General features: G+C 36.6%; 1 pseudogene; it reads left to right on the forward strand.

Moving 5' to 3' along the window:
- Window positions 1-65,502: 65,502 nt before the first annotated feature.
- On the forward strand, window positions 65,503-121,635 carry LOC128579413 (ankyrin repeat domain-containing protein 12-like; annotated as a pseudogene).
- Window positions 121,636-129,254: the final 7,619 nt, after the last annotated feature.

Consider the following 129,254-nt stretch of genomic DNA (forward strand, 5'->3'; position numbering starts at 1 on the left):
TGTGGTTGAGTCTTTGGGGTTCTCTAAGTATAAGATCATGTCGTCAGCAAAGAGGGAGAGTTTGACCTCCTCTGCTCCCATTTGGATTCCCTTTATTTCCTTGTCTTGCCTAATTGTATTGGCTAGAACTTCCAGCACCATGTTGAATCGTAAAGGTGACAGAGGACAACCTTGTCTGGTTCCAGTTCTAAGAGGAAAAGCTTTCAGTTTTACTCCATTCAGTAAAATATAGGCTGTGGGTTTGTCATCGATAGCTTCAATCAGTTTTAGAAATGTGCCACCTATGCCTATACTCTTCAGTGTTCTAATTAGAAAAGGATGCTGGATTTTATCAAATGCTTTTTCTGCATCTATTGAGAGGATCATGTGATCTTTATTTTTGCCTCTGTTAATATGGTGGATAACGTTTATGGACTTGTGTATGTTAAACCAGCCTTGCATCCCTGGGATGAAGCCTACTTGATCATGATGAATGACTTTTTTGATGATAAGCTGTAATCTATTGGCTAGAATTTTGTTGAGGATTTTTGCATCTATATTCATGAGTGAGATTGGTCTGAAATTCTCCTTTTTGTTTGGGTCTTTTCCTGGTTTTGGTATCAGGGTGATGTTTGCTTCATAGAATGTGTTGGGGAAGATTCCTTCTTCCTCAATTTTTTGGAATAATTTCTGCAGTACAGGAATAAGCTCTTCCTTGAAGCCTTGATAGAATTCTGGTGTGAAGCCATCTGGACCAGGGCATTTTTTGGTTGGAAGATATTTTATTGTTTCTTTGATCTTGGTGCTTGAAATTGGTCTGTTCAGGAGCTCTATTTCTTCCTGGCTGAGTCTAGGGAGAGGGTGTGATTCCAAATATTTATCCATTTCCTTCACATTGTCAAATTTCTGGGAAAGCTGGAATTTTTAAAGACCCACATTGTATTTTGTTTACCTTTCAACTAGTCCATTTATATTAGAAGGATGTCAAGGGTTTCAGAAAAAGACTTTGAAAAAAGGTTACATAAAACTCCAATAGCAAAAACGTAAGTTTAAAACTGGGTGCACACTAGGTAGAGTGTTTCTATAAACCAATCCTTAATTTAGAGACAAGTGTTTTTAATTAAAATAATTAGCATCACGCTCTATATATATTGTATAGCAGATAAAAGGATTTACAGGTTAGTATTTCAAATGCCAAAAGATAAAAAATAAAAGAATCAAAACAATCCCATTTCAGTTTTACAACATAATTTTTAGATACTGCAGATTTTCATTTTAAATTAAAATAATCAATTAGTGAGGAGTTTCAAAATTCCTAATTCCATAGGGTCATCAATGAAAACATTCAAGGAGTAGCTACAGCCTTTTCTTTTTGGAGGATTGCCAGTTGTCTTTCCTTAAGCATTAGACTCTCTGGCAACACCAGCCTTTGACTCCTCTGAGCTGAGAAGTGCCTTTATGAGTCACATGTTTTTTCTAGGGATATTCAGACCTTAAATTAACTACAGGGAGAAAGTAAAAGTCAAAACTCATTCAATAAATTCCACTGCATTCGGATTGAGAGAAGTGCCTGAACACACATCTGAAGAAAAACTTAGAGGACGCTTTCCAGCACTGCTGCCTGCCTCTGACTAAGCAGTTGGGGGATCTCCTATTGCGACCACAGAATAACATAGAGGGCACTGGAGGGACCAGAAAACCTCTTTTGTTCATCCTGCAAACAGAGCAAACTGGCTGAAAGCTTCTGGTTTCCTTCTGCTGTGGTAATTAACAGAGATACAGAGCTGCCATCTAGCGACTCAGAAGGAAAAGGCAAGGTGATTTACATGAAAATCAAGACTGAACTTCTGTTAAAAGGAACAAAGCATTCATTTAGTATGTAGTGAAATTAACACAATTTAGGACAAATGTATAAACTAAACTCATATACCTATGAGCTTCTATAATGTACCCTTACATCTCTCATAAATGGTAAAGTTTAAATACAATAGAATAACTTTCAAGTTAAATTTCTCATCTCATCCATCTGATGATCTGGGCATGAGACTGTACTAAATAGCCATAAGATGATTATGAATGTAAACCATAAGTGTTTATCATTAAAGAGGCATAAATCAGAAAGACTATACTCCAATCTTGGCTCAAATTTGTGAACTTAGACAAGTTACTTTTAATACCTATAAACATTTTCTTTATAATTAAATGTGGATTACAATAGTCACTTTGAAGGATTAGCGTAAGGATTGCATAAGGTAAGTCAGTAAAGGAATGCCTATGCAATAGGCTGGTAATAAATTCTAGTTCTTTGTATCCCTCTATGGACAATTAATTTTTGGTTATTATAAAATATACTCATATCATTTAAGAAAAGAACCACCCTACAAAATAAACTTTTAGGAGGCACAGCAAGATGGCTGAAGAGAAAGCTCCAGAGCTTGTCCCTCTGCAGGAACACCTCGTTTAACAAGTGCCCACACAACCAAGCATCTTTGGAAGAATCCCAAATCAAGTAAGTGATCGTACTACCTGGTTTTAACTGACATCGAGGAAAGAAGCACAGAAGAAGGCAGAACAGACAGTCCTGCACCGCCTGTGCCACCCCTCCCTCATTCCCTGGCCATGTTGCGCTGGTGCACTGGGGAGAGAGAAGCTGTGTGCCGTGGGGAGGGGGAGTGAAGTCATTACACGGCTTTGTGTTGAAACTCAGGGCCATTCTGGCACAGGGAAAGAAAGCACAGGGCAGAATTGTGTTACTGCCCATGGAGGGAGAATTTAGAACAGCCCACCTAGAGGAAAATTCTCCACCCTGAAGCCTGAGTTCTCGCTAGCCCCACCACCAGTAAAGACCAGTCTGGTGCCTAGACTAAATGTGTACGACATTGAGGCCACAAGGGTTGCAGTCCTTGGGCAATTCCTGTGGCTGTGCTGTCTTGGAGCCAATGGATGGAGGTGCATGTGACCCTTGAGACACCAGCAGCGAACCGGCCAGTACCTGTGTCACCCCTCCCCCAACCACAGGCAAAATGTTTCAGGAGAGTCTTCTACTTGAGGGAGGGAAAGTGAAAATATCAAAGAACTTTGTTTTGCAACTCAGGTACCATCTCAGCCACAGGAAATTAAACTACCAAGCAGACTCCTGAGGCCTTGAGTCTAGGCCTTAGTTTCTGGAAGGCATTTCTGAACCTCCCTGGGCCACAAGGAAACATACTCCCTCCCTGGTTGGATTCATCATCTGCTAAGTCAGATGAATAAACTCTGAATAAATATCAGACCCGGCGCCTGTGGCTCAAAGGAGTGGGGCACTGGCTGCATGTATCAGAGGTAGCGGGTTCAAACCCAGCCCTGGCCAAAAACTGCAAAAAATAAACATCATAGGTAGCCAGGAAAAAAGCCATCACTGGCTTTGGGTAAGATTAAGCTGGTTTCGGGTGTGACTAGTTACTGGTAGCCATGCCGGGAGTACCCACATCACTTCTCCCCCAATTCTAGCAGCCCAACATAAAGAGTGAGAGACTGTGCCTGGTAATCCAGGGAATTCTCGTCTCTTACCAAGGTAGTCCACCAGAAATCTGTTAAGAGTCACAGTATTACTGGACTTGGGGCACCCTCAGTGCTAATAAACCAGCAGTGACCAGAGACTTGGACCACAACACTCAATTTCATTTGAGAATGTGGAAAGCCTTCACAAAAAGGATGGATTCAGGGGTGGTGCCTGTGGCTCAAGGAGTAGGGCGCCAGTCCCATATGCCTGAGGTGGCGGGTTCAAACCCAGCCCCGGCCAAAAACCACAAAAAAAAAAAAAAAAAAAAAAAAAAACAGTAAAAAGGATGGATTCAAACAAGCTCAGACTGTGAAGACTAAAATAAGGACCTAACTCTTCACTGCCCAGATATCGATGAATACCCATAAGCATCAAGAACAGCCAGGAGACATGACCTCACCAAATGAGCTAAAGAAGGTGCTAGTGACCAACCCAAAGGATGGAAAGGGGTGGCCTTTTTAAATAAAAAACTCAAAATACCTGTCCTGAAGCTCAGTGAACTTCAGGATAGCACAGAGAAAGAATTCAAAAGCCTATCAGAGATATTTCACAAAGTCTGAAAAAAAAAAAAAAAGAAGAAAAAGAATAGGAAGAAGAAAAATCCTGCAGAAATCCGTGAGCTGAAGAATTTGTCAGAGCTTCTCAAACAGCAGAACTGACCAGAAAGAAGAATCCCTGTGCTTGAAGACAGTCTATTTGAAAATGTATAGTCAGATAAGAAAAAAAGAAAAAAAAAAGATTGAAGTACACCTACAAGATATAGGAAATAGAACAAATCTAAGAATGACTGACCTTAAAGAGGAGGTAGAAGGAAACTGCAGTAGGAAGTTTATTCAAAGACATTATAAGAGAGAACTTTCCAAGCCTAGAGAAAGATAACAATATTCAAGTATAAGAAGGTCACACAACACCAAGCAGATCTAGCCTAAACAAGGCTACCTCAAAGCAATTAAGAAAATGCTACAAAAGCTATGTTAACTAGTATGATGAAAATGTGTCAAACTATCTATGAACCAAGTATATGGTGCCCCATGATCATACTAATGTACACAGCTATGATTTAATAAAAATAAATAAATAAAAAATAGTAACAATTAAGCTCCCAAAAGGCATGGAATAAACAAAAGATCCTAAAGCAGCAGTTCTCAACCTGTTGGTCACGACCCATAGGAACTGTATTAAAGGGTCGTGGCATTAGGAAGGTTGAGAACCACTGTCCTAAAGGAAGCAGGAAGAAAGAAAAACAATGTGTCTGGCAGAAGACTTCTCAGTGGAAACCCTACAGGCCAGGAAAGAAAGGCATGACTTATGTGAAATGCTGAAGAAAAAAAGCCTTGACCCAGGAATATAATATCCTGCACAGGCATCTGTATCCTTCAAAAATAAAGGAGAAATAAAGACTTTCCTAAATAAAACCTGAGGGATTTCATTAACACCAGACCTCTCCTATGAGAAATTCTAAAAGGAATTCTTCAATATGAAAAACAACAACAACAAAAAAGAATATAAACATATAATAAGACATATTCTGAAGGTATAGAACTTACTGGTAACAGTATGGGCACAAATACAGAATATTCTACGGCATAATTGCAGTGTACAAACCACTTGTATCTTCAATAGGAAGATGAAAAGACAAACTTATCAAAAATAACTTTTGAGAGATAAATAATATAAAAAGATATGGATGAAACAAAAAAAGTTTTAAAAGTTGGAGAGATGAGGGCAGCGCCTGTGGCTCAGTGAGTAGGGCCCCGGCCCCATATGCCGAGGGTGGTGGGTTCAAACCCAGCCCCGGCCAAACTACAACAAAAAAATAGCTGGGCGTTGTGGCGGGAGCCTGTAGTCCCAGCTGCTTGGGAGGCTGAGGCAAGAGAATCGTGTAAGCCCAAGAGTTAGAGGTTGCTGTGAGCCGTGTGATGTCATGGCACTCTATCTGAGGGCGGTACAGTGAGACTCTGTCTCTACAAAAAAAAAAAAAAAAAAAAGTTGGAGAGATGGAGTTAAAGGGGAAAATTTTTGTTAGATTTCTCTTTTGTTCATTTATTTGTTTGTAAGAAGAGTTGTCATATATAAAATAATTGGTTATAAAATGTTTCTTGCAAGTCATGGTAACTCAAATTAAAAGACCTACAATAAATACACAGAAAATGAAAAACAAGAAGTTAAAACACTACCAGAGAAAATCACTTTTAAAAGGAAGTCAGGAAGGAAGGACCACAAAAAAGTAGAAATCAAATAACAATATGGCAGTAGTATGTCCTTACTTACAAGTAATAACACTGAATATGGATGGACTAAATTCTCCAATCAAAAGACAGAGTTGCTGAATAGATTTAAAAAAGAAAAAAGAGAGAGAGCCAAAGATGTTGTCTGGAAGAAACAATTCACTTCCAAAGACATACCTAGACTTAAAATTAAGGAATGGAAGAAGATATTCCATGCAAATGTAAACCAAAAAAGAGGATAGCTATGCTTTCATCAGATAAAAGATGAGATAAAACCTGTAAAAAGGGAAAAAGAGGTCATTATATTATAAAAAAGGTTTGAATTCAGCCAGAGGATATAAAAATTTTAAATATATATGCACTCCACACTGGAGCACCCAGACAAATTTTATGAGAACTAAAGAAAGAGATAGACCCAATACAATAACTGCCAGAGACCTCAACACCTCACTTCCAGCATTGGACAGATCATTGAAACAGCAAATCAGTAGTGAAACATTGGACTTAATATGCACTACAGACCAAATAGACCTAAGAAATATTTACAGAACATTTCAACTAACACATGCAGAATTCACATTCTCCTCAGCTCACGGATCATTCTCAAGGATAGACCATATGATAGACCACAAAACAAGTCTCAAAAAGTTTCAGAAAAACTAAAATCATACCAAGTACTTCCTTTGACCACAATGGAATAAAACCAGAAATCAGTAACAAGAGGAACACTGGAAAGATACAAACACAGAAAGTAAACAATATGCTCCCGAATAATGAGATTAAGAAGGAAATTTTAAAATGTCTTGACATGAATTATTATCAAACAAAAATATAACATCAAAACCTATGAGATACAGTAAAAGCAGAAATAAGAGAAAAGTTCATAACCATTAGTGCCTGCATCAAAAGAGTAGAAGAGCTTCAATAAACAACTAAATGATGCATCTCAGAGAACTAGAAGGATAAGAGCAAACCAAACCCAAAGTCAGAATTAAAGAAATAAATTCAGAACAGAAACAAATGAAACTGGAACTAAAAAACAAAATAAAATAAGAAAATAAATCAATGAAACAAAAAAGTATTCTGGAAAGATAAACAAAATAGACATGCCTTTAGCAAGACTAAGAAAAAAAGAAGACCCAAGTAAATATCAGAGATGAAAATGGAGACATATGAGGTCTGACAATTAAGTTTGCAAACGCATCCTAGAAAAAGTATTACATACTTCATTGCTGAATATCACTGTGGTCACCTTCAAAAATACTGCCCCTGGGAAGCTATGAACTGATGCCACTACCTAGTTTACTCATCAAAGCAATTTAGGAACTCTTTTTCTAGAATGGCCATCAGAGCTATTGTTGTATTGCACTGAATGTCTTGAATGTCATCAAAATGTCTTCCTTTCAATATTTCTTTCATAGTCAGGTAAAGAAAAAAGTCACAGGGAGCCAGATCAGGTGATTAGGCAGGGTGTTCCACAAAAGTTATTTATTTACTGGCCAAAAACTTCCTCACAAGCAGTGCCATGATGCAAGAACCTTGAGCTACTGGGGAAAAGTTCAGGGCCTTTTCACCTTTTCAATGCAAGATTTTCAGCATTTCTGAATAGTAAACTTGGTTAACTGTCCAGCTGGTACAAATTCACAATGAATAATCACTCTGATATGAAAAAAGGTTAGCGATAAAAATTTAAATCTTGATTTGGAATGATGGGCATTTTGGTCTTGGAAAACTGGCTGACTTATATAGTTTACTTTGATGCTTTGTTTCACGGTTGTATTGGTACACCCATGTTTCATCAGCAGTGATGACATCATCTTGCCTCTCCAAAAGGTCTGGGCAAACTTTGACTCTCTTTTGCTTTTGCTCATAGGTGACTCCTTTGGGACCATTTTTGCAAACATCTTTTTCATGTGAAGATTTTCAGTTAAGATGTTCCTGTTTGTCTATGGATGTTTACTTGGTCTGATATGCTTTTCACAGTCAGTCAATAATGCTGATGCACAGTTTGATGAACTCTTGCAATGTTTTCATCAGTTCTGCTTGTTACTGGTCCCCCGACTTCTCTTCATTACTGACACTTTATCTCCCGTTAGAAAAATGTTTAATCCATTTGTACAATACCATTTTCTTCATGGCCTTAACCTCATAAATTTTAACTAACATATCCTTGATTTCACTTCCACGCTTGCCAAGTTTAATAAGAAATTTCATGTTTGTTTGTTGCTCTAATTCAAACTTCGACATTCTTGTGATGGCACATGAAATCAGGCAACAACAGTTAATGCCACTCAGCCGGATATCACGTGTCAACATGAAAACACTGATATACCAAGGTTATGAATCCTTACTGAGTGTTCGTATAGTGCTTCCAATATAAGCACACAGTAGTAAGTTTGCAAATTTAATTGTCAGGCCTTATACAACTGATACTTTAGAAATTCAAAGGATAATTAGACCATAAGCAACTATATGCCAATAAATTAGAAAACTCAGAAGAGATGGATAAACTCCTACACACATACAACCTACCAAGATTTAACCAGGAAGAAATCTAAAACCTGAATTAAGCAGGTTTTAGAGATATAAACAGTAATAAAAAGTACCCATCAAAGAAATGTTCAGGACCTGGTGGCTTCATTGTTGAATTCTACCAAGCACCAAAAGAAGAACTAATGTCACTCCTACTCAAACTATTAAAAGAAATAATAATCAAGACACAGAGGATACCCCTTCTGTAAACTCCTTCTACAAGGCCTGTATCACCCTGATACCAAAAGCAAAGACACATCAGCAACAAAATAAACTATAGACCAATATCTCTGATAAAAATAGATGCAAAAATCCTCAACAACATATCAGCAAACTGGATTCAACAACACATAAAAAAGATTCATCATGATCAGATGGGATTCATCCAAGGGATGCAAGGATGGTTCAACATAGGCAACTCAATTACTATGATAGTCAAGTCAACAGAATGAAGGACAAAAACCATATTATCATTTCAATTAAGGCTAAAAAAAGCATTTTATAAAATTCAACATCTCTTCATGATAAAAACTCTCAAATAATGTATATATAAGGAACTGACCTCAATATAATAAAAGTCATATTTGACAGACCCACAGCTAGTGCCATACTGAATGTGAAAAGAAAAAAAAAAAAAGTCTAAGATCTGAAACATGGCAAGGACACCCACTTTCACCATTGTTATTCAACATAGTACAGAAAGTTCTAACCAGAGCAATCATATAGGAGAAAGAAATGAAGGGTATCCAAACCGAAGAGGAAGAAGTCAGGTTACCTTGTTTGCAGACAATATGATCTTATATCTAGAGAAACCTAAAGACTCCACCCCAAAACTATTAGATATAATAAACAAATTTAGTAAAATTACAGGATACAAAATTAACATACATAAATCAATGGCATTTCTACATAGTAACAGTAAACAATCTGAATATGAAATCAACAAATTAATCCCATTTATAATAGCTATGAATAAAATAAGATACCTAGGAATAAACTTAACCAAAGAAGTGAAAGACCTCATTAACGAAAACTATAAAATACTGATGAAAGAAGTGGAATAGGAAATTGTAAAAAGGAGAGATATTACATGTTTGAAAATTAGAAGAATCACTATTTTTTAAAAGTCCATACTATTCAAAGCAACCTACAGATTCAATGTAATGTCCATCAAAATACCAATGACCTTCTTCACAGAAATAGAAAACATAATCCTAAATTTATATGGAACCATAAGAGACCCTGAATAGCCAAAACCATCCTGAGTAAAAAGAATAAAAGTGAAAGAATCACATTACCCAACTTTAAATTATACTATGGAGCTGTAGTAACCAAAACAGCATGGTACTGGTATAAAAACAGACACATAGACCAATATAACAAGGAACAGAGAACTCAGAAATAAATCCGCACATCTATAGTAAACTTTCCTTCAACAAAGGAGCCAACAACATACAACACAGGGGAAAGGACAGTCACTTCAATAAATGATGCTGGGAAAATTAGATATCCACGTACAGAAGAATGAAAGTAGACCCTTATCTCTCTCACAATATATAAAAATCAAATCAAAATAGATTAAATATTTAAATCTAAGGTATGCAACTATGAAACTATTAAAATAAAACTTTGGAGAAATGCTTCGGGTCTCAGCAAAGACTTCTGGAGTAACACCCCCAAAGCCCAGTCAACCAAAGCAAAACTGGGATCACATCAAGCTAAAAAGCTTCTGCACAGCAAAGGGAACAATATACAAAGGGAAGAGACAACCCACAGAATGTGATAAAATATGTGCAAACTACCCAGGGCAAGGAATTAATAACTAGAATGAACAGAGTACAAGGAGCTTTTTAGCAAATTGATAGGAAAAATATCAAATAATCAGATTTTAAAATGGGCAAAGGAACTGAATACTTTTTCAGAAGAAGGCATATAAATGACCAACAGGCATATAAAAAATGCTCAAGATCATTAGTCAGAGAAATGTAAATCAAAATTGCAATGAGTTATCATCTCACTCCAGTTAAAATGGCTTTATCAAAAAGACAGGCAATAGTGAATACTGCTGAGGACAAGCAGAAAAGGGATCCTCATATACTATTGGTGGGAATATAAATTAGCACAACCACTATAGAAAACAGTATGGAGATTCCTCAAAAAAACTGAAAATAGAACTACCATATGCTCAACAATCCCTCTGCTGGGTATATATCCAAAAGATGGGGATTTGGTATGTTGAAAAGATATATGCACTTTACTGCAGCAGTATTCAAGGTAGCTAAGATTTGGAAGCAACCAAAGTGTCCATCAACAGATGAGTGGATGAAGAAATTGTGGTACATATACACAATGATTATAGACTCACAAAAAGAATGAAGTCCTGCCCCTTGAAAGAACACGGGTGGAACTGGAGAACATTATGTTAAGTGAAATAAGCCAAGCACAGAAAGACCAGTCTTGAAAGTTTTCACTCATATGTGGGAGATATATATTAACAACAATGGATTTCATAGAGACAGAGAGTAGAATCATGGTTACCAGAGGCTGTGAAGTATGTGCATGGGGAGCTGGATAAAATAGGAATGGTTAATGGATGCAAAAATACAATGCACCCATTGATAGAATGAACAATATGCCATAGTGACCATAATCAACACTAAGGCAGGGTATAACATTAAAATAACTAAAAGAATGGAATTGCAATGTTTCTAAGACAAATGTTAAATGCTTATGGTGATGGATACCGCAATTGCCCCGATTTGATTAAGTCACATTGTATGCCTGTATCAAAACTTCACGTATACATTTTAAAGATACACAATTATTATGTAACCATAATTAAAATATTTTAAGAATTTAAAGAACTCAGTGTCATAAAACATTCCATTAAGAACTTGAAGAGACAATAAAATCATAAACCCTAGATATGCAAATGAGAAAAATATAAAATAAACTTATGACAGTCAATTATTCCAAAGGTAAAAGATATCAAGTGCTTAATTTCAACGTCTTCGAAAAAATGTTACCTCTCAATCTATTACATTTTCTGCATCTAGTAGCTTTGATGTCAACAAGGAAAGGGGAAGATGTGACATGTATTCAATATGTTTCATCTTTGAGTCTCCCAGCTGTTAACATTAGGTGTTTTGAAACCACCCAGTCCATCAAGTTGGTTATTACAATACATTTTTATCACAGTTCACAGAGTAAGAAAAACAGATAATCTCTCCATAATTTACACACATGCACATATATCTAGAAATATTATAGCTGAGAGCTTAATATATAGAGAGATGTTGTACATTGTACATGTTTTTTTACCATTGTTGATATTATGGAATGCTTTTTAGCCAGGTGTTTTTCACATGATTATGTATAACAAAGAATTCATTCATATATGCCCTTGATGTAAGAATTTATAAAAATCTAATATGTTCTTTTAGATTACAATTGAGCCAGGCCTCTAAGTAAAAGTCTAAAAAAGTAATGACAGAATATTTTAGAATCCTTTTCTTAATTATTGTGGCTTCACTATTCCTTTCGAACCTTTTTACCATTCTTCATCTTATTCACTCACTATTGGCTGATCATGGCTGTTAATTAAATAACTGTCAGCTGAGTCCACCATGCCCCTGTGCAAGTGAGCCCAGTTGGATATAGGGCTCTTATGACAAAAGGAAGCTGGGAAAACTTGCATTTTATAACATCATCCTTAAGAATTGCTGTACTCTTACCGAAGCCAGTCTAGCTGCATTTTGTGTGAAAAGCTCCTATGAAGTATATAAAATTAAATTCTCAGCCAATGTTATAGCTATATTTCTCCACCAGGGGGACCACAACTTTTGTGCTTGATGCAAGACTTCTTTTTATTTTTATTTTATTTATTTTTTTTTATTAAATCATAACTGTATACAATGATATGATTATGGGGCATCATACACTCACTTCATAAACCATTTGACACATTTTTATCACAGTGGTTAACATAGCCTTTCCGGCGTTATCTCAGTTACTGTACCAAAACATTTACATTCTACATTTACCAAGTTTCGCAAATACCCTAATATGCACCACAGGTGTGATCCCACCGATTCCCCTCCCTCTACCCACCCCCCCCTTTCCCACTTCCCCCTATTGTTAAGTTGTAGCTGGGTTATAGCTTTCATGTGAGAGTCCCAAATTAGTTTCATAGTAGGGCTGTGTACATTGGGTATTTTTTCTTCCATTCTTGGGATACTTTACTAAGAAGAATATGTTCCAGCTCCATCCACGTAAACATGAAAGAGGTAAAGTCTCCATCTTTCTTTAAGGCTGCATAGTATTCCATGGTATACATATACCACAATTTATTAATCCATTCGTGGATCGATGGGCACTTGGGCTTTTTCCATGACTTAGCTATTATGAATTGGGCTGCAATAAACATTCTGGTACAAATATCTTTGTTATGTTGTGATTTTTGGTCTTCTGGGTATATGCCCAGCAGAGGAATTACAGGATTGAATGGCAGATCTATTTTTAGATCTCTGAGTGTTCTCCATATATCTTTCCAAAAGGAATGTATTAATTTGCATTCCCACCAGCAGTGCAGAAGTGTTCCCTTTTCTCCGCATCCACGCCAACATCTCTGGTCTTGAGATTTTGTGATATAGGCTAGTCTCATTGGAGTTAGATGATATCTCAAAGTAGTTTTGATTTGCATTTCTCTGATGATTAAAGATGATGAGCGTTTTTTCATATGTCTGAAGGCCGTGCGCCTGTCTTCTTCAGAGAAGTTTCTCTTCAAGTCCCTTGCCCAGCCTGCGATGGGATCCCTTGTTTTTTTCTTGCTGATGCGTTTGAGTTCTCTGTGGATTCTGGTTATTAAACCTTTGTCAGAGATTATACCCTGCAAATATCTTCTCCCATTCTGAGGGCTGTCTGCTTGCTTTGCTTACTGTGTTCTTAGCTGTGCAGAAGCTTTTTAGTTTGATCAAGTCCCAGTAGTGTATTTTTGAAGCTGCTTCAATTGCCCGGGGGGTTCTCCTCAGGAAATACTCACCCAGACCAATTTCTTCAAGGGTTTTCCCTGCATTCTCCTCTAGTATTTTTATAGTTTCATGTCTTAAGTTTAAATCTTTAATCCAATGAGATAGTTAATGGTGAAAGGTGTGGGTCCAATTTCAGTCTTCTGCAGGTTGCCAGCCAGTTCACCCAGCACCATTTGTTAAATAGGGAATCTTTTCCCCACTGAATGTTTTTAATTGGCTTGTCAAAAATCAAATAGCGGTAAGTAGCTGGATTCATCTCTTGGTTCTCTATTCTGTTCCAGATATCTACTTCTCTGTTTTTGTGCCAATACCATGCTGTTTTGATCACTATCGATTTGTAGTAAAGTCTGAGGTCTGGTAGTGTGATTCCTCCTGTTTTGTTTTTATTTCTGAGTAATGTCTTGGCTATTCGAGGTTTTTTCTGATTCCATATAAAACGAAGTAATGTTTTTTCAAGATCTTTAAAATATGACAGTGGAGCTTTAATAGGGAGTGCGTTGAAATTATATATTGCTTTGGGTAGTATGGACATTTTGATAATGTTGATTCTTCCTAGCCATGAGCATGGTACGTTTTTCCATTTGTTAACATTTTCAGCTATTTCTTTTCTTAGAGTTTCATAGTTCTCTTTATAGAGATCTTTCACGTCTTTTGTTAGGTAAATTCCCAAATATTTCATCTTCTTTGGCACTACTGTGAATGGGATAGAGTCCTTAACTGCTTTTTCAATTTGACTGTTGTTGGTGTATATAAAGGCTACCGATTTATGAATGTTGATTTTGTAACCTGAGACGCTGCTGTATTCCTTGATCACTTCTAGGAGTTTTGTATTAGAGTCCCTAGTGTTTTCCAGATACACAATCATATCATCTGCGAAGAGCGAGAGTTTGATCTCTTCTGACCCTATATGGATACCCTTGATCGCCTTTTCTTCCCTAATTGCGGTGGCTAAAAGTTCCATTACAATGTTGAAAAGCAATGGAGACAATGGGCAGCTTTGTCTGGTTCCTGATCTGAGTGAAAATAAGACTTCTTTTTAAAAGGGAAGTTATTTTATGCTTTGAAGAGTTCTCAAAAATCACCAAATCTTTAATTTTACAGAGAAAAACACTACGTCATAGATAATCTAAGTATGTCATCACATACTAACAAAAAATAGATCTAGATGTAAAACCCAAGTATGAGACTTCTCATTTTCTCCTGGAGCACACTCAAAATATCTTACTTCTTTCCAATACTAAGTCACTGTCAAAAGCATAGTTGGGAGTAAATATCAATACATTTAACAATTTTACATCCAAATGAGCAATTGACATCCACAATTACTATTCCATACAAACGTTTCCTTTTTTGTAGGTTTTTTTAAAGTTAATTTTAGTATAAGAAAAAATATAAAATTTGATTTTAATAACAGAAAAAACAATGTTCCATGGAAATTAACTTACAGATTAATTCACTAACAAGTATTTCATCTATATGGCAATTTAACAATCTTAATCTGATTTTAAAAAAGCTCTGACAGTTTTGGCTGTATGCCCATAGGGCACCAGCCACATCCATCAAAGCTGGCGGTTTCCAGCCCGGCTGGGGCCTATTAAACAACAATGACAACTACAACCAAAAATAGCCAGGCGTTGTGGCAGGCATCTGTAGTCCCAGCTACTTGGGAGGCTGAGGCAAGAGAATCATTTAAATGCAAGAGTTTGAGGTTGCTGTGACCACAGAACTCTATTGAAAGTGACATAGTGAGACTCTGTCTCAAAAAAAGAAAAAAAAAGTTCTGACAGTTTTTAAGGGCTCACACCTGTGAGGCTGATGTGGGAGGATCATTTGAGGCCAGGAGTTCAAGACTATTCTGTCCAACACAGTGAGACCTCACTTCTACCCCTAACTCCCAAATTAAATTAGGCAGCATGGTGGTGTGTGCCTGGAGTCACAGATATTCAGGAGGCTAATCCAAGACCATCACTTGAGCCCAGCTGCCGTGAGCTACGATCATGGCACTGCACTCTGGCCTGGGTGACAAAGCGAGATGCTATCTAAAATAATAATAATAATCATATCCTTAGGACTGTTTGCCCAGGCACAACTTGGCTGACTGCTCCCTAGAGTGGCCAGTTTCCTGCTGGAGCTAGCTGTTGTCAGGCTCACTCTCTGGCTGGATGTAGAATGACACAGCTTCTGAAGAGCATATACTCAGTTCCACTTCAAGAATGATTTTCTTTGCAAGATATAAATGGAAACAGACATACTCTTCTGACTGGATTCCCCTGCAAGCTTAGGGAAACAAAAGCAGTTCATCCCACCCGGCAAATGGGAAGTTAAATCACGGAATCTGTCACAATTTCAAGATAAATAAAAGAGATGGACATTCAACATCTTACCTCCTGGGCAGCATCTGAACCTTTTTTAGGAGATTCCAAAACAGCAGATTGAGATTCTGGATTGGAAAAGAAGTAGATAGTCAATATCTTAAAGAACAAATTTTCCCATTTCCTCAGTCAAAAAATAAAACTTTCACTGAAATATGTCTTCAACCATAAATACCAAAAATATTTAGTCTTTTGCAACTATTTTATTAGACTATTAGGATATGACACCTTTTGGCATACAGAACACATACAGTGATGAACATTCACATCATTAATTATTTTTAAACATCAGAATAGTCCTTTGCCCATTTTTACACATCAACCATAATTGTTTTTTTCAATCTCTACACTCTACATTATGCCACGAAGTCCTTAAGACCTTTACTCATTATTCACTTAGCTTACATCTGTACCATGAATCTTAAAAGGATGGAATCTCAAGAGCTGGACCTCACTATAACAATTATCTTTTGATTTTCCTGAGAGATAATGAACACTGTCACCCAGAGGCACTGAGTAATAAGAGACTCAGAAGGGATTTTGCTCCTTTACTCTTCGTGTCACTTGAGATTCCTGGAGATTGCAAATTCATCACACCTGACAACTAAGGGAACATCAAGTCCTGGATTTTTATTGTTGTTTTTAAGCTGGAGGGCACTTTCTTCTAAGTGAAGCTTACTAACAAAATTTAAAACCATAAAAATAAAAACGAAAGGTCTTCCAAGAATCCCAAATAGATTAGATCTGAAAACCACTAATCTCATCATCTCCTACATTTTGGAGATGAAGAACCCAGCGCCCACAACGCAAACGGTCGGTGGCAAGGTGAAGACGAAAGTTTCTATCTCCTGTCACATTGCTCCTGACACTGGCAGGCAGACCAGATCCCAGACACAGTATATAGTAGCCATTCTTCATGATTGGCTCAACATCCCCAACTCAGCAGGACTGTAGCTGATGTATGTGACAATGTGACAAAAAAATAAGATTTTTTTTTTTTTTGCAGTTTTTGGCCGGGGCTGGGTTTGAACCTGCCACCTCTGGTATATGGGGGTGGCGCCCTATGGCTTTGAGCCACAAGCATTGCCCAATGTATTTATTTTTTTTAATTTCTGATTAGTGTGAGGGTGAAAACAAATAGGTTATACTATTTGCATTCATTAGGTAGCATCCCACTTGAGGTTGTCTTCCACCCAAAATGTGCGCCATATACCTTACATTGTGCCCATTAAGTGGGAGCATGCCAACCCCTCCTCTCCTCTCCTCCCTCATTCCCCCTCCTCCCAACTTGAATTGAATTGAGTTTCTCTCTTATATGGGCAGGACGTGTAGTCTTTCAATGGCAAAGCGCATTGTTAAGCTACAGTGTAAGTTTCACCTCCCTCAGATGAGAGTCTCAGCCTCCACAGAGACCCACGTGGCCTGGTGTACCTGCTGTCATCATGAGCCTAAACACTCCTGCCTGTCCCTACTTATTCAAAATGCTCTGCTGGCCAGCTTGCTGTTCTCTAAAACATCAGTCACCCTTCTTCCACAGGGCCTCGAAGCCACAGAAGCTGTTGCCTCTTCCCAGGATGAGGACCGTTCTTTCCTGACACCTGCCTGTCCACCTTCCTTAGTCCCTTCTCCCAGGGCTTTGCTCCAGCCTCTCTGGAGACCCTAAAGAACAGCCCCAGCCACTACTCAACACTCCCATGCCCTGGCCCTTACCTTCTTACCAACACTGACCATCACACTGTCCCATAATTCATTTGTCTGCCTACTTATTTATATCTCCCTTACTCCACTCCAAAACATAAGCTCCGTGAAAGCAAGGATTTCTGTCGATTATTCCACCCTCTTGTAGCCTCAACATCTAGATAGTCACATAGCAGGTGCTGAATAAATTTGTTGAGTAATTCTAGGAATCAATGAAAGAATAATTGAAAGGTCAGAACAGTGATCGGAACATGAAGGGTGTGTCACCATGAAAAGGAGCTGTCCTGAGGGAGTAATGGTTTTCTAAGAGGCAATATACACCCTGCCTTGCCTTCAGCTACTTCATGACCTCAGCTAAGAGGACATCTTTCAAAGCAAAAATCACTGAGAAGAGCAAGATGCCGTCACTGACCAATAGATGTCACAGTGGGAAGAGAATATAAACAAAGCAGCCTTAAAATACAACCATTTTCCAGACAAATACTAATTTGATTGAGCTAATAAAAAAAGGGATTCTTTTCTCTTTCTCATACTGACAAATCTCTACTCTGAACTGAACACAGAGTAGCCAAATTTAAGTAAAAATCTTTAAGAGTAAAGCTAGTTAAGAGTTAACAGTAAAGCAAAGCCAAACTCTTGTTTTCTCTCACTTTTTTATAATTCCAAAACCTCCCTGAACACAACAGACACAAGACAAGTACCAGCTTTGTACCAAGGGAGAGTTTTTCTTCCGCTTCTGTCTTATTCATAGATAGTGCTGTAACAGTCTGAAGGATTTCCTGGTCATACACTAAGTTCTTTACATTACAAATGTACAAAATGTTTCCTAGCTTTTGTCTATAGTCTTTTCCGGTGACCAGCACAAAGAGCAAACTTCTGGTATTAAATAAGAACAAGTGTAGTTTACTGGTAATAAATAAGAACAAGTGTAGTTTACTAAACAATGTATTCAGAAAAACAGTACTTACTAGGAAGATGTATCAATCAAATATTCTCAATACTTACACCCAAACTTGCAGTTTCCCTCTGTCTAATTGAGGGGTGTCCAACCTTTTTTTTTTTTTTTTGGCCTCAGCTATACATTAGAAAAATAAGAGTTGTCTTGGGGCACACAGTAAATATACAAACACTAATGAAAGCTTGTTATCAAAGGAGAAAAACAAACAAAAAAAGATATCTGCATATTTTTCATGACATCAAAGCACAAAACATCCTCACAAAATCAGCATTTGGCCCCTGGGCACAGGTTGGACACCCCTGGTCTATTTCAAAAGCTAACTGAATTAAATTCATTCTTCCTTCCCCATCACCATCCTTTTTATTTCCTTGAATTCACGTTAAAATGTCTGGAGAAGTTTAGATGTCAAAATGCTGTCTTTGGAATCATAAGCTGGAATACAGGGGTTCCAGAGGGCCAAGATTTTAAGGCAGAAATGCACAGAATAATGCTGCTGCAAAATAAAGAGAGATGCACGAGAAACTCCGAGAGGAAAGAAAGATACAGGTTAAGGAGAAAAAATAATAGAGAGCAAATGAAAGCATGCAAGAAAATAGAAGAAAGATGGTACAGGAAGGAGAAAGGAAGGGAAGCCTGAGGAATGGCAGAGTAGGGCCGGGGAGTGAAGTGAGCGGTGAGGAGCAAATGAGAAGTGAACTGGCTTCTGAGGAAGGGCTCCAGGCAGAGTCACTGGCATGTGGATGTGACAAATCAGCTGAGTTGCAACATTCCCAGAGCTCCCTAAGTGAAAGTGACCAGCTGTCATGCAGACTCCAGTGCACCCGTTACCAACACTGTTCTCCCAGGACCAGGGGCTGTTTTGAGAACAGCCTTAAACCCAGCTCTGGGGCTGGCTAACAGTCTCCTTAACTATTCACCAACTAGAATGGTTAAAGAGCAACCAAGATAGAGCACTCTCAAGGGTACATTTAAAATAGTCACCTCCTTCACTCATCCTTAAAATTAAGGAACTAGAATTTTTCAGAAATCACTGTAAAGTAAAGAGGGAGAAAAAAATTCCTGATGAAACTTTAAAGACTCGATTTTAAAGATAACTTAGAGTATGCCTAAGATAAAAGTTATCTTAGGCATACTCTAAAATTCTGCACTCCCTGCATTCCAAATATGTTTCAGGAGTGATGTCTTTATTATCACAAAATAAGTCTATGACTCATAAAACCAAGCATACGTGGATGAGTTATGGATTTGTAGGAAGAGGACAACAAGAAAATGAAGGGGAGCCTCTCTGCTAATATGAGAAAATAAATTAAATCATCCATTAAAAATACACAAAATACGCCTCCTAAAAATGAATTTAGTGGTCTCTAAATAGTTTTACATTTTAAGTGAAAAGACAATTATATAAAATTATTAAATTACAGTTTCTTGAATGGTATACATCAATTTGATTCACATCTAGCCAATTTTAATTGAAAGAGAATTCATTAAACTTCTCTTAAATAGGAAGACTTATGATTGGCTGGCTAATAAATGGTAGATGTTTTTAATTCTGACATATTATGTTCTTCCACAAACAAAGCTGGGGTTAAACACTTTAATTTTCCTAAATGGAGCCAATCCTGTGTTATACTTACTTGATTATTTACTAGCACGGAGAGGATCTGCCCCTGATTGCCAACAAAATAAATCCATATCCAGGCTTTATCTAGCTAAAGGGAAAATGTGAGCCAATTTTATAATATGTACATATATATAATATATATATTATATATATAGATAGAGAGAGAGAAAGAGGGCAAGAGAGATACACACACATATACAGGGTGCGCATGAAGTTTGTGTGCAATTTACTATGCTAAACTATTTTAAATTGCACACAAACTTTGTATGTAACTTACTATGCAACTTACTAAATTGCAACTTACTATGTTATACTATTTTAAATTGCACACAAACTTTATGTCCACCTCATTTATATGTCTATGTGTGCTGAAAATGGACACTTTATCTGTAGGAGACCCATTCTAATACATTTTATCCCTTGATTAAATGAGAAGCTCAGAGAGCGAGAGAATGCTATCAACTCTTTCTGGGCCCCTTAGATAATTTCTGCACTATCTCAGCCAAACATACGTTAAATAAAACATTTGCACAACACAGAGAAATGAGTAGTTGTAATTACATCACACAGACTGTCTTTTCTTAGAAGCCATGAGAGACATTTCTCCTAGATATCAGAGGCCAGACAAGGTGCGTGCTTCTCTGAACGGTTGTTGGTTTTCAATCTCACGAACACTTGAGAATGATACAGAATTGTTCACATTCCTCATTCTGCTTTGAAATTGAGAGAAAAATTCTAATTGCCTTTAAATACAGTATAAACTCCATGGTGGTCCACTTTCTTGCACTGACCACATCTTTAAGTTGACTATTTTTCATAGACTAGACACACACCACATGTACATATCAGTACAAGAGGCCTAGTTCCTCATGTTGACCTCCTCAGTTTGTTAAAGTTCCTTGGGTGGTCAACTTACAGAGGTTCTACCGTACTTGGAGATCCTTATGTAATACATTTCAGTGTTCTATTACAGCTTATCTCAGTTTCTTTTTATTGTTCTATCCTAAAATCATTTTATTCTGATCTATGTATCTTTGTAATTTTTTGTATGCCTTAGATATGTATAAGCTGCTCAAATATTTTTTGGAACAAAGGTGAGTTATCATTCATTCAGACAGCACATAACCACATTTTTCCTTTTAAGGATTTCTATATAAAAAGTTCCTACCATCTTTCTACCAGATTTTCTCCCATATGTTTTTTTTCCCTAGGATTTTTTGTACTCAAGTTGTCTTTCTAAATTCCATCCTATTCACTCTCTTAGCCATTCACATGTTCAAACATAGATAAGGGACTTGATTTTCAATAAAAGAAACAGCCAGGGATCAAGTCCCTATTCACTTCTGGTTCACCTTGAAGGTGCAAACTCAAACTAATTATGGCTTTGATTTTGTATAACTCTATTGAAGGCCTTTGAAACTTAGTATTGAGCCCCTAACATAACCCACAAACTGTTTTAGTACACAGACAAAAGTCTCCCTCAAATCCTGCATTGATGTGCTAAGTAGATTTTTCTTTTTTATTTCAATATTTTTCCAAGAAAACCAAACGATCTTGAAATGCTGGAAGTCCACAGGAAAGACATGTGCATATAAGCAGATACTGAAAGGACCAAGCTAACTCCATTTTGTTAAAACTAACTCCATTTTGTCTCACAGCCTTCACTTACCCCACTTCACCCCGCAGCCTTCAATTTGCAGCTGCACACCAAAGGTGATAGGCAACCTGCTTCCTCCCCTACCCCCAGCTCCAGTATGTCTGCCCTGAGATAATGACACTCACCCTTGGCCCCATTACTAGTAAATCTTTCCCCTAAGCAATCAGCCCAAGTCAAACATTGTCCAGTTCCCTAAGCCCCTGTCCCCCCTCCCTTTTTCCTTTCTGTATCCTTAAAACTGCTCTTCCCTCTGCGGTCAGGGCTTCTCTGCTCTCCTGCTGCTTCAGGAACGGAAAAGCCCCAGCCCGAGCTTGTGAATAAACTACCTCTTGCTTTTGCATTGGACTTGGTCTTTGGGTGATTTATGAGGGGTACCCCGTGACCTGGGCACAGTAATACAAGTACAATATATTTTATAAATAATTCAAATGGCAGAGATATGCATAAAATGTCATGGAACTCCAGAAACAGGACAACCAGAGTGGGTGGGTGTACTGGATGATAAAGGGAAATGAAGACAAAAGATAAAGACAAAACAAGATAAACAGAAAGGTTTGCTTATCAGTTTCTACCACCAACCCTTGCAGTACATTACTACTTTCTAACTTTTTTTTTGCAACCAGGCTTATCCTTCTGGAAAGCATTCTGTAGACTTCAACAGGTGGGGCCCATCTGCATGACAGTGTGCTCCAAGTGCACAGAGAGATGGGAAGAAAAGATTCCCAGGACTCCTGGTGAGCAGAGGCACCCAGACCTCACCTTGGCCTCCACATGCATATAAGGAAAGGTCCGTTCCTTCATCACCATGCGAAGATGGAGAAAAGCCTCTTTCACAGAAGAGATCATGGAAAAATCAAAGTGAGATAATGCTTGAGAAAGGCAGAAGAGGGAGCACCAGGAAGCTCAATCAGTTGTGTAATTGAATCATTCTGTGTAATTACATCACACAGAATGTCTTTTACATGTGAATTAGTAACAGCTGAAAGCATTTTTCTCCGTTTTCTAAGTTGAATCTGTAAGTCTCTCTTCTTCAAAAAGAAAAAAGTCATCAAACTCTTTAACTTAAAATTGAAAGGAGCCATGTGTTGCATACACCACATTTTAACCATGTTAAACACAATGTGAAGTAGCCATCAGTTAAGTGTACTGCAAATAGTTTATTGCTATTATTAATTATAAAACTTTGCAATTGATACAGAACACGAGGAATCTAGACAAGATGTTCCCTGTCATTTTGACATTCTCACTCTTGACTGACTAGAAGAGAGTGTGGTTTGGCTCTCTAGGAATGAGACTGCCCTATGGAAATGTCTTTACAAAGGAATGTCATGGAGTCATAGCAGGAAATGGTTAGAAAGCACCATTAGATCACTTTGAACCAAGGAATACTCCATGACTGTTGGGGTTGATAATAAGGCAACTGAAGAAAGACAAGTCTCAAGTGAAATTATTTTCTACCTACTCTCATCATCCTCTTCAAGAATGCATATTTTAAAAGGAGACAAGTTATTGCATTAAAAATTACTTGCTCTAGCATTTTGCAAGCTACATCACATCATAAAGAAAAAAAAACACTAGGTGATAACTTGCCTGGTATCAATCCCAACAACCACTGTTTACCAAACTAAGATTCAGATTATCACTTTGAATACACTTTTAATCAGTGCCCCTCCAGAAACTAGTAACATGTTTCATAATATTTTTTAGAGTACCCTAAAATTTTAGAATATAATATAAATGTTTCAATTAGAAAAGGTGAAGAAGATATAGTAGGGAACAAAACACATGGAATTATCACCCTCATCTACAATGCAAAACACAGGATATGAACTCTTAAAAGGGATCGCCATGTAATTGACTAATTCTATATCTACATCTGGGTATTTCCTGCCAATAAATGATCTTTAACATAAACAAATATAACAACGTATATAATAGGATCAAATAGAACAATGTATATAATAGGATTAATGCATTTAGTTCTGTGCTTTTCCTTTGAAAATCAAAAGTACTTTCACTCACTTGTTTTATTTTCAGGTGCTATGATGTTAGAAGTCCCTCATCTCTAAAAATCTTTGCTTTAAGGCACTCTGCCTTGGTCTTAGATCAATTGTTCTCTGTGTTTTGATCAATTCAGTCTTACATAGAACGTTTATGGTGAGTACAGCCCACCCAGTGAACACTTGTCAGTGATTGAAAAATACTAGGCATTAAAGGGAGATTCAAGGTCGAGTGCAGGTCCCCTTTCAGCACATTGACAGAAAGAAGAAAGGCATAAATATATCTCTCTAGAGCAGTGGTCCTCAAACTTCCTAATGCTGCAACCCTTTAATACAGTTCCTCATATTGTAGTGACCTCCAACCATAACATTATTTTCATTGCTACTTCATCACTGTAATTTTTGCTACTGTTATGAATCGTGTTATAAATATCTGATATTAGGTGACCCCTGTGAAAGGGTCCTTCGGGTCATGAGCCACAGGTTGAGAACTGCTGCTCTAGAGACTGGAATAAAAATAGGAGGCTAGGCTACTATAGCTGGACTCCAGGCAGGAGCCTGGAATAAAATCCCCTTGGATTGTTAGTTTTGAAGGGAGCTCATGAGGAAGATAATGTGAAATAAAGATAATTATAATAACAGTAAATACAGGGAGCCAGGTATTGTATTCTGAGTTCTGATGCTTTACATAATGTCATAAAATCCTTAAGATAGGCCTGTGCGGTAGAAACCAGGGCTCATCACCATTTCACAAATGAGAAAACTGAGTACAGTAGTTAGGAAATTTGTCTAAGATTACAAAGCTCATAGGTGGCAGAGCCCGAGCTCCAGTCTCCAGGCTCCCATGTTATCCACTTTTACTATAAATCCAAATTAAGATTTTAATGACGCTCTTTCTCTCTATGAACCAATCAGAAAGAAACATCAAAATTCTTAACTTTACTACTTATGCTACCATTTATGAAAATATGGAGATGGGTGGGGAGATCCTATGAATAGTAATGATGTCCTTTTATTTACTTTTTTCCCATCATCAGAAAAGTCAATATTTATTCCTGGTCAATCAATTGAGAAGAAGTTGGGGATTTACAACATCAAAATGAGGGAAAAACAAGGGATAAAGCAACCAAAGTCCCTTAAGTGTTAAACATAAACATGACTCTTTATTCTGTACAACAAAGTGTTTTCCTAGCATTGGGCTTGGAGATCACCTGAACTGCTGCAAATAAAGCTGATGCTTATCGCATGCTATCTTCCCAGTCAGCAATTCAAAATACTTTTAAGACAATGAAAGAAATGAATAGAAGATGGGCAGCGCCTGTGGCTTAAGGAGTAGGATGCCAGCCCCACACGCCAGAGGTGGTGGGTTCAAACACGGCCCTGGCCAAAAACTGCAACAACAACAAAAAAGAAAACAAGAAAAGAAGGGCGGTGCCTGTGGCTCAAAGGAGTAGGGTGCTGGCCCCATATGCCAGAGGTGGCAGGTTCAAACCCAGCCCCAGCCAAAAACTGCACACACAAAAAAAGAGAAAAGAATAGAAAAGAAGAACCCCAAATTAAAATTGAAAACAGATTATATGTGAATGCTGTACTAGTAAAAAAAAGTTTATTTAAAAGCGGTGCATCTTACAAGGGTATATGTGAATCCTAGTAAATGTGGAATGTAAAGGTCTTAGCAAAATAACTAAGAAAATGCTACAAAAGCTATGTTAACTAATGTGATGAAAATGTGTCAAACGATCTATGAACCAAGTGTATGGTGCCCCACGATCATACTAATATACACAGCTATGGTTTAATAAAAATAAATAAATATAAAAAAAGAAAAAAAATAAATAAAACTGAGATTAAAAAAAAAAAAGGAAAGAAAAAAAAGGGCGGCGCCTGCGTCTCAAGGAGTAGGGCGCCGGTCCCATATACTGGAGGTGGCGGGTTCAAACCTAGCCCCGGCCAAAAACCACACACAAAATAAAAAATGAGATTTAATAAAACTCTCTAACTTGCCTCACCAGGTTATCTCTGAAGATAAAGGATTAAGAAAAGGGGCTGTGCCTGTGGCTCAAAGGAGTAGGGCGCCGGCCCCATATACTGGAGGTGGCAGTTCAAACCCTGCCCTGGCCAAAAACTGCAAAAATAGTTAAAAACAAACAAACAAAAAAAGCATCAACCTCCCTCCCCCCGCCAAAAAAAAAAGCAAGAAAAAAATCCTCTACATTAAAGTGAAGAGATTCAAAGGGACATAATATGGTGGCCATAACTCCTTCGAAGGTGACAGATAGAAATGTCCCCACTTTGTGGCTCTCTTAATCCAGGCAGGATGTAGAGCTCCTGCCTCCAGCAGTGGCTCCCAATGGACATCTGGTGGTAGTAGTTCTCCAACTTTAGTAGATATCATAATTGTTGGAGAATTCCAATGTTCTGTCCCTAAAATTCTCACTCAGCAAGCCTAAAAGTGGGGCAAAAGAATCTCTAACTTAACAAGCCTCTTAGCGATGCGATTTTAATTGGTTTATCTGAAGATTATACTCTAAAAAATACTTAGAAGAGAAACAGACTCACTACCCAGCAAGCAGTGTTTTAAAGACCCATCATGTTACGCACTTGCAGAACATTCCCTGTCCTGGTCTCCTACCTGCTCCGGTATCCACTGGCCTCTGTTCTTCTTCAGGAGGCTTAGACAATGGCCACACAGATGGGACTTGCCTGGGAAACTGCCCCTCGGAGTAATCCAGAGAGTGTGTGGGTTGACTGACGGCAGCCCAGGTGTAAAGTTGATCTTGCTAGATTAAAAAAAAAAAAAAAGGTTTAAATGCTACAAATTCAATGATGGAAAAATAAACCTTGACTAACATATTGCAAAATCATTCCTGTGTAAATCACATACAGGGTGGCCATAAAGTTAGTATGTAAATTAGTTTACCAGTAAACAATTTAAATTGCACATAAGCTTTTATATAAGACATTTTTTTTATTAAAGCACAGCTCTGTACATTAATGCAATCATGGGGTACAATGTGCTGGTTTTATGTACAATTTGAAATGTTTTCTACAAACTGGTTAATTAAAATAGCATTTTATACTATTCAATGTAGATTACTAAGATACACATTACTTTCAGTCTTTTTTTAACCCTACTGTCACCATTTTTTTCTATAGTAAAATCTAAGTCTGTCTTTTTTTTTTTGCAGTTTTTGGCCAGGGTGGGTTTGAACCTGCCACCTCTGGTATATGGGGCCAGCGTCCTACTCCTTTGAGCCACAGGCACCACCCAAATCTTTGTCTCTTTCTTTGGAGGGAGAGGCGCTACGTAGGACTACAGGAAATTACAAGGTCAGGTGATCCAGACAATCAGAGAACACTCTGAGCTACCATCATAAACTCATTTGAATAGATATTCTTTTAAGAATTGTTTATACACCTGTGGGAATGTCACGTACTTGGGCACCAATTGGCAATAGTAGCGGCCGTGCTTTCAACAACAAAAAGCCCAGGAAACGGACTTATCTGGGGTCCAGGTTGGAAACCGGGAGTGACACCATGAAAAAGTAAGTCAACCTGCCAAGAATAAAAGTACTAGATAAAACTCTTCTGGCCAACAGAGGCTTTGCCAGACGCAAAACTACAATCTGAACAGACTGAAAAGGTAGTTTATAAAGATCTCTAGAGCCAGGAATTAAACTGTACATTTCACAAAGGAGCCCACTTAAAGACCTATAAACACCTCAGAAATCTCATTAGGATTTAGGAATAACAAGTTTGATCATTTTAAGATAGATTTGTCAGTATATTCACGCCCCGTGTTTGCAGCATTTTCCCTGCTTGGGTATCTTTCCCTAATATCTCTGATCAACAGAAAGTAACACAGAGAGAAGAACAGTATGGACAAGACAGAAAACGAAAAAACATGCTATGATCATTAAGACTAGAAAGAAAATGAGTCAAAGCAATAGACAGATGTTGCTATTCCTATAACGTATTTACTATAGGATGCAACATTTAGATCAGTTAGTCTAAGCTTTACTTTTAGCAACAGTCATTGGCCCTAGTTGGGTGTTCAGATTCCCAGAGTCAGCTAGGATCGCGTCACTAGGGCCACATTTCAGACCCAGCCAAGCATTCTAGCTACTCACATATCTTTCAGCCGTTCATTCATATCTTGATCAACACCAGAGGCTTCTCTGTTTAGCATACTGAATATCAGAAATGGCTTTTCATTGGTGACATTAGTGGCTTATTTAATTAATAAGATAAATGTCAGGCATTCGGTCTCACTGGAGAACCCGGAAGGAATTCAATGTAAGTAGACTGTCTATGACATGAGAGAACATTCCTATATTTGAAAAGGTGAAGACTCAATCAAGGGATGAGGTTAAGGCATAACCCTGTCAGTGCTACATCCAACCACAAGTTTAGGAGGATGTCTCTTTGCCTGTTGAAAACAACTAGGCACAGAATCCTGCCTTCTTTGTGTCTGTAACACATGAACCTTTCACACAAACTGTGGTCAAGCATCTACTCAAGTAGCAAGGTGGACACATTATGACCCCTCCAGAAAGCTTGCGTGGACTCTTGCCCCTGCTACTTTTGTGTGTTTAGTGAATGTCTGTGTTTTTGACAGAATTTCATTTGAGATTTGCTTTCATTAAAACCCAGTAAATCGTTACATTATCTATACAAATTGAAAATGGATCAAAAATCCAAACGTAAGAACTAAAACTATAAAACTCATAGAAGAAAACATAAGGAAAAGCTTCATGACACTGATTTTTTTTGGCAATATGTTTGTAATGAGGCACAAGCAACAAAAGTAAAAACCAATAAACTAAACTAAATCAAAATTTAAAACTTCTGTGCACAGAACACAATCAACAAAGTGAAAGGCAACTTATAGAATGTGAGAAAACACTGGCATGCCGTGTCTGGTAAGGATTTAATACCCAGAATACACATAAAGGACTTCTATAAGTCAACCAAAAATAAATAACTTGATTTTACAATGGGCAAAGGATGTAAATAGATGTTGTTCCAAAGAAGACACACGAATGGCCAACAAGCAGATGAAAAGACACTCAGTGTCACAGAAATATGAGTCAAAACTACAAGATAACACCTCACATCCATTAGGACGGCTACTTTAAAATGGAAATACATGCTAGTAAGAATGTAGAGAAATGGTGAGCTTTGTTCATTACTAGTGGTAACAGAAAATACTACAGCTGCTATGGAAAATATATGGCAGTTCTCAAAATATTAAAAATAGAATTACTGGGTGGCACCCGTAGCTCAGAGGGTAGGGCGCTGGCCACATACGCTAAGGCTGAACCCCACCCAGGCCAGCTAAAGCAACAATGACAACTGCAACAAAAAACAGACGGGCGTTGTGGTGGGTGGCTGTAGTCCCAGCTATTAGAGAGGCCGAGGCAAGAGAATTGCTTAAGCCCAAGAGTTTGAAGTTGCTGTGAGCTGTGATGCTATGGTACTCTACCGAGGGCAACATAGCGAGACTCTGTCTCAAAATAAATAAATAAATATATAGAATTGCCATTTGATCCAGCATTGTACTTCTGATTATGTAACCAACATAATTGAAAACAAGATCTTTTTTTAAAGATTTTTTAGCACTTTATTATTCAACAAATTCTTTTTTTTATTCATATTAACTCATTCCTGGTAACAACACTTTAAAGTTATTATTATTATTTTATTTACTTTAATGAAGATAGAGGATCTTTCTTTTTTTATTATTATTAAATCATAGCTGTGTACATTAATGCAATCATGAGGCACCATACACTGGTTTTATATACCATTTGACATACTTTCATCACACTGGTTAACACAGCCTTCCTGGCATTTTCTTAGTTATTGTGAAATATTAAAGAAAGATGTAAACTTTACCACTTTCATGTTTACATGGATGGAGCTGGAACATATTCTTCTTAGTAAAGTATCTCAAGAATGGAAGAAAAAGTATGCAATGTACTCAGCCCTACTATGAAACCAATTTATGGCTTTCATATGAAAGCTATAACACAGTTATAACCTAAGAACATGGGAAAGGGGAGAGGGAGGGGAGGGGAGAGGATAGGATGGGTGGAGGGAGGGTGATTGGTGGGATTATACCTATGGTGCATCTTACAAGGGTACATGTGAAACTTACTAAATGTAGACTATAAATGTCTTAACACAATAACTAAGAAAACAAAATCTTGATGAGATATTTGTATACTCATTGACAGGAGCAAGCAACCCAAGTGCCCGTCCATGAATGAACGGATATTTTACAAGATACACATATAATGGGAAATTACTTAACCTTTAAAAAACAGAAGGATATTCTGACACATGCTACAAGGATGAAGGTTAATACAGTGTATGAAATGAAACAAGCCACTTACAAAAAGACAAATACCGTACAAGCCCACTTATGTGACCTATCTAGTGTGGTCAATGGCATAGAGTTAGACAGTAGAACGGCAGTTGCCAGGGCTTTAGGGTAGAAGGAATGGGGAGTTGTTGCAATTTAACTGGTATGGAATTTCAGTTACACAAAAATTAAAATGTTTCTGAGGATCAGCTACACAACAATGGGAACATACTTAACAATATTAAAGTGTATACTTAACTGGTTGAGATGGTAAATTTATGTTATAAGCATTTTACCACAGTTTAAAAAATTTAAATACACGTATTTTAAAAACTGGTAAATTGCAAGGCTGTTAGGGAGTAGCTAAACTTCACCTGCTCAGGAGTTGCACATGATTAAATTGATTTAGGTCAGCTTTTAACAGGTGACAAGGATACAGTAGAGGCTCAAGAAAAGCAATGAAATGTAACTCTCTCCACCATAACTCACCCTCTGGTTAGTTAATATAGCTATAGTTAGCTATATTCCACACAGCCTCAGAAAATCTCTCCAAAAACCTATTTTAAATATTTGCATCCATTGGCTTCCTAACACTTTTCAGTAAAGCAGAATCAAACGGACATGGCTGTCAAGGATGCTTTAGTAATGGGCACACAGAGGCTCAGCCTCGGAACCAGACTGCCTGGGACTGCCCCTCAGCACCACCACTGTGTGAGCTGAAAGAAGTCTCCTGAGCAACCCTGCACCTCAGTTCCTCACGTGTGTGATATATGCAGCATGCTTAGTAAATAACAATGCCTGGCCCACCGTCAGCTCCTCTGGGCCCAGAGTGATTAAGAGACTCCACATCTGGCCATGATCAATGACAAAGAGACTATTGCTTACAGAGCCATCATCCTGATAACAAACCCACTCATAGTTTGCTCCATATAACGCAGGCAGCACCAACAGCCAAAGAAATAAAGTTAGGTCTAGCAGAGTGTAGACATGTGGGAAGGAAGTGGCTAAGGAAAGAGAGTGGGGACCAAATTGTTGCTAGGAACCAGATTACAGCTAGGAACTGTTCCCTGGTGAGAACATACCCAGTGAGGAGTTCCTAGTGACCTTTAACTGACCTAGGGATCATTACTATCTAATTAGCATAGCATGGGTGGGGCTTTTGTGAAGGATTCTGAGAAAGAGGTATGGGCAGAAAGGGAAACATTCTACGGTAACAGGTATAACCAAACTGTTATGTAATCTGTTCTATAACCCCAAACTGTCAATCACCCCATAGGCCAGGATTGATAACCAGTCCTCCCAGGAGGGAGGTGGGATAAACTAGTGAGCACATCAAAGGCAGTGGTTTCAGACTAGACTTTGGGGTCTTTCTCAACTCATGGAGACTGACTCGTTCCCCCTTTTCGGGGACATATTTTCACATTGTTTCATCCTGTGTAGTTTTCTTCTTTGCTTTTACTTCATATAGCTTCTTTCTTTTTGCTATAATAAACTAGCATTGCTTTGTACCTGTGATCACTCCATCATCAGCTCAACTTAGTCCCAGTACTCATTCATAATCCTGGGAACCAGCAGACCACAAAACATACAGAGACCTAACAGTAAACTGTCTCCATTGGCGTTTCATCATTCATCAAAACACAAAGTGTCCTAAAATCACTCTATATCACCTCATATAAATGAAAAATGTTTGGTCCCTCCTCCAGTCTTTGAATCATACCTCAGAATTGTCAGACATTACTGGGCCATGATAATCTTCTCAAATTCTCTCATTCATCATGTGGCTGCACCTGCAGAAAATAAGCAAAAGCAATTTCTTTGATGGCTCCTCAATGTCTACAACATCAAATCTCAACTCTTTAACATAACTACTGCTTAAATTTTCCTACATACCTGCCACCCACCTTCCCCAATTTCATTTATTTTTTTAATTTTTACATATATATGTGTTTATTAGGTTTCCATTTTTTTGTCTTCACAAAACTAAAAAGGCTTCAAATTTAATAACAATAACAATGTTTAAAATAAGGACTAGAAACAAAAACTTCGAATATATTCAGGAAACGAATCAGACAATTGCTACATTGAAATATTAAGCAATAATAATAACAATGCAAGGAAACAAGAGTATGTCAAGTAAGAGAATGTCTATTAAAGAATTCTTTGACTCTGAGATTCAGTATGGAGTCATCAGTTAACTTTTTCTTATTTTTTTGAAGTATCAAAAAATAGACCACTAATATTTATAAATAAAAGATAATTTCAATTCCTTCCCCAGTGTCATTTCTTTACATTTCCTAAATCAAGCTCCATTCTGCTAGAATGCCCTCTTCTTGGTCTCCCCACTCACAGAATCAAATCAGATTGTTAGAAATCTAGTGGAAGTCACACCTTACCTGAGTATCACATTCACTTCACCTGAAAGGGCCACCTCTGAATCAGACAGCCAAGTCAACACACGTGCCACCTCGCATTTGCCACTTAATCATATTGGCAAACCCAAAATGGTTGATGCAAACAACTAGGCCCAGAATCATGCCTTCTCCATGTCTGTCTCACATGAAGCTTTCATACAAGGCTTTCCTTATGCAGGCTTTCAGTGTACCTGAGCAGTTCCCTCTTAAACGCTCAGTATACCACATCTGGAAAATCACACTGAAATTTCTGTTTCAAAAAGGCCATCAGAAGATGTTACTGAGAGGTGTCCTGCGATCCCCCTGGACAGGTGCATGTCACTGTGTGGGTACCGGGCCCCACCTGGAGCCTGGGACAATTTGTTCTAGGAGCAGGTGCAGGCGGAGGGGAGGAGCACGCTGCCACCCCTCCTCAGCCGACGGGCAGCCTGCTGGCAGAAGCTGCTTGGTGGGGTAGAAACCCTCGCCTCAGCCCCAAGCTGTGGTCCTTGCATCGTCTTTCCTGTGGCCAAACTCAAACTCTTTTTTTTTTTTTTTGTAGAGACAGAGTTTCACTTTATGGCCCTCGGTAGAGTACCATGGTCTCACACAGCTCACAGCAACCTCCAACTCCTGGGCTTAAGTGAGTCTCCTGCCTCAGCCTCCCGAGTAGCTGGGACTGCAGGCGCCCGACACAACGCCCGGCTATTTTTGGTTGCAGTTTTTGGCCGGGGCGGGTTTGAACCCGCCACCCTCGGTAAATGGGGCCGGCGCCCTACCGACTGAGCACAGGCGCCGCCCCAAACTCAAACTCTTTTACTCACCCCCTGTAAAAAGTATGTGTTAGTAACCTACCTGGAGCCTCGTCATCACCGCCATTTCGAGGAGTCTCCCAGTCACAGCCACTGCTATGGTAGCCGCAAAAACTACTGCAGAACTCGTTTGCTCCGCAGTGTCAGCGGCACCTGCGCTGCCTCATCCTTTTCACGGTGGGTGACAACAGAGGAGAAGCAGCGACAGTCTGGCGGAGTGGGTAGACTGAGCAGTGCGAAGGGAGGAGTTCCGGCTTGCCCCCACCCCACCGCCCACTTAGTACATTCCTCCTCCCCCGCCCTGCTGCTCAAAATGCTTCTCCTTAGAGCAGCGGGAGGGGCGGGTGCCAGGGCGGTCACGCCCCCGTCCTGTGCTGGGGGAGTCACGTGTCCGCAGGAGTCACGTGCCCACGCGACAGCCCATAGCCCAGCTGCGCTGTCCTGGGAGCTAGGAGGCTGTGGTGAGTGACGGACTGAGCCTGGAGATGTTTTTAAGCCCAGTCCGTCGGCTTAGTGGCGGTTGCAGCCCAGGAAGAGGACGACAGCGATGGTCACGCCGAGGCACTCGTTCAGGGGGTAAACCCTGCTCAGCTGGCCGTGCCTCGGTCTGTGCGGGCGACGGGTCTGTGGCGACAGGAGAGGAGGAAGGAGGCGTGCACTTTCCAGCCTGTCCCCGGTGCCTGGGAGGAGACCCCCCCGCAGTTCTGCGCTGCTCCCCGGAGCAAGGTAGGGGACTCACCTTAGCCACCCGTTCGGCACTGGACGCGCCATCCCGCCAGCCTCGTGCGGAGGCGCCGCCAGCCTGACAGTGACAGGCTGTTAGTGGCCCCCTACGCGGATCTTCCCGGCGTCCCCAGGAGCCGCGGCTCAGGTGGGAGCCGCCAGCTGGGTGGGGGCAGCGCCTCTCGCCAGGGCTGGGCTGCTGCCGCCTCCCGGAACATGGCGCGGCTGGAGGACGTGTGCGTGCCAGGGGGCGCCGTGTGCGTGCGAGACGGCGCCGTGTGCGTGCGAGAGGGCGCCATCTGCGTGCTGCGGCCCGACCGGCTAGGCGGGGGCGCGCTCCCGCCGCCAGTCTAGGTGCCGGTGAGGACCCTGAGACTCAGCTGCGGCGCTCGGGTCAGGAGTGTTGGAGGTAGCCAGGGTCCAGGGACAGGCCTATGAAAGCAAGAAGAAATTGTTGCTTTAGTAGTCTTCACGTCAAAACGAGAGCAGCCGTGCTGTCTTAAATGCAGTTGTGAGTTAACATTGCTGCGTTGGGCAATCAGCTCTCCCTGTGGTTTTTCCACTGCAAGTGATGATCGGAGCGTGTCAGGTACTGAGATTTCATTTTCAGGAGTGATATGGAATGACCCGTCCTTGAGGATCCAAAAGTGTTGAATGTTGAATAAATGGTTGTACAAAGAGGTTACCGAAGCCCAGAAACTGACAGCTGTTTTAATAATAACAGTAGGAAACTGTTTAGGACGGGAAGTTAACAATATTGCACTAGTTGAAATCGTAGGAAACATTTAAAGCAGTGTATTCACCAGGTTTGGAATTTCCACTGGGCAACCATGGCTGAACTGCGAACTCGAGTGAAATGTTTTGTAGATCCAGTGATATTGTAACTCTTTGGGATTATCTCTAATATTAAAGTTGGAATGAACATGTTTTCTCCGGCATGTATTCCTTTTTTATTTTAAATTATGAAGGAAGGCTAATGAGTGAAATAGGTCTTTTAAAATCTTGGGCACCGATCTGTTTCAGTTTCTGAAATCATACAAAGGTTTTCCTGGAGATTAGCTGAGAACTAGGAAGGCATGTATTCTATTGGTGCCAAATGACATAAAAGCAAAATGAGATAGGGTCGACTGTCTAAAATGAAATCCTTATATTAACTTTTTTGAGAAAAATCTTTAATTTGGCTTAAAAGCAAAACATTTAAAGATTATAAATGTTTCCTGGGAGATTACAGACAGGGGAGGAAAGGTTTTACCTGGTAAGGATCTTGTTTTGTTGACGCAAGCACTGACGACCGGCAGCTTGACTTAGGGCAGGCTTAACCATTTCAAGTTATGTGTTCTATTTTAGAGACGGGCAAGTTGTTAAGATGACGGAAAACCAGAATGTTGAGTGTATTAATGGAATGAAAATTAAACTATAGGATACCTTTAATATTCTCTATCCCATATAGTTTTTATAGTAGTTGTTAAGAATTAGTTTTTGTTGGACTGGTTTCATGAACTAAGCAGAGCTGGGAAAGGAGAAATATCTGGTGTATTCCATACACACGTTATTCCATGAAGAATATTTGAGCAGAAGTAAAGAGAGCAAAAATCTTTAAATGAGGAAAGAACTTGGTAGCTAAAAATATATTATGCAGTCTCTGGTATTGGTTCTTTATTATCTGAGGAAAAAAGCCTCAGTTTATTTGGAGCGGTGTCCAACTTGTGGAACGAATTTGAAAGGAAGATGTTTTTATGGAGTTGTCGATGTTACCCATTTTTCTGTAGAAGTCAGTCAGAAACGTAACATTCTTCTGAGGTAGACTGGATAACTGGTAGTTGAGATATTTGGAAAACCCTTTCTTAGAACACATTGTGAAGAATAATTGTAAAAATATTTGTTTTTTTGGTATTAGTTGACCCATAAATTTTCTTGACCCATAAAACTGTTATGTTTTAAGAGCACTTTTTGAAACTAAAAAGAATGGTTAGTGAGATTAGTCGTTGCCCTATGAGGTTTAGACTATTTTCTGTGTATAAACTTAATGATATTGAGGTAACATCTGTCAGGCGTGAAGAATTTGTTTGATAATTAATTACAGTAGGTTGCTTAGGAGAGCTATTAACACTATTGTCTGACTTGGAATTTTTTGCTAACAATAACGGGCAAAGTAGCCCGTATGCTGTAATGGGTGCAGTCTTGTAGATTTCTCCTTAGGCTGGCAGGGGCCTCTTGTTTGCTAATCCATTTCCCTCATTTTACAGATGAGAAAATAAAGGCCTGATAAGGTGAAATCACTTTCAGCTAGTATGTAGCTAAAGCAGTCTGTAGTTTAGCCTAGCGATTTCTTTTTGGGAAGATGCTTATTTGTCCCTTTCCTTAGAAGTAGCTTTATGGAGTTGTGGAAGGAACCCTGAAATATCAGTATAAGCGAGAAGGACAGGTTTTAAATTCTTGATTTGTCACTTCCGTTTTTGACATAACACGTCAACTTTCATAACCTTGCTGCCTTTATCGACAAAAGTAATTTTCCTACATAATTTATACTGTTGTTGGTTGGAACAAATAAGAAATCACACTGTAAACTGTAAACTTTTATGTAGATTAAAAAGTAGTGATATTTTAAAAATACAATTCTTATAACAAGGTGTGTAGATTCCTAAGTTTTTGCTTAGCCCTAGCTTTATTGTTTTCAGCATCTGCTAAAATAGCAGATGCTGAAAACAATACATTTTCTGTAGAAACATTTTCTATAGATACATTTTCTGATCCCTACTGAGTTCTAATTTGAGTAAAGCTGCTTATGAACATTTTAAATACTGCAGTTAGAGCCTGACTTCCCCTGGAGAATATGAAGTTTCTTCATCTAGCATTTGAAAACATTCTAGTATATACTTATGCATACTCTGCTTCTTTAACCAACAGTGGCTTTTTTGAAAGTAATAGTGAAAGTACCTTGGTAGCAATGTTAATTTGTCTCTTGCTAGTTTCCAGATATGGCAATAGCAGGAGGTAATTTCCTTTATAAAGTCAGTTTTGAATAGTTCATATTAAGGTCATCTGGCAGATCTAAAATATATAGAAATGTAAAATAGGGGTTGTGTTTGCTTTTGCTGTTTTAAAATCTTTTACGGCTTTAAATCGATAATACTAGAAATCAATATATCAATATTGTAGTATTGTATAGATTATCAGAGTTTTATCTTTAAAAACAAAGGTCATGATAATCATAAATACTTGCTGAGTACTTAGAATATGCAGTACTCTGTTTTAAGTGAATTATTTTAGAAATTATTTTTTAACAATCCTGTAAAACAGATCAAATTATTATGACATGGCAAAGGAGACATAGGCTTTGAACATAGGAGACATAGGCTTATGTGATGTGTAGATATCAACATATTCATACAGCTAAATAAGTAATAGATGTCATTTCTCTTCTTAACCACTGCTGTGTTAAGCTAAACAGCTGGTTTTTAAAAAGTTTTAAGGCAGTGTTTCTTAAATTTCAGACTTCATGAAAATATTTGCAGGCCAGCTATTCTACTTCATATGGGTGGTCAAAAATAAAAGGAAAAGACCTTATGAGAGTCATAGAAAATAGACCAACAAGCCTTTTTATGAGATGCTTGTATATTTGTTGTGTTATTGTTGTTTTTATATCATCAAAAGTAAATTATTCTCAACAGCTAAAGAACTGTAGTTGTTAATATTATAAGAGGCTATGCTAACATAACTTCACTTTGATATTCATGTCATTGTTCTAAAGAGACATACTTAGGGTGGTGACTGTGGCTCAAAGGAGTAGGGCGCTGGCCCCATATGCTGGATGTGGCGGGTTCAAACTCAGCCCTGCCAAAAACTGCAAATAAATAAATAAATAAATAAAGAGACATACTTTTTTTTTTTTTTGTGGTTTTTGGCCAGGGCTGGGTTTGAACCTGCCACCTCCGGCATGTGGGACCGGCGCCCTACTCCTTGAGCCACAGGCGCCACCCTAAAGAGACATACTTTAATTATAGGGGCTAAAGAAACAAAGATAACTAACCAAAGTGATTTAGGACTTTATAAAGGATTAGATCCCAGCAATAGAAAGTTTGAGTTTGTTCAGGTTAGAAAATAGCATCCAAGACCAGCTTTTCTGATTAGTGAGACCCCCCTAAAATTCTAAGAAATTTGAATTCAAACTGAAATTCTTAGAAAATTTAGTTTAAACGTGGAAATGCTTCCAAATTGAGGCATATAAAGGAGGTAAATTATGAAGCTGCAAACTTACAGGGTAGAAGTCACTTTTTTGTTTTTGGCTTGTAAAAATTCTAAAAATTGTGTTTTCTTTGGTCTATTCTTTAACATCTATTTATTGCATTAAAATTGTTTCACAATATGTAGTAGTTTACCTTTCTGGATATTGCTTTGTATTTAGTCCATAATTAAGGAAAATATGACTAATATTAGTACACAATTATATTTCTGTTCTGTTTACCTCTTCTGTAACAAAGTAAGGTAGAAATAAACATTAAAACATCCTTCATACAGCCTTACTAATTAGTAGTAATGGGGAATGATGGTAAATACAGTGACATGAAGAAATTAAATTTCACAGAATATTTTCTATCATAATTTGCACAAGAATATCGGAATTAATAATAGAACTTTGACCTGAATTCCAGTGTTCTATACTTACATCTTGCAACCTTTCATTTAGAATAAATCCTTTCTACCAGAATTTAATTTTCATTACTTGGAAGTGACTTGGTGATCAAGGAAGAGAACTTTAGTTGAGCTGCTGTACACTAGGTACTGTTAGATACTTTAATGCATATCATTTTAATATATGATAAGAGCATGTTACATATCTAGTTAAGAAAATACTTTAAAAATTGTCATCAGAATATTTCCAATGCTAGACCTTATTATTCAAGAACTAATTTTAAATTTATATATTATATAAACATTAAGTTGATTATGTTCAGAAATTTTTTCTCAAGATCAACCCAGTAATTCAGCCTTCAGAAATTATTCTTGTCTTCCAGTATTTATGAAAACATCTCAAGAAGGTAGCTGGGCATTGTGGCACGCACCTGTAACACCAGCTACTTGGGGGGCTGAGGCAAGAGAATTGCTTAAGCCCAAGAGTTTGAGGTTGCTGTGAGCTGTGACACCATGGTACTCTACCGTAGGTGACATAGTGAGACTCTGTCTCAAAAAAAAAAAAAAAAACCTAGAAAACCTCAAGAATGAAGAAGAGTGTTCTTTAAACTGCAGTTGAACAGGAGCAAAAAAAATACCTCTTTATCATGTTTCTATTATATTTGTCCTCATGTTATTGAAAGTAAACAAGAATTATTGACAGCAAATTGTCTTACTCATCATTCTTCCTTTCTTTTGTCATTTTTTTCTCCCACATGACTCCTTCTACTCCTCCTCTTTCAGGTCTTAATGTTTTAGTGCTTCACAAACCCCCAGTCAAAAGAGATCTGTGCTTACATAGATACTTATAAACTTACATATTTGTGTTAATTAAATTTAAATTTTGCCATTTTTATTTCACATTTTAGGGCTTTTACCTTTAATTGTCATATGAAGGTATTTGTAGCTATAGGAATTTGAGTCATTTGTTAATATATGGGGAAATAATGATTTGCATTTTCTCTTCTATGAATTGACACTTCATATCCTTTGGTCATTTTTTTCTCTTTGTTCCTTCTTACTCAAAATATCTAAAAGTAGAAATCAAAAATGTGAACAAATAACATTTTATGGTTTTTACATTGCAAAATGAATTATGTTATTGTTACAATAAAAACATAAGTAAAAAAACATAAATTTAATGTTCCAGCTTCTTTTGCATAATCCTTAGCGATTATTAATCTTTGCATGTTGCAAATATTTTTTTCTTACCTTTTTCTTTTGAATGACAACTTTTATAGCACCATTACCCCTTCACAAACCCTGGAAGGATTTGACTCTCTCCATGTACTACCTTATTGGGGTGATTGTTCTTTTAAATTCTTTCATAATTCCATTCATACTTACAGTCCAAGAGTTTCCCCTGCCTATTGCTTTTGTTGTATACTTAGATATTAGGGAGGATGCAGCAGAAAACACTGAAAATCCTTTGAGCATAGAAGGAAACATGTAGTCTCACACTTTGAGTTAGTCATTATGAAGTCCTAATAGATGGTAGAGGCATAATTACAAATACTCTGTAGTAGCTAACAGTTTTTCCACATAAATTTTCCTTGGCTCCTTGCAGTTATCTTTGTAAAGTTTATCTTATTCCTGTTTTTCAGATGAGATTCCAGTTAAATCATTTAAATTTACACGTACCTAGTGAGTGGTGTTTACTTGGGTCCTTTCCAAACTGAATCTTCAAAGGTGATTAAGAGAAGAAAGGATTAAATCATGAGCAAATTTAAAACTTTCAGGGAACAATACATAAATCATTGTGATTATGAATTTTTATAGAAAGTGAGATATCTTGAATTATCCAGTCTGAAAATATGATGGTGGCTATGGTGCCAGCCACATACACCGGAGCTGGTGGGTTCAGACCTGGCTTGGGCCTGCAAAACAACAATGACAACTACAACAACAAAATAGCCAGTGTTGTGGTGGGCACCTACAGTCCCACCTACTTGTAAGGCTAAAGCAAGAGAATCGCTTAAGGCCAGGAGTTGGAGGTTGATGGAGCTGTGACACCAGGGCACTCTACCGAAGGTGACATAAGAAGACTCTGTCTCAAAAAAAAAAAGTGATGGGTTTTTTTGAATTCAAAAGTAATTAGAATTTTTTGTCATTTAATTTCTGAATTTTCCAGTTTTTCCACAATGCACAAGTATTATGTATATAATAAAGTTTTAAACACCTCATAATTAGCCATTGTTAAAGGAATGTTCTGTGCCCAGCACTGCATTTAGTTTTGTTGAGGCAGGTGTGCGGAAAGTTATCAACAAAGACAATATTATAGTTTGTCTTATTAAGGTTTCACACTCAGGGTACAAAATATAGACATATAAGAGGGTAATAGTATTTTTTAATCATCCAGATTGCTTTTTAGTTGATATAGAAGGGAACATGGTAAGCCCTGTGAAGACATGGATCATGGCTGTCTTTTTCCTTGGTAGAGTGCTCTGGCATCACAGCTCACAGCAACCTCCAGCTCTTGGGCTTGGACGATTCTCTTGCCTCAGCCTCCTGAGTAGCTGGAACTACAGGTACCCACCACAATGCCCAGCTATTTTGTTGTTGTTGTTGTTGTTGTAGTTTGGCCAGGGCTGGGTTTGAACCCACCACCCTCAGTGTATGGGGCCTGTGCCCTACTCACTAAGCCATGGGTGTAGCCCTAGTTCCCCAGTCTAAGCATATATCTGAAGAAGACTTTCTCTTCTTGAATGCAGCTTAAAATCTGTTAGGAAGAGGTTATTTATTTATTTATTTATTTTTATGTATTTATTTATTTATTTATTCATTTATTTATTTTTGAGTCTCAGGCTGTCACCCTGGGTAGAGTACTGTGGCATCACAGCTCACAGCAACCTCAGACTCTTGGGCTTAAGCAATTCTCTTGCCTCAGCTTCCCAAGTAACTGGGACTACAGGCACCTGCCACAATGCCTGTCTGTTTTTTTGTTGCAGTTGTCATTGTTGTTTAGGAGGCCCGGGCTGGGTTCAAACCCACCAGCCTCGGTGTATGTGGCTGGCACCCTACCAACTGAGCTATGGACGCTGCTGAAGAAGCAATTTCTTAAAACAAAGCTCTATGATTGGGAAAAGTTCTGTGAATATTTTGAAGTAATACTGCAGATTTTAGGGGGTAAATATATATTCAGGGCAAAGGGCTTACACGTTTTGTGCTCTAAAAAATAGATCTTTCCAAAAAAAGGATAAGAATCACTCACTGACTTGGAAATTTATGTTCAATTTTTGATGTAGAATTCTTGCAATCTTAAAATAGTCCAAAATTTCTTATAGCAGAAACAGTCATTTTCCTTTATATATCTTATATAAGGGAAATACATAGATAGATTAAGCTGTTTTATATTTGCCTCTTCAGTGAGATTTGCTTTTCTTTCCCCTAATTAAAAACATTTTTGTGCTTATAAATCAGAAAATATTTTATTTTAAATATAAAACCAAATATACATTTAACTCTTTTAAGTTGGTGTTGGAGATTTCAGAATACTGACATTTTCATGTTGCTCTGTTCTGGTCCCTCACCTCTTAACCACATTTCTTCTTTGGCAAGAAAACAGTCTATAATTCTAAATTGCTCTGGCAGACAAGCTATCAGTGGCACATACTGCTTCAAACCTCTTTAGAATGGAATGCCTTGGAATATACAGTTGTCATTAAATCTTATATGTATAGTAGAACGTAGGTTTACATTGGGGAATGGAGATAGAAAAAGTGAGGTAGCAGAAGAAAAAAGTCCTAAAGACCTGGTAGGAAGTCATGGTAGTGACTCTAATTGTAGGCCCTAATTGAAGCAGTGTTATAACTTACACCACAACATTGTTGGGTCAGGGTGGAAATGGTGTGGTATACAAGTTAGAAATAGCTTAATACTTTATTTAGCCTTGCTTTCTTGTAGGGTACTGAATTCAGCTGATTTAAAGAGTTTAGGTAGAGTTTTTAGCTCATAGAGTTATTGCAGAGGCAGTGACTGTCATAAACTATGCTAGTTTTTTTAAAAAAAAAATTATGATCTGTCCCAATATCATTTATTTTATGTATCACTGTTAAAACTACTCCCATTATGTAAGCTATTAAATATCCTTTCATTTAAGGCTAAATAGTATGTTACTTATTTTTAAAGAAACCAGTCCAAGTGAAATAGGGCCCTATTTCTTTTTCTTTTTTTTCCTTTTTAATTTTTTTTTTTATTGTTAAGTCACAGCTTTGTACATTAGTGCAATCAAGGGGTACAATGTGCTGGTTTCATATACAATCTGAGATAGTCTCATCAAACTGTTGAACGTAGCCTTCATGGCATTTTCTTAGTTATTGTATGTAGACATTTGTATTCTGCCTTTAGTAAATTTTGCCAGTACCCATTCTAAGATGCACCATAAGTGTGGCCCCACCCATTACCCTCCTTCCACCTTAACCTCCCCCCTCCCTTCCCCTTCCATGGCCCTTTCCTTGTGCTATAGTTGGGTTATAGCCTTCATGTGAAAGCTAGAATTGATCTTCATAGTAGTGCTGAGTACATTGGATACTTTTTCTTCCATTTCTGAGATGCTTTGCTAAGAAGAATATGTTCCAGCTCCATCCATGTAAACATGAAAGAGCTAAAGTATCCATCTTTCTTTAAGGCTGTATAATATTCCATGGTATACATGTACCACAATTTGCTGGTCCATTTGTGGGTCAATGGGCACTTGGGCTGCTTCCATGCCTTGGCAGTTATGAATTGGGCTGCAATAAACATTCCGGTACAGATGTCTTTACTATTATATTGTGATTTTTGGTCTTCTGGGTATAAACCTAGTAAGGGAATTATAGGATCGAATGTTAGGTCTATTTTTAGGTCTCTAAGTATTCTCCAAACATCATTCCAGAAGGAATGTATTAGTGTGCATTCCCACCAGCAGTGTAGAAGTGTGCCCTTTTCTCCACATCCATGCCAACATCTCTGGTTTTGGGATTTTGTTATGTAGGCTTCTCTTACTGGGGTTAGGTGATATCTCAAAGTAGTTTTGATTTGCATGTCTCTGATGATTAAGGATGATGAGCTTTTTTTCATGTGTTTGTAGATCATGCATCTGTCTTTTTTAGAGAAGTTTCTCTTCAAGTTCCTTGCCCACCCTGAGATGCGATCACGTGTTCTTTTCTTCCTAATACGTTTGAGTTCTCTGTGGATTCTGGTTATTAGACCTTTATTGGAGGTATAACCTGCAAGTATTTTCTCCCATTCTGAGGGCTGTCTGCTTGCTCTACTTACTATGTTCTTGGCCATGCACAAGCTTTTTAGTTTGAAAAGGTCCCAGTAGTGTATTTTTGATACTGCTTCAATTGCCTGGAGAGTCCTCCTCGTAAAATATTCACCCAGGCCGAGTTTTCCCTGCACTTTCTTCAAGTATTTTTATAGTTACATGTCTTAAGTTTAAATCTTTTATCCAGTGAGAGTCTGTCTTAGTTAATGATGAAAGGTGTGGGTCCAGTTTCAATCTTCTACAGGTTGCCAGCCAGTTTGTCCAGCACCATTTGTTAAATAGGAAATCTTTTACCCACTGACTGTTTTTACTTGGCTTGTCAAATATCAAATAATGGTAAGTAGCTGGATTCATCTCTTGCTTCTCTATTCTGTTCCAGACATCTACTTTTCTGTTTTTGTGCCAGAACCATGCAGTGTTGATCACTATTGATTTATAGTACAGTCTCAGGTCTGGTAGCGTGATTCGTCCTGCTGTGTTTTTATTGCTGAGTAAATGTTTTGGCTATTCGAGGTTTTTTCTGTTTCCATATAAAACGAAGTATTATTTTTTTAAGATTTTAAAATATGACAATGGAGCTTTAATAGGAATTGCATTAAAACTACATATTGCTTTGGGTAGTATGGACATTTTAACAATGTCGATTCTTCCCAGCCATGAGCATGGCATGTTTCTCCATTTGTTAACATCTTCAGCTATTTCTTTTCTTGAAGTTTCATAGTTCTCTTTGTAGAGATCTTTTATGTCTTTTGTTAGTTATACTCACAAATATTTCATCTTCTTTGGCACTACTGTGAAAGGAATAGAGTCCTTGACTGCTTTTTCAGCTTGGTTATTGTTGGTATATATAAAGGCTACAGATTTATGGGTGTTGATTTTGTAGCCTAAGACATTGCTGTATTCCTTGATCACTTCTTCTTTTTTTTTTTTTTTGTAGAGATAGAGTCTCACTTTATGGCCCTCGGTAGAGTGCCATGGCCTCACACAGCTCACAGCAACCTCCAAATCCTGGGCTTAAGCGATTCTTTTGCCTCAGCCTCTCGAGTAGCTGGGACTACAGGCGCCCACCACAACGCCCAGCTATTTTTTGGTTGTAGTTCAGCCCGGGCCGGCCACCCTCGGTATATGGGGCTTTTTCCCTTACCTACTGAGCCACAGGCACCGCCCTCCTTGATGACTTCTGAAAGTTTTTTAGTAGAATCCCTAATGTTTTCCAGATACACTGTCATGTCATCTGTGAAGAGTGAAAGTTGATCTCTTCTGACCCTATGTGGATACCCTTGATTGCCTTTTCTTCCCTAATTGCAATGGCTAAAACTTCCATTACAATGTTAGAGAGCAATGGAGACCAGACCTTGCCTGGTTCCTGATCTAAGTGGAAATGATTTAAATTTAACTCCATTCAATACGATATTGGCTGTAGGTTTGCTATAGATGGCCTCTATTAGTTTAAGAAACGTCCCTTCTATACCAATTTTCTTAAGTGTTCTGATCATGAAGGGATGCTGGATATTATGAAAAGCTTTTTCTGCATCAATTGAAAGAATCACATAGTCCTTATTTTTTAGTTTGTTTATGTACTGAATTACATTTGTAGATTTACATATATTGAACCAGCCTTGAGACCCTGGGATAAATCCCACTTGGTCATGGTGTATAATTTTTTTGATGTGTTGTTGGATTCTGTTTGTTAGGATCTTATTGAGTATTTTAGCATCAATATTCATTAGTGATATTTGTCTATAATTTTCTTTTCTTGTTGGGTCTTTCCCAGGTTTGGGGATCAAGGTGATGTTTGCTTCGTAGAATGTGTTGGGTAATATTCCTTCTTTTTCTATATTTTGGAAGAGGTTTAGTAATATAGGTACTAGTTCTTTTAAAGGTTTGGTAGAATTCTGATGTAAAGCCATCTGGCCCTGAGCTTTTCTTTTAGGGAGATTTTGTATAGTTGATGCTATTTCAGAACTTGATATAGGCCAGTTCAACATTTCCACTTCATTCTGGCTAAGTCTTGGTAGGTGGTGTAGTTCCAGGTATTGTTCGATTTCTTTCAGATTTTCATATTTATGAGAGTAGAGTTTTTTGAGGTAATTGTTAAGGATTTTTTGAATTTCTGAGGGGTCTGTTATTTCATCATTACCATTTCTGATTGATGAAATTAGAGATTTTACTCTTTTTTTTCCTGGTTAGGTTGGCCAAAGGTTTATCTATTTTATTGATCTTTTCAAAACACCAACTTTTAGATTTATTGATCTGTTGTATAATTCTGTTTTCAATTTCATTTAATTCTGCTCTGATTTTGGTTATTTCTTTCCTTCTGCTGTGTTTGGGGTTGGATTGTTCTTCCTTCTGCAGTTGCTTGAGATGTTCCACTAAGTTATTAACTTCCTCTCTTTCCGTTTTCTTGAGGAAGGCTTGCAGTGCTATAAATTTCCCTCTTAGGACTGCCTTTGCAGTATCCCAGAAGTTCTGGTAATTCGTGTCTTGATTGTTGTTCTGTTCCAAAAATTTGGTTATTTCCTTCTTAATCTAGTTTATAACCCATCTATCCTTCAGCATAAGATTGTTTAGCTTTCATGTTTTTGTATGGGTATGCATGTTCCTGTTGTTATTGACTTCAAATTTTATTCCATGATGGTCTGAGAGATGCAAAGAATAGTTTCTATTTTTTTAAATTTGCTGAGGTTAGATTTGTGGCCCAGGATGTGGTCAGTTTTGGAGTATGTTCTGTGGGCTGATGAGAAGAATGTGTATTCAGTTTTGCTGAGATGAAATGTTCTGTAGATGTCTGTTAAGTCTAGATGTTGAATGGTTAAGAGTAAATCTAAGATTTCTTTGCTTAACTTCTTTTTGGAGGATCTATCCAGCACTGTTAAATTGGTGTTAAAATCTCCAGTTTCTCTTCAGAGAGGAAGAGGAGTTTCCAACAGATGAAGCAGACGACAGTAGGACCAAGACTCCTCATCAGTAGTCACCTCATGAGTTGTCAGCACATGTGTCTTCTGACACCGGATGGGACGATGACACAGATGATGTTTGTTTTTTAGAAGCCACTGACGATGCTGAATTAGTTGATGCTGCAGAGAACAGTCTTCTCAGTTACAATTGTACAGTGGATGAAATTCCTGATGAACATATGATAGAAGTATTGCAGGATTAGCTAATTAACTGTGGACACATAAATAACCAGGCTAATAATTTACCTGAAGTCTGTGAAGTTTGAGTAAAAAGATAATTACATTTATTTTTATGCTGTTTATATCAAGCTGTGTCACTTTAATTTTTTTTTTTTCAGGTAAATGAGTTTTACTGAAAAAAAAAAAAAAATCTCCAGCTATGGAACTGGAGGAAATCAAGTTGCTCATGTCTGTTAGAGTTTCTCTTATAAATTGAGGTTCATTCTGGTTGGGTGCATAAATATTAATAATTGAAATCCCATCATATTGAGTATTAAGTTTAAAAAATATGAAGAGTCCATCCTTATCCTTCCTTATTTTGGTTGGTTTAAAGTCTATTGGGTCTGCGAATAGGACTGCAGCACCTGCTTTTTTCTGCTTTCCACTTTCCTGGAGTATAGATGACCATCCCTTCACCTTGAGTCTATATTTGTCTTTTTTGTGTGTGTGTGTGGTTTTTGGCTGGGGCTAGGTTTGAACCCATCACCTCCGGCATATGGGACAGGCACCCTACTCCTTGAGCCACAGGTGCTGCCCTATATTTGTCTTTTAATGTAAGATGTGATTCTTGTATGCAGCAGATATCTGGCTTGAGTTTTTGTATCCAGTCAGCCAACCTGTGCCTCTTTAGAGGACAATTTAAACCATTCACATTAAATGAAAATATTCATAAGCCTTTTGAGAGTCCGGTGGACATTTTTAATCCTTTTGCAACTGTGGAAGTTGGAATTTGATCAAAATTTTCTGGGTGGGTTTACTTTTGTGGTGGAGGATTATGCTGGTCTTTATGGAGGATAGGTCTGAGAATATCCTGGAGAGCTGGTTTAGTTATGGCAAATTTCTTCCACATGTGAATGTCATTGAAGTATTTAATTTCTGCATCATAAATGAAATTCAGTTTAGCTGGGTACAGGATCCTGGGTTGAAAGTTATTTTGTTTTAGGAGATTAAAATTTGATGACCATCCTCTTCTAGCTTGAAAGTTTTCAGCAGAGAGATCTGTGGTTATGCTAATATTCTTGTCTTTGTAGGTGATGGTTTTTTTTCGCCTGGCTGCTTTCAGAATTTTCTCCTTCATATTAACTTTAGTGAAATTGATTATGATGTGTCTGGGGGATGTCTTCTTCGGGTTGAGTTGTGCTGGAGTTCTGGAACTGTCTGCCATCTGAATTTCAGAATCTCTTGGCATGTCTGGAAAGTTCTCCTTCATAATCTCATGGAGAGAAGACTCTGTGCCTTGTGAAGCCACTTCATCACTTTCGGACATCCCTATAAGACGAATATTAGTTTTCTTCAGATTATCCCAGAGTTCTCTGAGTGAGTGGTCTATTTTTGCCCTCCATTTCTCTTCCTCTTTGAGAGTTTGGGAGTGTTCGAAAGCTTTGTCTTCAATGTCAGAAATCCTTTCTTGTGCTTGCTCAGTTCTGTTACTGAGGGATTCTACTGTGTTTTTCAGATCTTTGAGGGCTGCGACTTCTTGTCTCAATGTGTCAAAATCTTTGGTCATTTGGTCTTTGAATTCGTTGAATTCTTGAGATATCTTTTGGGTTACTGCTTGGAATTCTAATTTGATCTTACTTGCTATCCAGATTCTGAATTCGATTTCTGACATCTCAGCTATTTGTTTGTGCATGGGATCTTGTGCTGTGTCTGCTCCATTGAGAAGATAACATGATGAGCTTTTCTTTTCCCTAGACCATTTTAAATCTTCTTGCATGTTCATCTCCAGTGTGACCTATTCAATAAAGCTGACCTTTTTAATCTTAACTCTGTTGCACACTGGTTATAGCAGTTAAGAGCAGTCTGGCTAAGGGAACTGAAGAATAAAATTTTATATGTGAGATAGAACTCTACTTTGAAATCTAGTGAAGGGAAAGGTAGATTTCAGCACTACTGCACTATATGCAGAACCGAATTGATGAGTAGATGTGAAAGTAAACTAACAAAATAATCATTTTAGGAATAGTCTGGTGGCAGCTGTGTGGAGCAGTGGGACTGAAAGGTGGTGAATTCTATGTAATTCACTTTGATTTTTTTTTTTCCCACCAGTTACTTTGTTAGCGAGATTTTTATTTTGGCCTTCAGTTTAGCATTTTGCAAGGAGAGAAAGGAGGTGATGGCAGAATTCTTAATTATAGATGTCTCTAGTTTTCAGGATTTGGGGGATTATTCCTTACCTCTTTTAGAATCTGTAAGCTTTTTCCATTACTGAACAGTGAAGCAAATATAGTGGCTATTAGATTTCTACTTTCAGCATTGGTAATTTTTTCAGCTCCCAGTGCCAAAGATGCCAAGTAAAGCTGCTTGACCAGTTTTTGATGAGCTGTTGCAGCCCTCTACTCATTTATGGAAGTTGCAACAGTTTAGGACCCTTTAGGGTCAGTAAACCTCTGCAACTCCTTTTTAGAATCTTAAACCCTTAGAGGTCATCTATTGCCAACACTCTAGATTTCAGTTGATACCATCTTAACAACTCTAAAAGAAAAAAAAAATAGATAAAAGATACCAAGAGGAAATATATAATTGTAGGCCCAACTGCCCGTGTTACTTCATTTACAAACTGTATTGTTCAGAATGTGCTCCTTTATAGTTAGATGTTTCACATTGTTAAACTCTTTAAAGCTAGTCTTTTGTAAATATTATTTAATGAAGTAATCAGAATTTTATTTTTTAAAAATTCGAGGCATTCAGTTATTATAATTAGAAGATAAATACAACAGATAAATGTTAATTGCTTGTTTAAAATATTTCCAAAGCATTTTTATTCTTATTCATTGCTGGAACCAGAAACTTAGGTGTCGTCATTCTAGTCTCCTTGTTCTTGTTAATGCTCGCCACACCAACTCACAATCCGGTCATTATGATCTCCTTATCTCTTAACTAATTCTCAAGTTCATCTTCCAGAGTTTTACCCAGGGCACCTTCCTGAACACAATACTCAAATTATGTTATTATGTAATAGTCTCAAGATTTTGTCACCATAAGTATCAAATACGCGGTGATAAAGTGCTTCATTTCCTTTCTACTTTCTCTATCTTCATTTTCTGTCCTATTGTACTTCAAGTTTGTGCTGTCCCTTCAGTGTGACCTTTCTTTTGTGGGCATGGGTGTATACCTGTGTACTACTTATCTTCCCTTCCCTACCCTGGTTCCATTTATAGCCACCTATCTCATAGTTATCCTTAAGACTCTTTAAATTTTAGTGTTAAATCCCCTTGAAATTCCTCACCTCTACCCCATACATGTGTACCCATGTTGGGTGATCCCTTCCCCCCACTTTTTTTTTTTTTTGAGACAGAACCTGACTTTGTCACCCTCACTAGAGTGCCCTGGCATCACAGCTCACTGCAGCCTCAAGCTCTTTCTTGGGCTTAAGCAATTCTCTTGCCTCAGCCTCCCAAGTAGCTGGGACTACAGACGCCCACCACAACACCCAACTATTTTTTGGTTGGAGTTGTTATTGTTGTTTGGCAGGCCCCAGGCTGGGTTCAGACTGCCAGCTCCTGTGTATGTGGCTGGCACCCTAGCCGCTGAGCTACAGGTGCCAAGCTGGGTGATCCCTTTTTGCTTCTGTTAACATAGTTCAATAGCATTTGTTATTCCATGTGGTAATTAAATAGTCTTTTGCCCCTTAAAAACTATAAATTCCTTTCAGACTAAGATTGTGTCTTATTCATCAGAGTTCCATTGTGTGACATATAGGTGCTAAGTAAATGTTAAGTGATAGAATAATTTCATAAGCAAATTGGCATGACAGCTAAAGGAAATACCCAGTTAAATTATTTACTATCACAGACTTAATTCATTTTTCTGAAGTCTTGAAGAGAATTAGATATACTTTTTATGATATGTCTATACTGAAGGAGAAGTAGATAAAGAACAGTGAATTCTAGAGCTGAATGGACTGCATTTTGAAAGCCAAAGGGTTTACTAGAAATTTCAAGTTACAACTAAAACCCAAGTCATCTAGTGCTTTTTTACTACTTTGCTAATTTCTGCCTGATAGATTGTAGTTAACCTCCATGGTTAACTACTTGTGTACATTTACCACCTGAAGTTTAACCTAAATTTCATAGATCCTATGTACCATGCACAATATGTACGTATCAGTACAGGTAGGCCTAGTTCCTTATGTTGACCAGTTTGTTTTAGTCCCTTGAGTGGTCAACTTACAGAGGTTCTACTATATTTTGCCTTGTATTTGGTTAGGATTAGTAGATACTTGTTTTTTACATTTTAAGCAATTGGACTGCCTGTAACCCAATTTTTTCTTTTTTTTTTGAGACAGTCTTATTTTGTCATCTCTGGTTAAGTATCCTGGAGTCATAGCTGACAGCAACCTCAAACTCTTGGGCTCAAGTGATCCTCTTACCTCATCCTCCCAAGTGGCTGGGGCTACAGGTGCCCAGCCATTTTTAGAGATGGGGTCTCACTCTTGCTCACGCTAGTCTTGAACTCTTGACTCAAACAATCCACCTGCCTCTGCCTCCCAGAGTGCTAGGATTGCAGGCGTTGAGCCACTGTTCCTGGCCCACTATAACCCTATTTTATTCTATAGGTTCACTTTTATGGAATGTTGAATATTGCACATTCAACAGGTTATGCAAGGTCAGACAATTAAGTTCGCAAACTCGCCCACATATCTTAATTGCTGAATGTCACTATTATTACCAGGTAGCCAAAGGGAGTACTTTGACAGTAGCACTTTTCTAGGACAAGTTCATGAACTTAATTGATCCCATATAGCTAAAGCACATTGACCATTTATAAAATGTTTTTACCTAGTATAGTCTTTTGAATTATTTGCCATGCTCATGTGGAACTTTTAAAATAGACCATGAAAATTCCTTAAAGAGCATTGTTTCAAGGATGTTGTTGAGGACAGCTTATTGTAAAGGATTGTGGATGCTTATATTTTTGTCTACCTCTTTTGCATGCTGTTGGTTAAATTTTGTGATTTTTTTTTTTTTTTTTTTGTATAGTACTCATTTCTTGGTCTAGAATGCAAACAATAGATTCTTGTGGGAAATTGTTACCAAATTGCTGCCAGAAGACATTGTTATGAAAATTAACCATTACTTACTTTGGGAAAGTATAATAAAGGAAGCATGTTCCCTTTTCATAGACTGAATTCTCAGTTGAATGGTTTTAAGTAGTTGGTGGTGGGGGGTTTCATTTAATATCTTAGTAGCATGGCCATTTTGAAGTCTTTTCCACTATTTTTTCAAAGGCACTTTTAAAATGTGAAAGAATGAAAACTGGCCTGTGTAAGTAGGAAATACGTAAGTTTATATCTGATGGTTCTTTTTTGCATGTGGGGAAAATTGCAATAAATATGTCTGTAATAAGTAAAGCTTTCATTTTTGTTTGTTTTCATAGAAAAGTATTTGGAGTGAAATTATTCTAAACTTCCTAGATTGGAATCAGAATTTTAGAAGGAGATGAGATCTTAAATGTCATCTAATATAATTTTACTTTCAAGAAGAAGAAACAAATATTGAGAACTGATGCAGGTCAACCAAAAAGTCAGTGGTAAATCTCAAAATAGAGTCTTGGACTTCAAGCTCCCAGATCAAATCACAGAGAAAGGTAATGGTTACTTTCCTAACTGAATGACCCTTATGGACCATTAAAATTGATTATTGTGATTTGGTATTTTATTCTAGTTGCCTTTTTTTGGTGTATCAATTTTGGTGGAAACATTTTTGCCCCTAAAACAGCTGCAACTTAGTGGAAGCTGGAACCAAAATAAAAGTTAGGAACTCCGATTCTTTGCTCACAGTTATCTCTTTAGGATGTAAAATTGTTTGGCAAAGTAGAGGGCAAAATTTGAATATTTTATATGCACCAGAAACTCTGCTATGATTTCAGTTACTTCTCATAGCGTTATGTGTTGAACTTTTTTCATTTCATTACACAGGTTTAATGAAATTAAGTAATTTGGTGTTTACTGTGAAGTATAGTTAACCTGAAGTGCATTTTTTGTGGACTTCTGAACAAAATGGCAGACTGGAAAAGCTCCCTTCTTTTTCAAATACAGTAGAAACTCTGTAAGTTGACCGCCCAAGGGACTATAACAAACTGGTCAAGGTAGGGAACTTCCATTGAGTACACATGGTGCATTTCTGTGTATGAAAATTAGGGTCAACTTAAGGAAGTAGTCAGTGTAGAGAGTGATCAGCTGCAGAGAGAGGTTCTACCATATATGGAACTACTAGGTAAAAATAAAGCTAAATGTAATAAAAGAGTAATCTGCAGGTGTATGAAATGAGAAAGAACTCACAGCAGAAAACAGAAATTGAGGCTTTGTCCTGTAGGGAAAATAAACACATTACTCCTAATTGTGTGAGTTTTCCTGTAGTGATGGAATCCACAGGTCCAGAAATGGCAGGGAGATGAGACTGGTCTCCTTGAATAAAAACCCAGACCAGGAAGAGTGAATTATTTATATAAAGGCCATCTACCAGCCTGTGTTTATGTTCCCTGGATATATCTTCTTTCTTTTTGTTTTTAACCTTCTTGGTGTCTTTTCGAGGTCTCTTTTTTTAAAGAAGTATACTGCTGAATTCTGTTATCCACCCTCAGAGACTTTCTTTATTAGTGAGTTTTATTTATTGCTATAACACATGGAAATTGTTGACATTCTACTTAATATACCTTTTAAAAATATTTTTCTGCCTTTTGTAACATTGAATATTTTTGTTTTCAAAGGCATACATTTGATATATTGAATTGAGACCTATATTTCTATTAATTCTCCATAATCAGTTTCTTATGTGTATCTTCCCTGTAAACCAGGTAAATCCTTTAAAGGACTTACTTTCCTCTGATCTCTACAGTAGCCATGTACTGTGGAATTTAGTTCTGCATTGTTAGGGGTGTTCTTTCTTTTGTGTGAAATATACTTAGGTAACTTTACTCTTACATATCACATAGTGTCCTTGCAGATTTCTTTTCTTTTGCAGTTTTTTGCTGGAGCTGGGTTTGAACCTGCCACCTCCGGCATATGGGGCTGGCGGCCCACTCCTTTGAGCCACAGGTGCCACTCAGATATATTTCTATTTTTATTGGAGTGTCTAGTCAAAGGCAATTTTCAAACCTCCCAAGGCCTTTTCAATATCTTTAGTTAACCCTCACTTTTAAAAAACTAATTAATTTTTATTTTTAGAGAGAAATTCTTGCTCTTCACCCAGGCTAGAGGGTAGTGGCCTGATCATAGTTGACTGTAACCTCAAACTCCTGGACTCAAGGGATCTGCTCACCTCTGCCTCCCAAAGCACTGGGATTGCAGGTGTGGGCCCACTATGCCTGGCAGCCTAGCTTAGTTTGGTTAATGATTTTGGTTTGAAATGCTTTCTCTTTAACATTTTGAAAATGTTGCTACATTGTTTTCTTTGGTGTTGCTTTCGGGAAATTTTAATGTCAGTTTGATTGCTTAGCCTATGTGTGTGACCTTATTTCCTCTCTAGAAGATTTTGAAATTTTTGTCTTTTTAAGTTTGACTGTAATATGTCTAAGTGTAGTTCATTTTTCACCTTGTTTGGCTCTTGGATTTATGTTTATTCATTCCATAAATAATTTATGGGAAGCCTACTGTGTGCCAGGATTTTTTCGAGACACTTTGATCTGAGGTCTTTAATCCTTAATTTGTGGAAAGTTACTGATCATTTTTTCAAATTTTGTTTTTTCTGTTGTTTTTTCTTTTTTTCTTTTTTTTTTAGAGACAGAGTCTCACTCTGGTATCCTCGGTAGAGTGCTGTGGTGTCAAAGCTCACAGCAGCCTCCAGCTCTTGGGCTTAGGCGATTCTCTTGCCTCAGCCTCTCAAGTAGCTGGGACTACAGGTGCCTGCCATAACGCCTGGGTATTTTTTGATGCAGTTTGGCCAGGGCAGAGTTCAGACGCGCCACCCTCGATATATGGTGCCAGCGTCCTACTCACTGAGCCATAGGCGCCACCCTGTTTTTTATCTTTTTGTGGGAATTCTTTTAAAATTTGTCATGTCTAACTTCTGTCTGTCTCTTTAATACAGGATGGACATAAAATTCATGTGCGATTTAAATTGTAAACTACTAATTAGTAGAACTTTATGTCTACCTTGTATTTTTCCTTTTTAAAAAATCCCTTCCTGATGCCTTCTGGGACTTTACTATTTGATCTTCTGGCTCACTATTTCATTCTTTGGTTTATTCTTTTATTTATCTAATCTGAAGAGTCTTTTATTTCAACCTTTATATGTTCATCCTTGTTTTTCTTCTTGTTTCTTCTTTATAACTGTTTAGGCCTGCTGCATGCTACCAACCTTCTCTTTCTTTGATGATTTTATCCTAAATGTTTTAAAAAGATTCTTCATGTGTCTATTCTTTTAATTCTGCTTTGTATCATAGAGAGAATTTAGTTTGAGTTTCGATTTCATTCTCATTTCAGTGGGAAACAAATAAAAAAATTTAGGCAAGGCAGTGATACCATTGGAGTTTTAGTTTTGAAGGACCATTCAGAGGCATGGTACCACAAGCATGTAGTCCCAGCTACTCAGGAGACTAAGGCAAAAGGATAGCTTTTGAGCCCAGAAATTCAAGACCAGCCTCAGCAACATAATTTGACCCTATTATAAAAATCCCTCTGGCTGCTTCCTAAAAATGATGGGAGAGTGTGTGTAAGAAGGAGGAGGGTAAGAATGTAAGTAGGGAGATCATTTGAGAATTGTTTGCAATTGTCTAGTCAAGAGGTGATGGTAATATGGATTAGGATAGTAGCAATTGAGGTAGGAGAATGTGAATTTAATTTGGGATATATTTTAGAGCTGGAATCACCATTTTTTAATTCTTTTTTTCTCATTTATTTATTTTTATTGTTAAATCATAGCTGTGCGCATTGGTGCAATCGAGGGGTACAATGTGCAGGTTTCATATACAATCTGAAATATTTTCATCAAACTGTTCAACATAGCCTTCATGGCATTTTCTTAGTTACTGTATGTAGGCATTTGTATTCTGCATTTAGAAAGTTTCACCTGTACCCATTCTAAGATGCACTGTAGGTGTGGCCCCGCCTATTACCCTCCCTTCATCAAAACCTCCCCCCTCCCATCCCCATCCTTGGCCTTTCCCCATAGTCTTGTGCTATAGTTGGGTTATAGCCTTCATGTGAAAGCTATAATTTAGCTTCATACTAGAGCTGAGTACATTGGATACTTTTTCTTCCATTCCTGAGATACTTTGCTAAGAAGAATATGTTACAGCTCCATCCATGTAAACATGAAAGAGGTAATGTTTCTTCAAGGCTGCGTAATATTCCATGGTATACATGTACCACAATTTGCTAGTCCATTCTTGGGTCGATGGGCACTTGGGCTTCTTCCATGACTTAGCAATTATGAATTGGGCTGCAATAAACATTCTGGTACAGATGTCTTTGTTATAGTGTGACTTTTGGTCTTCTGGGTATAAGCCTAGTAAAGAAATTATAGGATCAAATGGCAGGTCTATTTTTGGATCTCTAAGTATTCTCCAAACATCCTTCGAGAAGGAACGTATTAGTGTGATGGCTGGATGAAGGTGGTGCCATTTACTGAAATGGAAAAGATGGATGTGTGGGTGTGGAGGAAAGGTTTGATGAGGAAAATCAAGAATTCTCTGTAGTCTTTTTTTGGCTTGGCATGTCAGTAGACATCCCTGTGAAGATGTCAAGTAGGCATTTGAATATACAAATCTGGATTTATACATAAGGTCTAGGTCTAGAGACCACAGATTTAGAAGTCTATAGCATGTTAAGTATTTCACACATTATTAACTGCCATGTGAGTTGTATATAAGTCATATGTGTCACATCTCTAGACCTAGTAAAACACTGATCTCAAGGAAAATTTTTTTTTTCTTTTTCAGTGTGGCAGTGTGTTAAAACCATGAGACCAGATTAGGTTTTCTAACTCACACATTTAGATAATATAAGTTAGGGAATAGAAAGGGGCCCATAAATAGTGCTGAAACACTCCTAACATTTACAAGTTCTGAAGAAAAGAAGAGGTAAAAAAACAAAAAAAAATAAATGAAGCTTCTTTTTTCTTATTCTTTCTGTCATCTGCTCAATTTTCAGCATAGAAATGTACCATAATTTGTTTAACTATGCATAAATAAATACGTAGATTTCTCCTCCAGTGTTTTGGACATATTAACAATACTTTCTTTGAATGTCTTTGAATATTACATTTACATATCTGTACAAGTACACTTACGGGATAAATTTCTAGAGATTGAATTACTAGGGAAAAAGGTCGTGCATTTATATTTTGATGTTTCTTGTCAAATTTCTCTCTTAAGAGGTTGTCCCAGTTGTCTTCCTGATTGGCAATATGTATAGTAAAACTCTTAATCTTTGTCAGATTTTTTTTTATTTTCATCATAGCTCACAGCAACCTTGAACCTGGGCTCAAGTGATCCTCCTGGCTCAGTTTTTCTATTTTTTAGTAGAGGTAGGGTCTTGCTTTTGGTTCGGCTGATCTTGATTGAACTCCTGAGCTCAAGCAATCCACCCAGCTTAGTCTCCCACAGTTGCTAGCATTACAGATGTGAGCCACCGTGCCTGACATTTTGTCAAGCTTTTAAGTGAGAAGTCATGTTAGGATGGTGCCTGTGGCTCAAGGAGTAGGGTGCCAGCCCCATATACCAGAGGTAGTGGGTTTAAACCCAGCCCTGGCCAAAAAAATCTGCAAAAAAAAAAAATAAAAGAAAGAAGTCATGTTATAGTTTTAAAATTACAAATGATTGTGAATACTTCTACGTTTACTCAACATTTACATTTATTCTTTGAACTGCTTCTTTTATCTTTTCTAGAAAGTTCTTTTTTTATTGGTTTGTTATAACTCTGATTATTTTTCATATGTGTTGCAAGTATTTTCACTTTTGATTTCTGTTTATGATATTTGCATTATAGAAATTTTAGATTTTTTTCCGAACTTAAAAAATTGCAAGTAAGCATTTATATCACATTTTAGAAAGTCCTTCTACATCTAAGAATTTTTTTCCCCTAGGACTTCCATAGTTTAATTTTTATTTATGTCTTTGACATAAACTAACAGAGATTGCCATTGGTAGAGTGCTGTGACATCACAGCTTACAGCAACCTCAAAGTCTTGGGCACAAGTAATCCTCATGCCTCAGCCTCCCAAGTAGCCTGGGACCACAGCCCCTGTCTCTATTTTTAGAGACAGGGGCTCACTCTTGCTCAGGCAGGTATCTAACTATTGAGCTTAGGTGATCTACATGCGTTGGCGTCACGGAGTGCTTTTTTACAGGCGTGAGCCACCATGCCTGTGCCACCACGCCTGCCCCTAACTTGTCAGAAATCTTAAATTCATTTGGTGAGAATTGGCAAGGTAATTTTGAAAAAGAAAAATGATGAAGAGGGACTAAAATTAGTATTAGAAAGCTGTATGATAAAAATATTGTAGTATTGCTGCAGGAATGGAAGGAAGAGAGTAGTGGAATGAACTAGAAAGCCCAGAAAGAAATTCAGTTAGATAATGGAGTAGAATTGTTTTACCGATAAATGAATGAGAAGAATTAAACATTAGAAGAAGTTAAAAAAAAAATTGAATATGTTTTTTGGAGAAGCTTTAAATGTAAAAGCAAAGGAAGGGCTTGTAAAGAAAATTACAAGCATCCAAAATGTATTTGCATTATACACCCATATTCATAGCAGTATTCACAATAGCCAAAAGGTACCAATAACCCATTGTCCATCATGGATGAATAGAACAACAAAATGTGTTGTGTACATACAATGTAATATTACCCAGCTTTATAAAGGAAGGAAATTATGACACTTGCTACAACATGTGTCAAAACTTTGAAGTCAATATGCTAATTAAAATTAACCCAGTTACAAAAAGACAAATGTGGTGTGAATTCATTTATATGTAGAACTTGTAGCTGTTAGACTTTAAAAAATAGCCCTTAACAAATATTGATCCATGTAGCTCTTAGGGCACAGGTTGAAGTACAAGCAGTAGTACTTTTGTAGTAGCTATCAAGAGTGTTACACAAAGAATGGAAGAATATGAATAATTCTTAGTCACATGAAGATAACACCCAACTATTTTCATTTACAAAGTAGCTGTACCATTATGTATTTCCCTGCCAAACCCCCACACTACAAGAGAGCTCCAATTTTTCCACATCCTCACCAACACTTGGTCTTCTTAGTCCTTAATTCTGGTGGGTATATATGATAGCATGTCATTTTTTATTTTTTTTAAATTTATTTTTTACTGATGCATAATATTCATATATATTTGTGGGGTACATGTGATATTTTCTTACATGAATAGAATGTATAATGATCAAGTCAGTGTATATAGGGTATCTATTACCTCAAATATTTATCATTGCAATGTTTTTGGAGCATTTCAAGTCCTATCTCCTAGCTACATTGAAATATACAGTATATTGTTAAACTATAGTCATTCTCTGCTAGAGAATGTAAGAGTTCATTTCTTCTATCTAACTGTTTGCATCAGTTAATCAATCTCTCTTCATGGCTCCCTCGCCACCCCAGCCCCTCTTCACCACCTCTGGTATCTGTCCTGTCTTTCAACCCTTTCCCCCCATGAGATCAGCTTAATTTAGCTCTTACACATGAGTGAGGAGGGCATCTCATTAGTTTTCCTGGTGACTCAAGGAGGACGAGCATCTTTTCCTGTACTTATTTGCCATTCACTGTGTGTTCTTTGATGAACTGTTAAAAATCTCTTACTCATTTTAAAATTGGAATATCTTACTTCATAAGAGTTATTTATATATTTTGGGCTCATTATAAAATTGGAATATCTTCATAAGAGTTATTTATATATTTTGGGCATAAATCCTTTATAAGGATATAATTTGCAAATATTTTCTCCTAGTATGGCTTGCTTTTCATTTTCTTTTCTTTTCTTTTCTTATTTTCTTTTAGAGACAGAGACTCACTTTTATCTCCCTTGGTAGAGTGCCATGGCGCCACAGCCCAAAGCAACTTAAACTCTGCGGCTTTAAGCGATTCTCTTGTCTCAGCCTCCCAAGTAGCTGGGACTACAGGCGCCCACAATGCCCAGCAATTTTTTGTTGCAGTTTGGCTGGGGCCAGGTTTGAACCTGCTACCCTTCGTATATGAGGCGGGTGCCCTATTTCCTGAGCCACAGGCACCGTCTTGCTTTTCATTTTCTTAAGTGTTGTTTAAAGAGCAAAAGTTTTTATGAAGTCTTAATTTATCTATTTTTTTCCTTTTGTACTTTCTGTTTTTCGTAACCTATTTAAGAAATCTTTGGTTCAGGCCACTAAAATATTTTGTTTTCTCATAGAACTTGTATTGTTTTAGCTCATATGTTTAGATGTATGATGTATTTTAAGATAATTTTTGTCCTTTTCTCTGTGGAATGAGGTAGGGATCAAAGCTCCTGGGTTTTTTGTTGTTGTTGTTGTTTGTGTTTTTGTTTTTGTTTTGACATGGTTATATAGTTTTAAAAACAGCATTTGTTGAAAGGAGTATATCCTTTCCCCAATGAATTGTATTGACAGCTTTTTTGAAAATCAGGCATATATGTGTGGATCCATTTCTGGACTTTCCATTCTGTTCCTTTAATCTGTAAGTTTTACTGCTAGTAAATAGTGTCTTGCACACTATATATCTTCTAATTTGAGAGGAACTGATATTTTAATAACAGTGAGTATTCTGATCCAGGAAGATGGCTTATCTTTCCATATGGTTAGGTCATCTTTAATTTCTTTCAGTAGTGTTTTGTATAGTCTAACATACATTTTGTCATAGTTAATCCCTAAGAATTTATTATTTATAATGTTATTGTAAGTCATTGGGTTTTGGGGGGGTTGTTTGTTTGTTTGTCTTTGAGACAAGAGTATTTCTCTGTTTTCTGGGCTGAAATACAGTGACGTCATCATAGCTCACTACAACCTCAAACTCCTGGGCTCAAAGATCCTCTTTCATCAGCTTGTCAAATAGCTGGGACTGCAGGCACGTATCATGAATTATGACCTTGGTGAAGTTTTCTATTTTTTTGTGAGATGGAGGTCTCACAATGTTGCTCAGGCTATTCTCAAACTCTTGGTCTCGGTCTTCCCACCTACCCTCCCAAAGTGTTAGGATTAGAGGTGTGAACTACACACCTGTCCATGTTTTTAATTTCAACTTCCAATTGCTTATTGCTAATATGTAGAAATAAAATTAGTTTTCATATATTGACTATTCCATATCCTTCCTATACACACTTATTCTAACAGCTTTTTTGTAGATGGCTTTGCTTTGTCTAGACCAGTGGTTCTCAACCTTCCTAATGCCACAACCCTTTAATACAGTTCCTCATGTTGTGGTGACCCCAACCATAAAATTATTTTCGTTGCTACTTATGGTTGGAGGTCACCACAATATGAACTGTATTAAAGGGTCACAGCATTAGGAAGGTTGAGAACCACTGGTCTAGACAGATGATCATGTCCTCTTGAAATAAGGCCTGTTTGTTGAGTAGAAGTTGTAAGAGTTGGATATCTTTGCCTAGTTGTCAATCTTAGAAGAGGAAGCATTCAAGTTCCTTTCTATTTCAGTTTGCTAAGAGTTATTATTAATGAGTATTGAACATTATCAAACACCTTTTCTCTGTTGAGATGATCATGTTTCTATTGTTTCAGTTAATAGAGTAAATTTACCTAGATTAATTTTTAAACATTAGTTTTAAACATTAAATGTATTATTGTTTTTATATATAGTTGGATTTGATTTGCTAGTATTTTGTTGAGGTTTTGTTTTTTAAAAAAATCATTATGAGGTATATTGGTCTGTAATTTCTTATAAAAGGCTTGCTCTGGGTATCAGGGTAAGATGGCCTCATTAAATGTGCCATCTTTTAGGGGATGGTGGGGGAGAGTTTGTGTAGAATTGGCATTACTTCTTCCTTAAATATTTTGTAGCATTCACCTTGAAGCCATTTGGGCCCAAAGTTTTGTTTTTAAGTATGAATTTAATTTCTTTAATGAACAGGGCTATTGAGGTTGTCTTTTCTGTGAGCTTTGGTAGTTTGTGCCTGTTAAAGAATTTATCTGTTTCACTTCATTTGCATGAAATATTCCTCTATTATCTTTTAAGTTTTTATAGGATCTATTGTGATGTTCCTCTTTCATTGTTAACATTCATAATGTAGGTCTTCTCATTTCTAATTGGCATGGCTAGAGATTTATCAATTTTGTTGACCTTTTTGAAGAACTGGTTTTTAGTTTCATTGAATTTTATTTTTTAGTTTGGAGATACTCTTGTTATCTTTTTATAATTGATTTTGTTTCAGCTTCTTTATTGTCAGAGGACAAACTTAGTTAAGTTTGTTTTATGACACAGGACGTGGCTTATGTTGGGGAATATTCTGTGTGCCCTTGATAAGAATGAGTATTGTGCTATTGCTGGGTAGATTTTTCTGTAAATGTCAATTAGATCCAGTTGGTTTATGTCATTTTTCAGTTCTTCTATGGCCTTACTGATTTTCTGTCTTAACATGTAAGTAGTTGAAACTTCCAACTATAATTATGAATTTATGTTTCAACTGTTGGGTCTATTAGTTTTTGTTTCATGTATTTTGAAACTTTTTTTTGTTGGTCACACACAGATTTGGGATTGGTATTTCTTCTTAGTGAATAGATCCTTTTATCAGTTTATAAACTGTCCCTCTTTGCTCTGAGGTCTGTTTCATCTGCATTAATGTAGCTACTCAAGATTTTTTTTTTTTTTTTGTAGAGGCAGAGTCTCATTTTATAGCCCTCAGCAGAGTGCGATGGCATCATAGCTCACAGCAACCTCCAACTCCTGGACTTAGGCAATTCTCTGGCCTCAGCCTCCCAAGTAGCTGGGACTACAGGCACCCACGACAATGCTTGGCTATTTTTTGTTGGAGTTTGGTCGGGGCTGTGTTTGAACCTGCCACCCTCGGTATATGGGGCCAGCACCCTACACACTGAGCCACAGGTGCCGCTCAAGATGTTTTTTTGATTAGTGCTTGCATAACATCTTTTTTCAGTCCTTTATTTTGACCTACCTATTATTATATTTGTATTATGTTTTATTTTTGGTCTTAATTTTTAAAACAGTCTTGACTCTTTTATTTATTTAAATATTCTTTTTTTCCCCACTGCATAAGAGTGCAATAGTAAACCTACCTATTATTATATTTGAAGTGAATTTCTTGTTGGTTATTTTTTTTCTCTTTTTGGCAATCTCTGTCTTTTGATTGGTATATTTAAACCATTTGTATTTTATATAATAATATGTCTGGGTTAGGCCTGTTCATTTTGTTTTTATTCTTTCTGTTTTTCATTCTTCAGGTTTTCCTTTTCGCTTTCTATTTGTTTTTTTTGTACATTTTAAAATATGAATTTAGGTAGCATAATTTTTATTATTTCTTTGTATAGTTAGTATAGTGGTTGCTATAGTGATTGTAGTATCCATCTTGGACCCAGAATAATTAAATGCTTTATAATTGTTGATCGAAGTAGTATTTTTAGATTATAATTGTGGTTTTTATTATGTTAGTACTGAATGTTTTCTAGATAAAGTCACTGAAATGTAAGGTCACTTTTTCCTAACATAGTCTATTTTAACATAATACTCCCCTATAGTTTTCTCCCAGAATGTTATGACACTTAGTTCAGTAATTTGCTTTATCTGCAAAGGAGGTAATGTTTTATCGTCATAGTCTCACTTAGGCTGATGGCTATAGATAGGTAGCATACAGCTCACTTTTGCTTTTGATTCACTGTTTTTAATATATGACTTGTAACTTTAATAACTCTGCAAGCACTACACATGGCTAGCTTTGAGGACAAATGCTGTGTTTAAATGATTCTGCTTTTATAGTACTAGTTCAAATAGTTGAATGGTCTCAAGGTAAGCTCTGCCTATTGGGTATGATATCCAAAAAAGGTTCTTAATTTCTTCAAGTCTGTTTCCTCCTTAATGAAAAATTTTAATTATTAGAACTTTGGCACTTTGTGTGTGTGTGTTACGCATGTATTCTAATTTGGCTATTTCCAGATTAATATAGTTTTGACAATTTACAAATTAGTTCAGTTCATTTAAAGGATTTTTGTTTTTGTTTCTATAAAAACCAAACAAATTTTAAAGCACTGGTAGAACAATTTGAAAAGCATGGCAAATTTTACTAATATACTGTTCCAGGTATCTGAGTTTTAATAATTCACATAGATACTAGAATGACAGCTTATTTAGATCTATGATATCCGTTTTTAGGAAGTGTATAGTGTATAGTGTAAGCTTGACATGCTTGTTGTGGCCCAAGTAATGCTCCCTTTGGCCAGCATCTTTAATCTTATCCAGTGGTATGCAGTAGAACTTTCTGAGATGACATAAATGTGTATCTGCATAATATAGTAGATACTTTAATTTTAATTAGTGTTTATGTTTTAAAAGCCACATGTAGCTAATAGTCATCAGATAGCAACACAGGTCTAGCCTCACAATTTTGTCCTTTATATCTAAAACCCCATCTTGGAATTTTTTCTAAATCTTTCAAGCATAAGCTTAATAATAATCATAAGCTTCTGAGAGAGTCCTTGACCTGTTAAGTCAGCTTGCAGAGTAGTAGAGAGAAGGTGAACACATTGGTAGAAAAATGGCACATGCAGTGGTAATTACAGTACGATATAAGTATTATATCAGTGAATACGTAGAGGAAGTGACTAACGCCTGGAGATTTTCAGTGAAGGAAAAGAAACTACTCCAGGAATTTTAAGTAGGTAGTGTTTAAATACAGGGAATTAGGCTGGATCCGATGGCTTACTCCTGTAATCCTAGCACTCTGGGAGGCTGAGGCAGGTGGATTGCCTGAGTTCATGGGTTCCACCTGTGAACTAGCACTCTGAGACCAGCCAGAGTGAGACCCCGTCTCTAAAAATAGCTGGTTGTGGTGGGCACCTGCAGTTCCAGCTAACTTGGGAGGCTGAGACTAGGGAATCGCTTGAGCCCAAGAGTTTGAGGTTGCTGTGAGCTATGATGGCATGACACTCTACTGAGGGCAACAAAGTGAGACTCTGTCTCAAGAAAAATAAATACAGGGAATTAGATGTTGTAAAATTACTATTCAGATCAAACAAGTACTTGGTTGAGTCTTCAGAAATGACTTTTACACCAATATAGAACTACCAGTCAGTCTGTTAGGAGCTCCCACCTCTGGATTTGTGCTAGAGAAAGAAACACTCTCACTGCATCCACTTCTACTGCTTTTGGATACCCAGAAAGCTGGAGATAATTACTAGTTTAGAGAGAGAAATAATTGAACTAACTGTGGTGTGTAAACTTAAGTAGAGTCCATTGTATATATATGTATAGGTATACAATACATATATACATACACACACACTCACACACAAATAACCTTTATATATCCACTCTTTACAGATCCAGGATGAGAAGACTGATAAAAGAAGAAGCTAGCTGAACAGCTATAAAATGCTCAAATCTGGGTTCACAAAACCAATTCAGAGTGAAAATTCTGACAGCGACAGCAATATGGTAGAGAAACCATATGGAAGAAAGGTATATAATTACCCCGAAGATTTGTTGACTCTTTTTAAACTGGAAAAAGATTTCCAATTAAGTATTTTTTAGTAATTCCTCATAAAATAAATAGCAGTATGGATGCCAAGTAACCGCAAACCATTTATCTAAGCCTTTTAGAAATAAATTAGATTCTGGGGATGTGATTGTTTTTCATTTCCTAAGGTGAGCACAATTAAGTAAACACAATTGTTAAGACTGCATAATTATATAAGAAATAATGATGGCAGGGGTGAGGGGGGAACCAAAGACCTCATAGTCATTTGACATTTCTTTCCATTACAGTTAGTGGCAAAACCCATATACACACTAGATACTCCATTTTCCCAGTCTGTGACATTGGATAAATTTATGTATGGTCTTCAACCTCAGTATTTCCCTTTATCTGCAGTAGAAGACAATATGCCTTCTAGAATAGAATTGTTGTGACAGTAAATTGGCTTATAATTGCACTTAATAACAATAGTTGGCACATAGTAAATGCTCAGTAAATGTTAACAGTTTTGGTTAGTGTTAGTCATTGCCAGTGACCTGTGATTCTGTCTTTTTATATCCTTATTCATTCCTATTTAATTTAAATCTTCAGAATCTTTGTTTGGACTTTACTTTTTCCTTATCTTGTTAGTTTTATACATTATCTTTGGATTTTTCCCTTTGGTTTACTTTTTGTGAAGTCTTTTTTTAAAAGCCATATTCTTACTGAAGGAGGTGTGAGATGTTTCTGGTTTTATAACCATCATCACAATCCAGTTTGACAACAAGTAAGTCATCACTCCCAACCCAACTCCCTAATTCTGCTTTCAAAATCAAGAACTACTAGTTTTCTTTTCAAAATTGGAAATTCTGTGTTCTTTTCAAAATTGGAAATTTTAGGATCACCTTGTAGTTTCTACAAAAATATCCTACTGTGATTTTAATAGGAAAAAATCTTACTGAGTTTGTACCTTAAATCTGCAGACTATTTTGAGTAGTATTGCCATCTTACTATTGTCTTCCAATCCATGAACACAGAATATCTCTCCATTTATTTAGTTCTTTCATTTCCCTTAGCAATGCTCTGTAGGGTTCCAGTGTACCAGTCTTGTACTTCTATTGTTAAATTATTCAAAAGTATGTTATTCCTTTTGGTGCTATTCAGTAGTTTTTGGTATATGTACAAAATGATACGATCATAACCACAATTGATTCTAGAACATTTTCAACCCAGCATAAATGAATGAGAGAATATACAAGAATATGAAAGAAAGATACAAATAATATCTTAGTGTGATTCCCACAGATGATAACAGGGAGTGTAATTCCAGAACTTCTGTACCAGTGTAATAAACATATTAATGAAACTGTTGAGTACAGAGATGGGAGAAAGAAGAGAAGCAATTAATGCTACTTAAGAGGTTCAAGGATGGCCTCAGAGTAGAATACTTAATCTGACTTTTCAAGAAATAAATATTTGACCATCAGGAAAGTAAAAGTAAAGGATATTCTAAAGAAAAGAAACAGCAAATGAAAAACAGATGTGAATCTGTTACATCTGTTAAGTGGAGTTGTGGGGACAGGATACAATGTTAGGTTTGAGGAAAGCATTAGAAGTTTTATTTCTAGATATTTATAGCGAATGGTGCTTTTGTGAACATTTATCTAGGCTGCTTGGGTTTGAATTTACAAGGCAAAACTTGTTGACATTTTTTTTTCCTCTAGTGTTTTGTTGACACTTTTATTCTTCCTAGGTACTCTGTATATTTTGAAAGTTGTCAATAAATAGTGTCTGAGTGTTATCTTCATAAAAGTATGATTTCTTAAAAGTGTAGAAACAAGAGCAAAAAAGCACTTTTGATGAAATTACTCCTATTAAAAACATTCCTTAGGTAATTTAAGAATACTTTTAATCACTAGATTTATAAAATAGGAAGAATAAATATAAACTATGATTTATTAACTTCTGGCTTATTACATAGAGGGCTATATATAACTGTTCTCAGTCTATAAGTGTGCTATACTTTTTAAATATCATGTTTGGGTAGCAATCAAAAGCTCCTCTAAGGTAGTGTGCATTGTACTTAATTCCATGCTTTGGGATTTCAGAGCAACTTGACATCAAAACTGTTGTTAGAAGTATTTTCCTTAGTTTGCAAATGAATATTTAACTGCTTATTTGTACTTTAAGAGAAGAAGGGCCATAGTATCCATTCCAAAGTTCCTACCTATAGACCATAGTGCTGCTGTTTAAGACAAAGTGAAGAAATTAGGAGGAGAGGGATTGAAGAAATTAAGAGAAGGGTGAGAGAAGGTAAGACCGTATTATTCATTTGTGTATTTGCAATTCATATTCTTTTGATTGTCTTTCCTTAGTGAGTGATTGAATTTGAACCCAGCTTCTAAGGTCTGAGTTATTTCCCATAAAATTTTTAGAAATGAATATATGTTTATAGTTGTTATATATGAGACCTTATTTATAGTTTAATATGACAGAATGTTGCTGTTATGAGATCCTAAATTAGTAAAATAACCTGAGTAAGATGTGGTGGTACATACCTGTAGTTGTAGCTACTTAGGAGGCAGGAGGATCACATGAGCTTAGGAGTTCCAGACCAGCCTGGGCAACAGCAAGATCCTATCTCTTAAAAAAAATTTCTTTTTAGGCTGGGGGTGGTGGCTCACACCTGTAATCCTAGCACTCTGGGAGGCCAAGGCAGGTGGATTACTTGAGCTCATGAGTTCAAGATCAGCCTGAGCAAGAGTGAGACCCCGTTTCTAAAAAATAGGTTGCCATTGTGGCAGGTGCCTATAGTCACAGCTACTCAGGAGGCTGAGGCAAGAAAATCGCTTGAGAGTTTGAGGTTGCTATGAGCTATGATGCCACAGTATTCTACTGAGGGCAACAAAGTGAGACTGTCTCAAAAAAATAAAATAAAATAAAATAAAATAAAATAAAAAAAACGATGATTCAACCTCAACCAAAATTTAACTCCTTAAATAGAGCAAAATTTAAATAATTATTCTTTAGCAATTTACTTTTTTTTTTGTAGAGACAGAGTCTCACTGTACCGCCCTCGGGTAGAGTGCCGTGGCATCACACGGCTCACAGCAACCTCTAACTCTTGGGCTTATGCGATTCTCCTGCCTCAGCCTCCCAAGCAGCTGGGACTACAGGCGCCCGCCACAACGCCCAGCTATTTTTTTTTTTGGTTGCAGTTTGGCCGGGGCTGGGTTTGAACCCGCCACCCTCGGAATATGGGGCCGGCGCCCTGCTCGCTGAGCCACAGGCACCGCCCAGCAATTTACTTTTTATATAAAGTTATTTTCATTACCTCATTAAATATCACACTAGTTAATTATATCAGGCATATTCACTTACAGTACTTTACCCCCTCACTGCTGATCTGTAATATTTTATCCCCTTTGGTTTTAGTTTACTTTGGAAGTTTCTCTACTACTTTTAGCTTTAAATCAGTATATATAATTTGCAAAACAGAATCTTTTATAAAACCTAATATGATAATCTGAATCCTGGGTTAAATTCATAAAGCATGAGAGTGGATGTTGGTAATTTTAACCTTAAGAATAGTTCCGTTCTGTTGTTTTCATCATTAATTTAGTTTAGACATTCATTATTTTCCATCTAAGGATTACTAAGAAATATTTTATTTTATCCAAATAATTTAATACATGTTCATTGTATAAAAATTTAAAAATATATATAAGAATGGTGAAGATAGGGTGGCACCAGTGGCTCAAAGGAGTAGGGCGCAGGCTCCATATGCTGGAGGTGGCGGGTTCAAACCCAGCCCCAGCCAGAAACTGCAAAAAAACAAAAAGAATAGTGAAGATAGAAATTAACCTTGTCAAAACTATGAAAGATCTGAGATTTTACCTTACTTGGAAACTAAGCAGTCATGGTTTATGGCAGAAGACACACACTCCTGCGTCAGAAATAAAGTTATAATATGCATAGCAATAGCAAGCCTGACTATGAGTGTTTATGTCTATTCCAAGCTTTATTTCCCACAAGGGGGATGTAAAGAAGGCCAGGTAGCAACTGCATTACAAGAGGGGAATCCCAAATCTTTTATGATGGACCGTAAGTCTGACCTTTCCTATAGGAGACGTTATTATCTTGGAGAGTAAACAGACATGTCCTTTGTTCCAAAGGGACATACTGTCTCTGTCTTCCAAATCTGTCTTCCAAATCTGTTTTTAATACAAGTATCCTAGAAAAGATACTTCAGAACAAGGGAAATTAGTGACTCTGTTTGCAAGATGTGCAGACATGCAAGGGAGACATGAAGAATTCTCTCCCAACGTACTTGTAACACCACCATGCACAGATAGTCATTAATATTTTGGTTTACACAGGTATAATCATTTTACTGTGCTTCACAGACATTGTGCTCTTTACAAAATTTGAAATTTAGCAGCAGTCCTGCATCAAGAAACTCACTGAAGGCTCAGACGATCTTTAGTAAGTTTTAGCAATAAGGTATTTTTAAAGTAAGATATGTATACTGATTTTTAGATATAATGGTATTTCACACTTAACAGACTTACCAGATAGTGTAAATGTGATTTTAACAGATATTGGGAAATGAGAAATTTTGTGTTTTACTTTATTGTAATATTGCTTTATTGCAGTGGTCTGGGACCAAAACCTGCCATATCTCCAAAGTATATCTTTGAAGAGATTTCTATTTACATTTATGTACTTAGATATTCATTCTTATTTTCTAGGCAAGTTTTTATGTCTTATTTCTAAGAGATGGTAAAGTACATTGTTTAATAGCAGCAGCTATAGAAGGTCACTCTTGTCTTGCCATTGATGTTTTCATTATTGTGTATGGTTGCTGTTGCAGGCTCTTAAAAAAATAGTTAATTTAAATGATGAAAACAACTCTAAAACTAGTTTAAATAATAAACCTAACAGTTACAGACATTTTAATGTCATAGATGTGGAAGAAGGATGTGCTAATGATGCTGTCCTGAATTGACAAAGAGTATTTCCACCATTTGGTAACTCAGAAATCTCAAGACAATTAAAACATTTTTTCTTAAAGTTATTTTTCAGCTTGGCGCCCGTATCTCAGTGGTTAGGGCGCTGGCCACATACATCGGGGCTGGCAGATATGAACCAGGCCTGGGGCCTACTAAACAACAATGACAACAACAAAAATAACCCGGCATTATGGCGGGTGCCTGTAGTCTCAGCTACTTGGGAGGTTGAGACAAGAGAATCACTTGAGCCCAAGATTTTGAGGTTGCTATGAGCTGTGATGCCACAGCACTCTACCTAGGGTAACAGTGAGATTGTGCCCCCACCCCCCCAAAAAAAAGAAGTTATTTTTCCTAGATCAGAAAACAATTTTTAAAGGTGTTAATAATCTCACTAATTCTTTTTTTTCAAATAATGCCTACAAGGAATCATTTTATTTTACAGAGGACTAGGTTGGTAGCAGTTATGAATAGTCACACTAATCACCATATTGTACAGGAGAACATTATTGATATATTCTTGTTAGTATTTTTCATTTGACATAGTATCAAGTGTGTTTCTTTGAATTCCTTTTATGGCACGGAATCTTTAGTTACACGACTTTAAGGGAGAAGTGACATCTTCGTGTTTTTCTCAGGTCTTTTATTTATAAGTAATTCATTTCCTAAGGCAAATTACCAAGGTTTTGTTGGTTAATCTTTGTAGTAATCATGCCATTTTATTTTCTGTATTTTTACTGTTTTGAGGCAGAGTCTTGCACTATTGCTTAGGCAAGAGTGCGGTGGTGTCAGCTTACCACAGTTTCAGACTTCTGGGCTCAAGTGATCCTCCTGCTCCAGCCTCCTGAATAGCTGGGACTATAGTGCATGTACTACCACACCTGGCTAGTTTTTCTATTATTTTCTATATTTCTGATGCTTTGACATCTAGACCTTGCTGACCCTTGAGAGAGAATTTTTCCTAGGACTAGCCGGTTCCTACAGATAGTAAATAACTCATTTGTGAGGATACCTTTCATATGAAGACCAGCCAATCCAGAGCCCATACCCAAGACACCAACTTTGTCCAACACTTGTGCTCTGAGCCACTATCCCGCTTCCCTAAGCATTCCAGAACTGGATACCGAACAATTAGAGAAACAACTCCTAAACTCCTGAGCTGGCTGAAAATACTCAATCTAGCCAATCCTAAAACTGCATGTCCTACAGAAACCATGGAAAAAGATCTTGCTCACATTTATCCTTATCCCTCTACCTCCTAACCAGTCCTGTTGCTTTCCCATATGGTCTAGTATGAGTCGGCATGGTTCCCCTTCTTTCATATTGATTTTATTTTAGACTTACAGTTTGGGTAGCTTCTAATCTTACTTCTACATTTCTGTAGTATTATTTATATGAAATGGGAAATACCTGTTCCTTGAAATTTTTATTACAACTCTATTGTAAAATCTCCTGGCATCTTAAAAAGGCATCTTTAAATTTTATATTTAAAAAGGCATCTATACATAGAACAGAAACATATCTATAGTATTGAATAAATAGTAGACTCTCTGTAAATTGACCACCAAAGGGACTGTAACAAGCTGGTCAACATAGGGAGGGTAGTCAACCTAAGGAACTAGGCCAACTTGAGGTAGTCAATAAAGGGAGGTAGTCAACTATGAAGGTTCTACTGGGCGGTGCCTCTGGCTCAGTGAGTAGGGCGCCGGCCCCATATAACAGGGGTGGTGGGTTAGAACCCAGCCTCTGCCAAACTGCAACACACACACACCGAAAAAAAAATAAATAAATAAAAAGAAGAAGAAGAAATATGAAGGTTCTACCATATTTTACATTGTTATTTGAAAATTTTGTTAGAGAAATAAGAAACAAGTTAGAAAAAATTTGAGCACTCTGGGAAGCTAAAGTGGGTGCATAGCCTGAGCTAGAGCACGACCCTACAAACTAAAAACAGCCAAGCATTGTGGCGGATACCTGTAGTTCCAGCTACTCAGGAGGCTGAGGCAAGAGAATCGCTTGAGCCCAAGAGTTTGAGGTTGCTGTGAGCTGTCACAACAAGCACTCTCCCGAGGGCGACAAAATAAAACTCTGTCTCAAAAAAAAAGAAAGTTGTGATTGTTGAAGCTGAGTCTTGAGTATATTGAATAAAATGATGGCTTGTAATACTCTGTCTCTACTTTTGAGTATGTTTGAAATTTTCCTCAATAAAAAGGGTTTCTAAAAACATGTTTCTTAGCTAATATTTTTATGTAACTTTATTCGTGTTTGATTTTTTAATAGAGCAAAGACAAGATTGCATCCTACAGCAAAACTCCAAAAATTAACCGAAGTGATGTAGGCAAGGAGATGAAAGAGAAATCCTCTATGAAACGTAAACTTCCTTTTCCATTAGTCCATCAAGAAATGAAGAACGAGATTCAGACACAGGTAGAGTGACTTTTTTGTTGTTGTTGTTAAAATTTAATTATTCTTTTACTGTGATATCCTCTCTTTTGCAGCACTCCTCTTGACATCACATTAACTGTGTAGAGAAGTATTTGTATTTCAGATTTATCATTTTGGAGCAGAATGTTACCTTTGTCATCCAGATGTGATTTCTAACAGATAAAAACAATTTGCTTTATTTCTTAACTCTTTATATTTATTTCCTATTCCTTACCACTTTTAGAACTTAATTTTTGGGGAAACATTCCAGTGATGAAAATTTACTTGGTGATAAACATTAAGATATGGTAAATTTGAGAAAAGATTGTTGAGTTTTTGTAAACATATTATTGGACACACCAAAAAAATTGAGGCATTTTGGATTCAGAAGTAAATTAGAAATATGTACCACTAAAAACAAAAAAATATTAAGTCTAACTGCCAAAATGCTTTTCATAGTACTTTTGTTTCTTAAAACTCTTATATATTAGAAATTGATACTTAAGATAAGTCAAACCCAATTATTCTTAATAGATGAGAACTTTATTACTGCTATCTAATAAATTACTAAGGCATGTGTTAGCTCTAAGCTAATCATTTCTTAAAACTAATAAAAACTTGAATATTTGTTATAGTTATTTTATTCCTTGCAAGAAATAATAATGAATTGTTCTTAAGAATGTTTTCACTTCCTTCACTGGAAGTATCCCATTCTGAGTGTTTTTAAAGAAGTTATATACTAATATATTTGTGGCCACTTGAATTATTATTACAGAAATGATCTTAATCTGGAAACTGAACGTAAAGATTTTGAAACACCCTATGCTAACATTGCTTTAGAAAACAATTTGTAGTATACATTTTTTAGTTGACAGGTCTCTGTATGTTTTCTGTATCTATTAACTTGAATTAGACATTGTTCTTAAACACTTATGACAAAAATAAGACATTGTTTTATATACTATATACACAGTGAAAATATTAAGAATTTCCCTAGACCCAAAGCAAAATGAGTTATTTACAATCTACCTTCTTTTTATAATTAAAAAAAAAACAGAATACAGAGTACAATTAAGTGGTATTGTCTATATGAAAGATAATTATACCATCAAACTCCATGTTTAACATTTATCTTTTTAATTGGAAATGCTGTATTTCAAACTATTGGCTGAAACTGTCAATGACGGTAACATATATCAAAACACTTATCCTAATATATGTAGTATTAAAGGTGTCTTAAATGTGTTACATACATTTTAGAAAACAAAATGACTACAAAAACAGAAAATGGACAAAAGATACAAGCAGAATTACAGAATGATAGTTGGCAAAGAAATGTGTGAAAAACATAGTAATAGTAATCAAAGAAATACAATTTATGATGATTGACACAATTGTTATTGGTCCAAATCATACCTGGTGGTTATGGGTTGGAAAAAATAATTTGCTTTAATTGGTCTAAGTTAAAGGAATACCTTGTTCAAGGTTAAATATGACAAGATGTATCAAAAACTAAGTTTTTCAACATTTGACTAATCCTTCTTTTGGCATTCATTCCATTTAAATAATTATTGATGAGAACAAACATTTTATCTTTAAGAATATTTATCTGAGTTTTGTTTATAATGGCAAAGAAAATCTGGAAAATAATGTTAAGTAATACAAGATGTATTTAACTATGGTAAATGTAATGAAAAAATATGATTTTCACCCTTAAAAATAGCATTGTAAAAGAATACATAATATGTATTCTAGTCCCAGTTAATGATATTGGAAATGAAAAACTAGGCTATAAAACAAAACAAATTGTTTGATTACATTAAAATGTAATTTGTGTGTGTATACACATTACATCTATTAAGTAATATGAAAAGATAAAATAAGACGGTTTAAACATAAAAGACTATTTCACTGTAAGAACTAAGCCTGCACCTGATGGGTGTATTTTGGGTTCAGAATAAAATGCAGATGTTACAAACCCTGATGGGAACAAGGAGGCAGCATTAATAATGCTATTCAGCTCATCATCCCTTGATGTGAGGGATTAACTGATAACTGTCTAAACCAGTGGTTCTCAACCTTATTAATGCCGTGACCCTTTAATACAGTTCCTCATGTTGTGGTGATCCCAATCATAAAATTATTTTTGTTGCTAGTTATGGTTGGGGGTCACCACAACATGAGGAACTGTATTAAAAGGTCACGACATTAGGAAGGTTGAGAACCATTGGTTTAAACTGAAATACGTAGTTTTTAAAAATGATTACTTTAAAAATATTTCTTTAAAATTCCCTCATACTTTATACTTTTTAATGGTATATGATTCCTTTTATAAACAAGAAGCAATTACTTTAGTTTCTTTCTATGTTGGATTAAAATAAACTAAATCTTACAGCTTTTTATTTAAAAATAGCATATTAGGGCTTGGCACCTTTGGCTCAGAGGCTAGAGTGCCAGACATACACACTGGAGCTGGCAGGTTTAAACCCAGCCTGGGCCTACCAAACAGCAATGACAACTACAACCAAAAAAAAAAAAAAAAAAAAAAAAAAAAAAAAGAAAAGAAAAAGAAGAAAGAAAAGAAAAGAAAAATAGCCAGGCATTATGGCCGGCACCTGTAGTCCTAGCTACTTGGGAGGCTGAGGCAAGAGAATTGCTTAAGCCCAAGAGTTAGAGGTTGCTGTAAGCTGTGATATCACAGCACTCTACCAAGGGCAACATAGTGAGATTGTCTCAAAAAAAAAAAAAAATTAACATATCAGGCTGGTTGTGGTAGCTTATACCTATAAGACCAGCACTTGGGGAAGTCTAGGTGGGTCCAAGGTTTTGATAGCATCCTGGGCAACATAACAAGACCCCATCTCTTAAAAAAAAAATTAGCTGGGCATGGTAGCACACACCTGTAGTTCCAGCTACTCAGTAGGCTGAGGCAAGAGGATCACTTGAGCCCAGGAATTTGAAGTTGCCTGAATTTATGATGTTATCACAGCACCCTACTACTCCAGGCAACAGAACAATATCCTGTTTCCAAAAAAATTAAAAAATGAAAGAAAAACATAGCGTTTTAAAACAATTAAAAATAGCATATATATGTTATTTTTTCTTGTTCCTACATGAATGTATTTTAGTCTCTGCTAGTTACTTTTTAAATATATTTAGAAGTATCCTTGGGAAGATGTTCTGCAGATATTAACACTTGACAGGATGTGAGCTGTTTTTTTACTTATTTATACTTTTTGTATGACTAGCATTTTTGAAATAATGGACATAAATTACTTTTACAAAGTCATTACTTTTTAAAAGGGGTATTCATACCATTGTCCAAGACAGGCCTATTTGGCCCCCAAAATCAATAGTAATGATATCACCAAATAAGGTTTTGTTTTGTTTTGAGATAGAATTTTATTCTGTGCTCTGGGGAGAGGTGTAGAGTGCTGTAGTGTCATGGCTCACAATACCTCAAACTCTTGTGCTCAAGCAGTCCTCGTGCCTCAGCCTCCTGATTGGCTAGGACTACAGGCATGTGCCAGAACACTCAGGTAATTTTTGTCTTTTTTATTTGTTCATAAAGATGGGATCTCACTCTTGCCCAGGCTGGTCTCGAACTGCTGAAGTCTCAGCTTCCCAGAGTGCTAGGTTTACAAGCATGAGCCAACATGCACAGGCCCAAGTAAAGATTCTTTTTTTTTTTTTTTTTTTTTTTTTTTGTGGTTTTTGGCCGGGGCTGGGTTTGAACCTGTTACCTCCGGCATATGGGACTGGTGCCCTACTCCTTGAGCCACAGGCGCCACCCCCAAGTAAAGATTCTTAAATGTTATTTTTAGATAGACCAGCATATCTTAAACTTCCAAATTCTTAATTTTTTTAGTACTTACTAATTTTTTGAAAGAAAACATTCTAGAAAAGTAAGTGCTTGACTAGACAAATTAAATTTGGATCTGGGCACAGTGGCTTATAACTGTAATCCCAGTTCATTTAGAGGCTAAAGTGAGAGGATTGCTTGAGGGCAGGAGTTTGAGCCTACCTTGGGCAACAAACTGAGAGCCCACCTCTACAAATTATAAAAATAAAATAATTAGCTGGGCATGGTAGCATGTGCTTGTTAGTCATCGCTAGAACATTCATATATTGCTAATGAACATTCGTAGTGCTAGTACATGCACTGTGCAGTAACTTCTGTCATTTTTGGTAGTTATCAAAGATGTCTAAGTGAACTTTATTCCTACACTATCAGTCATAAAATCATACTTATTTTCTTTACTAGATTTGTGGCATCCTAGGGAAAGCCACAGTCTCTTACTGTGAAAAAATTTAACAGTTTCTTCTTGGCCTTCAAACTAAATTTGCAGTTATTTTTGTTATTAGCAATGCTTTCAAGAGCATCTTTGCATATTGTATTTTTATCATACACTGAATTATTTCTTTATGTATCCCCTGGAGTATGGTTACAGTTTTTAAAAGAATAGAACATTTCTGTGATTCTTGATATTTTTACAAATAATCATACCTAGTTATAAAGCCTCTAGCGATACATTAATGTTCTTTAACCTCACAGGACCTTGGGGAACATGTTTTACGTCATCATTTTAGTTTGCATGGTTAGATAACTAGAAAGATAAAATATACTTCACTTTTTTAGTATTTGTTTCCTTTTAGTAATCATTATTTGTTTACTCATTTGGGGGGAGCATTTTTAGATAATATGGCATGAGAAAATTCAAAGTGGTATCGTGTGGTCTGTTTCCAAAGTCCATGTTGTGAAATATAATAAACTAAATCTTTTCCACCAGCCAGCCTTTGAAGTTCTATTTTCCTAAGACTTTAGATGCCATGAAAGGATTTACCTTATTTAATGTGATTTAACAGATTTGGAGAGAGGAATTCTTTAAAATTTCCTTTAAAAGAAATTTAAAGGTATAGTTTTTCTGGGAACTATGTTAAAATAGCAGATAAAAGCAGAGCTATATTTATGAACAATAATCACCTTTGGTGATTTTGTAGCAATTATTTATTATACGGATTTACCCCATTTCTCGCCACGATTTTATTATAACAATTTCAAACATGTAGTATAGGCTCAGTACCCATAGCTCAGCAGTTAGGGTGCTGGCCACATACACCGGGGCCAGTGGGTTCGAACCCAGCCCAGGCCTGCCAAACAACAATGACAACTACAACAAAAAAATAGCCAGGCGTTGTGGTGGGCTCCTGTAGTCCCAGCTACTTGGGAGTATGAGACAAGAGAATTGTTTAAGCCCAAGAGTTTGAGGTTGCTGTGAGCTGTGACTCCATGGCACTCTACCAAGGGTGACATAATGAGACTCTGTCTCAAAAAAAAAAATGTAGAATAGACTTTAAAAATAATTCTTGGTATTTTTCTTATTTTCTTTCAACCTGAATCAGAATATTAACTTTAAAAGATTGTTTTAAAAATTACAGATATTAGCTGGGCATGGTGGCTCATGCCTGTAATTCTAGCACTCTGGGAGACCAAGGTGGGTCAGGAGTTTGAGAGCAGCAAAAATGAGACTCAGTCTCTCACAAAAGTAGAAAAAGTTGTGTGTTGGTGCACACCTATAGTCCCAGCTACTTGGGAGGCTGAGATAGTAGGATTGCTTGAGCCCAGGAGTTTGAAGTTGCTGTGATCTTTGATGATCTCACTACACTATAATCTAGCAGTGCAATAGAGTAAGAGTCTTTCTCAAAAATAAAATAAAACAAATACATAAATAAATACACAATTGTTTTTGTCTTGTCTTGCCTTGCCTTGCCTTGCCTTGCCTTGCCTTGCTATAAAAGGACATATCATGGAAAGGATTGCTCTGCTTAGAACTCACTGTTTTACATCCATCTCATTAATAGCAGTATTTTAATACAGCCTAGTCTCAGTATAGCATAGAGGGAAGAAGTAGTTGATTAATGGGACAGATGTGGAAGCTTTAATATTCTAGCTCTTGAATTAAGTCCTTATAGAGTACATATTCACAAATACTTTGTCTAAACATACTTATCTGAATAGAAACCAAACGATATGTGGGGTTAGGGTGAATTGAATTGGTTACTTCTAAAGGAAGATTTAGGTGGTTCTTAACCTTCCTAATGCAGCAATGTATTTTCATTGTTAAAAAGGGGTCATGGCCCACAGGTTGAGAACCGCTGCTTTAGATCAACTGTTAAACTACTTACTTATATTATGACTGTAATTGCAAGTTCAATTTATCCATTGTGCTTTTAATCTGTTAAAATAGTATGATTTCCTTCAATAATCCACTTTAGTCTAATAGGCACAATTTATTGGTTGCCACTTTTTCTTTGCAATCTGTGGAATTTGTGTGTTTTTATATGAAATGTCAATTATTTTTCATGGAATTTTTGTAGTTGTTAATCTATTCAGTTTTTAAATGTCTTTATTGAAAATCTTGTCATTTACTACATTTACCACTTAACTTCAGAATGATATTAAAAAAATGTTACTTTATTACCCTTTTAACTGAGTGAATATTTCCATCACTAAACTTTCAGGCTTATTTTTTAAAATACTATGTTTTAGAGTTACTTGTTCTCTAAGCTTTTTTTTTTTTTGAGCACTTGAGTACTGAAATCTTGAATACTGTCTTGTAATAGTGATCCTGGAAAAAAAGGTCTATGTCAATAAGTTGAGGATGTGAAGATCAGAATATTATTGTGAGTTGAAATGTTGCATTTCTTAGTAAGTGAAAGTATGTACTCTGTCGATATCACTGAAGTCAGTTCTCCATATTCTCATTTCTCTGTCATGAATTGTTAGACAGAATTATATGTTCTTAACTGATTGACTTTGACTTAGAATGCTTTCTTTCTAAGAGGGCTTTTATAGTGATCACTATAGTATTAGGTAGGTGGAAAAGAAATTGCTATTTTGGACCAGGAATTTTAGATCATTACAACTAGGCTCAGACACATCTTTATTAATCAAAATAGGAACCATTACAATCAACGCACTGTTGCCAATGAGAAATAAGTTTTTTGATTTTGTAGTGTAAAAATCCATGCTTTGGGATTTGACGAACTCTTGGAAAGCATTTTCTGCGTCATGCTCCTTGTGGAAATATTTTCTCTGAAAAAAATTGTTGAGATGCTTGAAGAAGTGGTAGTAGATTATCGAGAGACGAGGTGAATGTGGTGGATGAGGCAAAACTTCATAGCCCAATTTGTTCAACTTTTAAAACATCGGTTGTGCGACTTGTGGTCAGGAATTGTCATGGAGAAGAACCAGGCCCTTTCTGTTGACCGCTGTGCGGCGGCAGGTGTTGCCGTCTATTGTGCATCTCATTGATTGGCTGAACATACTTCTCAGACAGAACCGTTTCACCGGGATTCAGAATGCTATAGTGGGTCAGATCAGCAGCAGACCGCCAAACAGTGACCATGACCTTTGTTTAGTGCAGGTTTGGCTTTGGGAAGTGCTTTGGAGGTTCCTGTCAGTCCAGCCACTGAGCTGGTCATCACCAGTTGTCATATGAAATCCACTTTTCCTCACACATCACTATCCAATTGAGAAATGGTGCATAGAATAAGAGAAGACAACACTTGAAAATGATGATTGTCTGGTTTTTGTCAGCTCGTGAGTCACCTACTTATTGAGCTTTTTCACCTTTTCATTTTGCTTCAAATGCTGAACGCCAGGATGGTTATTGAGTTTTTAGGCAATTTCTTCAGTAATTTCTCCTGTAGTTGTCAGAGGATCAGCTTCCATGATTGCTTTCTGTTGGTCATTGTCAGCTTCCGATGGCGGCCGTATCCTCCTCATCTCATCTCCTTTGCAAAACTTCTTGAACCACTGCACTGTATGTTTGTTAGCAATTCTGGGCCAAATGTGTTGTTGATGTTGCGAGCTGTTTCAGCTGCTTTATGACCCATTTTGAACTCAAATAAGAAAATTGCTCTAATTTCCTTTTTGTCTAACATTTCCATAGTCCAAATAAATAAAAACAGGAAGTAAGTCATTAGTAAAAGTGAGAAAAGCTCGTTGAAATGATGCTTAATGTAATTATATTTATTTAAGAATGTATTCTGGTACCAAATAGCAAATTTCAAAAATGCAAAAACTATAAATACTTTTGTGCCACTTTATACCATTTGAATATATTTGCGATCTAGGATGATACTGCAGTCCACAGTGTTTTGTTGTCTTCAGAGTAGTTTGACACTCATAGAACAAAATGGGTTGATTCAGGTTTTCTTAAGACAAATTCTAATCAACCCAAAAAAAACAGTGATGAAGTACTACTACCTCTTTTACTGTTTGTCAGGTGGTATGTTTTAATAAACAGCATCAGTAATATGTATTATTGAAACTGCCTGGTTGAATTCCTCAACTTTAAGATATTCGAGATGAAGAAACTGAAATCTTAGGTGTCGGCAAAACCTGTGTTTTAAACATACTTTTGGCTTTGTCTTAAAAAGTAATCTTTTGGAAAAATAATGATAAATCATTAAGTAACTGGTGGTCTTTTGAAAATGTTGGTTTGTTGAATTCTGCACTTCCCTTTATGTGCTTTTTTCTTTTCTGTCTCTCTTCATTCTGTAGATTCAGATGCAAGACATACAAGTGAATATTGGGGGGAAAGACTTACATCTTTTTACAGGACATACTCAGGTAATTAGATTATCAGGTGTTCCTGTTTAGCCAGTGGTTTCTATCACATTTACAATTAATTATTGTATGATAAGCAACTTCTTTTCAAACTTATATATAGATTTCTTTGGCTAAATAACTGTACTGTGTTTACTATTTTTGTTCTGAGATATCAAGTGTATCATATATAGTACATTGTAGCAGGACTACTTCATGCCTCCACTCATGTAGAAAACAATGTGAGAGTCAACCTCTGGCATGGTGTAGTGCAGTGATCCCTATGGGAAGATACCCTTTAGGAGAGATCCTTAGTGTATTTTGTAATATACACTTCACAAGGTATACGTAGTGTGCTGATTTTGATAGTATCATCAGATCCTTTTTGTCATGTTTTTTTAAAAAACATATTTAAACAGTTTTTTCCATTAAACTCATTAGTCTTTATTGACTTTGCTTCCAAAGCTAAATTTACTTATAACTGGATTAAAATACCAGGTTACCAGGAGAGATGCCATCACCATTAACTATATTTATACCTCTGTTCAGCTTGGTACCAGTTACTATATGTTTCTGATTTCATAATTGCCCTAGATAAAGAGTTGAAGAAAATATATAAATACTATCACTTTAAAGAGTAAATGTGTTCTCTAGTATGTTAAAATTAGTTAAAAGTTTTGGTCGTCCTTTTTTTATAAATGGGCTAACATTTTTATTTCTGAACTTTAAAACATTATAAATACTGTTTAGTCCCTGGATCTAAGTGTCCAGTTTTTAGCACATGACATTTAGCTATAAAAAAAAAACTGAAATAAACTTGTCACTGATAATAAATACTTTTTAATTATTTCATAAATTTGTTGGGTTGGGTGGGGAAGTGGTAAAATCCAGTAATTATCCATAAAATTATTAGTTGAGCTTGAACAATCAGTAGTGTCTGGCTACTATTGTAAAAGTGGAGAGTGGGGGCATATTTATAATCAGTTACTCTGAAATTACATTTCTAAAATGTAATTTCCAAAGTGCACCTGCAAAAGATCTATGTGTGTTTGTATGTATATATGTGTGTGTGTGTGTGTGTATGTGTGTGTGTGTATACATATATATGAAGTCATTCATCATCTGAATCTTATTGCAGAAAACCAAAAGATTCAGACATTCAACTGTTAGAGATTCATGTAGATATTTTATAACCAGTGAGTAATGGCAATTTTTTTTTTTCTCAGAATTGAAGTTACATACATTGCAAACATGATTGGTGCTCATCTCTATTGGTAGTTCCAGTGTTTCATTTCCTGCACAGTGACTAATTTCTGAGACACTGATTGGTTTGTGAACCAAGTCCCCAAGAAAAACAGTTTTATTTCTTACTTAATTGGGATGCAACTATGTTGAGCTTTCTGTATTCTGACATGATCTGAAAAGAAAGCATTAGTTTTCAATATTATAAGACCGGAACATCTCTATTTCTGGGGGTTTTCTGAACCTTGAACGAACAAATGTTGGATTGTTGCAAAGTCCACTTCTCTGTGTGGGTTGAAGAGTCTGAAGTGAATTTCTTGTATTTTTCCTTGTAAATCTACACTGAATGGAATTTGAAGTTTATAGTAGACTGTACTAAATGAGCACATTTGTCAGTATTATTACTATATTTAAACGTGAAAATTCTGGCCTATTATTAGGACAAATAAATACATTTTACAGCTACCAAATCTTGAGAAGTGTCTAACTCTTTATCAAATACATAGTATACCGTGCATGTCTAAAAGATTATCATTTTTTAGTTATGATAGATCAGAGGAAACAAACTCATTATAGGACAGATAAATAGCCTTGTTAACTCCTTTAAACTTGAAAAAGCATATTTAGAGACATTTGTGTCTAACGTTTAGACTTTGAAGAATGGTATGGTTGTCTGTGGCCTTGCTATCTTATACCAGCTACTCTTTATTTACGTTTCTTATCTGTCTCATGTAAAACATGAACTGAGATAAATGACTGTGATAACTAAATTAAAGCAAAACTAGAGTTCATATAGGATGTAGCATCTAATTTGGATTTTTGTTTAAATATTTGGAGTATACCAAATTTGTTAATTCTTCTCCAAAATATGACAATCTTATCTTTGATCATTTGGCAGCATGGCATTCTAATAATGAATTTATAAGAATTTTTTATTGTCACCTGTTTGCTTTAGAGTGTATTTTTTTTTAAAAAAAACATTGTTTTAAAATTCAATTAAAATGAATAAACTCAATTGTTTTGCAAATATAAAGGCCAAATTTTTCTCAAATCTGTTTTAAGGAAACTTTTTTTGTTTTCCTCTCATCACTAGATTTTACTTCTTTTCCTTGAAACATCTTTTCTACTTTATAGAAAATTTTCACAATGTTAACTATTTTATTTTCAGGTGAGATGTACCACTTAAATATTTGTTATTCATATGGAAAACCATTAAAACAATAACTGTGGTTTCTCACTAAATACTAGAAAGCCATGATGTTTAGTTACATGTATTAACTAGAAAGAGTGAATATAGATTTCAGGAAAAAATAGGCTTCTCCAAAGACATATTTAGGGCTTTATAATAAATTTTGTAGTAAGTTAGGTTAAATGCTGATATTTTTTGGATTTATAGTAAATGGGATCATTAAAGAATGATCTCATTTATATAACATAAATAAGGATATGATAAATATGAAAATTAAAGATTATACTGGAAATATTAATGAAAGCTGATTTAATGAGTTGATATTTTTGTTCTTATGTAAAATCAAATATTTCACAAAGTGGACATTCTAGGAGCTATGGAATTTTTAATGATTTGTGGGCAGCAGAGTTTAAAAATTAGGACCTTTAATTTTTCTAGGCCATTAGAAAGCCAGTTTATCCCAGTTAATTTAAGTGATACATTGAAACATTATTTAATTTCTTATGCCTACTAATAATACCAGATTTTAATTACTTTCTTGAGATGTGCCAGATTAATAAATGCCAATCTCCTAGAGTATTCTAGCAGCAGGCACATCTCTGTGAATGAAACCACTGTGTTGACTACTAAGCCTTCCCTTCTCCCACTCATTTTTGCTGTTAAATTTATTATTTATTATTTTTAAATAATAAATAAATAATAAATAATAATATATAAAATATATTATTTAAAATTTATTATTCTATTATTATTTATAATTTATTATCAATTATTTTTGCAGCTCTTCTTTACAGGTACCCTCAAACCTGGATCCATAAATTCCAGATACTGGTATAGGTTTTTTCAAGAAACAGATGCCTAGGCAGGTATTAGCCAGACTTCTATATATTAGCTTATACAGGGTACATGTAAAACACAGACATCTATATCTCTCACCTAAGAAATTCAGTTCAGTCAGAATTTTCTCACACTAATGGGGAATTCAGGTAGCATTGCCAAAGAATTTTCCAAATAGTTTGAATCTGAGAGCTTACTGTGATGAATCAGATCTCTTTGAAAGTCCCTCATAAATTTATAGAACTGTGTAGGATGTCTGCTAAGCCATAGCCAACCAGAATCTTTAATTTGCTTATTTTTAGCTTTGATTATATCATTTCACATTTAAGAATTCTGTGACTAGAATAAAATAATTTGGTGCCCTTTTTTCAGTAATTATGCTGTGTGATGAGACCTGTCGTAAATACTTAGTTCTGGGTGCAGAGACAAGATGGCGACTGAAACCAGCTTTCTACAGAGGCTCCCGTCCTGAAGGAGAGTTAAGGGATGAAAATTTAGCAAGTAACCTTATAGATTCGAGCAGCACCAAGAGAGAAACTTGAAGAACGCACATCAACCCCGCTGAGGAGAGCTGCGACCACAAGGATGGAAACAAAAGGTACAAAACCCATCACCAAGCAGACGGGAGTCCCTCCTCCCCCATCTGATTGGCTTAATTGCCCCACAAACAAACAGGAAGAAATCAAAGGCCCTCCCACTACATTTCACGGGAGAGACCTACTAAAATCTGGACCTACCTCCCTTACTAGGGTGCCTAGATGTTCTCCTGCCAGGCATAAAAACTGTATAAAACTGTAAATATACTTTGCCGGCAACTCTGAGCTCCCAGCACTCCCCTCTACTCTCTCTGAGGTCTGAAAGCCTGTCCCTGAGGAGTTCGGATTCTTGGGTGACTTCCAGAGGGGAGAGGACAGTGCCCAAGCTATGGCTGGTCAGCACTGATTTTGGGGCACGGGAGAGAAGTGAGGACAGTCAGCTGAGGGCAGCCCTAACCAAGGAAGCGCTTCTCCGAGGTGTGGTGCAGCAGCCCTCTTTGGGCAGCAATACAACCAGGCATAAAACTGAGTGGAACTGTGTGACCTCGCTACCGGCTTCTCTGGACTCCTGGCTGCTCTGGGCTTCCAGCGCTCACCCTGCCCTCGCTCTGTGGTCTGGGAAGACCTGAGCACCTGCACACACTCGGGCAAGGAACTGGGTGGAACTGAGTGTGTTACTGCTGGCGCCTCTGGGCTCTCACTGCTACCCCCACCCCCGCCCTCACTCTGACGAGAGACTAGGAGGAACTGAGTGAGCTCGCTGCCGGTGGTTCTGGGCTCCTGGCGCCCTACCCCACCCTCACTCTAGGATGTGGAGACCTGTCCCCCCGGGAGTCCAGACTCTTAGGGGATTTGTTGGGGTGTGGACACTGCCTGAACTGCGCCTGGTGGGTCCTGACTCTGGGAAGCAGGAGTGAGGCTGGGCGAGACCCACATCAGAGGGGCAGTTCCCTGAGGCAGCTGAAGCCACACCCCCTGTCTCCCTGGGCAAGCAGAGGAGGCCACCCCTGAGTATAGGATTTGCCTGAGGCGACTCACACACCCCGGAAACTTCCAGGGCAGGGCCGACTCAGAACTGAGACTTCAACCCAGAGCAAGTGCTTCACTGGGGTCAAACAGAAGCCAGCTGAAAATAAGTCAGAACCACTTAACCCCACCACACCAGATAGGGCCCCAGTGTCTCAGGCCACAACACTGAACGGGCCCTCAACAAAACCCCAGGGGAAAAATCAAAGGGAGTAAAATAACCATGGGGCAGAATCAGCGGAAAAACTCTGGTAATATGAATAACCAGAATAGATCAACACCCTCAAGGAAAGATATGGCGGATGTAATTGAAGATCCCCATTCATAAACAACTGGCAGACATGTCAGAAATCGAACTCAGAATTTGGATTGCAGACAAGATTGATAAAATGGAATTAGGAATCCGAGGAGAAATTCAAAAGTTGTCTCAAGAATTTAACGAATTTAAAGACAAAACCACCAAAGACTTAGACACACTGAAGCAAGAATTTGTAGCCCTCAAAGATATGAAAAATACGGTAGAATCCCTCAGCAACATAATGGACCAAGCAAAAGAAAGGATTTCTGACATCGAAGATAAAGCCTTTGAACGCTCCCAAACTCTCAAAGAGGAAGAGAAATGGAGAGCAAAAACGGATCATTCTCTTAGAGAGCTCTGGGATAATTCGAAGAAGGCTAATACATGAATAATAGGAGTTCCGGAAAATGATGACGTGGCATCGATGGGCACAGAGGCCCTTCTGCATGAAATTATGAAAGAGAATTTTCCAGACATGCCTAGAGATTCTGAAATTCAGATAGCAGGCAGTTTCAGAACTCCAGCACGATTCAACCCCAATAAGTCATCCCACAGACATATCATAATTAGCTTCACTAAAGGTAACATAAAGGAGAAAATTCTCAACGTTACCAGGCGAAAGAAAGCCATTACCTACAAAGGAAAGAACATTAGAATGACTGCAGATATCTCTGCTGAAACTTTTCAAGCCAGAAGAGGGTGGTCATCGACTTTTAATCTCCTAAAGCAAAATAACTTTCAACCCCGGATCTTGTATCCAGCTAAACTCAGCTTCACTTATGATGGAGAAATTAAATACTTTAATGACATTCACATGTTGAAGAAATCTGCCACAACCAAACCAGCTCTTCAGGATATTCTCAGACCTATCCTCCATAATGACCAACCCAATCCTCTACTACAAACGTAAACTCACTCAGAAACGTCTGATCAAACTCCAACTTCTGTAAGGGTGAAAAGATTAAAAATGTCCACTGGACTTTTGAAAAACTCGATACCCAAAATTCCACCAAACTTATCAAGTCTCCATTAATGTGAATGGCTTAAACTGTCCTCTAAAGAGACATAGGTTAGTTGACTGGACACAAAAACTCAGACCAGATATCTGTTGCTTACAAGAGTCACATCTTAACTTAAAAGACAAATACAGACTCAGGGTGAAAGGATGGTCATCCATATTTCAGGCAAATGGTAACCAGAAAAAATCAGGTGTTGCAATTTTATTTTCAGACACAATAGGCTTTAAACCAAGAAAAATAAGGAAGGACAAGAATGGTCACTTCATATTTGTTAAGGGTAATACTCAATATGATGAGATTTCAATTATTAATATCTATGTACCCAACCAGAATGCACCTCAATTTATAAGAGAAACTCTTAACAGACATGAGCAACTTGATTTCCTCCAGCTCCATAATAGTCAGAGATTTTAACACTCCTTTGGCAGTGATGGTTCGATCCTCCAACAAAAAGCTGAGTAAAGAAATTTTAGATTTAAACCTAACCATCCAGCATTTAGATTTAGCAGACATCTACAGAACATTTTATCCTAACAAAACAGAATACACATACTTCTCATCAGCCCAGGGAACTTACTCCAAAATCGATCACATCTTAGGTCACAAGTCTAACCTCAGTAAATTTAAAGGAATAGAAGTTATTCCATGCATCTTCTTGGACCATCATGGAATAAAACTTGAGCTGAGTAACAACAGGAATCTGCATACTCATACAAAAACATGGAATTTAAATAACCTCATGCTGAATGATAGCTGGGTCAGAGATGAGCTCAAGAAGGAAATTGCCAAATTTTTGGAACAAACAACAATGAAGACACGAACTATCAGAACCTCTGGGACATCGCAAAGGCAGTTCTAAGAGGGAAATTTATAGCACTGCAAGCCTTCCTCAGTAGAATGGAAAGAGAGGAAGTTAGCAACTTAATGGGACATCTCAAGCAACTGGAAAAGAAAGAACACTCCAACCCCAAACCCAGTAGAAGAAAAGAAATAACCAAAATAACAGCAGAACAAAATGAAATTGAAAACAAAAGAATAATACAAGAGATCAATAAATCAAAAAGCTGTTTTTTTTAAAAGGTCAACAAAATAGATAAACTGTTGGCCAGCCTAATCAGGGAAAAAGAGTAAAATCTCTAATCTCATCAATCAGAAATGACAAAGACGAAATAACAACAGACTTGTCAGAAATCCAAAAAATCCTTAATGAATATTACAAGAAACTTTACTCTCAGAAATATGAAAATCTGAAGGAAATGGACCGATACTTGGAAGCTCGTCACCTTTCAAGACTTAACCAGAATCAAGTGGAAATGTTGAACAGGCCCATATTAAGTTCAGAAATAACATCAACCATACAAAACCTCCCCATAAAGAAAAGCTTGGGACCAGATGGTTTCACATCAGAATTCTACCAAACCTTTAAAGAGGAATTAGTACGTATATTACTCAGCCTGTTCCAAAAGGTAGAAAAAGAAGGAAGACTACCCAACACGTTCTATGAAGCAAACATCACCCTGATCCCCAAACCAGGAAAAGACCCAACAAGAAAAGAAAATTATAGACCAATATCGCTAATGAATATAGATGCAAAAATATTCAACAAGATCCTAACAAACAGAATCCAGCAACACATCAAACAAATTATACATCATGATCAAGTCGGCTGTATCCCAGGGTCTCAAGGCTGGTTCAATATACGTAAATGTATAAATGTAATTTAGCACATAAGCAAAGTAAAAATCAAAGACCATGTGATTCTCTCAATCAATGCAGAAAAAGCTTTTGATAACATCTAACATCCCTTCATGATCAGAACACTTAAGAAAATTGGCATAGAAGGGACATTTCTTAAACTGATAGAGGCCATCTACAGCAAACCCACAGCCAATAACATATTGAACAGAGTTAAATTGAAATCATTTCCATTTAGATCAGGAACCAGACAAGGTTGCCCATTGTCTCCATTGCTTTTTAACATTGTAATGGAAGTTTTAGCCACTGTAATTAGGGAAAAAAAGGCAGCAAATGGTATCCACATAGGGTCAGAAGAGATCAAACTTTCGCTCTTCGCAGATGATATGACTGTATATCTGGATAACTCTACTACAAAACTCTTAGAAGTGATCAAGGAATACAGCAATGTCTCAGGTTACAAAATCAACATTCATAAATTGGTAGCCTTTATATATACCAACAATAGTCAAGCTGAAAAAACAATTAAGGACACTATCCCATTCACAGCAATGCCAAAGAAGATAAATATTTGGGAGTTTATCTAACAAAGGACATGAAAGATCTATATAAAGAGAACTATGAAACTCTAAGAAAAGAGATAGCCGAGAATGTTAATAAATGGAAAAACATATCATGCTCATGGATGGGAAGAATCAACATTGTTAAAATGTCCATACTACCCAAAGCAATATATAACTTCAACGCAATCCCTATTAAAGTTCCACTGTCATACTTTAAAGATCTTGAAAAAACAATACTTCATTTTATATGGAATCAGAAAAAACCTCGAATAGCCAAGACATTACTCAAAAATAAAAACAAAGCAGAGGAATTACGCTACCAGACCTCAGACTATACTACAAATCAATAGTGATCAAAACAGCATGGTATTGGCACAAAAACAGAGAAGTAGATGTCTGGAACAGAATAGAGAACCAAGAGATGAATCCAACTACTTACTATTATTTAATCTTTGACAAGCCAAATAAAAACATTCAGTGGGGAAAAGATTCCCTATTTAACAAATGGTGCTGGGTGAACTGGCTGGCAACCTGTAGAAGTCTGAAACTGGACCCACACCTTTCACCATTAACCAAGATAGACTCTTACTGGATTAAAGATTTAAACTTAAGACATGAAACTATGAAAATACTAGAAGAGAGTGCAGGGAAAACCCTTGAAGAAATTGGGTTGGACGAGTTTTTTATGAGAAGGACCCCCCAGGCAATTGAAGCAGCTTCAAAAATACACTATTGGGACTTGATCAAACTAAAAAGCTTCTGCACAGCCAAGAACACAGCAAGTAAAGCAAGCAAACAGCCCACAGAATGGAAGAATATATTTGCAGGTTATGTCTCCGACAAAGGTTTAATAACCAGAATCCACAGAGAACTCAAACGCATCAGCAAGAAAAGAACAAGGGATACCATTGCAGGCTGGGCAAGAGACTTGAAAAAAACTTCTCTGAAGAAGACAGGCTCGCAGCCTTCAGACATATGAAAAAATGCTCATCATATTTAATCATCAGAGAAATGCAAATCAAAACTATTTTGAGATATCATCTAACTCCAGTAAGACTAACCTATATCACAAAATCTCAAGACCAGAGATTTTGGCGTGGATGTGGAGAAAAGGGAACACTTTTGCACTGCCGGTGGGAATGCAAATTAATATATTCCTTTTTGAAAGATGTTTGGAGAACACTTAGATATATAAAAATAGATCTGCCATTCAATCCTGTAATTCCTCTGCTGGGCATATACCCAGAAGACCAAAAATCACATCGTAACAAAGATATTTGTACCAGAATGTTTATTGCAGTCCTTTTCATAATTGATAAGTCATGGAAAAAGCCCAAGTGCCCATTGATCCACGAATGGATTAATAAATTGTTGTATATGTACACCATGGAATACTATGCAGCCTTGAAGAAAGATGGAGACTTTACCTCTTTCATGTTTACATGGATGGAGCTGGAACATATTTTTCTCAGTAAAGTGTCTCGAGAATGGAAGAAAAAGTATCCAATGTACTCACCCCTACTATGAAACTAATTTAGGACCTTCACATGAAAGTTAGAACCCAGTTACAACCTAAGAATAGGGGGAAGGGCGAAAGGGTGGGGAGGGAGGGAGGAGGGGGGTAGAGGGAGGTGAATTGAAAGGATCACACCTGTGGTGCATCTTACAAGGGTATATATGAAGCTTAGTAAATGTGGAATGTAAATGCCTTAGCAAAGTAACTAAGAAAATGCCAGGAGGGCCATGTCAACTAATGTGATGAAAATGTGTCAAACCGTCTATGAACCAAGTGTAATTAATGTACACAGCTATGATTAATAAAATAAAAAAATACTTAGTTCCTTGAGAGATTGCACAAATCAGCGCTGGAATTAGGAAGGTAATTTGAAGGAGTACTGATATATAGGCTTAGCAGTAATTAAGAAGAATAAAATTATAATGAACGAAGAAGTTTCAAAGATGTAATACTAAGCAATGTTTGAAATGTTATTGAAGTTTAATTGTACTAGAAAAAATCACTAAAGTACAAGTTTTATTAGGAATAAATTTTCAAATGTTATTTTCAGAAAATAATAGAATTAAAATTTTTTTTAGTGCATTCAAGATGAAATTTCTTTACATAATATAATAAAACCCCATTGCTTTTTTTGTCTGGCTATTGCTAGTATACATGTATAGCATAAATCAAAAAAGTCATCTATGTTTGCTTTTGAATAATTGCATTTGTTTCAAATTCTTACATTTTTATTAATAATTCCAGAGAAAGAAGGTTCAGAAAAGAAGAAAACAAAATAAGAAGCTGGAAATAAGAAACCTACACCAGGTAGCATTCTTTTTGGTTATCCACTCTCTGAGCGAAAACAGATGGCACTTCTTATGCAGATGACAGCAAGAGATGACAGTCCAGGTGATACCTACCATCATTGACTTAATTTGTAGCCTTAGTTTTCCTCAGACAACTCTAGCCTGTCTTAATAATTATTTTTAACTACTTTTAATTTTTATCTTTTCTTGGATTTAATCAGAATTACTTATGCCATGGGATTTAATCAGAATTACTTACACCATGAGTTTGTTATTTTATGATTATTTGTGTGACAGTTCATTGATTGGCTATATCCTCCATTAAATTAGAAGCTGTACAAGAGCAAGAGTCTTTGTACTTGTGGACATTCAGTAAATATTAAATAAAATAAATAATTTAGAAAGTGATTGATCCACCTTGAGAAATTTCTTGCAGAACTATGTGCTTTTACCTTTTTTGATGACTTTTTTCATCTTACTTTCTATAAGTCTGCTTCTAGGATATAGTTTTCTTTTCAGTTAACTCTGTCAGTACCATGCCCTAACCAATTGTGCCACTGGAGCATTTCTTTTCAGTTAACTAGCATCCTGCTGATAAACTGGTAATCTTATCACATTGCTACTTTTAGAAGTAAGTGTGTTAATCTGTATTTTATTGCTTAAAATCTACTACATTCTTCTAAAAGGAAAACATCTGCTGTGTACTAAGTTTATTTCATATTTAATTTCACATTTCCAGTTAAGATGATGTGCCACGTGTATGTGTGTGTTTATTCATGTACTGTATGCTCCAGAAATAAATTGGAGATGGATTACCAGCAGGACAAAAAGAGGGAACAGACTAAACAAACTGCTGATTTATTAAAAGGAGCTAAAAAGGTAGATAAAATCTAGTCCCCAGCTGGACTGAAGTAGTTATTACTATTCAGCAATGAACAAATTCAGAAGAAAAAGAAATTAATTGTATAGTTTTCATTCAGCGTGAATTCAAACATCTTTATTTAAGACTCCGGGTAGCATAATGGATCCTCTTGTAATGGATTGGAAAGATTTTTTCAATGTACTTTTTCCTATATTGACTCTTTTTACTCGGATGCAATGGTTAATTCCTTACAGTTTCTAAGTATCATAATTTCAGTTAAAGCATGAATGTATCTAAATATGTTTTGCTACTAAAAACTTTTTAGGGCTTCCTGCTTTTTGAAATAGTTATGTTATGGTTACTCTTAACCTTTTCCACCTTCAACTTGAGAAAGACTGTGGCCAAATTAAAGATTTCTTACATTGCTAAAATTTTAAATGTTTTCTATCAAATGCCGACTTTGAATTAGGTTTAATAGTTAAATGAAAAGACGTTTTAAAAAAACTTTTTTTTCTCCAGTGCCGTGAACTTTTGTCCTTTACAGAATAAAGAATTAATATATTAAGACAAGAAGTAAAAATCCTCCTTCATCTCCAGTGACCTCTGCTAAAGAGACAACCACTATCAACAATTTCTTATCTGTATTTCCAGGGATGTTTTAGGTGTAACCATACAAATATACATATATTTTTGTTATGGTTTGTCATAAATAGCATTATAAATAGTTGGCTATAGTTGGCTTTTTTAAGGCTAGCTCTTAGTTTTCTTTATTAATATGTATAAACTAGATTGGAAAGCTTTTAAAATATCAAGCTGTTTTCTGTCATATAGGTATTCTCAGAGTGTACAGTTCATTGTTTTACTCGTAGATCAATCTTTAGTTTTTAAGGAATTCAACAAGCTAATTTTCTTAAATAATTTGACCACAAAAATTATCAAACAGTTAATTTAATCAAGTATTTTCAAGTACCACTGTAAGTCAAGAAGTCTTCTAAGCAATGAGGGAGGGTATAGTGATGAATTAGATAGACGAGGTTCTTGCTCAATAACGTTATGGAAATACTTAGATAGGAAACTGTAATTGAGTTAATGTGCTTTAATTCCAAAAGATAAACTTTAAACTTACTTCTTTTTAATGAATGAGTGATACTGAGAATTTCGATCATGTCATGTTGCAACACTGATAACTTTCATAGATGTTTTTCTCTTAAAACATAGATTTTTTTTCTCTTATTTATAACTTTCTTTTATAAGTTTCTTTTATAACTTTCTTTTAAAAGTTATAAATATTCAGAATTAGTTAACACTGTGTGTGTGTGTGTGTGTGTGTGTGTGTGTGTGTTTTGAATTCTAAATTGATTAAGAAACCAGAGTTTTTTTTAGTAGTTCTGAAATGGAGCAGGAGATTTAGGGTATTTTATAGTTTAACTTTCTTGGTTTTTGATAATAGAAACTACAACAAATACCAAAATAAAGGAATCAAAGCAAAGCACAATTTCTGTAGGCCTTTTTCCAGGTCACCTGTATTTTTTGTTGACCTTTGATTTCATTTTTCATACTAAAACCATGGTGACTTTAATTTGTACTTAATATCAGAACAAAACAACTCTAGTGGTTTGTCTTTGTTAGAGGTGTACATTCCAGTCTTCAAGTTTGTTTCATCTAGGTCTTAGAATAATAGCATAACATTGTCTTGGCAAAATATATTTAGCAATTCATCAAATTACTCACTAAGCAAACATTTTCAGGATGCATACTTGATACATTTTTATTACTTTAAACAAATTTTATGAATTGACAGAATAAAACATTTTCTAAATTGGCTTGTGATACTTGACAAGCCTGAGGGGAATATCTATTCCATGTATTTGGATAAAGTTATTAATGTATCATTCAGGTCATGTTTTGAATTGTTAGGGTGAGAAAGTATTCCCTGTGTTCCTGGAAATTAGTATGTTACCAATAAAAACCTTTAAGGGTACAAAATATTTAGCCTATTTTGTTAACTTTCTTCTTTTTTGTACATTCCACACCAAATCATCCATCACAAACAACCCCAACCCAAAAGAAAACTCCCAGTTCTTCATCGCGACAAAAAGATAAAGTTAATTAAAGAAATGAACGTGGTGAAACTCCTTTACACATGGCAGCTATTAGAGGAGATGTGAAACAAGTTAAAGAATTAATAAGTTTAGGGGCGAATGTGAAAGATTTTGCAGGTAAGACAAGTAATTTAGGACTAATATTCAAGAACTAAAATTTGAACAGATCCTGTTAAAATTTAATCCACATTTCTTTATTCCTTTTGCTGAAGTGAAAGACTTCTAAAAGTATTACTACAAAACTTCTGAAGTGTGTATATAAAACTCAGATCTCTATTATAATTTCATGTCAGTAATAACTCACAGTTTTGTGTATTAAACTTATATTTTAGTTAACGTATTACATTGTAATTCTTTATCCAATTTAGGTTCTATTCTAGGTGATTTTGAGTGATATAATGTTTTCAAAGTAATTAATTCATTCTTAATTCTATTAAGAATATTTGTTAACTTGCAGATGAGGACTGTGAGAGAATGGTATTGTTATTTTTATTTTCGTCACTCAAGTAGTATACTAGTGCATTTTTACTGTAAAGAGTACTAACAGTAAAAGTATGCCAGGAATATAGAAATTCCCTTTAATTTCACATACGACAGGACTCTATCCCCAGTTTCTTTCTCTTCCCCAGAAATGTTAACAATTAGAGGTTATGCTTTCACTGCATTTTCATAGTCCTATATATATAATGAGGATATATATTTAGATAACAGACTTTTCAAAAATGAAATTACTTCTGTATTAGTCTGTAGTTCTGCAGCGTTAGCTATTAATGTCTTACAGATGTTCCTCCTATAAAAGGAGACCTACTTCATTCATGTTTAACAGCTACATAATAATTTTGTAGTATAAATTTCTATAGGCAACATGGTAGTAAAAATCCATATAGAAACATCTTTGTATATAGATAATGAAAACAGTTAAACAGAAGTGAAATTGCTAAATCAAAAGAGATGTATATTTAAAGTTTTGAAATAGTGGCTGATGGCCAACCAAAAAAACCTGTATAAATTCATACTGTCATTAATAGTATATGAAAGAGCCGTTTTCCTTATATCTTCACTAAAAGTGGGTATTATCAACTTATTAATATGAAAAGTATAAAAAGAAAAATCTTAATTTTGGATTTTTGTAATCAGTAGTGACAGTAAACATTTTTCTTGTGTTGATTATAAATTTATGCATATTTTGTGAATTGTCGAATCCACTACTTTGCCTGTTTTCTTTTGGTTTGGTACAGTTTTTAACATAAGAGCCCTTCTTCATTTAGACTAGGTTTTATTTCTCTGTCAGATATGTAAAGATTTTCACTGTGGCTTATTTTGAACTCTTGCTGTAATATTATACTGTGGTTTTATATAAACATATCAATTGCTCTTTTCATTTGTGGGTTTTTGTTTGATATTTAAGAAAGCTTTCTATTGTAGCACTATCTTTTTATATTTCTACTTTACAGATTTTATTTTTACATGTAGCCCTATTATACTATACCTGGAATTTATGTCTCTGGTATGAGGGGGGAAAGGTGTGATAAATAAGACCTACTTTAAAGAAAGATTAAGGGCTGGGCACAGTGTGGCTCATGCCAGAAATTACCCACACACTGGGAAGCCCATGTGGGTGGATTACTTGAACTCAGGAGTTTCTATTTTTTTCCTCTTTTTTCTTTCTTTCTTTTTTTTTTGAGACAGAGTCTCACTGTGGTGTCCTCAGTAGAGTGCTGAGGCATCAGTAGCTCACAGCAACCTAAAAATCTTAAGCTTAAGCTATTTTCTTGCCTCAGCCTTACAAGTAGCTGGAACTACGGGCAGCCGCAGTTCAGGTCATTTTTGTCTGTTGCCTGCAGTCTTTTTAGCATTTCCAAATAGTAGACTTGATGAGCTGTCCCACAGATACAAATTCATAATGAGCAATTTCTCTGGTATTAGTAAAGGTTAGCAACATCATTTTGACTCTTTATTTGGACTGACAGAACATCTGTGGTTGTGGTGAATTGGCTGATTTCCATTTTGCACTTTGACCCTTTGTTTTAGGATTGTTATTGTTATTGGTACGCCCATGTTTCATCACCTGTGATAACGTGGAGCAAAACATCATCTTGCCTCTCCAAAAGGTCTTGGCACACTTTGATTCTCTTTTGCTTTTGTTCATTGGTGAGCTCCTTCAGGACCATTTTTGTACACCTCTTTCTCATGCCAAGAGTTTTGGTTAACATTTTCCTATTTCTCTGTCAATGTTTACTTGGTATCCTGTGCTTCTCACAGTCAGCTGATGATTTTGATCCACAATTCAACAGATTTTTGCAATGTTTTCATCAGTTCTCATTACTGGCCACCCTGACCTCTCTTCATCAGTGATGTTTTCTCTCCCCTCAGAAAAATGTTTCATCCATTTGTACACTGCTGTTTTCTATATGGCATTATCCCCATAAACTCAGACTAACATGTCCCTGATTTCATTTCTGCTCTTGCCAAGTTTAACAAGAAATTTAATGTTTGTTCATTGCTCTAATTGAAGCTCTGACATTCTCACAGTATACGAACACACAAAAGCAATAATGAATACCACTCAGTGAGTCACCACCACATATCAACACAGACACAGCTGTAAGATGTTGATATACCAAGGTTATGTATGAAACTTTACTGAGCTATTTAATAACAGTACTGCCAACTGTAAGCCCACAGTCCCAGGTTCCCGAACTTAATTGTCAGACCCCATATTTTCTTCTTTGTATTTCTTAATGTTTTCTAATATTTCTTTTGTGAACATGGTACCTTTTTATTACAAAAGTAATTGAAATGATAAATTTTTTAGTTAAAATAAGTATTAAATTCAGAAAATATTGTATCAAAAGAACAAAGCCTTTAAAACATAATGGGTTTGTTTCCTGAAAGACTAATCAAGCTTATTAGTACTTCACCTCCTTTTACCAGTCTTTTTCATAGTTTAAATGATTATAAATTGTCAAGTTTATGTTTATTGGATAAACTTAAGTAGTTAATACTTTTGTCACATAATTTAGCCCGTTGGAATATACTTGACCCTTGAACAACACAGGTTTGAACTGTGTGAATCCATTTATATGAAGAATTTTTTCAGTAAATATATGGAATTCTTTGAGATTTCCAACAATTTTTAAAAATTCAAACTATGTAGCCTAGAACTATTGAAAAAATTAAGAAAGCGGTATGTCATGAATGTATAAAATATGTGTAGATACTAGTCTATTTTATCATTTACTGCCATAAAATATACACAGATGCATTATTAAAAAGTTAAAATTTGTAAAAATTTGAAGAGAATGGATGTCAGCCTGAACAGGGTTTTTAATGTAGATTAAAAGGGCCTTATTCTGGAAAAAGTATTCCAGAAAGGACAATTATTAGTAAGGAAGAGAAGTGAGCACCATTATTTGGGACATTAACGTATAAGCTAATTCTGGTGTTTCGTGCAAATGCAATTAGGTTAATGATCAATATTTATCTGTAAAGTATTTGCTAACTCCTCCTGACTGTGACAGGACAAGGTAAACACCAGGGTCAGTCAGGAAGGCCTGAACAAGAACTCCTTTCTAGATTGGTTCCATCAGTGCTTTGTCCCTGAAGTCAGAAAGTACCTTGCCAACAAGGAACTGCCTTTTAAAGTTCTTTTAATATTAGACAATGCCTGTGGCTAACCAGGATACCTTGATTGTAACACCAAAAGCATTAGTCTACTTGCCCCCAAATATAATGTGTCTAAATCAGCTTCAAGATCAGAAGATAGAAGATCATAAGGATCTTTAAGGCTCATTACACATGGTATTCCATGGAAAAGGAAAAGAAAACACTGATAGAACATTAGGAAAAGCCTGGAAAGATAATACCATTGAAAAGATGGTATTGTATATTGTCTCCTTCGCTGTACAGAAGCTTTTCAGTTTAATGAAGTCCCATTTGTTTATTTTTGTTGTTGTTGCAATTGCCGTGGCAGTCTTCTTCATGAAGTCTTTCCCCAGGCCAATATCTTCCAGTGTTTTTCCTATGCTTTCTTGGAGGATTTTTATTGTTTCATGCCTTAAGTTTAAGTCCTTTATCCATCTTGAATCAATTTTTGTGAGTGGGGAAAGGTGTGGGTCCAGTTTCAGTCTTTTACATGTAGACATCCAGTTCTCCCAACACCATTTATTGAATAGGGAGTCTTTCCCTCAAGGTATGTTCTTGTTTGGTTTATCGAAGATTAGGTGGTTGTAAAATGTTAGTTTCATTTCTTGGTTTTCAATTCGATTCCAAGTGTCTATGTCTCTGTTTTTACCTACACAATGGGAAAGGATATTTGCATATTTTCAATCAGACAAAAGCTTGATAACTAGGATCTATAGAGAACTCAAATTAATCCACATGAAAAAAGCCAAAAATCCCTTATATCAATGGGCAAGAGACATGAATAGAACTTTCTCTAAAGACGACAGATGAATGGCTAACAAACACATGAAAAAATGTTCATCATCTCTATATGTTAGAGAAATGCAAATCAAAACAACCCTGAGATGTCATCTAACCCCAGTGAGAATGGCCCACATCACAAAATCTCAAAACTGCAGATGCTGGCGTGGATGTGGAGAGAAGGGAACACTTTTACACTGCTGTTGGGACTGAAAACTAGTACAACCTTTCTGGAAGGAAGTATGGAGAAACCTCAAAGCACTCAAGCTAGACCTCCCATTTGATCCTGCAATCCCATTACTGGGCATCTACCCAGAAGGAAAGAAATCCTTTTATCATAAGGACACTTGTACTAGACTGTTTATTGCAGCTCAATTTACAATCGCCAAAATGCGGAAACAGCCTAAATGCCCACCAACCCAGGAATGGATTAACAAGCTGTGGTATATGTATACCATGGAATACTATTCAGCCATTAAAAAAATGGAGACTTTACATCCTTCGTATTAACCTGGATGGAAATGGAAGACATTATTCTTAGTAAAGCATCACAAGAATGGAGAAGCATGAATCCTATGTACTCAATTTTGATATGAGGACAATTAATGACAATTATGGTTATGGCGGTGGAACAGAAAGAGGGAAGGAGGGAGGTGGGTGGGGCCTTGGTGTGTGTCACACTTTATGGGGGCAAGACATGATTGCAAGAGGGACTTTACCTAACAATTGCAATCAGTGTAACCTGGCTTATTGTACCCTCAATGAATCCCCAACAATAAAAAAAAAAGAAGAAAAGATGGTATTGTAATAGAAAAGGCTATGAGAGGACAGTATGGTGGGTAAATCTAGCACTTTGGCTATGGCAGGAGGATTGCTTGAGGCCAGAATTTCGAGACAAACCTGAGCAAGGGCAAGACCCTCTATGAAAAAATAGAAAAATTAGCCAGATGTGGTAGTACACGTATGTAGTCCAGCTACTTGACTGGAGCCTGAGGCAGGAGGATCCCTTGTACACCGAAGTTTGAGATTGCAGTGAGTTATGATAATGCCACTATACTCTAGCCCAGGTGACAGAGCAAAAGCCTGTCTCAAAAGAAAAAAAAAAAAAAAACTAGGCTCGACACCTGTAGCTCAGTGGCTAGGATGCCAGTCACATACACCAGAGCTGATGAGTTTGAATCCAGCCCTGGCCTGCCACACTAACAATGACAACCACAACCAAAAGATAGGGTTTTTGGGAGGCTGATGCAATAGAAGTGCTTAAGCCCAAGAGTTTGAGGTTGTTGTGAGCTGTGACACCATGGCACTCTACCAAAGGCAACATAGTGAGACTCTTGTCTCAAAAACAAATAATAAAACCTCAAAACTTTGAAAGCCATCAAGTCCCAAACAGTAAATACCTGCTGAAGAAAACTGTATCTGAATGTTATGTATGACTTTCACAGTATTTACCTCAGAGCCAATCAAGGAAATCATGAGATTATGACAAAAATGGTGGTGGGTCAAGGGTTTCAAGATGCAGATTTTGAGGAAATTTAAGAGTTAATGGACATAAAAGAAGTATTAACCGAAGATGACTTGATGAGTGCTTCTAAACCATTACCAGGTGATGAGGAGGATTTAGAAGAACAGTGCCAGAAACAAGTTGACAGTCTGGCAGAAGGGTTCCAATTACTCAAAATTTTTTTGACTTTTTTTGTAATGACATGGACCTTCCTATTATACAGGCACTGGACTAAGGTAAATGGTGGAAGGAGGGTTGGTATCATACAAAAACATAAACATTTTTAGAGATTGGAAAAGCAAAAAAGTGAAATTACCATGTATCTTTTGTAAAGTTACGCCAACTGTGCCTGTCTCACCCACCTTTTCTTCTAACTCCACCTCTTTCACCTCTGCTACCCCTGAGACAGCAAGACCAGCCCCTCTTCTCTCCTCATCCTACTGTGAAAATGTCAGGGATGAAGGTCTGTGTGATGATGCATTTCCACTTAATGAATAGTAAACATGCTTTCCGTTTCTTATGATTTTCTTGGTAACATTCTTTATCTTTATTGTAAGAATACAATATATAATACATATGAAATACAAGATATGTGTTAATCAACTGTTACTGGTTAAGCTTCTAGTCAGCATTTGGCTATTAGTAAAGCTTTGGGGGAGTCAAAGTTACATGTGGATTTTGAACTGCGTGAGGGTTGGTGCCCCTAACCCTCATGTTTTTCAAGGATCAACTATAATACTATCTTGAACAATGCTTCAGTAAAGTTAATGTTTTTCTTAGATAACTTATTTTCAGTGGCTGCTGCTTTACTTATTTTTCCTCTTATATCATGTGAAATTTAGAATTCACATGTCACACGTAGGTTTGTATATGAAAAGCATGTAGCTTGAATTAGTGCAAGTGAATCATATGTCAAATTAATATTCTAACTTCAGGTTGGACACTACTGCATGAAGCTTGTAATGTTGGATATTACAATGTTGCTAAGATACTTATAGCTGCTGGAGCAGATGTTAACACACAGGGGTTAGATGATGACACTCCACTCCATGATTCTGCCAGTAGTGGGCACAGAGATACAAGTATGATAGAAAAAACAGTAATTCACATTTTTTAAATAAAAATTCAACCCATAGTTATTTTGTTCATTTTTTAGTCATATGATCTATGTCATAATTTCATTCATTGCTTAATCAACTCATCTATATTTTTTCTTCTACTTTCTAACTTATAAATCATAGTCAGATTTAGCCTTTTCATAAAATAATCTACTTAATTTGCTAATTGATTAAATATTTTGGAAAAATTTTCATTTCAAGACATTCCACTATCAGAGATACTGGTTAAAGTGTACTTTACATAAAATACAAATTTAATGTCATGTTGCCTGTCTTTTAAAAGGCATTTTACTTTAATTGAGACAAAAATGGAATTTGGAGGGAAAATAGATAGAAGTTCAGTTCCGACCTGGCCAGTTTACTAGGCTGTGATCTTCTCTGAATCTCCATTTCCTCATCTTTAAATTAGATAATAAATAATACCTGTCAAAAGGGGATATTTTAAAGGAAAAAAAAAGATACTCTACACATAAGCACATGTTGAAATCTTAAAATGTTACAGCAGTGTCAAAGGTAAAATATCAAAAAGCTGCCTTTCTATTGCTGCATTTCAAATATACCAAAATATTTTTGAACTAAAATTTTGATAAAAATGCTTTATTTTTCCATGTTTGTCAATAAAAACGTTTTTATTTTGAGGGAAGAAAAATGTAATCTGTAGCTATTAATTTTCTGAAGTTGGTCCTTGCTTTCTATTGGACTGTCCTTTCGGCTTCCTGGGCAATTTATACAAGCCTACATGATAGCAGATGCCCTGTCATTGTCTACTGATGCTCTTGTCTAGAGCCATGTTTCCTGCACTAGACTGCAAAAACCAGGCATATGGGCATTTTGTGTTGTACTGTGTTATTGACTCTGGAACTGCTTGTCCCATAAGAAATGCTCAATAAATTTAGCATTACTATATGTGTTAGTAGTTGGAAAGATACATAGGTGGATGGATGAATGGATGACTGAGATGAACGTTAAAACTTAATCCATAAGGCCTGACAGCATACAGGGTACATTGCCGGTTTGTCTTAGTTTATCAGAAACTGATATATTTTCTGGCTATGATATTTTAAATACTATACCTTTTGCCCCCCCTTTTTATTTAACATTATTGATTATTTACCAAAGATGAGTCATTTTCTGTAAGTGTGATATATAAAGGTTTCCCGATTTTTCAGTATAATTTTAAGAATTATGCTTGTGACTAAGACATGGTTTCTGTGAGTACATGTTTCTAAATATGCACATAATTGCAAAATATTTCCAGAAGCTGACCTTTGAGCTCATGCCTTTATAAGGACTCCATACTATTTCCAATCTCTTTCTAGAGGGAGAGTGGCATGCTGTTTTCAAGGGGCCTTTCCTTTTCCTCCTCCCGGCATGCCTAGGATAGTAGGAGTCACAATTCACGAGCTTTGAGAGCTATTTTCTCCTTGTTCTTTTACATGTGCCTACGGAGGAGGGAAATGAGAGCTACCAAAAACTCATTTCTGCACACGTATGTCTGTTGTATCTATTACATGGGTCACTACAAAAGTTTCCAGACGCTGTTTTGTGGTCCTTATTTCACTACCAAGGAGCACTGTTGACAGCATGCTTTCTGATTCATCTGTGTAAGTTTCAACTTGCTTGGATAACTGATACTGCTGACAGAGCTTCATTTGTTTGTGTTCATGTGAATTTTACACTTTTTTAATTTTTATTTTATCTCAAAACTTTTGTAATGACTCATGGAAGAGCATCTGCCAGGATTTTTTCTCTTAGTAATAATCATGACAGCTTTATCCATAAAGTGTTTCTCAGATAGAAGAAGCAGAAAGATAACAAATTTATCAGCTCTAAATTGTTTATACAATAAGAAGGGATCAACATAGCTCATTAAGAACCTAATTTTTGATCCACCATTTCCACATGCATAGTAGTAATTAATCATACACATGTTTATACTACCCTTATTCCTAATTCTATTTTAGATATCTTTTTGTCTTACTATTTTACCTAGTTTTAATTTATTGCCTGTTAAATTTTAAGCAACTTTAAGTTGCCTTAAATCTTTTTTAGAATAATTGTTTGTATGTGTAAATAATCTGTAAAATGGTATATATTTTTTGCTAACATGTTTGAATCAACTGTACCTGACTTTTCATAGGCATGTAATATTAATTGATGACTTCCTGACGAGTGTAGAAAGCTATTAGCAATATCAAGATCCTTCATTTTGTTTTCTCATTCTAAGGCTAATGGAATGAGCCCCAAAATTTAGAAGTTGAACTCACAAAGATTGATTAAAGTCAATCTTTTAATGACTTAAAAGATTTTTGCCTTGGTTACTTCTCAAACCCCCTAAAATGACAGTAGGGGAAAATTTTAAAGGACATAGACTCACAAGGACAAGAAACAGAAAAAACATAAAACGATATCGGGTATCATCAGGGAAGGCTTCCTCCTTAGCACAGTGTCCCCAGGGCCTCATAATGGGGCCAGCTGTGCAAGAGATGAGGCAGCCCAGAAGGAGCAAGGATCTCCTCTCAGCAGCCCTCTCAGTCCTGGGTCCCTCACACCAACTTCCCAGGAAATAAGCTGGCCAACATTCTCAGCAGAGAGGCTGTGGCCATGTTCCCAGTGTTAACGTAAGGGTGGGAGTAGGAAATGAGAGGATGTGGAGATGAAGGTGGGCCGGGAGGGGGAAGTTGGGAAGGTCGGGTATTCAAGTCATCTGGACCACTCTCACCTGCACCTGGACTCACTCCTGGCTTCTCTGCGGTAGCCATCTCCACTAATAAACGCCTTACACCTCTCACAAGAGAATGAGGTGACACTGTATGGCTATTTCCACCATCTTTTAAAAAATTAAAACTCGGCAGCACCCATAGCTCAGTGGGTAGGTCAGCCACATACACCGAGGCTCACGGGTTCAAACCCATCCAGGGCCAGCTAAAATCAACAATGACAAACGCATCAGCAAGAAAAAAACAAGGGATCCCATCGCAGGCTGGGCAAGGGATTTGAAGAGAAACTTCTCTGAAGAAGACAGGCACAAGGCCTTCAGACATATGAAAAAATGCTCATCATCTTTAATCATCAGAGAAATGCAAATCAAAACTACTTTGAGATATCATCTAACTCCAATGAGACTAGCCTATATCACAAAATCTCAAGACCAGAGATGCTGGCGTGGATGCGGAGAAAAGGGAACACTTCTGCACTGCTGGTGGGAATGCAAATTAATACATTCCTTTTGGAAAGATATATGGAGAACACTCAGAGATCTAAAAATAGATCTGCCATTCAATCCTGTAATTCCTCTGCTGGGCATATACCCAGAAGACCAAAAATCACAACATAACAAAGATATTTGTACCAGAATGTTTATTGCAACCCAATTCATAATAGCTAAGTCTTGGAAAAAGCCCAAGTGTCCATCAATCCACGAATGGATTAATAAATTGTGGTATATGTATACCATGGAATACTATGCAGCCTTAAAGAAAGATGGAGACTTTACCTCTTTCATGTTTACATGGATGGAGCTGGAACATATTCTTCTTAGTAAAGTATCCCAAGAATGGAAGAAAAAATACCCAATGTACACAGCCCTACTATGAAACTAATTTGGGACTCTCACATGAAAGCTATAACCCAGCTACAACTTAACAATAGGGGGAAGTGGGAAAGGGGGGGGTGGGTAGAGGGAGGGGAATCGGTGGGATCACACCTGTGGTGCATATTATAGGGGTATTTGCGAAACTTGGTAAATGTGGAATGTAAATGTTTTGGCACAGTAACTGAGATAACGCCGGAAAGGCTATGTTAACCACTGTGATAAAAATGTGTCAAATGGTTTATGAAGTGAGTGTATGATGCCCCATAATCATATCATTGTATACAGTTATGATTTAATAAAAAAATTAAAAAAAAAAAAAAAAAAAAAAACAATGACAACTGCAACAAAAAATAGCCGGGCATTATGGTGTCCTGGGTCCCAGCTACTTGGGAGGCTAAGGCAAGAGAATCGCTTAAGCCCAAGAGTTTGAGGTTGCTGTGAGCTGTGATGCCATGACACTCCACTGACAGTGACATAGTGAGACTCTGTCTCAAAAAAAATATATAAAAAATAAAAACTAATAATTTTTTTCCTGAAAGTTTGGGCCAAAAACTTAGGTATGTGGTATATATGCAGGAGCACATTATACATCCAAAATACAGTAATTTGTTTTCTTTACACATTCTTACATTTTGAACTTTTCTATAATGATGGTCTTGAAAAAATCTTTATTATTCATTGTGAATCTTCACTCTTAAATACTTTGATTTGTTAGAAATTCCTGATTTATAGCATTGTGTTTTAAATGCATTTAACCCTTAATGGCCAATGCAATTAATATTCATCTATTTCATGTTACTCATTTAAACATTATTTTAAAAGACATAACAAATGTATTTTCTAAGTACCAGAAAACACCAGAATTATGTGTGAGGAATATGCAGATGAATAAAAACTTGATGCCATATGAATGTTACTGTATAGAATAAGGAAGGAAATGAGTTGTAATATGAATTTGTTTGATAGAACTCATCAGTGTCAATGGAAATAGACTAAAGATAAAAAACAAGAATAGATGGTTGGAAGGCAGAATCAGTAATGCTTGGCACCTCTTCGATGTAGAGTATGAGTGAAAAGGAAGAATTGGTGATGACTCCCAGCTTTTTGGCTTTAGTGACAAGGCCAATTTTGATGCTAGTCATTGAGAATGGAAACAGATAAAATGTCAGGGTACACGTTTAATGAACTCTGTGTCCTATTGGCTTTAGGTTTTTTTATTAAAATACACATATAATCAATTGCTTATATCTGATGAGCATTTGTTTGGATTTGGAGTTGAAGAGAGCTGAGAGCATAAGCAAGAGAATAAAAATGAATGAATGGGTTGCATAATTGTCAATTCAGACAGAGTGTTTGCTCCAAAGAGATGCTGTATACTTCAGTGTGAGAAAACAAGAACAGTGCTATAGGGAAACCATCATTGAGTTAGATATGTATAGCTCTTAGAACCATTTCATAGGATTGTTGGTAGCAGAGTCGGAGGTAGAAGAGTGAAGTGTCAATAGAAAGTCACAGCTGCAAGGACAAACATCTTTTCAGGAGGTTGACTACGAAGAAAGGAAAGTTTAGCTAGCAGAGGAGGCTGTAAGTTTGAACACATTTTCTTGTTTTACCTATGTTTTATTTCTCTATCGCTATTATTTGTTTTAAGAAAAAAAGAGACATGAACCAGAAAGAATGGCTTCTTTATAGAATCCAAAATAAGTAAAAAAAAAAAAAAGGAAAATTTAAAATATGTTAAAAAATGTAGAAAGAAAGAAGATTAAAAAAAAACACACACACACAAATAAAACGGTGACCAACTAGGTAGATCCTGATTATGTAGAGTGAGAAGTGTGTATTATTTGGTGGGGAGGCTGAGTAATGGTTCACCCCTATAATTGCAGTACTTTGGGAGTTTGAGGCAGGAGGATCACTTTGAGACCAGGAGTTCAAGATCAGCCTGGGCAGCATAGACCCCCATCTCCCATAAATTTTTAAAAATCATTTTGGCATGGTGGTGCACACCAGTATTCCCAGCCACTCAGGAGGCTGAGGTCAGAGTATCAGTTGAGCCCAGGAGTTCAAGGTTGCAGTGAGCTATAATGATGCCACTGTATTTCAGCCTGGGCAATAGAGCATAACTCCATCTCTAAAAACAAAAACAAATTAAATAATTTGGAGAAGGAAAGATGGCCTCTTTAAGAAAAATTTTGACATCTTGGATACAAAATTAGAGACCTATACAGGGCCAGTGAAAGTAAAGGGCCTTGAAGTTTACGTTTCATTATTATTTTTATTTATTTATTATTATTATTTTTTGTGTGAGAGATAGGGTTTCACTGTGTTGCCTAGGCTGATCTCAGACTTCTGGCCTCAACAATCCACCCACCTCGGGCTTCCAAAGTGCTGTGATTAGAGACGTGAGCAGCCTTGCCTGGCACTAAGCTTCATTAGTTCAAAGTAAATTCATACAAGTTAAAGATAGTTAAAATTCTGAGGGCTGGAAAAGAGTAAAATTAAGAGCATTAGTAGTGATATTATCCTTAAGTAGACTAGAAATACTTCCTTTGATAGTCCTTTGAGAATATACATTTCAACAGCCCAGGGAGCTTTTTGCTATTGTTCATGGATTTATCAGAAGAACTTGGAACAGTACTTACTAATAGATACTCAGTAAATAATTGTTGATTTCTTTTTTTTTTTTTTTTTGTGGTTTTTGGCTGGGGCTGGGTTTGAACCCGGCACCTCCAGCATATGGGACTGGCACCGTACTCCTTGAGCTACAGGCGCCGCCAGTTGTTGATTTCTTGATGAAAGAAGAAGAGAAACAATGAGATTAACTGCTAAAATAGCCTAGTGTAAATTTTTATTTATTTATTTATTAAGATAGAATATTAACTCTCTCACCCTAGGTAAAGTGCCATAAGCATTATCGTAGCTTAGAGGAACCTCAAATTCCTGGGCCCAACCAGTCCTTCTGCCTCAGTTTCTCTACTTTTAGTAGAGCCAGAGTCTTGATCTTGCTTAGGCTGGTCTCCAACTCCTGAGTTCAAGCAGTCCACCCTCCTCAGTCTTCAAGAGTGCTAGAATTACCAGGTATGAGCCACCACACCTGGGCAGCCCAGTTTAAATTTTAAGAAAGAAATTCTTTGTAGTTTATAAGATTATCAGATTAGGGAATGTATGTCATTGAAAAGGGGATTTGAAAAGAATGGTAATGATTTAGACTAGACCCTACAAGGAATGGGCACAGAGTAGTTGAGAGTAGGAGGGTATTAGGAATGTTACTAAGAGAATGGTCAAAATGATACAATCTATGAAGAAACTAAATGTTCCTACTGTTTAATGTTTCAGATAGTGAAACTATTACTCCTTCACGGTGGAAATCCATTTCAAGCTAACAAACCTGGGGAGCATCCAGTGGATGTAGCAGAAACAGAAGAGTTGGAGTGGCTTCTAAAAAGAGAGGTGCCTTTGTCTGATGATGATGAAAGTGACACAGGTTTGTTTCAGATAATCAACATTCAGCTGTTTGACATAGTAATTTATAGATTATTCCAGATTGGTTTAGGATAAATGAAATGTGTGTACGTTAGAATAAGGCTTCTGGAATAGATTATTCCAGATTGGTTTAGGATAAATGAAATGTGTGTACGTTAGAATAAGGCTTCTATTAGAGTAATACTTACCGCATAGCCAAGAATGATGAAGTTATGTGTATTTATTTGCTACACATAACCTGTGTGAATGGAGTTGCCAGGTCTGTCCTCTTCCTGTATTTTTCCCTATATATTTCTGAGCTATTGCTACATTCAAGCCCACTGTAGAGTCTTTCCCTGTGCATCACTGTCATAGCTGCTACACTGACTTCTTTATGGAGCTACTTACCAAATGCTTTATAACTTTTCCTGGCATTCGTGAGTCACCTTTGCAATTTTACTTTTGTGATTTAGGTGGTTGAATTCTAGTCATTGTTGTAGGATGGGGATAATTTTTTAAAAAAGAAAAATCTAAAACAATATTTTAGAAAGCTTTCAGTGTATTTGGATTTAAAGAAACATAAAAATACAACAGAAAAAAACTTCCTTGTGTTGAAGAAAGTCTTATTTATACAGATTGGAGTAGTTAACCATATTTTAGGCAAAAAATCAATGAAAAAGAATTTTATCAATCTTATAAATAGCCGTGTCCTCACAAAATCTTAAAAATTCCTGTAGGTAGTTAGGAAATATTACTTTCATATTACATTATACATCAGAGAAAAAACAAACTATATTCATTTAAACTCAACCATTTCCACAAGACAACAGAACAACAACATGTTTAGTTTTGAGGTAGAAAGTTCTGGCCTTTACTTTTATTTTATATAGTACAGTTGAATTATCTTTGCATGTAAAGAACACACCTGAATAAAAAACATCCTTATTGCCTTATTAAACAAAATGTTCGTTAATGTACTTTAACTGATTAAGAAATGATGCTAAATTATTAAACATGAATAAAGAAGCCATGGAATAAAAGTTCTGGCAGTGATCACTGACTGCAAGAGAGATGCCTAAAGAACTGGTAAATATTGTCAAATTGACTATAAATATTAGATGTTACATTAAAAGGGAAAAGTGAAAAAAGTAATAACCTGGAATTTAAATACCAAATGACACTAACAACATTTGAAGAGAGGTGGCAAGTATAGTAAAGTCATCTTTCAAATTGGGAAGGTTATATGGTAATGATTTTTCTGTGATAGTTGAAAAAATACCAATTAAAAAATGCTTTAAGAAAGAAAAAGGTACCCATTTTGTTAACATTAGACAAAAAATTAAATCCAAAAAATATTCCATGGCAAAAGGATGATTTTATGATAATAAAGGTGATATAATACAAAACAAAGATAAAATTTTATTGTCTTATTTAACATCAGATAACACTGTCAAAATATGTAGAGCAAAATTTGTTAGAAATGTAAGGCAGAATTGACAAACACAATACTAATTGAAAACTTTTAATGGATTTTCCAGCATATATGATTCCTTATTAAACAGAAAGTCTCAAAATTGCAGACATTATCAGCATAACCATTAGTACTTATGATATGAAGCCAGAGTTTTTCCTTATTCAGTAAAAGCACATAGTTGTCATAAACTAATTAAGTAGGAATGAAAATGTACTGAGAAAATCAGGAGGAAAAAGCAAGAAAAGAAGAAAAGAGAAAAGCAAGATGTTAATAAAGAGTAAACTTTAATGATTTAGAAAAATTTTTTTCTAATATTTCTAAACAAAACAGAATGAAAGCTCTAATCACTTGTCTGACAAGATTGAATGGACAGATGGCTAGCATATCTGATCAAGGAAAAAAGAATACAAATTCACAAACATCATTAGAGAGTAAGAAAATTGATAAAGCCACAAAATGTAAAAGATTCTGTTCTATTTCATTAGCACTGAAGAGCGAAACCACATCCCAAAACTATCCTAGCTTATTTGTTGTGAAGAAGGAAGTAGTGGACATTTGAAATCTCTTAACTTTTAGTGGGGACAAAATGTGTACTGATGCCGTGAAAATTCTTTTGACAGCATCCCCTTTAAAAACAGTCCTTCCTTTTAAAAACACAGGCGTTGATGATTCTGCGTTTTGTTATGGGACCGGAAAAAACCCCGTATAGCTAAGGCAGTTCTTAGTAATAAAAATAAAGCTGGGGGCATCAGCATACCAGATTTTAGTCTGTACTACAAAGCCATAGTGGTCAAGACAGCATGGTACTGGCACAAAAACAGAGACATAGACACTTGGAATCGAATTGAAAACCAAGAAATGAAACTAACATCTTACAACAACCTAATCTTCGATAAACCAAACAAGAACTTACCTTGGGGGAAAGACTCCCTATTCAATAAATGGTGTTGGGAGAACTGGATGTCTACATGTAAAAGACTGAAACTGGACCCACACCTTTCCCCACTCACAAAAATTGATTCAAGATGGATAAAGGACTTAAATTTAAGGCACAAAACAATAAAAATCCTCCAAGAAAGCATAGGAAAAACACTGGAAGATATTGGCCTGGGGGAAGACGTCATGAAGAAAACTGCCATGGCAATTGCAACAACAACAAAAATAAACAAATGGGACTTCATGAAACTGAAAAGCTTCTGTACAGCTAAGGAGACAATAACCAAAGCAAAGAGACAACCTACACAATGGGAAAGGATATTTGCATATTTTCAATCAGACAAAAGCTTGATAACTAGGATCTATAGAGAACTCAAATTAATCCACATGAAAAAAGCCAACAATCCCATAGATCAATGGGCAAGAGACACGAATAGAACTTTCTCTAAAGATGACAGACGAATGGCTAACAAACACATGAAAAAATGTTCATCATCTCTATATATTAGAGAAATGCAAATCAAAACAACCCTGAGATATCATCTAACCCCAGTGAGAATGGCCCACATCACAAAATCTCAAAACTGCAGATGCTGGCGTGGATGTGGAGAGAAGGGAACACTTTTACACTGCTGGTGGAACTGCAAACTAGTACAACCTTTCTGGAAGGAAGTATGGAGAAACCTCAAAGCACTCAAGCTAGACCTCCCATTTGATCCTGCAATCCCATTACTGGGCATCTACCCAGAAGGAAAGAAATCCTTTTATCATAAGGACACTTGTACTAGACTGTTTATTGCAGCTCAATTTACAATCGCCAAAATGTGGAAACAGCCTAAATGCCCACCAACCCAGTAATGGATTAACAAGCTGTGGTATATGTATACCATGGAATACTATTCAGCCATTAAAAAAAATGGAGACTTTACATCCTTCGTATTAACTTGGATGGAAGACATTATTCTTAGTAAAGCATCACAAGAATGGAGAAGCATGAATCCTATGTACTCAATCTTAATATGAGGACAATTAATGACAATTATGGTTATGGGGGGGAAGCAGAAAGAGGGATGGAGGGAGGGGGGTGGGGCCTTAGTGTGTGTCACACTTTATGGGGGCAAGGCATGATTGCAAAAGGGACTTTACCTAACAATTGCAATCAGTGTAACTGGCTTATTGTACCCTCAATGAATCCCCAACAATAAAAAAAAAAAAAAAAAACACAGGCGTTGGCTTCTATTGGGAACAGTAAGGAAGTATTTTGCTTTGGAAACAAATATGTTTTAGACTGTGCAGTATATTTATTTTTGAAATGTGTTATGTTGTCCTAAAATTAAGTTATATTTTCTTATACATCTTTGCATTTTTATAATTTCAAATTTAGTTTGTCATATTTATTAAAGAAAAGTCTAAAAGTGGGTGTTTAACTGGCTATTTTAAGAGTCTATGCTGTTTAAAGCAAAGTATAAATCAATGCTTTTCCAAATTAAAAGAAAATCTATATTAAGACAATTGCCATTCCTAATTTCCTTTGTATACTTAAATTTTCTTAAAGAGAAATTCATGTTAACTCAGAGGTTATCTAGCTGAATTATTTTCCAGATAATTGTAAGTATACTAGAATGCAATCATTAATAATAGTGGGTGATAAAGTGATGGTACTTCCTTGTTGGATTTGCTCTGCAGAGAACATTAAATTAGGGGAAAAAGAAAGATGCATTCCATGGACCAAGGAACAAGAGTGCTTGCTGATTCTGTCTATCTTCTCAACAGAAAGCTATTTGAATATAACTATAGCATAGAATGTGGAAGGTAGGGAACTTCTTTCTTTTGTTAAAAATTATTTTAATTTTACTAAAAGTTAGTAAATACAATAATAATTTGTAGGAAAATGTTACATACATGCTTTTTGTCCCATACTTCATATATAGTAGCATCTTAAATAAGTGATGAATTCTGAAGTGACCAGTGTAGTCCAGGAGTATACTATAAACCAGTATGCCTCCTAGATAGTATCATATTGTTTTGGTGTTTATTATTATTATTATTTGAGATAGAGCCTCAAGCTGTGGTGTCACAACTCAGCAACCTCCAACTCCTGGGTTTAAGCCGTTCTCTTATGTCAGCCTCCCAAGTAGCTGGGACTACAGATGCCCGCCACAATGCCTGGCTATTTGTTGGTTGTAGTTGTCATTGTTGTTTAGCAGGCCTGAGCTGGATTTGAACCCGCCAGCTCTGGTGTATGTGGCTGGCGCCTTAGTGGCTTAAGCTACAGGTGCCGAGCCTGTTTTGTTGTTTAAAGTAAATGGTTGAGTAATTCATCTAGCCCCAAATTGTACTATTCATTAACTAATTTGATCCTCAAAATAAAGCTATAAATTTAAACTTACAGAAATGAAAATTTTCAAGCTTGAAAATCTTAGTAAATGTGGAATGTAAAGGTCTTAGCAAAATTACTAAGAAAATGCCAGGAAGGCTATGTTAACTAGTGTGATGAAAATGTGTCAAACGGTCTATGAACCAAGTGTATGGTGCCCCATGATCATACTAATGTACACAGCTATGATTTAATAAAAAAAAGAAAAAAAGAAAAAATACTTTACCAGGGAATGAATTGTGAGACTTTTTCCTAGTAAATCATAAGAATTAGAACTTATTTTCATCTTGCATTTATTCCTTAATCATAAATTTAGTGATTACTTATGAGTATTTTAGAAGCATCTTATTATACTTATGTAATGAACATTATTTTCTTTTTAAACCACTAATTAAAACTTATACATTAAAAAAAAATTGATGTATATCATAAATGTGAAGCAGTAAATTTAAATTTTTTTCTTGTGCCTCAGTTCCTAATTAAATACAGTTAATAGTGCTAACATCCACATTGTGACTTTCATTATGGTAAACTAGCATAAAATATATTTTCTTTCATTTGGTTTCAAAGTATTTTACAGGAAAAAATATAATTGAGATAATGTGAGGAGATTATCATTTTCTTGCACTCTCAAAGGTTTCTTTAATGTTGTTGTTATTATTATTATTATTATTATTATTATTTTGTAGAGACAGAGTCTCACCCTATCACCCTTGGTAGAGTGCCGTGGCATCACACAGCTCACAGCAACCTCCAAATCCTGACCCTGGGTGATTCTCTTGCCTCAGCCTCCCAAGCAGCCAGGACTACAGGTGCCCGCCACAACACCCGGCTATTTTTTTGTTGCAGTTTGGCTGGGGCTGGGTTTGAACCCACCAACCTTGGTATATGGGGTCAGCTCCCTATCCACTGAGCCACAGGCAATGCCCTTATGTTAACTTTTTTATAGGTAATAAATTTGTGTGTATGTAGAGCCAGTATAATGTATATACCACACTTTGTAACAGGATAGAAAAATGGTTTTGAATTTGATATGGTTCAGAGTACTGTTCTCAAAGTAGGTATAAAATGAGAAAGAATTCTTAAGATGTATAAACGTTTCAGATTTTTATAATTACTGTTCCTACATTTTGTTCCATGTTTTTATTTTTCAAGTATGAAACAGTGAAAACTTTTGAGTAATTGAAACCATTCTCTCAGGAATCTGAGAGAATGAGCCTCCAGGCCTGAGCCTCCTTTCCTCCCACTTCCTAGCAATCTTTCAGCTCCCAGGCAGGAGTTGAGAATCCCTTGGCTTTGCTTTAATGGCCAGGTTGCAGACCTGGCCTCTGATGTGTTTTAACATTACCTTTTGAATTCAAGGATTCTCCCCAGCCCTTCATAATTTCTTGTTTCCTATCAGATATTGGAATGATGGGAAATGGAAGCAGCAAATATGTATTATTTCCTAAAGTAATAATTAAGACAGGGTAATAGAGTGGAATTCAGGGTCAAAATAATTTCTTTTTATTAAGTCATATACACATAGATCATGAATACATTTATGCTTTGTGGGGTACAATGTGTTGATTTTTTAATACAATTTGGAGTGCTTACATTAAACTAATTAATATAGTTTTCACCTCGTTTACTTGACTATTGTGTTAAGACATTTGTGTTCTATATTTGATAGATTTGACTTGTACCCTGGCAATATGTTCCATAGTCAAAGGAAGTTTTGTTAATACATAGTATGTAAGACATATGTCAATATGTTTATAAACTGGATGGAAGTTGGGATTTGAGAGAAGTTATCAAGTAAGGACCTTTTGAGGTTTTAGAGTACGAACTTGTATTGGAAAGAAGTAGTCATCTGATCTCATTCATCTTTGAACAAATACTTCACATTGAGTATCCACCATGTGCAGGGTGTGAAGATGGAAAAGACACACCCTAGCCCAGGGTCTAGTGGTATGTGTGTGTGTGTGTGTGGATGTTCAAGGTTTATTATTAGTAAATCACAAGACAGAATAAAAGTTGGAAAAGCAAGAAAGGAAGTTGGTTGTGCTCATCATTATGTTTCTGGTGGCTGGTAGGCATATGGTAATTCTATTTGAAGGAGAGGTACTGCATCCCACCAGATCCTGCATAGTACAGGGTGTCCATAAAGTTTGTGTGCAATTAAAAAATTTCCAACTATTTTAAATTGCACATGAACTTTATGGAAACCCTGTATTTTGCAAAAATATCCTCAGTGAACATTAATTCTCTCAGATATGTTTTTTTAGATTCCATAGATATTGTCAACTCCATTAGATAACATTTAATGAGTTTCCTTGAAAAATGTGCTTCATATATTTAATTAATGAAAGAAAAAACTGATTTTTTTCAAGATACTGTAAGTTCACATGAATTTTTAAGTTGTTTATTTGGAATATTAAAGCAGAGGAAAGGTAGGGAGGTAGAGAAAAAAGTAATTGTAGATTTTATTTTCCCAGAGGTAGAATGTCTCTGTTTTTTATAATTACATCCTCTGGGTTTTTAGAAGTTAATATTCCTTAAATTTTGATTATGTGTTCAAATTGCTTCACTGTACCCTTAGAGGTAGGAGATAAGGAAGTATAACTGTTACTTTATGTTTTTCTGAGTTAGGCATATGGGATCTGAGAGTCCTGTTAGTGTAAAGGTAAAAGATTAGGATATTATACTGTGTAGACCATACATAGTGCCCTAGGGCAGTGGTTCTCAATCTTCCTAACGCCACAAAGTGTTTTCATTGTTAAAAAGGGGTCGCGACCTGCAGGTTGAGAACCCCTGCCCTAGGGTAATCTGTGCTGCATTTTGAAGTTAATAAGACAGCAGTTTCTTGGTTTACATCAAGGTGGTGAGCAAGGTGATGCCTGGGGACAGATCCTGCCTGGCCAGCTGAGACTTGGAAGGCTCTGTCCCTCAACCCCCACACCACAGATGGTGAAGCATCTCACAGGCGTCCCTGTGGTTCAGATTTTTGCAGGAGAAGCCCAAAGCATGGCCTGACCCATCTCTGCAAACATTTACTCATGGGGAAAAAACAAATTTGGACAACTAGGCCTAGGATCACACTGAGAGTATGGAATGTATTCCCAGACTCATATTATCAACAAACAAGATTAGCAAAGATACATTATAATCAAACTGTCAAAAATAAAAGACAAAGAGAGGATCTTGAAAACGGCAAAAGAAAAGAAAGATTCCATGTATAAGCAAGTTCCAAAAATGCCAGCAACAGATGTCTCAGGAGGAAACTTACAGGCCAAGAGTGGTATATATCAAAGTGCTGAAAGAAAAAACCTGCCAAATGATACTTTACCTGGTAAAGCTGTCCTTCAGAAATGAAGGTGTAATAAAGACTTTCCCAAACAAAGTCTGAGGGAGTTCATCACCACCATATCTGCCTTACAAGATACGCTAAAGGGAGTTCTTCAAATTGATAGAAATGGACGATACTTAGTTACATCAAAACATAAAGCTATATCCCAGTTATAACCTAAGAATAGGGAGAAAGGGGAAAGGGAGGGGAGGGAGCGGGGAGGGGGATTAAGGGGATTACACCTGTGGTGCATCTTACAAGGGTATATGTGAATCCTAGTAAATGTGGAATGTAAAGGTCTTAGCAAAATAACTAAGAAAAATGCTACAAAAAGCTATGTTAACTAATATGATGAAAATGTGTCAAACGATCTATGAACCAAGTGTATGGTGCCCCACGATCATACTAATGTACACAGCTATAGTTTAATAAAAATAAAAAAAAATAATAATAAAAAAATAAAAAAAAACTAAACAATATACTGAAATTCAATCTGAATTATACACTTTGAAATGGTTAGTTTATGTTACGTGAATTATGTCTTAAAAATAAAAACTAGAATGCACCTATGGAAAAAAAAACATATGAAAGTATAAAACTCACTGATAAAAGTGCACAAATTTAGAATATTTTAATCAACATAATCTAACGAATTTAATGCAATATTTATCAAAATTACAATGTCATTTTTCACAGAGCAAAAAGAAAAAAAAATCCGAACAATCATATAAAACCACAAAAAAATAAAAAAAAACCAAAGAGGCAAAACAATGTTGGCAATGGAACAAAACTGGAGACATCACACTACTTGACTTTGAAATACTATATATACCACAAACGTACAGTAATCAAAAGAATGGTACTGGCATAAAAATAGACACATAAACATATAAAGCCTAGAAATAAACCCTTGTATTTATAGTTAATTAATTTTTGAGAAAGATGTCAAGAACGTACAGTAAGAAATGGACAGCTTCTTCAATAAATGGTGTTGTGAACCCTGGATATCCAAATTCAGGAAAATGAAACTAGACACTTCTCCAACATCATATAAAAAAATCTGACCAGGCATGATGATTCATGCTTATAATGCTAGCACTTAGGCAGGGGGTTGGGGGAGGGGGCAGAGAATCAGTTGAGCACAAGAATTCACGACTGGCCTGAGCAAAACCAAGACTCAGTCTCTGCAAAAAAAAAAATAGAAAAATAGGCAGGCATAGTAGCACATGCCTTTAGTCCTAGTTTCTTGGGAGGCTGAGGCAGGAGGATTGCTCAAGCCCAGGAGTTCCAGGTTGCAGTGAGCTGTGATGGTGGCACTCTAGCCCAGGAGTCAGAGCAAGACCCTCTTCCAGAAAAGAAAAAAAAAATTGATCCTAGTATTCAACTCTGAGATCTTTCAGACAACACAGGTCATTTTAGGCTCAAATTCTGTAAACAGCATATGGTATCTTAAAATTTTATTTTAAATGCATTAAACTTAAATATCTTGAATTTATCAATACAACATTCAACTTTTATTATTCTGTTGTACTTTCTTAAACATATATTGTAAGTCTAATGCTAAGTTTATCTAAAAATGTTTAACTGGATGTTTATGTTTTACAATTTTGAAAGACGACTTCTACCATCCAGTTCTGTGTGGTTTGAGAAGCCTGATGTTCTTCTATTTCCTGTCCATTAGACATGATGTTTTCTCCCTCTTTGGAAACCTTTAGGTTCTTCCTTTCAAACTTGATGTTTTGAAATTTCTCAATATGATTTTGAGTGAGTCTATTTTTATTCATTGTAGTAAGAATCTGATGAGCTGTTTCAGTATGGTGACCCATATTTTGCATTAGTTATTTTTGGTTATTATTTTAAAACATTATGGAGATACAAATATTTTTGGTTACGTGGATCACTTTTGCCTGAGTCATGGTCATAAGTTTGCCACCATGTAGCTAGTGCTCACTGTACCTGTTAGGTAGGTTTTTGTTCATCCCCTCATGCCCCAATCCTTGATTTCCATCAAGTTTTACTACCTCTAAGCCAGTGGTTCTCAACCTTCCTAATGCCACGACCCTTTAATACAGTCCCTCATAGCTGGGCGTTGTGGCGGGCGCCTGTAGTCCCAGCTGCTCAGGAGGCTGAGGCAAGAGAATCGCGTAAGCCCAAGAGCTGGAGGTTGCTGTGAGCCGTGTGACGCCACGGCACTCTACCCTCGGGCGGTACAATGAGACTCTGTCTCTACAAAAAAAAAAAAAAAAAAAAATTAAATAATACAGTCCCTCATGTTGTGGTGACCCAAAAACCATAAAATTATTTTTGTTGCTACTTCATTTCTGTAATTTTGCTACTGTTATGAATCGTAATGTAAAAATCTGATATGCAGGATGTATTTTCATTGTTACAAAGGGGTCATGACCCACAGGTTGAGAACCGCTGCTCTAAGCACATTAGTGCTCTTCAGTTAGTTCCAATTTAATAGTGAGTACACATAGGTCTGTTTTTAAATCCCACATCCAATATATGACACTCAGGAGAAAGCATCCTAATTTTTCTAAAGCTCCCTCTGAGGCAGTGAGGTTACTACAACGCTAAATTAATTTGGTTTGTGTGAGAAGTTAAATGAAAAAAAAAGAAAAAGTCTATGGATGGCAGCATTTGTCACGTGAAATGCTCCCTATATGGCCAATATTATTATTTGCACATTCACAATGTACAACTCGTTGTGTTGACATCTGTACATGTTATGGTATTGTCAAATCTAGCTATTTAAACATGTACTATCTCACACAAGTTGTGTGGAGAAAATACATAAAATCTACTCCCAGCAATTTTAAGTGTGAGATACATAGTTACTAATCATAATTCCCCTGAAATAAGTTGGAGAGATGTATAGAGGGGATGCTATCAGGAAGGCCACCAAGTACTTTGAGTGCTCCAGTTTTGCTAGACCAGGATCCCACATTGCAGGTGGTCCTTACGTCCCTCAGTGCCCTCCAATATGTGGCCGCTCCACATTTTCTCCTTGTCTTCTGTGACAATGCTGGTGCTCATCCATGCCTCCCTCCCAGCCCTATTCTCTGACAGGTGTCCCATCAACTGACAAACAGGAAGTTTTTATGGATCTAGCTGAGGCTTAGCAATTAGGCCTAAATAACGTTGCCAAGTACAGTGGCCTGTGACTTTATAGTAATTTTTTTCAAAAAGTCAGAAATGAGGTGTTGCCATGCAGCCAATCTTTTGATTGATTTATTTAACTCGCATAGATACAAAAAATTTAATATTTTGACAAAAAAGTTTCAAAAATTTAAGGGGGTACAAGTGTTTGTCTTACGTGGATACCTTGTATAAGTTTGAGTCAGAACATTTGGTATTCCCATCACCAGAATGTGTTCATTGTACCCAACAAGTTGTTTTTAATCCCTCATTCTCCTACCCCTTCTTAGTTACCAATGTCCGTTACATTTTTGTATGGCCATGTGTATCCATCGTTTAGCTCTCACTTACATCACGCCCCTGTCAGAATGCCCACTATTAAAAATTCAAAAAAACAATAGATTCTAGTATGTATTCAAAGAGAAAGGAATGCTTATATACTGTTAGTAAGGCTGCAAATCAGTAAAACCTCTAAGGAAAACAGTGTGGAGAATCCACAAAGAAATAAATGTAGACCTACCATTGGATCCAGCAATCCCACACTGCTGGGTATCTACCCAAAGGAAAAGAAGTCATTTTATAAAACAGACTCTGCACTTGAATGTTGATCACAGTTCAATCCAACATAGTCCCTGAGTACTAAGCACTTGCAGCTGCAGCCCTTCCTACATGGAAGAGAACTTGCCGGCTGGCACCGTCAGTCCAGCCTGCAGGCTGAGGTCAGCACCCTTGGCAACCCTGAGGCATTGCAGGGAAAACTAGGTCTGGCCACTGGTGTGAGAGCTGCAGCTACCAGGTTCTCACCATGGGCATCCTGCAGAGCTTCCAACGGTCTCTGCACTCCACCCCCTGTGAACACGTGCTGGGACGTGGTCCTGCCTTGCGTACTTGTGCTCAACGGCTTTCTTGGCCATACTTGGTCTGAGGTGGGATCCGTGAGATTGACTGACCACGTGGGCTTCCTGGATTGAGCACAGACTCCGAGGAGGTAAGGAGGCGGTGGAAAGCCAAGAGGCCAGGTGATACGATGGCTTCTGCAGTGAAGAAAATTTGGGGGTTGGAGAGTAAGAAGATCTAGGAGTCTCCAGGGAGACTCCACTCCCTGTGTCTTCTCCAGTCTCTATTACTGCATGACCAAAATTATCTTAGAAAAATCCACGAAGCTGCCTTTGCTGGTGACGCAGAAAAAGTGGAGCAGATTCTTTCCTGTGTGAAAAAATGGTGTGGATGATACAGACAAGAAGAACAGGTACTAGAAAGGGAGAGGCTGAGGCTGTGGCTGGGCCAGCTGGGAGGTGGGGTACGGGGTATCCCCCTTCCCAGGGCAGCCTCCCTCCTGTCTCCCCTCATTCCTGGGCCAGCCCTCCCTCCTGGCTCCCCCCATTCCCAGGCCAACCCCTCCCTCCTGTCCCCTAGGGGACTGGGCTTTCCTCTCTCCCCAGGCACCTGGGACGGGGTAACTTCGGAGGGGTTTTTTTTATGAACAAGAACACAAAAGCAAAACTTAAAGCAGGTTTACAATCCATGCATCATTCCCCTTCTAGAGATTTTATTGACAATTGTAAAATGATATCACTAACAAAATTAAGTATATGCAGTGGTGGTGGGTTTTTTTTTTTTTTTGTATTATTTACTCTTTTGTTTGTTCGTTCATCTGTTTGAGATAGAGTCTCACTTTGTCGCCCTGGGGTTGAGTACTGGGGCATTATAGTTCACAGCAACTTCAAACTCCTGGGCTCCAGCAATCCTCTTGCCTCAGCCTCCTAAGTAGCTGGGACTACAGGTGACTGCAACAATGCCCGGCTATTTTTAGAGATGGAGTCTTGCACTTGCTTAGGCTGGTCTCGAACTCCTGAGTTCAAGTGATCCACCTGCCTATGCTCCTGGAGTGCTAGGATTACAGGCATGAGCCATCGCACCTGACACTTCAAAACACTATATTACAGAAAGACGAATAAAGAGAGATAATTTGGCCCAACTTCTGGGCTAAAACTTCTTCAGATAAAATTCAGTATCCATTTTATATCCATTTATGGCTGTGTATATTAAACTCTTTACTGGCCTTATAAGGAAACTGAAGTGGGGAAGATGGTTTCATGTTTTTAAGTAGGAAGATTTGCGTTTTCTCAAAATGTGAACTTGTTTCTTTTACATAGACTAAATAAAACCCCAAAGTTTTAAAACTTTCTCAAAATGTGAACTTGTTTCTTTTACATAGACTAAATAAAACCCCAAAGTTTTAAAACTTTTGAGTTAACAGTTGTGAGGTCAATGAGAAAATTTTTGTAATGAAGTGAACAAATAGATGCCCTTCTAGATATCAAAATAGATTATTCACTCCCACAAATTAATCATTTATTAACAGAGAAAAAAGATAAGTGAATGGAACAGAATAGAAAATCCAGAAACACCCAGATATATGTAAAAATGTAGAACTTGTTAATGATGACATTTCATGTTTGTAGGAAAAGATGAATTATTTGTAAATGAAATGCCTATTAACTGTTTAGAGAAAACCTAGATTTTTATATCACAAAAATAAGTTCTTGATGGAATATAGATTAAAAATTTTCAACATACAAAATGACAAATGTACCAGAAGAAAACACAAATGCCTGTTTATACAGGTACATTTTTACAGTGACAAAGACCTTCCTAAGGATGATGTCAAAAGCATTTCAAAAGATGTTTTAGCAAGATAAAAATGAAAACATCACATGTGTAGAAAGAATTATTAAAAGAAAAGCCAACATCATTGCAAAATTCTTACAATGATATTTATACACAATATATATCAGATAAAAACTCATTTTTACAGAGAATTCTTTGGAATTGGTAAGACGAGATCTAAAATTAGGCAAAGTACTTTTTTGCAGTTCTACAAGACATGTATGCACATAGAAAAAAAAAATAATTCCTGGTTAGTGATATAATTTAAATTAAAAGGAATAGAACTGTTTTCTCTCCACAGAGTTTGTAAGGATAAAGAGCAGTGGCATTAGGACTATTGCTTCAAGTTTAAGGTGTCGATAACTTTCCAAATAGATAATTTGGTGGCCAGCACCACATTACAAAAATATGTATATATGTATGTCCTTTACTCATCAGTTCAATTGTACTAAAATAGCTTTAGTAACTAATTAATGATACATACAATTTGTTTTTGTCAGCCCTCCTTAAAATAGCAATGTATAAGAATCCATATAGTTGATTTTGTAGCTAAATTTCAGTGCATCCATTGGATGGAATAATAGGTAAACATCAAAGGGGGAAATAGACACAATATGATGTTGGTATGTGACAGTGTACTTTTGTATATCCAGTGAGAAAAGATCAATTTGATTAAACATAGACACAGACTGGTCTGGTGTTAGCCGAAAATATGTAAAAATGGGATCAAACTTTGTTACTTCCAGTCGTTTGTATTATAAGTGAATGTTTTTTCTTTTCTTTATATGATTTCTGCAATGAACATGTATAAAACGTCTAGTAGAAGTTTATTATTTATGAGATAATCCTTGGGGAGAGCAGAAATGTGATCTTGCACAGATAAAAATTTATTTGTATTTAAATGTTTTTCTTTTTTTTTATTAAATCATAGCTGTGTACATTGATATAATCATGGGGCATCATTCACTAGTTTCACAGACTGTTTACCAAGTTTCACATATACCCTTGGAAGATGCACCGCTGGTGTAATCCCACCAATCACCTTCCCTCTTCCCACCTCCCACCTCCCTTCCCTCTCTTTCCCCCTTCCCCCTATTTTTAGGTTGTAACTGGGTTATAGCTTTCATGTGAAAACCCTAAATTATTTTCATAGTAGGGCTGAGTACCTTGGGTACTTTTTGATCCATTCTTGAGATACTTTATTAAGAAGAATATGTTCCAGCGCCATCTGTGTAAACATGAAAGAGGTAAAGTCTCCATCTTTCTTTAAGGCTGCATGATATTCCATGGCTTTATATATACCACAATTTATTAATCCATTCATGGATCGATGGGCACTTGGGCTTCTTCCATGACTTAGCAATTATGAATTGGACTGCAATAAACATTCTGGTACAAATATCTTTGTTATGATGTGATTTTTGGTCTTCTGGGTATATGCCCAGTAGAGGGATTACAGGATTGAATGGCAAATCTATTTTTAGATCTCTAAGTGTTCTCCATATCTCTTTCCAAAAGGAATGTATTAATTTGCATTCCCACCAGCAGTGCAAAAGTGTTCCCTTTTCTCCTCATCGGCGCCAACATCTCTGGTCTTGGGATTTTGTGATATAGGCTAGTCTCACTGGAGTTAGATGGTATCTCAAAGTACTTTTTTTTTGTGTGTGTGTGTTTGTGTTTTTTTGGCCGGGGCTGGGTTTGAACCCACCACCTCTGGCATATGGGACTGGAGCCCTACTCCTTGAGCCACAGGCGCCACCCTCAAAGTAGTTTTGATTTGCATTTCTATGATGATTAAAGATGATGAGCATTTTTTCATATGTCTGAAGGCCGTGCGCCTGTCTTCTTCAGAGCAGTTTCTCTTCAAATCCCTTGCCCAGCCTGCGATGGGATCCCTTGTTCTATTCTTGCTAATGCATTTGAGTTCTCTGTGGATTCTGGTTATTAAACCTTTGTCGGAGACATAACCTGCAAATATCTTCTCCCATTCTGAGGGCTGTTTGCTTGCTTTACTTACTGTGTTCTTGGCTGTGCAGAAGCTTTTTCGTTTGATCAAGTCCCAGTAGTGTATTTTTGAAGCTGCTTCAATTGCCTGGGGGGGGTCCTCCTCATAAAATACTCACCCAGACCGATTTCTTCAAGGGTTTTCCCTGCACTCTCTTCTAGTATTTTTATAGTTTCATGTCTTAAGTTTAAATCTTTGATCCAGTGAGAGTCTATCTTAGTTAATAGTGAAAGGTGTGGGTCCAGTTTCAGTCATCTACAGGTTGCCAGCCAGTTCACCCAGCACCATTTGTTAAATAGGGAATCTTTTCCCTACTGAATGTTTTTAATTGGCTTGTCAAAGATTAAATAACGGTAAGTAGCTGGATTGATCTCTTGGTTCTATATTCTGTTCCAGACATCTATCTCTCTGTTTTTGTGCCAATACCATGCTGTTTTGATCACTATCGATTTGTAGTATAGTCTGAGGTCTGGTAGCGTGATTCCTCCTGCTTTGTTTTTATTTCTGAGTAATGTCTTGGCTATTCGAGGTTTTTCCTGATTCCATATAAAACGAAGTATTGTTTTTTCAAGATCTTTAAAGTATGACAGCAGAGCTTTAATGGGGATTGCATTGAAATTATATATTGCTTTGGGTAGTATGGACATTTTAACAATGTTGATTCTTCCCAGCCATTAGCATAGTATGTTTTTCCATTTGTTAATATTTTCAGCTATTTGTTTCCTTAGAGTTTCACTCTTTATAGAGATATTTCATCTCCTTTGTTAGATAAATTCCCAAATATTTCATCTTCTTTGGCACTACTGTGAATGGTATAGAGTTCTTAACTGTTTTTTCAACTTGACTATTGTTGGTACATATAAAGGCTACCGATTTATTAATGTTGATTTTGTAACCTGAGAAAATGTTGTATTCCTTGATCACTTTTATGAGTTTTGTAGTAGAGTCCCTAGTGTTTTCCAGATGTACTATCATATCATCTGCGAAGAGTGAAAGTTTGATCTCTTCTGACCCTATATGGATACCCTTGATCACCTTTTCTTCCCTAATTGTGGTGGCTAAAACTTCCATTACCATTTTAAAAAGCAATGGAGACAATGGCTGAAGAAGACAGGTGCACGGCCTTCAGACATATGAGAAAATGATCATCATATTTAATCATCAGAGAAATGCAAATCAAAACTACTTTGGGATATCATCTAACTCCAGTGAGACTAGCCGATATCACAAAATCCCAAGACCAGAGATATTGGCGTGGATGTGGAGAAAAGGGAACACTTTTGCACTGGTGGTGGGAATGCAAATTAATACATTCCTTTGGGAATTAGATATGGAGAATACTTGGAGATCTAAAAATAGATTTGCCATTCCATCCTGTAATTCCCCTTCTGGGCATATACCCAGAAGACCAAAAATCACATCACAACAAAGATATTTGTACCAGAATGTTTATTGCAGCCCACTTCATAATTGCTAAGTCATGGAAAAAGCCCAAGTGCCCATTGATCCGCGAATGGATTAATAAATTGTGGTATATGCATAGCATGGAATATTATGGAGCCTTAAAGAAAGATGGAGACTTTACCTCTTTCATGTTTACATGGATGAAGCTGGAACATATTCTTCTTAGTAAAGTATCTCAAGAATGGAAGAAAAAGTACCCAGTGTACTCAGCCCTACTATGAAACTAATTTATGGCTTTCACATGAAAGCTATAACACAGTTACAAGCTAAGAATAGTGGGAAAGGGGAAAGGGAGGGCAGGGAGGGGGAAGGTGGGTAGTGGGAGGAGGATTGGTGGGATTACACATGAAGCGCATCTTACAAGGCTATATGTGAAACTTTGTAAATGTGGAATGTAAGTGTCTTGGCACAGTAACTGAGAGAATGCCAGGAAGGCTATGTTAACCAGTGTGATGAAAGTGTGTCAAATGGTCTGTGAAGCTAGTGTATGATGCCCCATGATCATATCAATGTACACAGCTATGATTTAATAACAAAATAATAATAATAAATAACTAAATTTCACATGTACTCTTGCATTAGAGAACTCTATATGGTACTTTTCGCCCTAAGAGTAAACATACATACAACAGTGTCACAAGTAAGTTTGTAAACTCATCCTAGAAAAAGTGCTACATAACTTATTGTAATGAATATCGTTACAGTCATCTCCCCTTGGGAAGCTAGGCACCTGTCAGTACCTAGACCATGCTTCTAAGCAATTCTAGAACTTTTTCTGGAATGGCCATCAGAATTGGTTTCCTATGAGGTCTGATGATAAAGTTCACAAAATCATCCTAGAAAAGGTGCTACAGAACTCATTGATGAATTTCACTATGGTGACCTTTGTGGTACTTCACTTGTCCATATGGTAACCATAATGATATACAGCAATGAGGCATGTAGCATTTCTTTTTTTTTTTTTTATTACATCATAGCTGTGTACATTAATGCAATCATGGGCTACAGTGTGCTGGTTTTATATACAGTTTGAAACATTTTCATCAAACTGGTTAACATAGCCTTCATGGCATTTTCTTAGTTATTGTGTTCATTTATATTCTGCATTTAGTAAGTTTCACCTGTACCCATCTAAGATGCACCATAGGTGTGGTCCCACCAATTACTCTCCCTCTGCCCATTCTCCCCCCTCATTTCCCCTCCCTTGCCACTTTCCCCATATTCTTGTGCTGTAATAGGTTTATAGCTTTCATATAAAAGCTATAAATTAGTTCATAGTAGGGCTGAGTACATTGGATACTTTCTCTTCCATTCTTGATATAATTTTCTAAGAAGAATATCTTTCAGCTCAATCCATGTAAACATGAAAGAGGTAAAGTCTCTATCTTTCTTTAAGGTTCATAATATTCCATGGTGTACATATACCACAATTTATTGATCCATTCGAGGTTCGATGGGCACTTGGGCTTCTTCCATGACTTAGCAATTATGAAGTGGGCTGCAATAAACATTCTGGTACAAATATCTTTGTTATAATGTGATTTTTGGTCTTCTGGGTATATATCTAGTAGAGGAATTATAGGATTGAATGGCAGGTCTATTTTTACATCTCTAAGTGTGGCTAAACTTTTATTACAATGTTAAAGAGCAATGAAGACAATGGGCAGCCTTGCCTGGTTCCTGATCTGAGTGGAAATTATTTCAATTTAACTGTATTCAATACTATATTGGCTGTGGGTTTGCTGTCAATGGCCTCTGTCAGTTTAAGAAATGTCCCTTCTAAACCCATTTTCTTAAGTGTTCTGATCATGAAGGGATGATAGATATTATCAAAAGCTTTTTGTCCATCAATTTAGATAATGATATGGTCTTTGTTATTTAATTTGTTTATGTGCTGAATTATAGTTTTACGTATATTGAACCAGCTTTGACACACTGGGATAAAACCGACTTGGTCATGATGTATAACTTGTTTGATGTGTTGCTGGATTCTGTTTGCTAGGATCTTGTTGAATATTTTTACATCAATATTCATTAGTGATATTGGTCTATAATTTGCTTTTCATCTTTGGTCTTCTCCTGGTGTGGGAATCAAGGTGATTTTTGCTTCATAGACTGTGTTGGGTAGTATTCCTTGTTTTTCTATATTTTGGAAAAGGTTGAGTAATATAGCTACTAGTTACTTTTTAAAGGTTTGGTAGAATTCTGATGTAAGCCATCTGGTCCCAGGCTTTTCTGTTTTGGGAGATTTTTGTTTTTGTTTTTGTTTTGTTTTGTTTTTACTTATTTATTTATTAATTTTTATTAAATCATAGCTGTGTACATTAATGTGATCATGGGGCACCATACACTAGTTTCATAGATTGTTTGACACATTTTCATCACACTGGTTAACATAGCCTTCCTGGCATTTTCTTAGTTATTGTGCTAAGACATTTACATTCCACATTT

The sequence above is a fragment of the Nycticebus coucang genome, unplaced genomic scaffold (genome assembly GCF_027406575.1).
Source record: "Nycticebus coucang isolate mNycCou1 unplaced genomic scaffold, mNycCou1.pri scaffold_53, whole genome shotgun sequence".
Classification (NCBI taxonomy): domain Eukaryota; kingdom Metazoa; phylum Chordata; class Mammalia; order Primates; family Lorisidae; genus Nycticebus; species Nycticebus coucang.